Source organism: Pezoporus flaviventris, unplaced genomic scaffold, assembly GCF_033815535.1.
Source record: "Pezoporus flaviventris isolate CSIRO_AGI_PZ_B2104156 unplaced genomic scaffold, CSIRO_AGI_Pfla_v1 ptg000213l, whole genome shotgun sequence".
NCBI classification, from domain to species: domain Eukaryota; kingdom Metazoa; phylum Chordata; class Aves; order Psittaciformes; family Psittacidae; genus Pezoporus; species Pezoporus flaviventris.
In genome coordinates this window covers 7598474-7742652 of record NW_026892761.1, presented here as the reverse complement: position 1 = coordinate 7742652, position 144179 = coordinate 7598474, and the positions used below count along the sequence as shown (strand labels likewise).

The following is a 144179-nucleotide window of genomic DNA, read 5'->3' as shown; positions in this document are numbered from 1 at the left end:
ATAAAAAGCCAAAGAAATGAGGCAAAAGTTTTCCCTTTCCTCCACCCCGATGATTTTTTTTTTTTTTTAAGAAATCTGAAGACATCTGGGGCTTTTTGCCTCTTTCTTTTTTTTTCTTTTCTTTTTTGTTATTTGCAGTTGTTCTTTTATCATTATCTTCAGGAAGCAGCATTACCATGTTGCAGATAAGAGGCACATCCAGATGTGCATATCAAAGGATGAACAACTACTTATTAAGAAAAACTTCTTTTACACAAGCCAGGTTCAAAGGAATAGTAAAGTCTGTGGCATAAGCGACAAAACTGTCTGGCAATTCTGGGCATTGTCAACCTAATGCACAAAACTAGGGGAGAAAACAATTTCATCAAAAAGAAGTGGTTGCGAAATGCATGTAGAGAGAAGAAAAGGCACTCGGCTTAAAGGGCAAACACCTTTCAAAGTAGTGACAATATCACCCATTCCTTTAATTCTTGTGCAATAAAATATAGCCATTTTCTCAAAATTGTTGCATTTTTCATTACTTTTGGCCTTTTTCTTTTTTTTTTTTTTTTTACCAGAAAATTCCCAAAGTGTGTGAAGTGTTTCATGGCTGTATAAAAAAGCTTTCTGTTGCACCCACTTTGCTATTCAGAATATGTATTTGTTTGGGTGGAAGGCAGATTAAGCCAGACTCATGTATTCCATTTGTATAATCTGTGGAAATGTATGAGCTAGGAAAGAATGTACAGCAATGTATTCATGTATTACTTGTCATCTTCATAACGAATGCTGCCCTCTCTTTAAAACTAAAGCAAAAGTATGTTGCAATATGTGGCTGTATAACTGTGCAGCTCTGTAATCATGGCATAATCTAGAGTTTGGATCTGGGCTTGGAGTGATATTAATTAAGCAAGGAGATTCCTTCTCTGTCTATGATGAGTACAAGCAATGCCTCAGATGTCCTAAGCCTGTCTTGCTGACCAAGTACATCAGAGAGACAAGCTGATGTTAAATGGTTTTCTGGTAAAATGGCTACAAACACAATTTTTCCCTTTTTTGCCTTCTCATATAAAGCCACTGGCAGTGCAACCTCCTTTCTTTGTTGGATGCCTATCACAGAACATTAGGGGGACAGAAGATTTAATGCAGTGAATGTTATTCTTTCTGATTCAGTTCTAAGATTTGACTGCTAACATGATGCTTTATTTAGTGCACTCCAAGCTAACCTGGAGCTAAAGTACCAAATTCATCTCTGTTGCATGTTCAGTGGTACAGCCATGGTTCAAAATATGCTGAAGTGGGTGCAAATCAAGGTTTTTTCCTCTCTGTTTCACTGTACTCTCCCACCAGAGGCTGGGAAGATGTGTGCAAGTGGATATTGTATTCTCCTAGGTGGAATTACTGCTTTCTGATAGTCCTTCTATGTCGGTGCAATAGCTGGACTTTGAATATCTGAAATTATCCACCACTATTAGGACTTGATGCATGTAAAAATGCTGCCGAGGTTCAGAAGTCCAAGATTTGCTTTTAGGGTGGGAATGTGTGGCCAGGGTGAGCAAGATGTACCCAGGACTCATCTTGCAAAGTGTTGGGTGAAATTCAGTTGCAAGCAGCAACATTTTTCATAGTTATGTGAAAGGCCTTTTGATAGATTGATTGTTCATAATCAATCTTTCACTGTGACTACATTGAAATTAAATCATATTCAGGTTCACATCCTGGCAACAACACAAAATATGATGGTTTAGCAGCTGGCATAATGATTCCAAGTTTCTGATCTTTTTCATTTTTAGCTCTGTTCAAAATATGAGATTGTATAATGCACTATGGTCTCTGTAACAGCCTCACATGGCTTTACGTTATAATTTCACATCAGTTTTACCTCAGAGTTTCTAACAGGTCAAGTAACCTTCTGATTTCATTTAAAGTTTCTATTATTCTCTCCTGAAAGGGAAAATCTAGCTCTTGTTTGGACAGCTTTGGTAACTCCAAAGGAAAAATTGGGCATTATAGTGAATACAAAAGATTCACTTTCCATGCATTAGGCCTTTCAATTGCTTTCTTAATGCAAAGTTGGACAGGAGAGTATAGGCAGGAAAAAAAGATCATTTTGTGTCCATGGTCAGATGTCAATATTGACAAAAATAAATGGAATGTAACAATAGATCCTTGCAAAGATGAAGGTCATATGACTAAAATGTCTAACTAGACCTTGCACTATAGCTGTATCTTATTGCTGTTTGTGATAAATTGATGGGAGATTTTTTTCCCCTTAGTTTAAAACATGCAAAAGGAAGGAAAGTCTGGAATTTTAAAACTACCTCATTTTAAGCAGCAAAATTGAAGGTGAATAAGAATGGAAGCACTTGGGGAATAAAATAAAATTAAATAAATTTAAAAAAAAAAAAAAGAAAGAAAGAAAAGGAAGAAAAAAAAAAGTCAGAGAAAAGCCTGAGGAGGTCAAGAGTATTTGGTCTCACTGAGGTCTGTGCACATCAGTCCCTGCTGCATTTTTCAAACTTTCTTTCTTCAAAACTGAGATGATGCAAACTGCTCCCTCTGCCCAGGGGCTGTTTGGAAATTGAGTTAATTAGTGATAGTCTGTAAACTCATTGTGTCTTAAACTGAGAGGTTTTTTCACTTCTTGCCTAAGCCAATTCTTTTATGAAATCAGCTTTTAAGATTCTTCCAGGTTTTTTTTCCTCGTTAACATCATTGTTTTAAAAGTAAAAAGCAAAGATATAATCTTGACGCTGTTCAACACTGAAGCCTTTTCCCCTAGAGATACTTTCCAATATGCAGCAGCAAACACAGCCCTGCACAGCACCATCAAGTTGGCTCATACATGTATGCCTGAGCAGAGGACTTCTGACCACATCAGCAGTGTCACTCAGGGGCGACCAAAGACTAAACATCAAGCAAAACCTGCTTTGATTCACAGGGGTAATAAAAAACTTAATTTGTGTTTGAGACCTTCCTCTTGGAGCCTCTTGACACTTTTGAAGTGCCATCATCTATATAGTCTCTAAGCACAGTTTCTCTGCTTACTGTAGCATCTCGTGCCATTGGTGTTCCTACCTCTTTTTCTCTTATTGTATGAAGGTCTATCACACAGGTTATCTGAATGCCTGCATATCTCTTGTGAGACTAAAAGATAAGCTCTTAGATGCCTATTGTTCCCTGTTCATAAATATTGTCAGATATCTTCTGTAAGCCAATTTAAAACCAAAACAACTAATTAAAAAAATACTTCAAGTACTTTAATTTGTAGCTGATTTATAGGCACAAAAGCTATTCTCTGGACTCGAATTTTTTTTTTAAAACAAATTACTCTCTTTTATTACCACTACAGTCTAAAAAGTTCCTTGTGTCTTTTCTTGTATGTGGAAAAATTGACCATTAGCTTAACTCCAGAAGACAAAGCGGTAGACAAAGGTTTCCTAACCATGGCATTGTCCTTCCAGAGTGCTGAACAGCCCCGCCAAGTTTGTTTCAATTACACTGCCGTTTCCTAACTGAATCCAAGATATTTCTTCAAAAGGCTCCTCTGGTTTAGGGTCATGATCATAGGTGGAAGGTCAGTTAGTCATTTGCTGAGACATTCACTTCTCACTCAAATAATCTTTCATAAATCTTAAAGGAATGCAACAGTTTATGCCAGAAGAAGCAGGGAGGGTGGATGGCAAGAGAAGCTAAAAGATAGTTACACAAAATATATTTCTTCAAATTCAGTGTATTAGATTTTTTCTCTTTGTACCTGTGAAAAATTAGGCTATTTTCCTTCCTCTGAAGTGGAAGGAGCTGGACTGCTCCCAAGCACAGAGGTCTTTGTCCAGCACTGGTGCAGGATCTGCCAGGGCACTTAGGTCAACGTGCCTATGTCCGTTGGTTATATATACATACACATGTGTGCATAGAATAACGCTGGAATTAGCCACTCTTGTCTCTATGTGCCAGCAGAGCTCTTGTGGGGACATGAAGAGAAACGACTGAGAAAAATCCACCTGAAATTTCAACACAACCGTCAGGTCCAGGTTGTTTTGTTTTCTGATCATCTTGGTTCATTATGTAGCAGTGAAGGGACCTACGGACACAAACTGAGACCTCCAGATGGCCCTGGCGGACATGGCACTGTGCTCCTTCTTAGCTGGTGTCCTGAGTGGGTCATCTGGCTACAAGGGGATGTGATGCTCTAAATTGCCATTTCCCATCCATCAGCAGCTGGACCCCAAATGCTCTTCAGCAGAGCTGCTGGTAACTGCTGGGGAGAACTGGCTGCCTGGTTTCATCCTCGATCTGAAACTTTAAAGTACTGCCAATTTTAGTGCAATGCCAAGAGGCATTGTAGAGATTAGACAGATTCATTTCTCTGATTCTGAATATGAATAGTAACACTATGGGAAATTCTTATTCTAAATGTGATCAATCTGGCTCCTAGACTGCTGTAAGTGTGCCTGGGGCTTATCTGATCCTGGTGTAAATACAATGTGCCTGTCCCAGAAAGCCAACAGTGCTGCCACTGAATGGCAAAAGAAAAGTATGTTAAATAGATAGTAAAATAAACTATTACTATTTATCACATGCAAAGAGTAGAGGAAGAAATTCCAGCATACTGTTAGCTGTGTTGGAAAATGTACAGAAACTGTGTCAGTGCTTCAGTTTTCCCATGTAACCAAGTTTAATTATACTCTTTCCACAAGGGTGTTTTTCCTCAATTACAATAGTTTGTGAAGTTTGTTAGGTGAATGTTGTTAGAAAACATGTCGAGTATTAGTAGCAATATACCAGCACTGGTTTTGTTGCTTTAAAAGAAATACTGACTTCATAAATCTATGCTGTGGATTTATCCCATGAAAGCAGAATTTTTGGTGCCTCTAATAAAAATATATATGGGCTGATTCTCCCCTCATGATTGTTGGTAGAGCACAACAAAAGAGTTCTCCCCAGCGTTTCTGAACATGGGTTTGATGATGAGGTGTGAAATGTTTCAGTGATTTGTTTTGTGTTTGTTCCTTTCATTTCTAGATCATTCATGACAAACAGCAATGTATCAGCAGGACGAGACAATTTACCGCTGCATGAGCTAAAAGGTGAAAAAAGTTCCATACATTTTATATCCCTTTTGTAGTCACTATACTACACTAAAGATGACCACGGGTCACAGTGCTTGTACTCACCGTAGTTTATGTGACAGTAATTCTTTCAGATGATCTCATCCTATTTATTTTAGCGTCCTTAGATAAGGATGATCATTGCCTGGGCTTTCTTTCATAGCAACCCCTTTCCTCACAATTCAAATGATTTCTTTCTTATTAAAATTTAAAAAAAAAAAAGAAAAAGCAAAACCAACCCTCAGCTGAAGCTTTTCCCCCTTCTCAACTAAATGGATTTTTCCTTTGTTTGTACATGACAATCTGGGGGGGGGAGAATTTTGTGCTTAAACTACCCATGTGACTGAGTCACATGCGTATCAGCTACAAAAGGAGCTTTGGCATGTTATGTATAAATCTCCATTAAGAGAGAAAATAGGAAAGTTTTACGTGACTGGTATCTCATTCACAATAATTAACTCATTAGCCATCTAAAACTACTGTACAATCAAGGTCAAAACAAGCAGGCAAAAGAAACTTTTTTCTCACCCTGTAGCGCCTGCAGGAGTAGTTGGTATTGGTGTTCTCAGTCTCCAGTTCTCACGGTATAAAGTAAGTCTTTATAAATCTTAAAACCTACTGTCCTGATTTATGCAGGAAAGGAGACCTGGGTGATAACGTGGTGTCTCTTATTCTGCAGACATTTCCCCTCCAGCAGCTATAGAATTTGTTGCTTGGTCTGACCTAAATTTGATGGGGAGGCAGAAGTCTCAAAGATCATGATGCATTTCATGGAAAGGGCTGTATATCAGAGAAGGTCATCTGTATTTCCAGACTGCAGAGAAAGGGCTGTAATGTGTTCAGTCTTTACTAGACTTTACTGGAGTATTCTACTGCACAGTCTTCAGGAAACCTTTATTAATTTCATTGCTCATGCAACAGAAAAGGCTAGAAAGATAAAAAGGTGAGTGAAAAGCTATAGATACACGTCTCTTTCCAGTTTGGGACTTACTAATGAGGCTACAGCTCATGGCAGCTTGTCTTGGATGTCTTCTGATGGAGCTCACTGCCAATCCATCCTGCCTCCATGAGATGGCTTGGTGTGAGCTCTGATAGCTCCCTAGTAATCTGCTTCATCCTGCACTCACCTGGCTGTGAGTGCTGACACATCTTTACCATTCTTCTTCCTAAGAGAAGGAAGAATTCTTCATACAGAAGCTCATAGAGTGAATTCCCCTGTGATAAGAGTGTGACTGAGAGCTGTGTGAGCACTCACTGTCTACAGAGCAGGCACAAACGTGCACACACAGCCCCTGGCCTTTTGTACCTCTAGAATATGCGGGGCTCGTTGGATGTTAACCTGCTAGCTGGTGGGATCCAGCCCTGAGGGAACCTCCAGGTAGGTGTTAGCCCATCTCCTGTAGTCCCAGCGCAGACTGGCCCTGGTGCTGTGTCTTCCTTACCCCCATTTTATTTCCCATGCAGGATAGCAGGCAGCAGGAGCTGTGCTGCTGTGAAACCCCAGAGGAGACAGCCCTGCTTGAGCGCGTGGTGACTAGGTGAGGTCAGCAGCAGTGGTGATGAGCTCACCTCCTCCCCATAAACACCAAAGTGCCTTGTCTCCACTTAGTTATCTCACTGTAAAATCCCACTGCAGGTTTGCTGGCTGGTTGTAAAAAGACACCTTTGTGTCGGTGAAGACAAAGCTTTACAGATGCTGGTTCAGAAAAGCTTTGAATTATGCACAGGTCCAGAGACGTGTAAATCCAGCAATGTCAGATTAAGTGCTCTTCCCACAGTCATGTTTCCAATGTAAATTATTAATTTAAAAGTTGATTTCCCTGACCGTTTTCTTCTATGTCAACAGCTGCTCTTTCTGTAAGAAATCCCCCAGCAAGAAAATCTCTTATATGGGGCAAACCACACGGGTGTGGGGACAACAGAGTAAAATTACTATGATTTTTTTCCTTAATTTGAAACAAATACTGAGGTTTGTTCCCAGCCCTCTACCTGCCGAAGATAAACAAGCCCTTTCACCTCCCACCATATAAAACTGAAAGGAAACAAGTTAAAACAGCCTGGGCAATCTTTGTTTTACCCATTAGCATTTTATGTTAATTTTGAGTGAAATCTCTGCTAAAGATGAGTTCCACTCTCTGAGAACACACCCACATCCCTCGCAGTGGAAACCCAGTGTAACTCTCCTGCAGGACATTGACTACTAGGGCAAGATTCCTTCTTTAATACTAGGCGAACTCTCTGAAATGTTCTGTGCTCATACTGGTTGAAGAAGTGCTCTAGTGTTTTAGATATATCAGGTTTGTTGCCTCTGTTTCAGCCAAGCATTTGCATTGGTGTGTGCTCACGTCCCAGCGGGCCAAAAGAGGCCCAAGAGATGGTACTCTTCCAGACAAAGAGGGTAGAAGAAGGATGGTCTCAGCCAGGTACTCCGATTTGCTTTCCTTTCTCTTCGCAGCAGACGCTGGAGCTAAGTGGTTGTTGTTATTAAGCTATAAAACAGGAGTCTGCATGAGGAGAAAATGGGCACATAAAATCCCCTGCAAAAGGCGACATCCCTGTGATTATTCTGGTTTTAAGAGGGTTTTTAATTTGTCCATTGGAGAAAGGAAACACAGCTTTTGTGCAGAGGTTCTGCTAAATATTTTTATGACAAGCGGCGCTGAACATGTGGCAGAGGCAGGTTCTCTGTAGGTGTGAAAAGGTTCTGGGGCCAGCTGAGCTGTGTCAGCTGAGGGCATGATCTCTGCTGGAGAGGGAAGCAAAGCATAGCTTAGCCTCCAAAAAGCTGTGACAAAACAGGGTGGTTTTCAATATCATGGCCTGTCTGAGAGATTGACTTCTCTTTTCATGATACGTTAATAATGTTGGAGCAAGGTGAAATCAGGAGGTGAAGGTGAAAAATAACAAGTAGGTGCTATCCCAAGCAGCCCGTGTCAGCGTCTGCACAATTTCCACTTGCGATGAGCTTGCTCCAACACTTGTGGCTGCAATTTATTGTCAGTGGTACGACACGGGCTGGTTGTGTGCCATCCCCAGTGGGAACTGTAGGAGACAGCGCAACCTTTGAGAACTCTAATGTTCCCTAAAAACTTTGGGGACCATGTCCACTCTATTAGTCTTTTTAAAACTGGAGTTAGAGCATGCTCCTCTGCTGGAGCAGGGAATCTAATAGGCCACTAAAGGCTATGCACAACCACCCTGGCATTCCCATACACTGCCAAGCACAGCGAGCCTTGGATTTACAAGGTCAGTCTGCAAACTGGTCTTGACTTGCTTTTGCATCTTTTCAATCTCCTGGCCTCACAGTTTTGGTTCTTAAGCTTCATTGCATGCAATCCTTTCTTTTTGAGGCAGTATGAAACTCCCGCTTGCATTTAGTGCATCAGCAAGAAGCAGCTTGACTTTGTGCTCTGGGCAGTCTACAAAGGAAGTCTCACTGAAATTGTTTATAGTCATAACTGAAAGGCACTTCCTTTCATACTTTGTTTTAAATGCAGCTCTGATGCTTGCTAATAGCAAAATACAAACTGGTCCCTGCACTTGAAAAAGCTAGCAAAGCACATAAGTGATTCTGGGATTTTCTTGTTTCCACTAAAAATGGCCAATGTCCTGTATTTGCACGGTCGCTAACATGATTTAGGTCTGGCCCGCTAAGCTCTTTTCAGTATACTGTAGGTCTAATTGTATGATTTTTCCAAAGAGGAACACCAGCTTTCTTCCCCCTTTCTATGGCACAGAAACGCCCCTGCTGTGAACCTGCACCCGGGCTCAGCATCCCAGCGGGGCACAGGGGGGCACTTCCAGCCCCACTTCCTTCACCAGGCAGGGAGCGGGGGTCCCCAGGGCTTCCCTGCTCACCTCCGGGCACTGCTCTTTGGCGTTTGCCAGCTTGCAGCCGCACCTGCTCAAGGCCACTAAACTCTTTTATGGGAAAAACGCCTTAATACCTTCCAGTAAAAATCATTGCCAAGGTTCCCACCTCCTGTGCTTCCCTTCCAATTCCCCTCTGTATCTCCATTCCGAGCCCAATTCCCTGCCAGCCTGAACGATCCCACCTCTGTTTTTTATACATTTGGTATAAACATTTCCTGAAGCTCATAAACACCTTTGTCATTTATCAGTGCAGTGGAAGATGTTTATTGCCTAAATACGAAAACTATGATGTGATTAGAGTTAGGGAGGCTCGCTGCCTGTTCCCTCATAGTGATGTTCCCGAAAGTAGGGCCAAATCTGGGGCCAGGTTTTCATACTGAATGCAGAGGCCCCCTGCTTTTTAATTACTCATAGTGACGATTGCAACTTCCAGCATTAAACAGTGAGCACTGTCTGACCAAAGCTCATTTTACAGCAGTTCTGGTATGTACCAAATTGAAGGAGGTAAAAGAAAAGGGTTGGGGTGGTGGGGGAGGAAGAGGAGATCTATAACTGGCATGTTAATAAAACTCCAGTTTGTCACTTCAGCAGCACACCCTGAGTGTAATAACTAAGCTTCCTTTCTATACCCCCTATGAGTTCCTTTGTATTGACAGATGCCATTTGTTCATTTACGACGTGATAATAAAAACCTTCAGTTTTACTGAATGTTGTTCTTTTCCTCCCCTGACACTGGGGCACCAAATGGTTTGTACTGCACTCAGCAGGCACTTTTCATTAAAGATCATGGCATGAAAATGAACTGTATTCGAAAACCATTTAGTAGAAGAAGTTCTGGTATTGAATAGGCTGCATATAAACCTTCCCCAGCTAGGAAGCAGCTTCCTGGGAGCCTCCACACGCATTTGCACACACATGCTGAAATAAGGGGTGTCTTTATGTTCAGGCAGTGCTGCTGCATTTGGGAGAGTCCAAGTGCTCAGATTCCTGTAGCAATTATTGTATGTTGGTATCAGTTTTCTGTAACTTTATTTTATTTATTTTTAATCTCTATCTGGCTTTAAACAGCTCAAAAATCCTTTTGCCTTGTCTATACTTCTTCAAACTTATGATTTCAAATGTTTCCCAAAGTCTTCACACAAACACATAGATTAAGCCAAAACTGTGAATTCGGATGGCAGGAAACTAGCATTTGAATTGATAATTAAGCCTTTAGTCAGGAATGCTTTTAAACATCAGCTCAAACTATATTTTTAAGTACTAGTCAAAATTCAGCCTTAAAGCACCTAAAAATGTGACTTGGTTTGGAAAGACACTGAATGCTTAGAATTCCCATTGACCTGATAAAAAATACAAATGCATAGTTTTGGGTTAGACTCATCTTTGAAAATTATGCCCATAAGTTTGCAATGCTTCATCCAAAATGTAACACTATAAAACAAGTAAAAAAACCCCTTTAACAGGAGATAAAATGTGTTGAACATCACTTGTTCAACACATTTTATGTATCTATTTAATATACTGGGGGATAAATAATATTTCTATCACTCTGCAGAGGAGTCTGTTGTAAGTCTAGTAGACAGCTGTATTTTTTGCTGTGAGTAGTAAGTTTAAGTTTATGATAACTAGTAATGCATAGCAATAATCTGAATTATTATTCATAATTAAAATAAAATATTGTTAAAGCAAAATTAATTGGGTCAAACTGGAGCACAGCCACAAACTGTACTAATGGAGTATAAATGCTCTCAGCATTTTTCCCAAGGCAAAGCTCTAGCAATACATGAGAAGCTTCTGCAACGCTGCGATATGACAATGTTAGTCTCTTTTTATTTTTTTATTAGTATTATTATAATTCCTCATATTTCAATGTATGTGGCAAAATATCTGCAAATGAAGTGTTTCCTAACCACAAAAGAAAAAGGTAACAATAACTGTTATCATCCTTCCCTGATCATCCAGGAGAGACGTTTATCACTAACATTATCACTTGTTGCCAAACAAGTACAGAGATGTTAGCCCGGAGGATGAAATAGTTTAATCATGGGGAAACAATTTGCAGTGCACAGATCTCAGCTGGTTCCCCTTTCATCTGCTCTCAGTTACTAAGCGACTTCTGAAAATCTGGTTTGTAGCTGTAATAAAATTCATTCTATGGTCTCGCACACACACACCAAATGGTTTGCCTAATTCAGAAGCGTTACAATCATCTGGAACAAAGACAGAACTCATAAGGTTTTTTTGGGTGGGTAGTTTGGGTTTTTTAATCACATAAACATAATATTTGTCTTCTGAAAAGAAAAATAAAGAGGGCTTCTTCCTCCTGATTTCTCCTGGGAAAAAAAAACCAAACCAAAGCAAAAACCTAACAAAACAACAAACAAAGAACAAACCAAGCAAACAAATCCCCAACCAAAAACCCATTGTGGTCAAGTTAGGCAAATTGTTGGAAAGATAAATCAACTTCGAATTTAAAGTGGCATTAACATCTCAATATCCAAACCTCATAAACTGTTAGAATAACACAATGGTTTCAAGTCTATATCCACACGTGCTCAGGAGCATATTCTCCATGTTAAATAAACACAATATTTGATCTAAGGAAATTCTGAATAGTTGATAGAACTCAAGGAAGAGGAGAAATTTCTGGTATTAGCACAGGTAAAACCTCTGTGAAATCTCTTTCTGATCTGAAGTCTGTGGGATTCTTCACAATTATTTTGAGTCTGTATTTTTGTCCTTGTGCTCCTGGAGCAAATCCGGTGCCAAGATATCTTCTGACTCAGAGGAACAATATAGTCTGTTATAACATTTGGACTTCAGATGAAAGTTCTGTCTTTGAAGCATGTAAATAACTTCCTCACTTAAATGTCTTGCTGAATTGGTAATACCCCAAGAACATCATGCTGACTTCAGATGACCAGAAACTGCTCTGCTGCATTAAGACTGAAGCTTCCCTTGGACTTCATGTGTTTGCAACCCTGAAGTTAGCATACCTATATCCATTTAACATGCTTTGTTGAACTCTATTTCTCTGTTTCTTCATGTGATATTGAGAGAAAAAGGCCACAAAGCTATTTTTACTCATTTTTTTTCTTTTATGTTACGCATCATTGAGATCTCAACTTGCAACTCAACAGCCTGAGCATGAACTTCAGGCTTGGTACATGGTTTGCAACCCATGGAGTTTTGCTAAGTACATCGGAAGTGTAGATAAAAGCACAGATAGCATGAGGAAGTGGAGGATGTGCTCACAGACTGTGTATCAGCAGGTAGTTTTGGATTTGGTTTCACTGTTTCTTAAAAGTCTTCACTTAAAGCCACCAACCCTGTTTAGCTGGACTGAAACAGCTGCATGGTGGGTTTTGATACCCTTACTCACACTGAATATGACTTCATCATCAGAAGCAACCCTGTTGAATTAGAAGCCATTTTTGTTTATTTACAGAAAGAGTAGATTGGGATTATTTATCCTTTCATCTTTCATGAAAGATTATGAAATCTGTGTTTGAGTGGCAGGTTACAATCAGCTTCAAAGTTGATTGAGCAGATTATAGATGTAGGGTTCAGATTTATCCCTAGATTTATAAGAGCCATATGATGGAATAAGCCGTATTATGTGTGTTCTCACTCTCTGTATAGTTATGGTTTTAAAACACGACAGGTATATTTATTTAATAGCCCCTTTTTCTTAGTATGCTCACAAATATTTATTAACATGTTTTTGCTATAATATCAGTGTATAAAAATGCATTTTTTAATGCATCTAATGCATTCTAATGCATCTAACGCTCCATAACGCTCTTTAAAAATCTGTGCATTGGAATTTAAGAAATGGAAATAAATGTCTAATGTTTTTCATCTTATCTCTTCCTCTTGCACAAAAATTACTTTTGCTGAGCGACAGATAACATCTCTCAGCACAAAGCACTGGGGTTGATTCAATATGTTCCTCACCCTTCTTAGGCTCAACTGCTCGTCAGGGTAAGGCAGGCCGTTATTGTGGTAATGTAATAACCAAAAAGAGAAAGTGCTTGGTTCACCCTGGAAAAGGAACTAGTAGAAACCTGTTTACAGCAAATCACCAATGCAGCGTTGAAGGTAGGGCTTATGTACAAAGGAAAGCAAAGGGAACCTTCTAATTCTTGTGAGCAAAAGCAAGGAAGTTCAGTTAGGTCAGGATGTCTCTCTATCATCAGCATGTCAGATTGTGTCTGTGACTTACATCAGTCCCTGGGAGAGATTTATTGTTTGCTGCTTTACAGAGGGTACATGTAAGATTCAAATGCTCAACTTCCAGCCAGCAAGCAATGGAGCAGAAGCTAGTCCCGAAGTGTGGGGTAAGTTAAGTGACAACAGAAGGTAAGAGGTTAAACTGGTGCTGGCCAGTGGCTGGTTGGTTTGTAAGAGCACTGTTTTCTACCGGCTAAAGCAGTATGTCTGCCTTACCCCCCCCACCTCGTGCCTCTTATGTCTCTACTCACTCCTTACACTTCTGAAATGCTGCACTGTCAACCTCCTAGTGTGGTGATTTGGAGAGTTCACAGCGTGACGCAGGGCAGCTCCAGTCCATGATTCACTCTTGCAGCTGGATTAAACAGAAACAGCCAGGTACCGACAGCTGGGCAAGAACATATAATCTAGCCACCAGACTACTTGGCCTGCTGTTAAAGTCCATGATTTGCTCACCGTGGCACAGGAGTCAGTGCAGGTTCTGTAAAGGGCACAAAAGGGGTGCATATGGCAACATGGGGCCTCTTGCAAACTTCTGGCAACAATTTTCCCATCAGATATAACATCTCCATGTAGTTTGCACAGCTCTTAAGCACCATTATTAATGACAAATCTCACAAATACTAACTTAGACAGGAAGAGCTGCGTAGAGGGCAGTGTGCTGGCTGGGGACACTGACTGCCCATGTTTAGGTCCTCCCTTGACCGCAAACTTTCTGGGCAACCAAATGCAATTTAGCTGCTCTCTCTCTGACTCAGTTTCACCCCTTATACAGGGAAATGCACAGATTAAATATTTCTCAATGTCGGCATGATGTTGTGACATATCATATTCAGATACTCTGTAATAGGGACCATATAAATTCCATAGCTACTTTATCTGATCCGGTAGTCATGAGGCTGCCTGTCTGAAAGTTGCTGCTCTTGATAAGGAAACATTCCTGCTCTTAAAATTCCTTTTGAGAAAAGAGCAAGGAAGGTCTCAGCCATGTTCTGGTGAGCAGGTGCCTGATTAATGATCACACAGATTAATGGTCACACACCATGTCCTGGCCCAGTGCTGGCACTTTGTTAGGTGAGAGTCTCTGTAATGTGCATCCTGAACCCTGGAGAAGGGGCACCTATTTGACAGGCACCTCCTGCCACGTTTCTACAATGCTAAGGTAGACCTGGAGCCCAAACCGAAACGTCACCCCTTTTCAACAAACTATGCAAGAATTTTAAGTTACTGTTCTCATGGGTTTGGCTTGTCATATTTTTTTAAACAGCAAAATAATGGAAATTAATTATTATAATTCCATTTGCAAAAGCAATTTTTAATGTATTTATATATGCTTGGAAGCTCTTGATTTTACCCACTTATGAATGAAGCCAGTTTAAATTTTATCTCTCTGTAGCAGTTTTGCACCTAGTTTCAGCCAGTTGCAATAGCCTCTGAATATCTTTGTTCATTGTGGGGTGGCAGCTGACTCTTAAATTTAATATGGTGCTGTATTATTTATCTTCTGGTGTCAAACTACCCAAAAGAACTCCAGAACACACACATATTTACTCCATGTGCAAACAAAAAGAGGTTTCCAGGTTACAAATACCAATGGCAACACTGGAAACGTCTCAGCTAGGCTGACATCATGACAGCGTCCATGCAAATCCTTGGAGAAATGCCATTAGTGCTACTTCTGTGAGCCCAAAGACTGAGCAGCTCTAATGCTGTCTGTACACGTGAGCTTTCAATCCCACGGCAGCAAAGTCAGAGACTTGTAATCTTTGTGTGTTTGTTACCAAAGTCTCCCCATTTCATTTCATCTTCACACAGTCTTACACAGTTAATTTAAATAACGTGTTTATTACTACAGCAATTCACAACAAACATGACTTGTCCAGTTCTGTTTAGAGAGCATGTAAACGTTAGAATAAAATAACAACAAAGATCACACCAGTGAAATCGCCATCTGTATTTAAAACTGACCTCAAGTCTTTCCTGTAACAGAAATACCACTGTGAACATTCTGAAGCTTTTGGGACCTAAGCTACAGTATTTTCCATTTTTAACGATATACATCATTATCTTTTGTAATGGCGGTTCTTTACTGTGTACATTTATTTATGTTTTGTTGCTATGGTAGTTGCTGCTGGGTTTGAAAGGTAGGTATGTATTATCAGTCAACTGAAATCAGATTAATTGCGCTCCTTCTAATACAAAGATCTCAAATCAATACAGTGTTCACCTTGTAAAATGCACTTCTTTTTTTTTTTTCATGCCTCCTGAGATCAGATGCATTAAAATCCACGTGGAACTAACTTTTCTTTCTCTTCTCACCCCCACACTTCCCCATATGTGGTTCTGATTTTCCCCTCAGGGTACCTATGGGAGGTCTGGAAAACTCTTGGGAGCTTTCAAAGAATGTTAATATGTATAACACTGCAGTTTTTAAATAAAACATGTAAAGATTTTCCTTTTTGAGGATAAATAAGTAAAGCTGCTACTTAAAAACTATTTGTAAGAAAAAGTTCCCTCTTTCCATAAAAAAGCTTAATAACATTTAATGGTATTTCATAGCATTTGGCACCCATAGCATTAAGCATTTACAGTTCCTTGTAAAGTGTCTGGGCAACACTGACTTTTAATTCTCCTGACTTCTTTTTTTGTTGTTGTTGCTGTTGGGATTATTTTTTTTTCCCTCTTGGTAAGAAATTACTACCTAATGGTCTTGTACAGCATTTGCTAATCCTTAAGCATTTTGTTTGCCCAAGAGCAGAATCTGGTCCCCGGTATCTATGCTGATCTTTACAAACCTCTTTTCTCTGCTGTGATACTTACTGTGAGTACTGTGATTGCAATCACAACTGGGAGCAGAGCTTTCTGCTATAAGTAATTCTACAGATAACAAGATAAACATTTATAAGATCAAACTCTCCAGCTCAAGCACACATGCTGACACAAAGACGTGAGCACCTTTGGGCAGATGGCAATTTTGTGGTGGTGATCAACATGCATTAAGTTATTGGTTATAGCTGCACTCCCTCATTTTACCCTCACTTGGAAAGTTAGCTAGTCAGTGCTTCAGATAAAGTCTGTGAAATTTGATCACTGGAACTAAAATGGATGGCTTAGCTGCCTAATCTCCTCCATCCCGTTATCATCAGCTCCCAATCCCCTCCCCACACCACCTTCAAAATTGGGAAATAGCCCCAGACTTATGGGAATATGCTGCTGAGTTAAAGTAAACAATTCTCTGAGACTGTGTGGCCTCAACCACAGGCTGCAGGTGGACCTGATGATGGGACCCAAACAGGGAAAGTTAACTTTTGGAGAGGTTATAGCACGTTTGTCTGACAGATCAGCTTGTTAAAGTTGATAACTGATTGTGTTGATAGTAATAGTATCTGAAAATGTCTGCTAATATATTACTAATTTGTATAATCTGTCTTTATTCCAGCAAATTACCTCTGAAGACTAAATCCTCACAGACAAGGTATGCTATTTACAGTAAGGAGTTTAGCAAGTCTGGAGAATTAGATCTCTCTCATCAATGCAGTGCAGCACACAGGGTACGACAATGCGTTTAAACCAGCCCTCTGAATGAACTCCTGCAATGGACATAAGGATTTCTTCTGTTTCAGTGTGCTTTTCCTTAAAAAAAAAAAAAAAAAAAAAAAGACTATTTCTCCATAAGTGCAGATTAAGTTAAGTTTTCTGCACCATGTTGCAGGATTGGTTACTGCGCCCATTCCTGTGGATACACAGAAAAGCCAGACTTGAGGTGAGGAGGCAATCCCAGCTGTGTTTTTGTGATGGTTTTCTGCACTGGAAAGGATGGTGTGCTGGCTGCCATGCCACTATCTGGTACACTCATGCATCTTCCAAAGCAAACTCTTCTCAGCTTTGCTAAATGCACATAGGCCTGCTATCTTAACTGTGTGTATGTTTTGTTAATGGAAGTTCCTTTACTAGAATTACTTAATGGGAACAAAAAATAATATTACTCCTGACAGTACATGTCCCTTTTACATTGATAGATATTACTGAGCTTCACAAAGGGGGGAAATTTTATTGATAGCAATTGTGAAGTACAACTAAAATCCTAGTTTAATAGGAGGTGTTGATTCCATACAGGAGCACATAGACATTATAATATAATATATTAATCTTATCCCAAATTTGGACTGAATTAGGTGCTGGAAATAATTTTATGAAAAAAGGGTGCTTCCTTTTTCAAATTACTACAATATCTGTGTGAGAAAAGATAACAAAGTGGGACAGAAAGCAAATGGATTGGGTTGATAGTCTGAATCTCTGGCAGTTTCAATAATACATGCTCATTATTAGGTTTTAACTGAACACCTTATTGCGCATGTTGATAAAGTATCCCCCTCTACCTTCTGTACTAATGCATTTCCAAAAGATACGAGCCTCTGGTAATTAACCCAGATGTGATTATCTAAAGTGTTCTACAGGAATGTTGAATTTGCCAGTTTGACACTGGTCTGTAGGATCTGGGCTCCTGCTTCTGGCTGGGAGCAGTGTCTGCACTCTGGGCAAGAGTGAAAATCTCCCAGGTAAAGACAGAATGTTGTACATGGCACTGGGGACTTGGCTTTAGTCTTCACAATGTGCCATAAGGTTTGCTGTGAAAGTAAGTAAATGATGGTCTATTTTACTCTATCATCATTAAACAGTGTATATTTATTCTATTTAATTTCAAATCAAATGTCCTGTATCCAAAAAGAGAAGTATTTCTGACCCTGCACTCCCCATCCCCCTTACACAACCAAGGACATATTTAAAACTTAAGGGCAAATGTTCCATAAAACACTGCCCAACCCTTTGCAAATTCCCTGCATAACTCTCACATGCATCCTCTAACTTTAGTCCATCCCTACTCCAAAGTTGTAATTTGCCCTCCAGTCCTTTTTTTTTCCTTCTCTTTTTTCACAATCTTTGAGATGACAATTAGCTCAAGAGATGCATTTAGAGCTTTGCTTCAATTACAGATCCCTCCTCTCAAGCTATATGCTCCACTGTTTTATGCTAATTTAAACATTCTTTTGCATGAAACATCAGTCTGAATTCTCTAATTGTTCCCCCCTTATCTGAGATTCGTCTCATGCTTTCCACCCATGGGTGTGGTGATCTGCATCCCACATAGTCCCAAAGGCTAACTCTTTTGCCTGGGCCGAGGTTTTGTTAAAGAAAATCCCTTGAGACAGAATCACTAAAGCTAAAGAAAAATAGCAGTATTAGTGCTGACCATTAATACAGTCTTTTTCTCTCTAGAAATCTCACAAGCTTCACAAAGCTGAGTAAACGTTGTCATCTGCATTTAACAGGTACATAAACTGGGGCAAAGAGCAGAAGGTTACATTTGATAGATCAGGACAAAGACAGATCTGATATGGAACCATAGAGGTTTGGAGTATTTGATACTTGAGGACATTATGCCCCATTTTTCCTTAAATGATAATATAAAAGGGTGATATAGCTGAGCTGCAAGGTTATCATGATTTTTCTTTCTCTTTATGTCCTTCAGTTTTTGTGGATTTTACCTGGAATACATGCAGGTGATCACTTGAAGTAAATGTTACTCCTCCTGTGAACCTCAACACTTCTGTCTTCAGCTTAACTCTATCAGTGCTTCCCAACCCATCCTTCCAAGATATTCCTTCTTTCTTCTGTGAAAACACTTGGGTGCAGAACACATTTAAATAATGTGTTGCAGGAGAAACATTAGGTTGAGGTACCAGATATCAGGCTACCAAATGCTTTGAAGCAGTCACTGGAAGAAGCAGCACAAGATGCCCTTGAGGATTTCAAGGAAGCAAAGAGAGCCTCTCTTCATGCCAGCAGTCCTGGCTGAAAAATGATGCTGGACGTAATGGCTGCAAAGACACAAAATCGTATGACACTTTCATTCCTGGTTGTGCTCCTCACCCCCAAATTTGTGCTGCTGTATATTAAGCATCCCCCTTGTGAAGTTAAAGTATCTCATAAAAGTGTTAAGTAAAAAGTCAAAACTTACATGGGAACTGTTACATTTTCTCTGTGTGGCCATAATGAGGTTATTTATGGTACATGTAGGAAAGATTAAAGGTTTTCATAATAAAGGAAAGCAAGAGCTCAAGAATTGGGTGCCTCCTAACAGCACTGACTCTCAAGACAGGATAAATCACCCAAGCAACCATTAAAACTTCAAGAAGATTGCTTGTAAACCTCCAAGCAATGCCAATAAAGCATATTCCTTGCCATATCGCAGTCCATATGGTGAAGCTCAGCAGTTTTTCAAAACTGAGGGCTCTTCACAATTTAACCCTACTGTCTTTCTCCTTAGAGGGCATAGCACAAATGAACCACTATCAGATCAATGCAATCTTTAAATGTGGGAGGGCAGGGAACATGGAGAGCAGACTCAGGAGAACTTAACTTACCAGGCTTCTCAGAAGCATGGAGATGGGCTGGATTCCTGTGCTAAGAACTCAGTGCCATTTTTCATTATGCTGCTTCTTGGGGGTCTGCCATCATAACACAGTGTTAGAGGCATGTTTTCATGGGCTCTCAGGAAGTTAGGAAAATATTCCAAAGCTTCTCAAGGTTCTGGTTCATTTGCATTTTAAAAAGTCAAGTCTGCCCGTCCCTTCTACTCTGAAAGGCCAAGGTAGTGAAAACTGCAATAAATCACAATGTAAGCTTGCATGTGGCATAACATCAGCAACTGCGTAGAACACAGCCAGAAGTCCCTCCTTAAGTTTTACACCAGAGAAAAGCCCCAAACCAAAGATATAGGTTGTTATTTTTATTTGTTAGTTTAGGGGGTTATTTTAGGTTTTCCTTTCTTTTCTTTTCATTTCCCTATTTCTTTTTCAGGAAAACCTAACCTGAAAAACCCTACTGGCTCAGCCTATGCAGAGGTAAGTACTGAAGAAAGCAATGTCAGAGTTAATATGGGCCAGCACTTGCCTAAGAACAATTCCCAGAGACTGATCATGTCTGGGCCAAATCCTGCAAGCCTTCCCAGTGTATTTCTCTTTTGTTTCATTTTATTCAAGCCTTACTCAAGAGAAGTTACCGAGTCTGATCTTCATGTTAATTCTTAAGCTTGGTTTAAGACAGTAGAGCAAATTTATGAAGAGCCCTAATTCTGCAGACTGCAGATTCCCCATGGCAACATGCAGCCAGCTTCTGGGGAATTCTGGTAACAGACTTCCCACAACAACAGCTTGATTCCCACTGAGGGATTTCTAGTGTTATTACATAATAAATAACAAAGATTATAATAAAGATAAGGAAAACCTATCAGTATTCAAATAATTCTGATTGAAGCAAATGTTCAGATTTTGGCAAATACTTCCTCACCCACCCCCCCCCCCCCCGGGCTGTATTGCATGAAGACAGTCCTGGGAGGAAAAGGAAGTAAATCTAAATCACTTATAAATACATTAACATTGGTCACTTGTGTAAATCAATTGAACTAGTACATCAGCTGATATAAATTATCGTTCTATTAGTTTTCAGAGACTTATTCTAAAGCTGTGTTGAAGTAATTGTCTTATTCAGTTGAAATCAGTGGATATCTTTGTTCAGTGATTTTGGTGCATATGTGAACTGGGACTTAACAATAGAGGGAGATGGATCCAAAGTGCCTGTCTCTACAAACTACACTATCACAGTCTTCTAATGCAAAGCCTGCAGAGGGTTCCCTGGAATAAGCCCCTCCAAGGAAAGTGGGAGCATAGATGTAGTAAGGCAAACGCTGGAGGGACCAACAGTCATGAATCTCCAGCAAAGGCTCAGTCATGGTTCTCCTGCCATTGCTTGCACTAATCTAGGAAAATCTAGTCCAACACTTAACATATAAATGGGGAGAGAGTTTTCTGTCTGGGGACACCAAGTTGCATTTCATGCATAGCCAAAATGTATTTTCTTTGTCTGTGGGAAGGTCAAAAGCACAGAAGATTCAGACCTACAGTCAGACCAAAGCAGAGGAAGAAAATTGGGAATTAATATTAAAACATTTTGGCCACTGTGATGCGAGTCCACTAAAATTCCTATTTATTTCTGCTCCCTTACTCCCCAGAAACGTGTATGTTGCCAGTACAGTGTCTTTATTTCTTTTTAAGTGCCCTTCTGAATTAACCATTGTATTTGCAGAGCAGAATCGTTCAGCAATCCACCCAGAAATGCCCATGAGATTTGAAGGTAGCCTGGAAATCTTTCAAAGGACACCAAAGATAACTACACTGAGTCTTCTATTGCATTTCCATTTTATGGCATCTTTTTATATTCTGTAGTAGGCTTTTCTGAATAAAAATGAGACAGCCTCTTAAGAGGCCTTTTTATTATTTGCATTTGGCAAAAACAGCCTTAATGAGCTGTTAAGAGTCATTCCCCAGTCCTATTGTTGGCGATGCATGGGAGCCTGTAAAGTGTTGAAAAGCCAAAAGACAATTTATGATCCCTGATGCTATCCCTTCCTGAGACAATTCTTCAGAAAGGAAGATATCTGGGGAGTAGGAAGTCCCATTATTTAAATGCCTGAGTAACTTTTACTGGAGTCATAACTGTGGAATTTGCTATTTTCATTTCAGAACTGTTTACACTCTCTGTGCTCACTTTAAAAGCAGCAATGTCACGCCTGCCCTGCATGTTCATTCCAATCTGCAGCACTAGAGAATATGAAGATGACTCAAAGAAAATTCCCCATTCATCCCCGGCATTGAATAAATAGCACCAAATTCCAAGCAGACACTAATCAATTTATGAATCTGCTATATTCTTTTCCAAGAGCACTCATGCTTAATATCTGGAGGCAGCGGTCCTTTTGTCAGCACTAGTCACATTAGTCTGGTCCACACAGGTCTGGAAAGTGTAAAGGAACTCAGATTTACTGACATATGGACAGGAGGGTTATTCAGCACAGTGGGGAAAAAATGAAACAAAGAGTTTCACAGGTTTCTGCAGCAGAGCGATGTGTGGTTCTTGGCATTGTTTTCGCTTTGAAAATGGGCAGCAGCCAGTAAATGTCGGAGGTGTTTGTTAGTGACTGAGGGTGCTGACGAGACAATCAAATATTTGTGACAAAGGCAAAGACCTTGGACGTTATCGTTGACACCCAGACGTCTCCAGAAAAGAGCAAATATTGCATTCTTTGTATTGTCTCTTACTGTAAATGACAAAATGACATCTTTTACCATGCTCATGTGTATTGATCTGCTTCAGCCCTTACTAACTTAAATACTGTAAATGGATGAGGGATAGGTTTGTCTGTTTGACAGTAATTAAGTGATACTCTCAGTGTCTTAACAAAGAGATGACCCAATGAGGCCTTACAACCAGTGCAATTGTTCCTACTTTGAGAGCTGTAATCACTTCTACTATTAATGAAAGCAAGGAAGATATTAGAATAGTTGAAGATTCAAAGCGCTCTTCAAGAAGTCAGTTTTTACGCAGGAAATATTATCTTTTAATAAAAACAGGCAGTATTCTCCATTGTGATATTTCCAGCACATTCCTGGTCATATAATCTCAGCAAAACTCAGGTGTACAATAAGCATCCTACAGAGTCACCCAGCACTCAGAATTGATATATAAGAAGAGGGAAAAGTCATTCAAATGGTTAATTGAAGCACCTGGGGAAGCTTGATATAGTGAGTGGCCAAAAGACACCACACCACAATCCAACCAACAAATGGCTCTAAATGCTGTTGCACCTCTGATAAGAAACTCTCTGCTACAATCTGTCATTGCAAGATACCTGTGTGCCACCCCAAAGGTGCCGAGTGGCTGACAGTTTAAAAGAGAGCAGAAGAAACCCAGAACTGCTACAGAAGTGGATTGTAGCCAACTCCAAGACCCCTGATCTGAACAGGAGGTGGGTCATCACCTGATTTTGCTGTGTGGATCTGCACTCCCTGGGACATTTATACAGGGAGCATGGTGCAAGTAGTTCTGATAAGCAGGAGCCCCATGGGGTGCATCACCATAACCCAGCCCAGCATGGAGGGACTGGTGCCTTCCTTCCTTCCTTTAGTCCTTTAAGGGTGGTGGAAATCTCTAATGGGAATGGAGGGAGCAATCTCTAATTCTGGGTACCACTGGCACAGATAGAACCAGGCAATGAGAATTCAGGCCATTGCTACATTTGGGATTTCATCTGCTTACAAAGGGCACACTGTGTGCTTTATTTGGATTTAGATGTATAATTTAAAAAACTATTTTTACCAAATAATTGAACAACTTGATTGCCTTCCTCTTATTGATACATGTAATAGTCACTTATGTTCTACTGTAACAGAATAGTGTCCAAAAATAAAGTAACTTGGTTTAATAAAACTGCCAGCACAGGTACCACTGTTAAGCCTACCTACTAGTAAGCATGATAAAGTATCAGACCCTGCAGTGATTTTTCCAGCTCAAATTTCCATCAATTCTAGCCTGTGCCTAATCTCTAAATTTTTTTCAGGCACAATAATACTCTTGTATCTGAATTTGATTTTTAAATCCTCTGAAACTTCAGGGTCTGACTCTAACCCTGCATCCCGAAATGCTCAGAGTGACTTTAAGACTTACTCCTTCTTCCATTAATAGCAATATAACCACTGTGTAATTTTGTCTTCCATCGGGGAAATATTGCCTTGCTGTTTTGTTCAAGCTCATGTCCTTTGTCTGAAATGTAATCATCAGCAATTACCCATGTGCAGAGCATTTTGTCACAGTTACTTACTGCTCACGAGCCAGCCCGACACAGTAAACAGTCAGATGTGAGGCCAGCCTCTCGCTGGTGGAAGCGGCTGTAAGAAGTGTGACAATAAAGAGATGCAAATCCACAACAGCTGGATTCTTGGCTCCTCACTTGGCTTCTGATTATTTGAAAATGTTCTTTCCTTCTGTAATTTTATTTGCATAAAAACACAACACAATAATTTGACGACTGCTCACCCTCACACCATGCATAGGAGCAAAACAGCTTAACACAGAACTGAGCAATCAATTATATTTTTTTTTCCCCTGAAATCACACATCTTTCACTTTCTTTTCTATGCTGTGACTTACAAAAGTGACTTACAGTGCAGCTGGGTTGTGCAGTAAAATGAGTAATTCGTACTTGTTAAAAGAAAGGATTATTCTTCTGTTAACTCACAGAACAAAGCTTCCCAATAAATGTTGTACTCTGCTATGCAGTGAGTGCTTTTGTCCAGTTCATAGCACAAATCATACTGTTCCCCGGTGCTCATCCACAGCAGTGTTCTTTAATGCTTAACTCAGTGACCTCACAAAAATAATTGGTATGAAGCAAATTTACTTAGCCCTCTGCCTTTATTTGCAGTCTGAAAGGCTCAGAGAATTGTGCATATTGTTTATGTAAATGAAGAGGGAGAAAAGAAAACAGAGCGTTACTCCCCAGATAAAGATGGGCCCATGCACAGAAGAAACACAGGGGCTTACTTAGCATGATGTCCCTGCCTGCATTATAGACACTTAATGAAAGATGCTGATCGACTAATGCAACTGCAAATCAGTTCAGTGACTGTGAAAATCCATTCCAGCTGCTGCGATTTAAAACAGTTAACATTTCTGATGTTGTTCTTAAGTTAAAATTTCAGGTTTAACTGTGAGTGTTGACTAATAATTATCCCCCAGATGCAAATAGCAATGATTTACGAGCAGATTTCTGTTGATTTACAAGTGAAAGAATAAGCCCAATTCTCATTTCTCAGTATAAATCTGTATTTAAAAGCTCTATTTGAAACTTTGGGAATTTTTAAGTTCCAGACCCAGGCCCTTGTTCCCAACTGTGCCTTCATTCTGCGCTGTTAGCACTGATACAGTCAGTAGCCTCACGCCTGGCAGCCCCTTTCATAGCAAGAGCCTTCAGAGAAAGGGGTGGGAAGAGTGCTGAGGAGCAGATCAAAACACTGATTATTTGTCTGCGTATATATTTATATGTATATGTATGTAAATCTTCCCCGTGGAAAAAAAAACAACCCTTTGGTTTAGAACAGGGTGATAGACATAACAGAATAGTTTTGCTTGATGTGCATGTGATATAACCATACCACAAAAGCAGCTTACCAAACAGCTTGCAGAGATTAGCTAACAAGAACTAAGCTATTCTTTTCAGAAGGTGTTATTAGCATATTTTTCATCAATACTATACTTAACAGCTACTACATAGCAGGAAGTGGTATTTAACCTCTTGTTACAATGTAACAAGATTACTTTGTATGGTTATGTTACATTCCATTCATAAAGGCCCTCCTGTGTCCAGTTAATTAGATTCACTGTTTGGCAGCATTAACTGGAAGAAAAATGCAACAGAATGTATTTGGAATAGTGAGATTTTAAACTTGGTTTGGCTTTAACGTTATACTGAGAGCTATATGAAACTTGATGTTGAGAGATAAATGGCATTCAGCAAACTATTCCATCAGGTTCTGAATACAGGCGTTTATTCACTTAAATTCCCAATGTTTAAAGGAAAGCTAATTCTCGAAGTTATAGTCACCTGAAATAGATGAACATCACCTGATCTGGGGGCAAAACCAGGTGAAACTATTTTTCCTTGGTATGGTTATAGAACCCTGGGCTAGAAAGGACTCCTCTTCAAAGATTTGTGCTTTTCAGTGAATTGTGGCTTGGTTTGGAAAAGGGCAGGAGCATTCTGAAGACATTTATCTGAATTTAGAATTTGGAATAAAGCTATAAAGCAGGTGAGTCCTATGGGATGTTGTATTTCTGTTTTGAACAACATCTGTGGCCCTAATAATCTTTTTCCTGAAGATTTCCTGGGTTGCTGCAATGCTATTTGTTATTCGGAAGATCCAAAGTTAGCTAACAAAAATATAATGTGAAAGAAAGAATAAACTTGTAGCAGCTGCTTCTAGTTTGGCAGAGTTACAGCAGCAGTTCTACCCCTTTATAGAAGCTGTTCTGTGCTTCTGCACAAAAAGCTTGGAAAACAGTTAACCAAGCCTGCTCTTCCATCTCCTGTGAAAGCATGGGTTACCTCTGTGGAAAAGAAGAGGGGGAAAAAAAAGGCTAATTAAATTCAGTAATGTAGCTTAACAATGCTACTATTTTGCTGTTTGCCTGTACAATGAGCATGCCTGGCTGCAGTATTACAGCAGCAGTTTCTGTGCAGCAGCACAAAAGACACATCAGATCTCTTTTTTAACTCTCCTTCCACCCACCTTCCTAAGACTCCTCAGCACAGGCCTTACCCTCGGTTTATTTTTCTTTAAGCCGAAGAAAAATCTGCATTGGGTTTGTGCCCAAGGTTTAAATGTAAGGAAAACAAAAAAGGAAAAAATCTTGCTGGGATTTTTTTTTTCCTACATGAAAAATGTAAGTTCTATTGAACTGCCTCTTAAAAATATTCTGAAAGTGCTAAAATGTCATCATGAGTTTTACAGGGTGCCTGCTTAGGTGGGGGAGTTAGATGAGCTACAATCCTGAGGACAGCCAGAGAACAAAGTGTAATTTATGCTTTAGGAGCTTGTTGATGCGGATTAAATCCACAAGTGAAATCATATGTTAAAAAAGGACCGGAGGGGGAATGAGATGGGATCTGTGAACTTTTGAGTCTACCCTGGCTTTTCCAGGAGGTAGGATGGTGTTTGCTGTGGGGCATGGAGGTGTCCTCCATCTCCCTCTGTGTATACAGCCCTTCCTGTACACGCTCCTCATCCTTTCCAGTGCAAAGACAACGTTCCCTGACATGGGTAATAGCAATTTTCTGGTGGATGGATGCATGCCTCATAGCAAGAGGGAGTGCTGAGCTGCAGCGTCCCACCAGGCTGCCCAGCCAGCATGCAAAAGGGGACCCCTGTTTGTGCTTCACATGCTGCTCCTACCGGCAAGCATCTTAAAGTAAATCAGCTTTCACCCCAACTTCCCAGCCAGACCTCTTCTTGCTCTCCTGCCCCTTGGACAGGGGAGCCAGGTGAATGCAAAGAGAGCACCTAGGCAGGCCACCCTGCCATGCCATGGGTACACTGAGCCCTCCAGACCTTGCCCCAGACAAGCAGTGCAGTGAATCTCAGCTTTGCCACTGCTCCTTCTTGGGATAAACTCTTTAAAAGATTTTGTTTGTATGTTTCCAGGCTGCAAAGTTAATTTAAAGGGACACTGTCAAGGTTAGCAAGCTCAGAATTTGATTTGACAGGTCATGCGTGTTTCCTAATAATTGTTTGAAAAAGTCTGCATAGTTCTACTTCTTTTTCCTCTTTCTTTTTTTTCTCTTTCCTCAAGAAAAAGATATTTCTCCAGGGAAATATATCAAAGCTGCAGGTCAGACTTCATAGGCAATCCTGCTAAATCTGCCCAGTGTTCATACATAATAGAGGAAAAGCAAATTGGAATGAAAGCAAGCTTCCATTTTAAGTTTTCCACAGAAATGAGTTTATTTAAAAGAAAAAGCAGCTGACCCAAGAGGAGGATTTTATAAATGCTGTACAATTCCTTAAGCAAAACTCTTTGAAATTTAAAAAACAAACAAACGTAGCAAGTATTTGTCAGTGGATTATGGGGCACTTATTGACTTCCACAGTGGTTCCCACACTTCCCAGGGTCACTCTTAAATAGTATCCCCTCACATCTGCTGCAGCCCCTCCAGATATAACTGCTAAATCCTGTCATCCAGGCACTATAATTACTGTGTGCTGGACTTATCAACTATTCAATCAATAACCTATAAGATGTGTATCCTCTTATATCTGTTTGCAGAATCTTCCTTTTTCTCCCTGTTACTATGACCTTTATGAAACAGAACATGGCGAAGCTTTTGGGTTCTCTGCTTCTAGGTTTTGGTTTTTTTTTCAGGACTGAAATGAGGGCACCTGTTTTGTTTCAAGGGCAGCTAAGCCTTTTAGGTTTTTTATGCTCTTAAGTTGTAGAGAGACACTAAGTAAATATGAACCCTGAAAGTTACTCCTGGTTCCAACAGGACTGCACTTACTTTTTGCAGGTATTCCCAGGAAAGCAAAGGATACTGTGATACAGGTACTCAAAGAAATCCTTGCAACACTAGGGCCACCATCAACAGATGAATTAATAACTGAGGCATTTGGAGTCCTTAGCATCTGAACATTAAACTCATATAGTGTCTCTGCAAGTCCACTACAACTGTGCGCCCTATCTATCATCATCGTTGGCTGAGAGATCAATGAGTTATTTTAGGATGCTGTGTAGTATGGATAACACTAACAAAATCAATGCCTTACAGAATTTTATACAAACAGCGTAATGCTCAAAAAATAACTTTCCAAGTTTCATTTGTCACGTCTCCTCACGGCTCTTAAAAATACCACTTGTTTCACTCCCACTGGTCGGGATGGTGAGCACATTTTATACTGTTTACCAGGATCAGACCCACAGTGTTTTCTTTTACACAGAGATAAAATATTTTACCTCTGCAGATACAGTCCCCCAGAACTGTTAGAAATACTGCAAATGAAAACTGTGAAACACTGTGAATTTAGTTGAAAAGTTCCATTGCAACTAATTTGTTATTTTTCTGCTTTCAAGGCTAATCAAACTGGGTTTGATTTTAGTTTTTCTTTCTCTTTTCTGTAAGTTTTTCGGTTTTTTTTTCCCCTTCTACTGCCACAATAGGGACTGAGAGAAAAGAAAACACAAAAACAAACAACTTTCTTTTTTTCTTGAAGATTATTATCGAAATAACTTCTGAAAAGCAGCTTGAAATTGAATTTTTAATTTTGCTTTTGAGACATCACATATTTCCTCATGACGGCCAAATCCCATGGAATTATTTCTGCGAACGAAAGCAAGGCAAGAGCCCTAGCTGAATCTTCCATGTGTTTCTACAGCCGCTTGTGGATGTTTCTCTGGACTGCCACTGCAGGAAGACCCGAGCTCGCTCCAGCAGAACTCGCTCCTCGTGTACGGGTGCGGATGAGGTCCCACAGCCCCCCGGCCCCGCAGCCCCGGGAGCTGTCCAGCAAGGGCTGGGAGTGGAGCGGCTTCTCCACCAGCAGGAACGGCCAGAGAGATATCCTGAAAGCCGACAAAACGCCGCTTTGCTCCTTTATGCTAGGCGAGAATTGAGGACTGTTTGTTTTCACCTCCTGTAGGTCTCACAGAGCTGCATCACCCTCCCAAAACAAGAAGCTGCAGAGGGAAGTGATGTGTGACAAGTTGCTTTATGAGCACAAACGCCCAGGCAGGCACCCTACATTTACAGCCTTGGTGTTTGCACTGGACAAACGTCCCGCAGCCCACAATACCCTCACTCTAGCTGCAGAGCGGGTGCCTCCTTCACCTTAAATTGTACCTGCAAAGGAAGGATTCACATACTAGCATGGGAAATATGGTTCTGTTCAGTTTCCTCTAAAGCTCTGTAGTGATATTATAGGGTTTTAAAGCCTTCATTGTATCACCTATGTGAAAAATGAGTATCTGAAGAAATTGTCTTAACCTCCCTCTGCAGGCAGCATCTTTTTTTTCCCCAAAAAAAGCTGTGCCGTGCTTTAGGACTCCTTCCATCTCACTTCCCACTGGTAAGGCATTAAGCTTGAGACCAAAAGACAACACATCTGCTCCACTTGTTTTGTAAAAAGATAAGGGATAACTATCTATAAGGGATCAGTTATTTGGCTATAACTCAGCAAAGTACAGAGCCATGCACCAAAATTTAAATGCACGTGTTCTCTTGGGATTACTTATATGCTTAAAGTCAGGCGCATGTGTAAGCGATTGGTTGAATCAGGGCCTAAAATGGCATGCTATTGCTCAGTATCAATTTTACATTAAAGCTCATTCTAGAGCACCATGGTAAAATAAATCTTTATCTTAGCTACTTAGTACTAATGAAAAACAATATTGTCAGTACTTTTCCTATAGCAATTCACTTAAAGAGAAATGTACGATTACAGAGAATGTCTAACCATACTTCTTGATCAACCTGATAATTAATAGGCATAGGGGAAAAGCCCAGTATTTCTGAGTGCTGATCAGGCAGCAAAGGCACTCCAAACATCTGAAGAAAAAACAGTTTGTTAATTGCTGTCTAGACAGTTTATTGCTGCAATAAGATCAAAACACAGAATACTGAGGTTTGTGGTATGAATCATGCAGACTAAACAATTGTTTTATTGCATTTACAGAGCACTTGATTTATAATGCAGTCAGCTTGGTAATAAAATTCCTCCATTGTATACCCTGAATAATTTCACATCTTTTCACATCTCTCTGTTTTAATTCTATATCAGGATGCTTTAAAAATGTCTGGATGGAGAGGGGATTACTGTCATGTATATATAAAGTTCCTTATCTTGGGTCTCTGTTATATCATCACTGAGCATACAGAGTTCAGCTGAGCCTTGATCAGCTGATGGTATTCTGGATACATTGAAGAACAGATTTATTGGGCTGCAGCCTGGAGTGAGTGCACTAGAGGGGAAATCAGGCTGTCCCATTGCAAGAGGTTTCATTCTGCTTCACATCCAGCCAAAAGAGGTCAATCAGGCAAGTGACTTCTTTTAAAAAAAACTTTATTACTCTACAAAATTTTAATCACTGAGAAGAAAGATTTATTTGTCCATTTCTGTGGGTACTCCAAGGTTGAAGGGGAGTTTTTCTGGGAACTAAGAAACTCTTGGGATGATGGAAATTCCTCTTGTTTTAATTTAGCGCTGAGCTGGGATAAGGGAATAGTTGCATGAAATCTCAGTCTGTGCAAAGTGCCAACTTTCCCTGAGAGCATAAAGTGATGTTGTCTGAGTCTTTGTATGAGACAATTTTGTTAGGGGTTGGATTTCTTTTTTTTTTTTTCATTTCCTTGTTTTAATAAATTATGATCATTCCAATGTCCACGAAGAGCAGAGAAGTAATAGACCAGATTGTAGCTCTAGACCAAAATCAAACCAGAGACCTAAATCTGGAAGATCCTAATTTCATAAATTACAGCCTGCAATCCTGGTCTCATAGGTTACAGGAGAAATGTTGTCATTGACTTCAGTGAGTCACTGTTACACCTACAAATGTGGAGAACTGTTTCCTGATAAATCTGAGAGTGCAGGGGTAAAGCAGATACTATTTCTCACTTTATAAATGCCTGTTTAAATAAGATTTTGAAGTACAAGCTGTTTGGGTAAGTTTAGATAAGTATCTTTGGTATAAGTATTGGGGGAAGGGGGAGAAATTCTTCTGCAGAGTAATCCCCTGCTTAAGAAGATCTGTGCTGTCTCATTGTAATATCTTAACTTGAATACCGTCTCTGTAGTTGTATTTCAAGTTAAGCTATTTAAAAGGGCAGGCCTGACTGGTAAAATATGTCTGAAGTGGAGGTATCTTTGCATATATACACACTAGGCTTCACCAGAAAGAGCTGATATTCCTTTTGGTCAAATGGAAATTCTTTAAGCTATTTAAGCACTAGGTCTGTATCAAGACTGTTCCATTCACAAAACAGCTGAAGGGACTCTTCATTATTTCCTGCTTCAAACTGCACTCCAGGGAAATGACAGAAAATACTCCTGCTGCTTACCTTCCTGGTGTGTGGAAATCAGTCCTGGCTCCCTAAAAATCTCCCAGTATTACACTGCCTGTTTGTCTTGTAATTCCTCTTGCAGCTCTGCAGGAAGATCAGAGTGGCTCCATTTCACGCTGCATCTGGACCTCTAGCTTCTACCTAAGGCAGAACTAACCTTCCTGAATGTCCTTGGCGCATGAAGAGCCAAATCTGCAGGGGAGAGATGGTCCCTGAGAAATGTAGAGGCAGGAGTGTCTTGCAGAGGAAGAGCACTGAAGGAAGGAGCCAGCGTGAGTAAAGGTAGGTCTCTGCATACCAACCTGGAGACTGTCTTGTGACTGATCCTACAGGCCTTGCGTTTCTGGAAAGCAAGAGTCTCTGAGCACACTCAGGTGGTGATCCTGCTGAAGGGTGATGCACTTTCAAAAGAGACCCACAGGTTCTTGGAGGACAGACAAACTCAGGCACACAACCCAGTGAAGAAGGGAAAGGCATTCGGCAGATACGATGTTCCCAAGAATACCACCTCCACAGACTTCTTTCTTTAAACGACAGAGAAACGAATACAAGCAGAGAACAAGAAAGTGCCTTTTTAAACAGCTTGTTTATTTATTTTTTAACGTAATGGTAGTCTTAGACAAAAGCAAATACTAAAAGCCACCATGATAGGGCAGGGCAAGACAGGCAAACAGGCTTTTAGCAGCATAAATCAATGTCTTGTGAACAGAAGGATGCTGAAAAGAATACCTGAGATGTAAACAGAACTCGGTAATCTTGCAGGCGATTTAAGAACTGACCACTTAGACCTAGAGATTTTCATGAGTAAAATTGTAAAGTAAATCTATAACGCTGATGTCAATAATGCAGAACTATAGTTCCCCAGTTTTGAAAGTCCAGATAAATTATTTGGTTACTTTCTAACAAAATGGAGCATCTGTTGCTGCCTGGGAGGATTTGGCACCAAATTAGCTGCTGGAAATAGCAGTAAAATCTCTTTTTCAGAGCCCAGCTTCTATGCAGGTATTTCTTTAAGCCGAGTAAATATTTTGAGAAATGGTGCCTTAGTTTTATGTGTTAGGACACTGGCCCACATCACTAAAGCTACAAGAGGGTTTTTTTTTATACCAGTTCAGGAAGTTTTCTCTTCTGGATCTCCAATGCTTTGTGTGCAATACAATGATGTCAGCCACCAGCGCATTAAGCAAAATTTGTGGTATGACTCCTGCATGTGTCGCCCAAGATGCTCTGGAGTCCTTCCTCTACTGCAGAGGACCTACCTGACAGCTCTTACCCACCCCACTACAAGTGGCCAGAATACATGGACAAGTCAAGGTATTCTTATGAAGAACTTCAAGAAAAAATTATGGAAATTTGTTTTGCCTACTTTTCAGCCTAATTTTGATTTACTCATCCCCAATGGCCTTGAGTGTGTTATTGTAGAGAATGACTTCCACCACCTGCTTGGAGTGTGAACCCAGGCAGGAGGGCAGCACAGATGATGTGTCCTCTGGTCCAAAACTGTCCTTGAGACAAAAGAGCAGAGGAATTTATGGTGGAGAAAGGCAGACTGAGAGAAGGTTGATGTCTAGGGAAAGACACCAAAATGTTGTAGATATGGTGAGCAACAAATGTAGGTGCTGAAAGGCATTATAGACCAAAGACCCAGAGAGTTACAGCATGGCAGGCAGTGTGTGACAGCCAGCGCTCCTCTGGCAAAGCACCTCCTCTCCCATCAGTGCAACAGAAGCTGTTACAAGCACACGTACTCAGGGGCAATCAGTATGCTTTCTTTTACATGGCTTTAAATGCTGTTAGAAGTATTTCTGTCATTTATTGCTACTCAATAAAGTTTTATCTTGTGAAAGTCATGATTTATTTACTCCATCTTGCAGAACAGACCTGTGCACTCTCCCACATCAGCAGCCCTTTACCAGATTCATAAAATGTGTTAACAATTCATTTAAAATTCATATACTAGCCGAGTACAGTTCCTTCACAACACTGCACCAAGTAATATAAAGCAGCACGTGCCCTGACATATGGCACACTGTCAGCGTATGCTCTTACAGTCTCTCTCAGCTGTAAGTACTTCAGTGTGCTTCTGTAATTGCTCTTGTGCCCAGCTAGTCAAACAGCATCTTTCCATTTTCCAGCTGTCACAGAGATTTTGTTACTTTTCCTTCCCAGGTACCAAGAAAACAGATTGTGAGAAGAGCTGGTTTAGAGACGGACTGGTCAAGAGTTTATCTCCATGCTTTCAGTTTATCAACTACTTGTTCAACTGGGGGCTTTCACCTGCCCAGACAAGATGCAGCTTTTTGCTGGTCTGTGTGAGTTATACAAGCAAAAAGGTAAGGTGGGAATCAAAATGAGGGTTTCTATCCCAGTGTGTCCCTCTAGGAAAATCATCTTTGCCTGCAGATCTTCCAACAGTCCTTCTGAAAGGTGCAATCATCAAGTGGCTTCAGTGACCTTTTACTAATGGCTGTGAAATATCTCTGGTTATTCATTTTCCCCAGTATATTTGGTTTTACTGCAGCATACCTGCTCACAGCACAGATATTTTCCTTTGCCAGCACCAAAGTACCCTGGCTTTGAACCTGACCCAGAAGCATCTCACCTCCAGGGTCTTTGCATCAGGATGCCACACTTCCAACCTCATCCAGGTGATGCAGACTTATGGAACACAGTCTCAGTCTTTGTTATCCTCTGGTATGTCACAATATCTGCATAATTCCCAACCCAGTGAGGTGTGAGGGATCTGTGATATCTCTGCAGCCTGCTTGTTTCCTTGTATTCCTATACAGGGGTGTGCACGTGCAAAGACAGCCTGATATTTGTGAATTCCAGAGGGAAAACTACTGGCCATTTTGTGCTGGCCTAAACAGCAATGATAAAACTTTGGGGTGTGGACAGGACCCAAGTGTGTGCTTCAGGCCTTAACTGTCCTTCAAAAGAGAGCCCAGCTGGGTGACTCTGCTCTCTGTGAAGTTAGCAAGAGTCCTTGCTGCATTCCTCACAATGTTGCTACACACATTTGTGCAATATTTGGCTTCTTTGTGCAACATAATTAATGAAACATGTCTCATTGGCACCAGCATCCCTAGGGACCCCAAAGCAAATGGGAGCCTTTGAAGCCTTACAGGGTCTTAAAAGCAGACAATATTTACCACAAGTTTATTAAACCAAGCTTTACCGGTAATAAATTAGCAGCCTGTAGATATGTCTTTTTCTTGAGGAGCTGACGTTAATCTTTTAGAGAAATATAGTAACAATTTAGAGTCTTCATAGCACCTTCCAATCTTTCCATTCGCATGCTGTAGGTACACTTTGCTACTAAAACCTCTAAGTTTGGTGTGGTGTCCCTTCCCAAGGCAGGTCCTCTGCAGGAACCGGCACTGAAGCGGGGGACTCATGTCCATATTCAGTTCTCAGAAATTCCATGGAAGACATCGAGCCTTATCTAGCATATACAGGTGCATGTGAGCAAAACCCCACATATAATACCATCATTTTATTCCTTTCCCATAGCCACTCATCCGTGACTCTGGAAGCATTTTAATGACTTTATCCCGAGTCTCAGTGATTGAGCTGGGGGTGGTTGATAGTCTGTCCTGTCCCTACATCTGCAGTTCAGGTTATGTGATCTTACCGTGCTGTTTTAAAACCACAAAACACTGGGGGTGTATTTACGGATTTGCACGTCCCTTACACTGCACCATTGTATGGTAAATTATATTGGAGCCTTTCCTGAGCTCATTAACAAAAGCCCATTGTTTGAGGGTGTTATAGATCCCACGTGCTCTGCCCAGGAGTTATGCTTGTATCATGAAAGTGTTGGCGAGTTCACATGAGAACTGTTTTCTAGTATTTCTGTGTGGATTTTTAATGACATTTGTGCAGGTGCACAGCTTAAAAAAGGGCTCTTTTCTTAGCCTACAGGGGTCTTCCAACATTCAGCTGGAGCAGCAGTCATAGCAATGCTTGTTTTCTAAGAGTGATCTCAAAATGTTGTGCTGTTTTGTTTATTAACAGTATATTTGAGTATCTTTCCTCTAAATTGGATATATGAATGGGGACCAGCTTATGCAGTTCAGTGAAAGCTAAATCAAGCCCAAGGCAATTGCAGTTGAGGATGTGTGCAGATTAAGAAGTTACACTTAGAACATAAACTTTTAAATAATAAATGCTGTCTTAAGTTAATATGCAATAAAGATAGGATCAGGCCTTCTGTGTCAGTTAAAATTTTCCTCACTGTGTTTGACATAACGTGGTAACTATTAAAAGATCCAAAACCTGTGGACTGAACTGTGACATCTGTGACAGAAGAGCTTGGAGACAAAAAGGGCTTTGAGTGTTCTTGCCCCATTGCACTGTTCCCAGTTCTCATCCCGAGCTGGCTCTCCATCCCTTGTTTTTTATGTGTGTGTGTGTGTGTGTGTTTTCAAGCTGGATCAGTTTGCTGCACTGGATGTCAGACTGATTTCACAACTAGATGGGTCAGCACAGGAAGGACTGTGGTGCATGGAAAGAAGCAATGTGGAGGGAATCCTGGATTGTTGGAAACCACAATTGCCTCAAAACTCGCCGTAACATGAATCCACAGATCAGGTTAGTCATAGCCTGCGATGTGCAGCTGATGACTGACCCCATGGGAGAATTGCTTCCCAGCAGCGTTGTGCAAGGGGCTGATACTCTGTCTTCCCAAATCCTGGAGGGCTGAAGCTTATTTGCAGTCCAAACAAGGCCCAGTTGGAGTTTACCGTGCAGAATTGTCCCTCTCTAATATAATTCAGCTGTGTATGTATTTCATTGCAAAGAAAATATGCCTATGACTTCCACTAGGTTCCTTCTTCAATGGCCGTTATGTTAGTGCTTAATGTCCATTTGACTTACACATGCTAAAAGTACGTTGGGCAGGATTCTGAATAAATGCAAATCAAAGGTGAATCATCTAAAATATTTGGAGTTACAGGCACAAGCGGGATCCAAGTCAAGCAACTTGTCCTAGTTTCTGTCACACAAATACTAACCCTTTATAAATCATTAATTTCCAGACTGTTTATTATCCAGGGGAAGTAACAAAACAGTAGTATCACATAACACATCCTAAGAATGCCTTGCTCATTTTAAGAGCAAATAAAACTAAATAGCACCAAGTTGTTAGTGATGCAGACTACGAGACCAAGCAGAAACACAAAAAGGGGACCTTAATCAGGCTGAGGCCACAAAATAAACAGGGGAATCGGTTAAAAAAAAAAGAAGAAAAAGGAAAAGGTTGGACAAGAGTGACTTCACATGGACTATCTTCACATAGATACTCTTTGTTTACTGTCACGTGGAAATTGCCTCTGCTCATTACATGGTGGGGCTTTCACCGGGGACGCTGCAGCAGTGCTGTTACAGCATGAATGGTTTCCACAGCTGCTGCTGCTGCTACCCTTAGCTGCCTTTCTCACAGGAATAATTTAACACCTATCCACAGGCAGAGAACTGAGCACAGCACCGTTTCCAATAATAATCACCAAAATTAATTACTCCATCAAGAAAGCAAACTTCTTGTTGTTTTGTTAGCACAGCCCCTCCTCTAATGTGTTTATCATGTGCTGCCCAGGAGCTGCTTGTGATGAAGCAATGACATTCATTCCCATCTGAAGATGAAGCAGAGAAAGAGCAATAGTGATGTTTCTCTTTCCTATAACTTCACTGAAGTTCACCTTTCTGTGCAGCACCAGCTCCAGGGGCATAGAACGGATCCTGCCATGGGGAGAGGATGCTGCAGCCCACAGCCACCAAGGCACAGAGATTCAGTCATTCACCTTGTTCCAAAATATCGTGACATGCTTGCAAGCAGGAAGATGAGAGTTAGATAAAATAGGTGAACATTCTAATTTATTTTGCAGCCTTTCAATGGATAGTGCTGACAACTGAGAAAAGTGCAGCTGTTTATTCCTCGTGGGTTTGCTAATACAGCAATGCCAGGAATGGGACTGCTTTGGTACTGTCGAACCACAACAGCACAAAAAGTTTTGGCTTTTTGTCAATTTAGCTTAAATGACTCCCCGCTTTAACTGGTAAAAAGTCCTTTTCTGGCCAGTATTCCAGAGTTTATATTGAACTGGCTCTTTTGCTGGGCTGATTAAGTACTGAGTAAAGCATTGTACTTCTAAAAGTGCTGTTAGCAAAACTAATCCAGGCCTCACATGTTATTTTGGTCCATATGTTAGTTATTTTAGTCTCTGAAGGTTCCCAAACACTATATATTTACCACTGCCCTTTAAAGTTCTCGTTAGTTACAAAATATTAGAAACATAGTTTTATCTATAAAATGCATAATTAAATTAATCTTTACCATACTTATTTTTACATCACACAGGAAATATTTCAGTCTGATGAATACCATGGATATATAATTAGTACTTTCTACCATAAACTAGATTATAACTTACACTGTCCACCCTGGCTCCAAAAATCCTTGCAGATTTTAATTCAATTGCTGCACTTTATCTGGATGAAAGCATTTGAATTCTATTATTATTATTATTCAGTATGGATTTGTGCCTTTATATAGGTTAGATGTGGTAGCAGTTTTAAACAGAAGTTTAGTGGAAGTCTCAAATTAGGCATTTTGCATCTATATTTAGGCATCCACCAGATTTTAAATGCTGAACATCTACTTTTTCTAGCTGAGGTTTGCCTAAGTTAGGGTTTAATGGGACTCAAGGCTGGATGATAAAAATAGAGGGAAACTAATTTTGAGGTATTTCTGAATTTCAATGGGAATAGGGCTCAGACTCTTTTGAAAGCCCTCTTACATGCCTGTCTGCGCCTTTCAACGCTTAAACACCTTTCAGAATCTGGCAGGACGCTTTGGATAAATGTTTAACAGTAAACCCAATAAAATCTGCTTGTCCTCTTTGATTTGTTCATTCCACTGCCTGAGAAACATTTAGATATTCTTGGCACCCAGACATCCCTTGAGGTAGATCTGCCCTTTTTAATTTCAGCTGAAGATAAGTTAGATGTGGTTGCAATTTAAAGACCTTTTAAAAATGGGATCCTGGAATTAGCCGCGCACTTCTATATTTAGGCATCTCCCACATTTAAACACAGAGCTCCTGGTCACGGCATTGATCTGCGGTTCCTCGCTGGTGCCGAGGGCTCCGCGGGGCGCGCAGCCTCCGCAGGGCTGCTGCAGGAAGCAGAGGCAGGCCATTTATTCTCCTATTACAGAGCCATTCCTGTGTTTATACCATCTTGTTTAGCTTACTCCTAATGCACATCCTAAGACGTACCTCTAATACACATCCTAAGACATGTTTATGAAAATTCTTTATAAGCAAAATATTTTACTTCCATTGAGTAAGTTCAGATACAGAACAGCCTCAGCACTACGGGCTGGTTCAACTGCACTCTGGCTCTCTCCCTGTGCGTCTTTCATTTAAAAATTCAGCCTTCAGCCCACCCACATTCCCACAGCAAGACCCAATAACTGTAACATATGGATTCTCGGCCAACCTTGTGCTGGTTTTGCTAACATGTTTGGCAAGCAGTAATTATTCTTCTAAAGATTAAATACCACTTAGAGCTGCAGAAGGTAAGTTGCTAGCTGGAGAATGAGCAACTGGGCTTTGGACTTGTTTGGGGGGTTAATTCTTTAAATGCTTCTTCAGAGCAGATAGCATATCCCTTTATGAAGCACATATTCCCAAGGTGTGATCCTCCACTCTGCTAATCAGGAAATCTGTTACATCAAATGGGCTTGAATCAATGGCACCAGTGAACTGGCTAAGCACCAAAAACCATGCCTTGATCTGAAAAAGATCTTGAGCATTTACAGAGCCCACTGACTTCATTTGTGGGTGCTCAGCACTTCTGAAAATCAGGCAAGAAGCTTTTAAAGATTAAACAATACCCTGACTCCATCAGGAAGTAAAATCATTTAAAATTTGAAGAGAGACACATAAAAAGGGGACATGACATCCAAGAGATATTTTATTATATTAGACAGCAAATTCAGAGGAAATGCTTTTTCAGAGAAGTGATTTATTGCACTGTGGGACTCATGGCCACCAAGACAAGGATTTTAAAGGTTTCATGCACAGACTAGATGACAGAACTATCTTTGTTTAACTGTTATAGCTAATGGCATTTATGCAAGGGTTGTTTAACCTCATGCTTCAGGGCCTAATCCATACTCTGATTTTCAGGTCAAGATGAAACTTAATGTGGTGGCTGATTATCTTGCATGGTCTTTTACATCATCTTCCCTGAGCATCAAAAGATGTTTAGTACCAGAAGTGGTTAGTGAATGATACAGACACCTTCCCCTTGCCCTGGTTTACTTCTACACGGTAATTTTTGTTGTCATAAAATCAAGTTTTGGTGTTCACACATTGCAGGAAAGGTACTGTGCAAGAATGATTCTGCCTCTAGGAAATAAAGATGATGAGCTCTACAAGCACAGCAATAACCAGCTACCTGGACAAAAGTTTTCTTCCCTGGGTGCTATGATTAGTCCCCAGAGTCTTACTCCACATGGACCCAATCCCACATGCCCTAATCTCAGATTCATCAGGATTCAGGTGGGTGCCACTTGCCATACCCTGTACTCAGCCTTCTCCTGCATTATTTATGTTTATTCTTTCCTGGAAAGAAGAAAAAAAAAGAAGTAAAAATATTTTACATGCTTTTTAAACTCATAAATATAACACATCGAAGGCAATTTGGCAAACCTGCTTTATGGCTAGAGGCCCACCAGGGCTCTGCCCACTTAGTTAAACTCAATCTTGCTGAGGCATCTTTCTACCTCTGAAGAATCTGTCACTTGGAGCCAATCGATCATGGTGACGTCCAGTCCTTCCCCAGCACTCGAATGCATGTTTCTTTTTATTTGCCCATTCCTTCGCTTCCTGCCATCTATCTCCCTCAAGATTTCTTTTCCTTGTTTTTAATACCTTTTCCAAGTTGTATCTCCACAATCTATTTACCCACTGTGATCATCAGACTAAAACCAGAAAGAGACTGAAGCTCATATTCCCAGCAGGCTGCAATCTGATTTCCTCTGCCTGTTTTATTCACGTATCATTGATAGTATCTGGAAAACTTAATATGCACTGGCTTTGGATGAATAAATTTCACAGAGCAGTGAGGTAAACACAGCATTATGCCTTGCAGGTATTAGGAGGGGAAAAAGAAATACACACAAAAAAAAAACCCAGACATTAACTGAAATTACTCCAGAAGCTCAAAAATTACCTTAAAGTTATCTGAGATTTTAATATATATATATATATACACACACAGAGGATATATATAAATACTGTATATATATATATGCTGGAAATAAATATATACACATACACACACACACTGGAAACATATCTATATATATACTGGAAATGTTCTGTTTACTTTCTGGGGGTTTGTGACCTTAGGATGAACCCCACGGAGACCCCACATTTTCAAGCTTTTCATTATTATCACATATTTTTTAAGATTACTTTACAGACCTGCAGAAGAAAGGCTTCTCTTACAACCATTTGTTTCTCCAGGAACCTCAGTTCTAAATGAAACAGCAAATATCGTGGGAGTTAGTAACCCAAAACCGAACAGTTTGTATCAAGAAACTGCTTGACATGAGCACTGAGTGCTCTGAATAGTAGTCATTCATTTTCAGAAGTGCCATCAGCTGGCCATGTAATAGCAAGTTTCCAGAATTATGGAAGTTTGCATAAATATCTCCTCAGGCACTATTGAATCAAAACGTTTTCCCTATTTATTTGTGTATGCGTGGATGGAATTTCCTTCATATTTCACAGATAACACATTGTCGTGCTCTAAGGATTACATATAAGGTTTGATCAAAAAAAAAAGAAAATCAGTTTTTCTTGAATAAATGCTGAAAGTAGGGGGTGAGGTAGAAGAGAAGCTGGTGGACCACCTGCATTATGGGGTCAGAGCCTCAGCTGTTGCCCATCATACTGCTGATGTCAGAGCCCATTTAAACCCACCCCATCTTCCTAGAGCTCCTGCCAGTGCCTGAGGAACAAGCCAAAGGTTGGGAGGATGCATGTGGGATGCTGTTCTCTGACTGTGGAATAATGGCACAAAGGAAGAGCTGGACATCCCACTCCTTAGGGTTTGTGGAGACTAAGCAGGTGAATTTTTGGGTTGCTTTGTGCTTCCCCTCTTGTATTACAGGAGTGTTCTTCAGCTAGACTGGGTGCTAGTGAGCTAGTAAATTGGCACCTTCAGGGCTGCTGCAAATCCATTGCAGGGCCAGGGCAGAAATTGGAGGGGAGGCTCCAACACCTCCTTGGGACCAGCAAACCTGGTGTTTGTGCTGTGACTTGATCAAGCCGTTCCTTGTTTCATGAAACTCCAAGTTCTCCTTCAGTTTTTATTTACAGGAAGCTTATTTTGGAGATGTTGCTCCTGATTCACTTTCTGTAGATACCTAAATCTTTGAAAAGCTGCTTGACCCTGAGGAACACCCCCAGTGCTTCACTGTGAGGAGGAGGAGTAGAGTATTTTTAAACTTATGCCCATACTACACAACTCCATGATGAGGTAAATCCAGCCTAGCCCAGAAAACTGCATCCTGGGTTACTCACTCAGAGTACCTCTTCCAAGAGGCTGCTTGTTTGTGTATGGCTGCCCGAGGCTATTGCAGCAAAATTCCTTGTGCTGAAGCAACTCCATTCATACAGGCAGGCAGGTCCTGAAATAATGCACAGCAAAGCAACGTGCAGCTCATCAGTATTAGCCAGCAGCTCCAGATGTAAACCCTAACTGATCTGAATTCAGTTCTCTTTGCATACAGCCTTATTAATGCAATTAAAAATATAGAGAAACAAAGCTGGAGGGAGAAATTCTCACTGTTTATGTTTCTATCATGCATCCAACAGACTTTGCCATTTTGTGGAGGAGTTACAGAATGCATCAATTGAGCTTCAGGGTGGCTGATAATTGCATAATTGCAGACTAATTTCCCCCTTCCTAGAGGTGAAGTTACATCGGTAGCAAAAAAAAACCCTGCATAACTTCTGAAAACCAGAAATGCTCCTGCAGATGTGAGACCTGATCCTGCCCTGTCCAGGGCTGTACTGGCAAGAACCTCATAAAAGGGAGAGATGCTTATGGTGCAGGTACTGTGGATAGCAGGGGGCTGCAGGTGATGGCTGGTGTGGTCCAGTTCCACATGCTTTCACCTCTTTGCTGGATGGACCCACAAGCTTTTTCCATGGCTGTGGTCTGAGGAAACAATCCAGATGAGAGAGCAACCTTTTTCTTTTCCTTTTTTCTTGTTTTTTTTTGTTTTTTTTTTTTTGGGGGGGGGGTTAACGGGGTTATTTTCCAGCCACTGTAGCATAAAAAGAAGAAAAGAGAGGTGGGAGCACAAGCTGGTTTAGCCATGATGCTGTTCAGGGCTGGTACTCAAATATCAAACTATTTAGTTTGGGGAGGCTTTGGCTCTGTGACCATGACAGAGACTTGCTGCCACGGTCCTTCCTCCTCCCATCTCTGGCTGGAAACAGGGATGGCTGCAAGCAGGTATTTTGGCTCTTCCCTTCACCCTAGGAGGAAACACCAGGTCTCCCTATTGTAAGCTGCTTGGCCTTTGTCATTTTCTGTGTTTAAACAGTCCTGAGAATGCTGCCTGCCCAAAATAAATAGTGGGGGAATGGAATGAGAATGATGGTTCCTCCCTGATTGTAAGGTAGGTGGTGATACCATTTCTACTTTCATTGTGTCACAGAGGTAAAACTCCACACCTTGATGATGCATGATCAGGTCTTTCAACCCTCAGGCGATAACTTCATACTTCCTTTGACACAGCTGCAGGGATGGCAAACATATGCGTGTTTCTGAAGACTGCTTCAGGTGGTCTCTGAAGGCCCAGGTTCTTCATAAAAGTTTTGCTTTTCCCAAAAAAAAATAAAAAAAAAAAGATTTCCCAACCATCTTACAACCTATTGGGAGTCCTGTAGCTTCAGACTCAAATTGCAACTCAAAAAGGTTTGTAGGAAACAAGTCTGCAAATGTATTTAGTGTATGAAAAATGATTTTCTAAAAAACATACAAGATGTTCTATTTCACCTAATTCTCTGTATTGATTTCTGTGGCATCATCTTCCTTCTCTTTTTCTTCTTTTAATGCATTTCTATTTCTTCCAAACACACAAAAAACCTGTTTCTTTTACAAAACAGAACAAAGAAGTTTTCCTACCCAATCAGTAATTTTGTTTTCTTTTGTAATTGTAAAAAGAAACTCCTGGAAAATCAATATATTATTGCCAAGTCATACACAACCGGGAATGGAGCAAGCTTAGTAAATAAAGGAAATTGCAATTCTTTTTCCTCTCTTTGGTCACCCTTTAGTGCATGCAAGGTGATTGCCAATCTCTTTGGTGCTTCCCATCTATTCTCCCCTTCTCCCCGAAAATTTAAAAGTTAATCCCAGAGATGAAAAGAAAAGTTTGAAAATAATTGGTTTTGGAGACAAAATTCCTGATGTCCTAAATTACAGCAACCCCCACCCCGAAGTGACTGGCTCCTTAAAGTAATCTGACCCCTCTCAATTAACTAGCACAGAGATAAAGATTGCTCATGCTAAAGTTGTCACATAACACCAGGCTTAGAAATTGGAAAATCTCAAATAAAAGAAAGATACCTGTTTGGCTCTACCAATAGTTTCAACATATATCAATATTTGGATACGATTTACTCTCTTGATGTGCAAAACTGAGTGAATTTATGTACCTAAACCTAACAAGAAGGGCTTTTTGTCAAATAACCACTTTAATTAAAACGTATAAGAGACCATTTACTAGCTGAAGCTTTGAGAGAGCTAGGAGCTCTGTTGCTTTCCTCAAAGCACAACTGTCATCTGCAAAATATACACACAGAGTTTTGAAGCTCAGATGTGAGCTGCTTACAAATCTACGGGGGGCAGAAAAAGACGTTTTACTGACTTGATTTGCACCTGCAATTAAACAGATGCACAGGCTAGGCTAATTTACACTGAAACTTAATTGCAAGCATAAATCTTTTACACACAAATGACATATAAATAAAACCTCTTCTAGATGTCTATGATCTGTTACACAAAGGAGCCATGAGTCCAATATCTCCTTTTCTTCATGGTTATAGGTCTCACTTTGGGACACAGAATTACTCTAATGCATTTGTCCTCTTCCCTGGAAATACCTAACTGGGATGTCAAAAAATTAAATCAGGATCCAGTTTGTCCTGGAGTACCTTTAAACAGAGATGCTATTAATTAACAATCAGCAAAAACAGTGTGGAGAAACACAAGCATGTGGGATTCAATTTACTGACTGTAATTCCAGCTTGTCTGAGTGTCCTGCGAAGGTGCTTTGTTGCTCTTCAGTTTTTGTGGAGGGAACCAGTACGGAGTGTTACCAGGAATAGGTCAAGTGATATAGGTTATAGATTTGCTGAGGCCATTTTTATCTTCTAAACAGTATTTCATGTGTGAAAGATCCAGGGATAAGCAATGTACAGCTGGACCAGCATTCTCTACGCGAGTGCCAAGTTCCTGATGAAGCCCAAAGGAGGAGGTAAAAAAGGGAACATCTGAAAAGGAACAAAAATCAACCCAAGTTGGGTGTTTCCCCTGAAAACACACCTCACAGAACAATTAATTTCCATATAAACTTGGATGTCTGGGGGCTTTTGAGGAGACTGAATGAGGCTAAGGTGTAGAGGGCTCAGAAAACTAAAGTTCTATTATGTCTGGACCAGAATGAAGCACCCTTTCAATAATGTTGCTATCTCTATGAAGGCTTATATTGAAATAGGACTAGATATTTTGGAGGTTGGATTTGAATTTCGTTTTGTCACATGGCTGCCCAGTTATGAGGCTGCTACATTTTTCTTTCTGTTCCACAAAATGTATTCTCTAGGTTTTTCCTACTGAGTTATGAGCCTGCTGTTATTCTGATAAGCCTGTTTATGGTGTGACCTACTTAACCAGAGCTCTGGTGGCTGGAGGCCGGCAGTAGTGCAAAGACTAAAGGCCACAAACAGGAAAAGATATCATATGAAAAAAAGTTTTCAGGCTTTTGTCCTTTACATGCTGCAAGGTGTCAAGCACTGAACCAGCGCAGAGACCATTGTTCAACCGACTGCTCTTTTCAAATGGAAATGTCTGCAAAAGCCATGTCAGCAAAAGGAATTTCTTGCTTAAACTGTGGCTCCTAGTTTATATCCTACAATAAAACTTGTGGCTTGCTAGTCAGTACTTAGGACTTCTTACTAGGTTTCGAAGCTCCTTTTAGGCACAGTTTCAGCCTAATCTGACTGTATCACTAGCACGTGAAGCTGCAAGGTTATGCTGATTTTTGACTTGCAAATGTCAAAAGTCTGGTTTATAGTTTCCACCAGTGGAATTGCCTTTTAAAAACTATCTTTCTGCAGAAGGTGCTGGAGCAACGCAGGACTAGCTACATCCACACAGGAAACAGGATCAAGGATTTCCAAAGGTCTGTTGATTTTTCAGCTTTCATGGTCTGAAGATATATTTCCTTTGAAGTGTCTCAAATAGGGTGGTATCCAATTATATTTGTAATCCCAATCTAATTCAATCAGGGCCTCCAATTATAGCTGATCTGTCTCTTAATCTAGTTAAAACCTGTAGAGTAGACTGCACCCTAGCTAATATAACTAAATTAAAATCAAGCTGTTGAACACTTGTAACCAGGGATAACCAAGTTACAGCCAGAACTAGCTGAAAAGTAGGAGGTTTGCAAGGGGAATGAGCTGATATACTTTTAATGTCCAAACCTTGCATCAGTTCCACTTGCAGCTAACACTGACAAGCTTCTAATTACAAAAGTCCTTAAAAGGTACTTTTGGGCTGAGCTAAATGCAACTACCTTAGCTTTATCTAGTTGTTTTCTTCTTCTTGAATGAACCCTTCACCCCAGCTCCCTAGGCAGTGGGCTCCCTAGGCAGGAGCAATAAAGCAGTGCCACTTCACAAATGCATTACCTTTCAACTCTTCAGAGCAAGTGGCCTAGCAGCTGCTTGTCATCTTACCTGCTCACTGTATGGCCATGGCGCATCTGGAGCAACCAGGCAGACGCCCTGGTCCTGCTTAAATCCACCCCAGCTCCACAAAACAGCCTTACCCAAAGAGTTTCCATGCAGTGCACACTGAGGAACAGGAGACAGATGACCCAACGCTCACCAGTGATGGGCCATGGTTAAGGTGCATCATTTACACTACTAGAGGGAGTAATAAGATAGCATTAAAAGTCTTGTAGGTATAAAAGCAGACAGATTGTGAAAGTGCTGTCAGGGGAACTTTACAGACAGCGGTATCTCTGCTAACCAGTCAGGCTGCATCAATGTGAATTTAGAAAACTCTAAACACTCTAGTTAACTAACCAGTGTTAAAACCAGCAGGTCCTAAACCAGTTTGATCAGCCAGTGTGGACAGGGTTACCGTGAAACAACTGAGCTGCAGAGGTGGGAATACTTTAGGGTTGTGTGTTTTGGTTTTGTTATTTGGGGATTTCTTTTTTAATTTATACCAGAACTGGCTGGCTGAAGTGACCTTGGCCAACAAAACAGCAAAGATGTCCTATTGTGTTTAGTCATGCCAGGGGGCAGCTATTAAATTTAATTAGTTGTGTCCCAACTGCTAGTTGCTCAGTTTCAATTTATTTACCCACCAATTTCAGATGCACCATTTCAATTTTAAGGGCTGTACTTAAGCTGCCTTGATGAAGACAAAAGTGTTTCAACCATTTTGAGAGACAATGTATGAACTCTCAACAATCACTTCCTTTGTTTGAAGAGAAAATTGAATAGCAGCACTGTCTCTTGCTCAAAACAGTGTCTGACAGCAGGAACACCTTGCAGAAAATGCCCATTTACCCCAGTTTGGCCTGAACTTTATGATCTGACTTAAGTCTTGTTTAGAAAGGCACATGCATTCTTTTGAGTACAGTATTATAGCTACATGGCTATACAGCATCCAGACTGAATAAACACTCTGGGATTCATAGCATCATACCTGTGACTTGAACTTTTGGTAGTGAATCTTCTTGTGTGAAGAAATTGGAATGTGATTTTTTTAGTTGTCTAATCTAAGTCAGGATACAGAATAACATCAACAGTGTAGTCTTAACTCCAGTGGGGTCATTCTGGTGAGGCACTTCAGCATCTCTATGAAAACCCAGACAAAATCACTTTAATCATTCATTTAAAATAATGGCATTTGAAATTTTATCAGAACTGGAGATATGCATTTAAATCTGTGTTTCCTCAAATAACATTACTTATGGCAGACAGAACATACTATTATCTTCGAGTCGGTCACAAAATGGTCTGTAGGAAAGTTGGAACAAGAAGGAAGGGATGACTTTCTTCCAAACTTTACTCTTGGTACAAGTCCTATAAACTGTGAAAATAGAATACTATTCACAGTAAATTATGCAGATGTTCAAGAGCAATCACACTATTATATCCTCTCCATTTGTCCCTCATTCCTGGCATGAAGAATGGAGTACTAAACTTGATCATTTTAGATATTTAAGTCATCTTTCTGCAATTAAGCTATCACTTCACACAAAAAAAGTTCAGTTCATAGGGGTTTTGTCCTCTTTCAGGCTGTCATTTGGCTAATTTTTGTTGACTTTATTCTAGTGATGGTTTTAAGTATTAATGTTTTGTTTTGTTTTTTTCCTATTGCCTTCCAGTAACAACAGTTGAAGACAGGGAATTGGAGATTTTTCATTGTTGCTAATTTTAGTTGGTTTTTGTTTTTTCTTTTTTTAGCCAAAAGCTGAGCTATCAAAGACCAGATGACACCTTGAAAGCCTGCTAATGCACTGAATCTCCACTAACAATTGGTTGTTGGTCCTTTGTTTAGTACAGCATGAACCAAATTCACCCACATGGAAACTAGCCAAATTTAGGACTAGGATATAACTGATAAAACTAATTGGAAAAACTGCTGTAGTCAAACAATTAGAATTAGGTCTACTATATATATACATATAAAATGTTATTAATCATAGTCATAAAAGCAGAAAATGAGAGATAATTTTCCTAAGTAAAAGCCCCCTGCTAAGTGGTGTTTTGACATCTGAAAATAATTCAGTTTCGATCTTGGTGCTTCACTGACATGAACAAGGAAATTCATAATTCTCTCTCGGAGCTGTTGTTTCAAGCTGTCTCCACACAGATGATTGCAGATTGCTTGAGCCCAGTAAGCAGATTTTCTTTGCAACCACCAGGAACACCGACCTGGGAAGAGACCTTTTGGAACCAAGCTCAGTTCTTTACTAGGACAAGCAATGTGTTCCATGTGCTTTTCATGAGCTGCTTTTTAGGATAACATGACGGCACAATGTATCAACAAGCAGATTATGAAGCAGTATTACATGCAATTCAGTCATGGTTATCTGACACGGTAAGGATACAGGGGGACATTGCACTAATTTATTATGTACTAAGTTGTATTTAGCATTGCCATCGGATTAAGCATTTCACTATCACATTCAGATACGGTATGGTGTTCACTCAAGAAATTATACCTCCTAGTCAAAACTCAATAGCCTGATTCCTAATTATGAAGGGGTTTTAACAATGGCAAATGACAGCCCTTATGTACAGGAGGCAGGGGCTGCCAGTTCACAGGGCTTATTCCAAGACCCTTACACCGCTGCTGGACCTACACCCCCTGTAAAAAGGGATAATAATTAGACCACTCCAAAGGCTCTGTTACAGCTTAGTGCTAAAACAAAAGGTTTGTGTACCTTGTCTGGAAGGAAATGATCTCACAGGATCCCTGTTACTATCTGTGATGTGTCATTAGATCATGAAAGTCACTGAAGAGAGCACCACAAAGACAAGTTACGTTTAGCTCTTAGCGTTTAATTCAGAAGCAAGTAAGCGTTTGAAAATGAACAAATATTGCAGAGCAGGGGGAATGCTAATTACTTACCATGCAGTTAATCCATTCCTTATAATACTTGGTTTGTATTCTGGGGCAAAGCTGGACCTTTCATTCTCCAGATTGCATCTGCCATCTAATACAAGATATCATGGGAGGATGCTTTTCATGCTGTGAGAAATAGAGCTGATAATGTTTACTCTCGTGTAGATGAAACGCTTGGGCATTTTAACAAACTTCCAGAGATTTGTTTGTTTACCTGCCTAGCCCACATGCCTCTCATTCCTCCTGGCCGGGGAGCCAGTTGGTGGTTCATTCAGAAAGTTACAATTCCTGTGTTATTCCTTCCCTTGCTGGGGAGAGCTGAGGTTTGAAATCAAGTCACTTCCTGCATCTTCAGTCAGATGCATCTTTGGTAAAATGTATTTTACCTGTAACAACCCAGAACCCATGGGATCAGCAGCTGCAGCAGGAGTACCATTATGAAAGTGGCATTTCTATAGTATTTATAAGATCTTAGAACTGGCAGTGTTGTCAGCCTGAGTACAAGAGACTCTTTACAAGAGGAAGGGTGGCTATGATTTTTTTCACTTGTTACACCCTCGTGTTGTCTCCTTCTTCTTCACCTTTCTCTACTGTAATGGATGTGTCTTTCCACCCTGAACTCCTCCTCCCCTTCTCAGTCTCCTAAGCAATGTGTGGTGCAATCAGATGACTATGCAGGGTCACAGCTACTAAAGCAAGAGGGCTTCCTGCTGACAAAAAGCCTCAAAACAATATAAATGGCTGCTTACACCTAACAACTGGTTATTAATAACAGCTCTGTGATGCTGTTACATGGACAGCATCACAGTGGTTTAGTGATGTTTGAGGAGTTTGTTTAGTGATGCGAGGAAAATATGAAACTGTTAATACTTTTGTTGCTGCTCTTTAGTACTGTTTTACTTGATATTTTGGCTCTTAAATATTTAGGGCTGGGTGTCCAAGGGAATTCACTGCCTAGATTGCTTCAGAATGTTCAAAAGAAGCAACATAAAAGATTTTAGCACAGTGATAAGAAGACTGAAGCAAATTCAGAGTTTTAAATGCAACCTGAAGCTTATTTATGAGCAGGTGTACCCCCTAATTATATTGGCCTGCAAATACATATAAGGTATGCTTAGACCCATGGCTCTATTGAGGGTAGTTGTATTAACAATTCACATATGGAAGGTACTTAAGATACATTGTGGCTATACTAACTGCAGCTGTACTAAAAGCATCTCTAGGTCAAAAAGCAAGTTGTTCCCTGAGTAGTGGTCTAAGGAAGTCTGTTTATAAAGGGCTATGTTCCATCATATTCCCACTCCTCGGTGTTTTCCCTGCTCAGTCCAGTATCTATGACCTGTTTGGGTGGTTGGTACCTGTATGTGTGGATCCCGGAGCAACGATTTGGCTGACAGGCCAGCAGTGCCTATGTGCTGTTTGTCTGGCTTGCTGGCAGCCATGTGGGTAAGGTTTGAATCATAATTCCTTATTTCAATGAGGATGTTAATTTGGATCGTTCTTCCCTATCCAGATGTTAATTGTCACACAGTTTACACAAACTCACATCTTTGAAACTGCTTCTCTACTATCAGGTTTGACTGAAATAGTCACAGGTTCAAAAAAAAAAAGACGGAAAAGACGGATGGATGGACCAAGGAAAAATGTAATCCTTATTTGGTTATAAAGTAGGTAAAAAAAAAATATCCCTAAATTAGCATAAAAACTGTTTAAATAGAGCATCTCCTGATTTTGGATCTAGTTAGAATCTAGTCTGGAGGAGTCGTAAGTATTTATCAACGTGCAATTTAACATACTCATGAACCACTTCTGAATTTGAATGTCTGGGTCTCTGCATTCAGTCTTGATTAACTGGCCCAACAATGAACGTTAATTACCTTTATTTACATTGCCTATAGAGCTATGGTCAACTTTGTATCAGCAAACTTGAAGCTTCCTAAACATGTTCCAACAGGGTAACATTCAAGTTGTCTTCCATGTAGTGGAGATAAGCCCTGAGAGCTTACACTGGGAGATACATTTTGCAATGAGCTGTCAGTGTAAGGAACAGGGGAAGAATATAAGAGGAAAGTGGAACTCATGTGCCTCAAAGTACATAAGAGTCTTTCCCCTCACTCCTCAAGAAATAAAGACATAGGTAAGACACAATGCGACTAGGAAAAGGCATTTTTATTTACATTTAGAGTCCGAATATATAGGGAAAAAAAAAAAATTAAGTGTTAAGCTTGTGTGTTCTTCCCAGCAATAAACTGAGCTGACTACAGTAGGACAGCACAGGACTAAAGACAATATTCTTTACCTTGGTGGAAGTTAGTGAGTGTGCCTACAGAGATATATACTTAAATATATACATGCGTGTATATAATATATACATCTCCCCACAAACACGCTTATCTGATTTTCCATAGTCGTAATCACTTCGCAGTGACATTCCTAAAGACAGGAATTTCCCGGGTTGGGCACAGCTGTGGTTCCTGCCGCTGGCAACAGTTTCTTGTGGCAATGAGTTCCACGTGCTCGTAACACAGGGTGTTAAAAAAGCTTCCTTTTATCAGGTTCGAGGGCGAGGCCGGGCCGCTGCTGGAAGCGTGCCTATCAAGAGTGATGCCTCGGCTCTGTTGGTGGTAGAAGATTGTTCCTCTGGACTTTTCTTACAACAATAAATAAACGTCAAGCCAGAAAAGGAAGCCTGCTATTTTTCAAATCCAGAAGCTGTAATCACACTAATCCATATGATCGTGCTAAAGCCAAGCAACATGCCTTTTGCATATGATGTAATCATTTAGCGTAGCCTATTTATAACCATCGACGGCTGGGAACACCTTCCCAGGAAAATATAATCAGGAGAGTTTTTCCTTGATCGCATTCCTCCTCTTCCTCCCTGTATTTTTCAGTTAGTTGTGCTCTTTTTCCTACTTTTGCTGTCTTCCCACCCTTAAATACAGCAATGTCCCTTGCTTTTTTATTTTTCGTTTTAAACTAACGCTTTCCACTCCTTTCAGTGTGTTAGAGCCATACTGAGTGAAATCCCAGTCCTCTGAAATCAATACCAAAACTTCTATTGATTTCATATAGTAGATTCTTTTAAATTCAGTACAAATGCTCCACATGACTCATCTATTTAAAATATGGATCTACTGTACAGAGCTGTCTGTCTCAGCTGGATACATAAAACAGCATGTTTAATAAATTTGCCGGTGTGGTTTGGTAGCATTATATGTAATAGATGAAAATCTGTTGGTTGTACTAAGGAGGATACCAAGTGTAAAGGGGGAAAATTCATCAATGTAAATATCTATCTGTGGATCAATTGGTATCAATCTTGTTTAACAGTCTATTTCCTCAGGACACACTTTGGAAACAAAGAGCATTTCAAACTGCTAGTTAAACAAACAAATATATAGAAGCTCCTTGGGCAACATGCGGGTGGAGTAATCACCAGATAAAAATGGTCAGCGACCTTAAATACTTGTTAATCTCTTCTATTCTGTATTCCTAAATACAGTTTCTCTTGATGTAAAGTGTCCATTAAAGTGAATCAGGAGTGGGGGTTTGTAAAACCATTATTTTGCAAAGGAAAGTGGCCTGGAAAACAAAATTTGTCCCCTGACCTCTGTGTTCAATAATTGTCCAAGGAGGAGGGTAATGCCTTCTGCTCTGCAAGATTTTTTTTTTCCTAAGGTTTGTATTATCCTTAGCTAAATAAAAGCTCTTATGAGACACTGTAAAAACAGAAACAAACCCCAAGAGGATATATAACTAATTAGATCATGATGCGCTGTTTATCTTGGTCTACAATGTTGAGATCTTTCATGCCTGTCCCATGCAAACTACAACTCACACCTCCTCAAACATCCCCCCCCCCCCCCCCCCCCCCCCAAGAGATAATCCTGGCCAGTGCCATGACTGCTTAGCATGACTGTATGCGCAGGCTAAAGGTTTAGAATAAAGCATACGTTGTACAAAACACAGTGGGTTTATACAGTGAAAATGCTGGTAAAGTAACTGGTAAAATGAGACTGTGGTGTTGCACAATGTCCTGTGGCAGTTGCATGGCCTCAATAGGTATCATTGCTTCCTCCCACTGCCTTCCTGCTCGCTATCAAGACTTGGGTTTTCCACTCCACATCACTCTTTTGACCCGACCCCCCCATAATCTCTCAGGTGGATGTTTATCTTCACAGCAGCTCTGCACTGAAGAAACATCACCCTCCATTTGCAAGTGGGAAACTGAGGCACAGCCCCATGTAAATTGCTTACTGATGAATACAATAACAAGTGCATAGGGAGTCTGACTTCTGCTGAACCTAGATCTTCTGAACCCTTTCTAGGTGCCCTACTCTGAATCAACAAAAGCATCTCTTCACCAAACCAATCAATCTCTCCAGTGCCTTCCAGGAACCCATTTCGTTTTTCATAGATAGACCTGGGGGGAGGGTGGGAGTGTTCTACATGAAAACAAAGAGCAACCATGTTTCCCACAAAGACTGCGCAATCCACATATCCATATATTCCAAGGATCCTCACATTTTTGCTTAAGCAAGATCTGGCTGACTTCAGTGGGGGTCAGGGGGTGGAGGTGACTCTGTGCTACAGCACTCAGGGGCTTTAAGGCAAAGTAAATCTGAGACTTAACTGAGCTGGGTCCAGCAGTCAGTTCCAGCCGCATGGACTGTACACTAAAGTGCCACCCAGGGCCAGGGCCACCCAGCTAGGGCACGATTTAAATGTGGTGCTTCTTCCCACGGAACCCGACAGCAGGAGAGGGCAGTGAAAATGATTCCACTATGCACTTACACAGTCAGCTCAGTGCAGGAAAACACTTTCAGAGCGGTGGGGTTTTTCACATGAACTTTTTGCATGTCTTATGGGTTTTTTTTTAATTATTTTTTCTTAAAAATACTACTGGCTCGATTTTGTCACTTTCCCAGAAAATGAGACTTAAAAAGAAGTCTTTAAACAAGTGAACCAACGCAAAACATAATCACACGCCGTCTGGATCTGCTTTGAAAGCCCCTTAACTTGCCCACGACACCAGGAGACCCTGGGCTCATCCCCTCGGACAATCAGTGCTTTTCCCTTTTCCACCTTATCTAAGAAAAGAGGGAAAATCAGCATTGTCCGGGCTCCTGCTTGCTTAGGGAAGGAAAAAAAAAAAAAAAAAAAAGAAAAAGAAAAAAAAAGTAAAAAGGGGAAAACAGAAGTGTTTAAAGCACAATATAAACCGCGCAGGTGAGACAACAAAGGTATTGTCCCTCTTCAGCATGGAAAGTCGTGCTGCCGGGTTGTTTGTTTACTCGCGGGTTGGATCCTGCCCCCGCCGCCGGGGAAGGGGTGTCGGGGGTCCCGGCGCTGCCTTTGTGGCCGCTCGGGCGGGGCGGGCCGGGACTACATAGCCCAGCGTGCCCCGCTGCGCCCGGATCAATGGCCCTTATTTGAATAATCTGTGAGCCCTTGGACTCAGGCCAATCAGCTGTCAGGGGCCCATGATAAATCGCAATGCATTATTGATAATCATAATTACTCTGACATGCGCATTCCGCCCAATGGGGGTAATTTCCCAACTCTAGGAATTTGTTGTGAAGAGGAAAATAATTGCTACTATTTTGCTCCCGATGCTGGTGCACCATGTCGCGACGGAAGCAGGCGAAGCCCCAGCACATCAACTCCGAGGAGCAACCCCCAGATGCTGCAAGTGGTAAGGCGCAAAGGGGGGGTGCGCAGCCGCTGCGGTCCGGCTGACCTGATGCGCGGAGACGGCGGCGCGGGCGCTTCCCGGGGGCTTTTCCACCCTCGTGCTTCACCCCTCGCTCCTTTTCCCCCCTCTGGGCTCTGCCAGGAACCCGACCCCCAGCTACGCGCAGCCTTTGGGGGCCCCGAAATCCCCGCGGAGCCTCAGCGCGGGGTTGTTCCGCGGGGCTCCAGCCCCTCGTTATCTCCCGCGGCTTTGCGCGGCTCCGGGTGCAGTTTTGCGCGGACCACGGAGCTGCCCGAAAACTCCCTCGCCGTGCCCGATCCCCCACCCCGCCATGTCCAGCACCCCTAGTCCCGCGGAACTTGTGCCGGCCCTGCTACTGCTCTTGGGGTGCAGCCTCATGGGAGGTGACCCCCAAAGGGAGTTGGAGGGGGGAACGAGAGATTGTTCGGAATCTTCACAGTGGTAGTGAATGGCTTGAGTTTGGTTTCCCCGGTCTGCTTAGCACTTTCTCGGTAGTTATATGAGCATTTTTGTGGGGCTTAAAAAAAAAAAAAAGACTCGCTCGGACTATTTTTGTTGGAGATCATAATCGCCCTGGACCTTTTGTAGCTTGACCTCCAGCCATCTTTGATTTCCGACTTCCTAAAATAACTCCGGTGAGCTAATGTGGGATGTGCGTGAGCGCTTTGGATTTGGGCGATGTGGGGGGATTTTGGTACCGCAAATCACTGTCTGTCCTTTTAGGGGAGCTCCTAGCCCTGCGCCTTCCGAAGGGAAAAGTTACGAATTTGCGCTCAAATGAGCCTTGAGCTCCCGGGGTGGCGGCTGTGCCGGGGAAACTCTGCAGGCACTCGCCTGCGTGCCCCCTCCTGCTCCAGGAGCGGGGAAGGGCCGGGGGCTGCCGGAGCGTGCCCGGTTCTCCTCATCGATCAGCATCTTCCCGCAGCTGAGCTGCGGAGGGGCCTGGCGACTCATGGGGCTGCGATGCGGGTTCTTCCGCCCGGTACTGCCGCCCTTGGTCCCGCAGAGCCGGAGAGAAGCTCCTTGTGTGCGGGTCCAGCTCCAGATCGGGAGGAGAGCAAGTCCCGTCCCGGGTGGGGAAGGGGAAGCGGGTGTTGGGCTGACCAGGGGTGCGTTTGGGAAGAGTTGTTGTGTTCAGACACTTTTGTATGTGACCCAAGAACTTTCTCTGGATTCTCTGTCTTCCTCAGGGGCTGGTTTTTCGTGTTTTTTTTTTCCATTCCCAGAACTGATCAATACCAATGTACGTTACAGGAGCTGATTATTCCCAGACCGCAGGAGGTTCGGGCTCTTAATTTTTCCCTCCTCTTCCCCCCCCCCCCCCCCTTGAGTCGAAATGTGCGATTGTTGGGTCCGGTTAATGGTGACTTAAGAAACAGCAAGCTGGCCAGAAGGCAATAAATCCCATGTTTAATGCATGACTGTTTTCCTTTGTGCATATGGTTAGGTTGGGGGATGGAGGTGATGTTTCCACATGTAAATCTCTGCCCGCTGCTGGAAAGCCACCTCCGGCTCTGCGCTGAAACAAAAGGGTTAATAACTCCTGATGGGCTCGCTCGGGGCGGGGGAGGTGTGCGGGGCGGGGAGGATCGCTCCGCATCGCGCTCTCCGGGGCAATGGCCAGCTGCTTTTTTGTTGTTGGTTGTGGGGCTTTTTGTGTCCCCCTTTTCCTTTAACACCAGAACCCCGGCTGGAAATCCCTCCGGGAGCCGGGGCAGGGGTTGCACGGCCCGAGGGGGGACCTGCCGAAGCGTTCACCCCGCCTGGGGGGGTTGCATGGATGGGGCTGTGTTTTGTGGGTGGCGGAGCCGGAGACCCGAGGGGAGCGGGGGTCGCGGGGTTGCTGTGCGCCGCCCCGCGGCCGCGCCCCGCCGGACCTTCCGTGCGGGTGTCCGGGTCCGTCCTGCGCGATCCTTTCCTATGCTGCCTTCCGAAATGAACGCCGTGGCGATGGCTCTCACCGCCCTCATGGGCTCGATTTTCCCCGCTCCAGGTGTGCCCGTAAATAACAAGTGATGAAGCTGCAAAAGAAAGTCGAAATAACCGCAGGGATTTGTCTGGGATATTATCAACTACACACATAATCGTTATAACAAAATCAAGCCCTTCTCTTTTGCAAGTGTTCCCCTTTTTTGGGGACCCACCTCTGTGAACAATGCAGCGTGTTAAGAGGCTGCTCCGCTAACCTGGTGATCAATTAACAGGTCAAAAAATCAGCAGGTGGTCACGGGGGAATAATGCTACATACTGAAAATTAGCATTTTCACAAAGGGGTTGAAAATGCGCATTGTGCTGGATTGCTGCCATTAAAAATCTGATTCGGTCTTAAAAATACAGTATCAAACTGCAACTTTTGGGTTGTTTTTCTCAGGGTAGAATCGGAGGTTGCATTTATTTAAAACCTCGCTTGGCGCCTTGAGTTCTGCAGAAGTGGAGAGAGGGGTAAAAACTTTTGGGGTGGTTCTTAATTTTCCTATAATTTTAGGGTGCTCGGAGCTCCTGTCGGCGGGACAGGAGGGATGGAGGGAGCACCCCGTGCTGTGCAGCCGGGGTGATGCAGCAGTGCGAGGGTGCTTGGAAGGCGGGGGGCGGTGGGTTGGTTCGGGGGGGGCATGCCAGGCTTGTTTTTCCTTTTACGTAAGTGAAACATTATATTGGTTGTAGTGATGAAGCCTTTTTGCTGGGCTCGGCGGCATGTGACGTTTTGACAGAGCTGCTGCTCTAACCTTTGCCTCCTCCCGCTTGCTGTGGGTGGTAAGTTGATGTCAGGCTCACAATTAGGACTCTCATGCAATTGACCTTGGCAGCGGGGTTTGTGCCGTTTAGCTCGGTCTTAAACACTGTACTAGTGTTAAGTGTGGTCCGGGGCCGCCGCCGTTACAGCTGCGGGAAGCGCCGGTGGGAGGACCGGGCGGCGGGCAGGTACGGCGGGTGGCGCGGCGGCTGCTTCTGTGGGGGGGGAACCTCCGCGTCTTGGGTTGTTATTGCCCGTTATCCCGGAGCACGCCGGGAAGCGCCCTTTGCTCTGGAGCAGCCCCTGTCGCGGGCGATGCCCGGGTGGCCGCAAGGCGCGGGGGGCGCGGGGGCTCCCCGCCGTGGCCCCGCCCGGGGGGCCGGTCCCGGGCAGCGCGCGGGGCCGAGCGGGCAGCGCGAGGCGCGAGTGCCCTCCACCGACCGGGAGCGGCTCGGCGCCGCGACAGGTAACTGCGGACGGGCACCGGCAGCACGGGGCGGGGGTTCGAACCCTTTACGGGGTGTGCGGGAGCGGGGCTGCCGGGCTCCTCCGCTTGAAGCCAGCGCCTCTGATCTTCGCCTGATGCTGCTGTTGCTCCTCGGGCGTTTATTCATGAGTTTCTTCAGCCCTTGGCCGAATGCTTCTCTTGATTACGTGGATAGTCAAAAGGGTGAAGCAGTAGGTAGATAATGAGGAAAATTTAAAGCCTTGAGAATCCGAAAGCACGTGGAATCCTAGTTGTAAAGTGTAATGTGTCTTCCGGCTCATTTTGGGTAGAAAAATGCTGATAAATTCAGTGTAGAAAACATCAAGGCCTTTGTAAATTTCAGTAAGTTATCAGTCATGTGTGTTGCTTACTCAAGGCAGTGTTTTTTGTCATTGAATATTATTTAAATAGTGCTTTATAGGGGGAGAAGAAAAGAACTTTGGGACCGTTTAAGTTCTTGGAAGTCCTAGCTTTTCAGGTAGGAACAGGAAGAAATGGGGGCAGCAGGCAATTGATGTGGAGGTTTTCACATCTAGGACGGGAGTGGATAGTTGCTAATCCATCAGGAGTTAATTTTAACTGGGGAAGCGTAGGGTTATGTTAAAGTAAAAATAGTTTGTCAGATGGAGTCTGGAAAAAATAAGCTCAGCAAAGGTATCAAACTCTTTGGGGGGGGGGGGGGAGGGAAGGGGAAGGGGAAGCTTAAGCTTAAGCTCTGACTGTTTCCTCCCAGTTCAAGTGAAATATAATTTTATCATAGTTGGGGGAATTAAAATAGTCACCAATTGCTCAGATGAGTGGTAGCCCGTAGACCCGCGGCACCCTTTCTGAAAGCACATCAAACCAGACAGGCCTTAGTTCACTCCTCTTTTACTGGTTCCCTTTAAATTAGAAAAAAAATAATTTGAGCTGTGTGGATTTTATCAGCCTTCCTTGTCGATGACCGTCTTGTCCTACACAATAGTGGATTTTTTCCATCCATTTGCCAGTGATTCAATCTAACCCCCCTGCTGGGTTTACTGCATTCTTCTAACTTATTGGATAACTAGATGCTGAGAGATAACATTCCTGAAATTCGGGGGTGGGAAGATAAAAAAAAAACCACAGTAGAAGTCCTATCCCTGGGAAGCCTTTGGAGAGGGTTAAGTGAAGTGCACAAGCAATTGTGGCAGGGCTCTCGGTAAATCCCTGTGTACTGTATGTGGACAAGGAGGTTTCTTTGCAGAGAAAACCCCGGATTTCAGACCGTTAAGTTCATGTTGGTGCTGAGTGCTGGGGGGAGGGCAGGTTTGGGTAAATGAGGTGCTCTGATTGCAGGCAGTGGCTGCTCCCTCCAGGCTGGGGGGAGAGGGTGTAGAAATCAAGATGAAGAGCTTCAGAGAAACTGTTGGGTTTTTTTTAAAGAAACACTAAATTGCTCCTTTGTTATATTGGCTACTGCACAGTAACCAGGCGTCCTGCATCTCAAGCCCCTTTTTGAGATAGGGGAAGCTATTGCACTCATTTTTTTTCTAAGGTGGAAGGGAAAATGAGGTGTAACTCTTCCCTACTTGTCATGCAAGTCGCTACAAGCTGGGAATTGAATTTATTTGGCGTCCTGAGCCTTTACTGTCAGACAGGGCAGCTGGAAATTAAAATGTGTGGCAGTGGCAGCAAGAGCAGGCAGGGGCAGGGCTGATAATCTGCCTGCTGCTGCTGGACGCAGGTACTTTCAGGTTACTTGAGTTTCTCTGTCTTGAGGTGGCAACCAGTGCTTAGGACCAGAAAAGTTACCCTTGAAATTCCTCAGAACCGCAACAATCAGGAGCAGGGACTGTGCTGGAGAGTGGAAAAAGGGGCTTTGAATTTCATATGGTCCTATCGGTGGAAAAGAGGAAAAATAAAGTACTATCAAGGGAAGGGAGATAAATGATCAGATGCTTTGAAGCTGTTAAAGTTGAGGACTTGTCTAGACGTAGTTATCCTGGAATATCTCCTTAGGGGTGGGCAACAGTCTTTCATGCAGACATTTGTATTCCACTTGAAACATTTTACATGGCTACTGCAGAGGTGGAAGCTGCAGAGTGAAATGCATGTGCTCACGGAGGAGAGACTGCAAGGAAGAGCTTTGTGCTTTCTAAAGTAAAACCTACCCTTATTTTGCAACATGGGGAAACTGTGTAGTTCGGCCTGTGCGATTGACTGTTTAAGCCCCAGATGCTAAAGGATCTGGAAAAGAGGTCTTGATGTTTTAGCCTGTTCTGTGAAATATCTATTGAATTAGATGGAAATGGTTAGGAAAGTAGTAAAGACATCTTGAGCCAGTGTACAGACTAGTTACGGAAGCATCTTGTATCTTTTTCAGCAACAGTGCTTGCTTTCCCATTGTATCTGCTTACACTCTTGCAAAGATAAGTTTAAAACCATCCATTTTTTACCTCGATTTACCCTATTTTTATTGACCAAGTTCTGAATCATGTATTATTTGTACTTGTCTGCAGACTAGATTTGTCTGCATATTTTCCCACAGAGTTAAATCAACTGTAGAGGCATCAATTTAATGCTATTTGGGGTGGGAAATGTGTGCTAACACTATGCTTTTACTTGTTGGGCTGAAAGAGAGGAGGGGAATAGAAGTATTTAATTCACCCTGTTTAGATTTGAGGGATCCAAACAGTTTTCATCGTAGCTGTGCTGAGAACACATTTCCTCTCTGCTGAAAGACTTGTAACCCTGAAGTCTGTATGATTAACAGAATTGCATGCATATAGATTTGGGTCTGTTGCTCTGTAGACCATTGCATAACGGGTCTCTGATATTTGCAGTTGATCAAGTTGTTTGGGTTTTGTTAATAAATTTTCATATGTACTTCCTGTCACTCAGCATTAAGCAGTTGAGATTGATTTGTCATCAAATCATATAATACATATATATAATACATGTATTGACATATAATACCATTGTTAACCTAATAAATGTCAAGGTTTGCAATATCCTGCCTTGCAGAGCTTTTACATTACCCCAGAACAGTAAGTCAACATGGGTTGCTGCTTGGACATGCTTCCCCTCCACCCTGCCATGCACAGGATATACACATGTATCAGATGTGTGGTTCAGTTACACCTTTAAAATGAAAGCCGCAAAAAGCTTCTGTGCTTGCAGAGTCTTCTGTTCCCTTGTAAAGTGGCGTGGGCTAGTAACGTGGAACCAGAGCTAAGCCCGGAGGTGAATTACTCGGGGTGCAAGACCTGAACAGAAGAGATCTTGTAGTACAAATTCTCAGTTGTGGTTGATAATCTGCAGTGTTCCCCACTGGGTGCATGGGAGGTGAAATACTTGGGTTACTGCACCCTTGGCACCCATCAAGATGGGACCAGTTAATGCGTGTTACAGGACATTTCACCTGATGGAGGCTGTAGCACATCTGCAGTCCTTCCCACTTCTCCCTCAGCTGTATGAGCCCAAAGCTTTCCCTCCTGAGCTCTCCGGCCTGCCGTGTCCCGAATGCTAGCATGCCTCGAGCCGGGTGTGAGTTTGTTGTTCGTAGGATGGCTAGGCTGAGCAAAAACATCCTGTTTGGGTTTAGCATTGCTCTTCACCTCTCTTCCAGTTACGAGAGTTCCCTGAATGCTGGTTTTTTTTGTGTCCACGTGCAAATTCTGCTCAGTCTGATGTGTGTGGTGCTGGTGGAGGAAGGGCAGGAGTGGACTTGCAGACCAGCTCTACTTTCCTTGCCCCTCCCTGAAGTGGCAGAGTTGCAGATGCAGCTTGAACGGTGTCCTCAGTGGGTCTGAAACAGCTTCGTGTGTTTTGCACAGGACTTGGTGCTTCGCCGCCTAATAATCATCAATATCGTTGTGGGGTTCTGTAAGTTAATCAGCTTTCCTTTACCGCTGTGGCTTTTACACATCTTTTTTTGCGAGTGTGCTTTTGAAGCGGTGAAAAGTTGATACTGGACTTACTTTTGCTTTTGTCAGACTTCTTCAGTAGTAATCACTTCCATAATGTCGGAGTAGAAGTTGCTTAATAGATCAGTGTACAATTAAGAACTGCTCTCATGTTCCTGTGTTAACAATCTGATGTGAATTTCTGAGAGGTGGTTAACAAAGAATTATAAACTGAAGTGCAAACACCAAAGAAACTTATGTGGTGTTTTGCTCAGTTTTAAGATGCTTTCTCTGCCTTCCTTGTGTTCCTTTTAAACCGATTTGCAGGTGCTAGATGCCTTGCTGCGCTGTTCCCTTCTTACCTCTATGAAGGGATTTATGATAAACCTCTTCCGATTAAGTCTTGGGAGATTTCTTTCATATTATCATTTTTATTGAAAATGGAATTCAGATGCAGATTTGGGGCTGAGATTCTTTGGGGCTACAAAGTGAATTGGCAAAACAAAGAGCAAAACTGATTCTGGTGTTTTGTATCTTTAACTTGCAATTAAGGTGAAGATGGTGATCTTAAGAATAGGAAATACTCAGTTTAAATCTAGGTATTAATAATGTGACTTTCTTTTATTTTAAGGGAGTCCACAAGACGTCCCAGGTGACAGAGATGGTGAAATGAGTTCCAAAAGGTGCCGCACGGAGGAAACTAAAATCTGTGAGAAATGCTGTGCAGAATTCTTTGATCTCTCTGAATTCCTTGAGCATAAGAAAAATTGCACTAAAAATCCACCTGTTCTAATCATGAATGACAGTGAGGGAACAGTACCTCCCGAAAGCTTCTCTGAAGGTTCCCTAGGGAGCTTTCCAAGTGATCGAATGGATAGCAGGGCACGCAAGGACGTTCAGGCAAAGGGTTGCACTGCTTCTATGGAGAAGAGAGAAGGAAAAATGGATGCTGAATCAGTAGGAGGAATGTATCTTAAAATAGAGCCCCCCGTCACGCCTGCGGCTCCTGGCCTAAGCTATCTACCAAAATCCAAAGTACCAAACACTAACGTGACTTTGCAGACAATACGTGGCACTAAAGTGGCTGTGAACCAGCGGACCTCCGATGCCATCTCTTCTTCAGCAGCCAGTTTTAATGCTATCCCCATGATCCTGGAGCAGCTCGTGTGTTTGCAGCAGCAGCAACTCCAGCAAATTCAGTTGACAGAGCAAATTCGCATTCAGATTGCCATGATGGCTCCCCATGCCCTGCATCCTTCTATAGCAGCTGCTACTGACCCACTGAAAGCTCTGGGCGCTCACATGTCTCAGCAGCTTTCGGCTGCTGTTGCTTTAATCGGACAGAAATCTGGAAGCCAGAGCCTATCACTGGAATCCTTGAAGCAAGGAAAACTACCTCATTCTAACACTGGTGTTGCGGCCGCCAGCTCGCTGGCTGCTGGGCTTTCCTCTTCCTTCCCCTTGAAGCCAGAGGCAAGCAGAAGCCTCCCTGGCTCCATCTCTCAGTTCCCAAATCCTTTGCTACCTCAGTCCTCCAGCTCGGTCATCTTCCAAAATCCACTGTCGGCTGTTTCTTCTGTTATAGATTCCTCAAAGAAGGGGAAGGGAAAACCTCCCAACATCAGCGTGTCTGAAAGCAAACCGAATGCAGAAGAGCCGTTCTTCAAACACAAGTGTAAATTCTGTGGCAAGGTCTTTGGCAATGACAGTGCCCTGCAGATTCACCTCCGATCCCACACCGGTGAAAGACCCTACAAGTGTAACATTTGTGGTAACCGCTTTACAACCAAAGGAAACCTTAAAGTGCATTTTCAGCGTCACAAAGACAAATACCCCCACATAAAGATGAATCCTTACCCGGTTCCTGAGCACCTGGACAATGTTCCCACCAGCACCGGAATCCCGTATGGGATGTCTGTGCCACTGGATGAGTCTAACCTAATAGTGGATAGCAAACCTCTCCTAACAACACTGCCTACCTCTGCAGCCACCAGTGCACCTCAGACCATCTCCAGCCTAGCAGGCATTAAGGAGTCTCTGCCTGGTACATTCTCAAGTGACCTGCAGTCAAGGCCTTCTCCAGAAAGTGAGGGTGGCTCTTCCTCATCAGGGGTGGTTGGTCATGAATCGGGAACAGAGCAGAGCTTGAGTTCACCGCGAGCTACCTGCAGCGTGAGCATCTTCCATGTAAGTGGGTCAAACGAGCAAGGCTCAGAAACATCAAAGCTTCAGCAACTGGTTGAAAATATCGACAAATCCACTGCTGACCCCAACGAGTGCCTGATCTGTCACAGAGTGCTGAGCTGCCAGAGTTCACTCAAAATGCATTATCGTACTCACACGGGAGAGAGGCCATTCAAGTGTAAAATCTGTGGCCGTGCCTTCTCCACTAAAGGGAACCTTAAAACTCATTATGGTGTCCACAGGGCCAATACTCCTTTGAAGATGCAACATTCGTGTCCTATTTGCCAGAAGAAGTTTACAAATGCAGTTGTGTTGCAGCAGCATATCCGCATGCATATGGGGGGGCAAATACCCAATACACCAATGCCAGAAAACACCAGTGACAATACTGATGTGGATGCTACTGTGGCTGAGAAGAACGGAGACATCAGTCGCCCAGATGAGATCGTGGAAAGCATAGAGATAGAAGAGGACCTGGACTCTCAGGATGGCCCAAGGAGTTCTTCAAAACCTCCTACTCCGTACGATGCACAATCAGAATCACCAGCCACCACGGCCACCTTCTCTGGTATTGCAGCACTGGAGAATCAAATGAAGATCGTCAACTCTGCTTTGAACTTGCAGCGACAAAGCAGCTTGAAGTCTAGTGACAATGGCTCAGCAGAAAGTGATGGCATGACAAATGATTCTTCTTCTGTGGCAGGAGATCCAGACTACCAGAATGGCAGGAGTCCTGCTGCCTCCGAGTCTGCATCGCTCCAGGCTCTGTCCCCAGCCAACAGCCAAGCTGAGAGTGTAAGGTCGAAGTCACCTAGCTTCAACAATCAAGAAGATACAGGCATGGGAAGTAAATCAGAGGGTCCTGAGAGCACTTCAGCAGAAATGGAAGGGATTGTTGGTGCTTTGGATTTAACTTATGGCAATATTGGTCGAAAGGTCATTAAAGAAGAGCCTGGGTTACATTTTGCAAATGGAGAATATGGTGAGTATTATGACAAGTTTTCAATAACTTGGGGTGGGGTAGTAGGATTGGAGGAAATCCATCTGTAAAAGGACCAACAGGAGTCAAAATCTCCTCAGCTTTCCCCTCTTCCTTGCCTTGTATCAAAATAGGGGCATGTGCCTTGTAAAGTTTTCCTGATTCAGTCAGACTCAGAATTCATTAAAATTCAGACTTAAGTTCTGTCATCTCCTGCAAGGGGTAGCACAAATAGAGGCCCTTAAAATAGATAGAATCTGTGTACTTGCTGTCTTTCATGGGATCACCTATCGTGCTCTAAAGATCTGTCAGTATTTTCATGGAAAACTGCTTAACCTAAGATTGTGATACTAAAACTTTGGAATATTTTGTGGGATTTTCAAACAATTTAGTATTGAGGCTAATGTTGACCTGAAAGTGAGCCTTTTGAATTCCTAAGATCACCAAAAAGGTAGGGTGAACTGATTTCTGTCAAAGCATCCTAGCAAGTGTAACAGCAACCCTAACATATGACTTCAGAGGGCTTTGCAGGTGTGCTGTTTAGGCACGTGCAGCTCCAAAGTCAGGGCCTCTGGTATCTTAGCCAGACTCAAGCTTGGAAGCAGGAGGAGGTTGGGATAAACGTTATCTGTGCTCTCTTTCCAGGTCGAAGTAGTATTCCAGCTGCTTTTGTTAGAGCTCCCCCAGCCCTCGTAAAAATGGAGATGCCCAGTGAGCGTCCCATTAGCACTAGCCATTTCATTGGCCCACCAGCTCTGTCCCCTGGTGTTGCCCCTCTTCTTGTGCCACGACCGAAATTCTGCCGTCCCGCCAAACAGCACATCTGCACTACGTGTGGGAAGAACTTCTCCTCTGCCAGCGCCCTTCAGATTCATGAGCGGACCCATACCGGTGAAAAGCCATTTGCCTGCACCATCTGTGGGAGAGCCTTCACAACAAAAGGAAACCTGAAGGTAAATCATCTCTTATGTTGTGATCTCCTTTGTAAGGCAAAGTCATACCAGAGATGAGATAACTGCTGCTAATACTTATCCTGCCTTTGGGGACAACGTTGATTTTGGTTTAGTTCCTCAGATGGTTATCTTTGACTTTTGTATCTCCTTCCTGAGTTTCTTCACGCAACTTACTAAACAGTGTGTTGAGATCACCCACAAAAGTGTTTGCTACTGCCCTTGACTTTCTTTTGGGTGGTAGCCCTTACTAAGCAGATTTTCGTTTGTATTCGGATGCACGGAGACATAAACTGTTCCATAGACTGAATGCTACAGAATTGTGCTTACAGTGTACATACATTACACCACACTGCTTGAAGCACAATGCAGGACAAGGAGGGATGAAACTGAGAGAATAATCCTGAGATGGCACAAAGTACTTGTGAATTGTGTTTAAGCACTTCTGAAGTGTAGCAGGTCTGTCCTTATTGTCAGATTAATCTATTTGCCTGTAAGGAGCCTGCAGGTCCCTCGCTCACTTCCTATGAGAACCTCTTCATGCTTTTCAGCCTCTTGCATAAATGCTGATGGGGAGGGAAAAATACTGCTGTTTGTGAACAGTCACTTGCTGGAAGCACTAGCAGTATGTTTGTGGTGTGGAAGACATTAGCTTAGATATAACCTCTCTTCCAAATTTCTTGGTGAGGTTTTTTTTGCATTAACTAGTGCTTTTTTTTCAATATAGTCTACTCACAGCAAATAATGTGGCTGTTATTTATCTGGGGGGAGAGGGGCATCTTTGCCAATGCCACTTACTATAAGTGTAAAAATACTGTCCTACAAGCACTTCAGCAGTAAACTCTAGAGAACCATGATGATGCTGGGCAGGAGAATGACTATCTTACACATGCCAGGAAGAGAATAAAGACAAGAACTAGCCAGCTTAAATACTTACCTGAATGCAAATGGAGCATACATGACTTCCTTTGAGCAGCTTGACTGTAAGCAAATTAGAACTAGAGTCATAGAATCATAGAATAGTTAGGGTTGGAAAGGACCTTCTGATCATCAAGTTCCAACCCCCCTGCCATGGGCAGGGACACCTCACACTAAACCATATCACCCAAGGCCTCGTCCTGCCTGCTCTTGAACACTGCCAGCGGTGGAGCATTCACAACCTCCCTGGGCAACCCATTCCAGTGCCTCACCACCCTAACAGGAAAGAATTTCCTCCTTATGTCCAATCTAAACTTGCCCTGTTTAAGTTTTAACCCGTTACCCCTTGTTCTGTCACTACAGTCCCTAATGAAGAGTCCCTCCCCAGCATCCTTATAGTATACAATAAAAGAACTTCAGTATTAATTATTCTTTTTTGTCCCCCTTTCTTGAAGGTCCATGTAGGCACTCACATGTGGAATAACTCTGCCAGGCGGGGAAGAAGGCTCTCGATTGATAACCCCATGGCTCTGCTGGGGAATGATCCCAAGAAGGTATCTGAAATGTTTCCAAAGGATATGATGCCTCCTTCAGTGAGCATTGACCCCACAGTATGGAATCAGTATGCAGCGGTACTCAGCAATGGCATAGCAATGAAGACTAACGAGATCTCGGTGATCCAGAGTGGTGGCTTACCTACCCTTCCAGTCAGCATTGGAGGTGGTTCAGCAATAAATACTGCTACAGTCTCCAAAATAGATGGGACCCAGTCTGGGACTGGTTCTGATACTGAGAAGGCCAGTGGTGCTGCTGCAGACAATGTGCCAAAACACCAATTCCCTCACTTCATGGAGGAGAACAAAATTGCTGTTAGTTAAAAACTCTAGTGAAGCTGACGTACAGAAAGAACGAATATATATACACAAACATATATTTTTAAGAGATTCCACTTCAGCCTCCTATTTTCCTATTGACGTGCAAATGATTTTATGGTTGTCTTTGTAAGAGTTGCCCAGAGTACAATCATGATATTGCTTTGCAAATAGTAAATAATAAAGTATAGGATTTCCTTCTATTTGGAAAGATGCGGGTCTTGCAAAGTAGTTCTTACGTGTGAGTAATGTGTACAGCCTTACAGAAGTTTCTACAACTTGAGATTCCAAAGGTTAGAATATTTACCTCTTAGTTTAGAGTGAAATACCTGGGGGATTTGAAATGAGTGGAAACAACCTACTGTTGACGGAAAAGCTTCTATTTACTGATGAGAAATGAAAACTATTAATGCGGGTAAATATCCTAGAATGTCTGGACCCTCTTAGGACTAGTTTTTCTGTTTGGATTTTTGGCTCTGTGTGGTTGCTGAATGTACTTTTTACTATAATGGCTATAAAAACTACAATTTTGTTTTATTCCTTTTCTGCCTCAGAAGTTCTAAGAAGAGAAAGTTGCTGTTTTTCTTTAATCATTGCTCCTAAAGACTTAATTCTCTGTATTGTTGACTGCTGCTTATTTAATACTACTACTAGGACAGTCCTTCAAATGTAGTGCCAAAACTCCCACTTCCAAAGATGTGCGGTTTTTCCTAGATGTTTTATTTCAATGCCGAGAGCCCCAAACAAGCATGGGTGGGTATGTATATACTTTTTTTTTTCCTCTCTTGAAAGGGAAGGCTTGCCTTGGGAAGTCAGGTCTAAAAGCTCTGCAAGGAATCTCAGGTGACTGTTGCAATTGGGCATGGGAACTGGTTTCCTTAGCAAGAGGCTTTTTGATTTTGTTTTTATTTTCATTTGGGTAATTTAGAAGATCAGTCTGTGTAAACCTGTATTTAAATATGAAGTATTCATGTTTAGGTTAAATGTTTTGTGGGTTTTTGGATGGCATTCCTTCTCTGGTCATTAAGTTTCTTGGTGGTCTGTGAATCTGCATTCTGCCAAAAATGGTAATTAATGGTCCACGTGTATTGTATGAAGGTTGCTGGGATAGTCATCTGGATTCTAAGTTATCTACCTCATTTTTTCCTTATGTAGTTGTAGTGTCTATTTTTCTATTAATGACCACTGTAATGAACTGAGATTCAAGCAGATGCTTCCATGCACTATCTGAAACTAAAACCTGATGTATTAGTGGAAGCACCTGAAGATTTACTGGACTGACCTTTCACTATTCCTCTAATGTCTGCTGGAATTGTATGTGTAATGGGATCTAAACCGGACTGGAAAGTGAGTATTTGGTATGGAAGGACTGAACGATGGAAAGAAGTCTAGTTTGTTGACTGCAGGAAATCTTCAAGTCCAGTCTCCGTTGTGGAAGGCCCAAAAATGCAGATTACCAAAAGTTTGTGTAATGTTGTTGCACCTGATTCTTGCTTATGATCTCTGTATGCCGAGTTGTGCCTTTCCTGCTGGACTTGTAAGTAAGAACATACCAGTACCTGTTTACACTGTAAGATGGATATTGTTACATAGGCCATGCGAAAGGCATCCCAATTGTCAAGTTTCTGCATTGTGAATGTATGACTTTTAAGAACTCTGTAGTTTTGAGTATCTACTGATGCGTTTCTGTTGGACATTTTGAGAATAAATTTTGGGATGGCTTTTTCATACTTAGTGCTTAAATTTTTCTGGCAAAGCATTTGTCTCCTGAAGAGCAAGAAGAGGCAGCATGCTGTCTCACTCCAGTGACTCTTAAAATCCAGGGTGCAGGGTTATGCTTTAATTTAGGACTTAGGTAGCAGTGGAAGGGTCTCCAAATGAGTTTCTTGGGAACAGTTGGGGTTTGATACAGGAACTGGTACCTGCCAGGGATGTTGATTCCCACACTAAAATGGAATGTGGGCAAAATAAACATAGGAGCAAAAGAAAAGGTGGGGTGTGGGAAGGTAGAAAGCATACAACACTTAGCTAGTCTGCACAGAACATGCAGTTGTTTAAGAGCAGCACTATAGTTTCAGGAGACAAAATAGCTGGTGCAAGAGAAGACATGACCCTGCTTTGTTAAGGGAAACCAAGGGATTATAATCTGAACCATGATAGGTGAGGAGTATAGCATGAGCTCTCTCGGTGGTGATAAGCAAAATAAATATACAGTTACGCTAGCGTGGATACTGTTCTCAGCCACTGAGCTAATAACCTGCTTTGTTGCAGTGTTGCTTTGGGTGCCCAGATGGGCTCACTGCCAGAGCTGCTCTGTTCCTTCAAACTTTGGGCTGGATTTCTGGCATGTTCCTTGTGCTGGTACTTCTGGGCACCATGTGCAGGATGTGCTGGCTGTGCAGGATTAACTGGAGCAGCACTGAGACCAGTGTGGTTTCAGAGGGGAGGTGTTGGGTTTACAGAAGAGCTGGATCGTATCTAAAGACCTAGCTGGGAAATCTCAAGCATGGGCCAGCTATGGGTGTTGTAAAGAAGTGGCCTGGCTTCAAAAGAACATGCCTGCTCTCTACTGTGGTATAGGCGATGCCATGAAAATATGCTAGCAGCAGGAGGAAACGAGCAGTTTTGCTAGCAGGAAACCTACAAGACCTGCTGCCCTGGACCTCTGCACCTTAGTAATGCCTGTTGATGTCTCCTCAGCCAAACACTGAGGTTTGGGATCCCTTCCTCTCTTAAATGTAGACTCTGAGCCTGTCTCATGAGTGCTGAGATCACATTACAACCTCATCTTAAAAAGTGCCTAAATGTAGTGCTGCCTTTTAGTGATCATCTATAAGAATGTAACTGTATATTTAGACCTTTACCTTCTTTAACTATTGGTCAACAGGTTAGAAATTAAGCGGAGATGAGGAGGGAGGAGGAATTTATTGAAACATGAGCTCTGGTCTAGAAATAGAAGGTCAGGAAATGGCTAGGCAACCAGGACAAGAAGTTTTGGCAAATAGGTGTATCATGTCCAGCATAGGGTGGCACAGGGGAATCCAGACTGAGCTAGGGCCTGCCTTGGCCAGACAGACAGCAGTGAAAATGAAACGATGTGACTTGGCACAGAGTCAGTACATGGCTTTGCTCTCCAGGACATTGTGTCAAGCTCTTGCTGTGCCTAAAGCTGTATCTCACAGCTCAGTGACAAGGCAGCTCCAGGCTGGAGCATAGCAGGATCCCCAGCTAAGCTGATGTGAGGAAGTCATGGATCTTATCACAAAACCTGAAGAACGGGTAGGACCTATCTGACCAGTGTCCCCCCAGCAGAAAGTGGGCTATGTCATAGGACTGTTTCTGCTGGAGGTAGCTGGCTGGAGCCTGTGTTTCTGAAGCAAGCAGGACTGGGAATTGGCTGCTTTCCCATGTACTAAAAGACAGAGCTGAACCAACACCTTCTGAAACAGTGTGGTGAAAACTGCCCTGGCAAGTGTGTACAGTTTACAGTAATGTTGCATCTCAACCATTTAAAAAGAGAGCTGATTTTTCCTGTGCTGATGTAAATTAGGAACAAGTTTACCAAAGCTAATACAGCTACACTGGTGTGAGTGCAGAAGTTAGCACGGTATGTGAGCTGTCTCTGCTCATTAGCTTTTCTTCTTGCCTAAAGGACTCTCCTGTTCTTATTTGTTAACTGCTTACTTTGTTCAGCACGTAGAGGATTTGCCCAGGCTGTTGCTTTTGTGTAAGTAGCATATTTACTTGTGTGAGCTAAGGTAAAGGCTGGCCTACTTAAAATGTTAAATTTAAACTTTAAAGTTGCATTGTTTAAAAAAGAAAAATAAAGTGCATTAGCTTGATGTGTTAGCTCTATTCCTCTAAAGAAACATTTCTATTGACCTACCCCATGTGTTCAAAACTTACCAAAAAGTCAATGAGAACTCTGAGGAGCAAGTTTGTCTGGAAATCGTGGATAATCAGCTCTGGGCTGAGCTGGGTAAGGTTGATTGCCTTTCCCACAGCTGGCAGTGAGGAGGTGGGAGCCTTCCTGGGGCTGCTGATAAATACAGCATGGAGCAAAGCGTAAATGACCACTAAGGGGATCTGCAGAGGGGAGAGGACCTAGCTGAGGTGCTTGATCCAATAGGATGGCAAGGAGAGGCTGAAACAAAGGAAACGGTATGCATATTGCATTAATTTTTCATTTTTCCTGTTGAAAGCCATTGTGCTTACTGCAGGGCTTGCAGTACATTTGGAATGAGGAAAGATGATGGCTTCTGTTTGCAAAATAACAGCTTAGGCAGAAAGCCTTTTGAGCATCTATGTGATCCCATGAGGTTGCTGCTACTGTGCTGAGGCTTTCTCAGTCCCTTGTGTTGTGTGTTCAGATGAGAGGGCTCTTCCCTGCATGCACTTCCTATGGCCTCCCTGCTCGCACTCACTGGTGAGTGCTCTTCATTAGTGATGTGTGGGTGAGCACTGGACTTGTGTGTAACTTCAGCTCACATTCGTCACTGACCTAGAAACACGCCTGTCATTGCACAGCCACAGCAGGACAGGAAACATACCTCAGAAGCGGAGAAGAGAACCGGCTATTGCACGATCCTGCCTATTATCCTGTTACCTATTTCATTATTGTATCTTCTATTTTCTGCACTTTGGGTTAATTACTTGTAAAGAGCAGTGGTTTTGGCAACATTTTGATTGCTGTTAATATTGCTCATACTCGAAGTTTCGATTGATTTATTGGAAAGCATGCTTTTTAATGCCTATTATAACTGAATTGTGCTGGATTTAGCCAACCTAAAAGCAGCATCCCTCTCTTTTCAAACTTGTTATTAGCCTTTCTGGTTGCTACATCTCTCAGTCCAAAGACTAACTCCTCTGACTCAATTGCTTCATGCAACTGAAGTTGCAAGTTCAAGAAAATGTCTTGATTCAGAATGAGAACAGGTGGATTTCATTGTTTGCCTTATTTTCCACTACTTAGTTTAAGCAAAATTCAGACATTACTGAAGATTTGTGTAAAAGTGTCTTTAAAGAAAGCTAAAAAAAAAGCCCAAATCAAGTGAAATTCACAATACCCAGTGCTGTTTGAGATATATTTTTATATATATATTTAGTCAAACATAGACTCTATATACATGGAGGAAAAGCGTGTCCATAATGTCAACACAATACCTAGAACTACAAGAGCAGAAGGGAAGAACAGGGTGAATATAAAGACCACAGCCTCAAGCAGCAATGGGAATTGGTGCAGGGACAGGAATACAGATCCACTCTTGCAGTGTTTGAATCTCTTTACACTGGAGTGTGGTCACAGCTTCTCTAGGCTTGGAAGCATGAAGAAACCTTGCTGAAATATGCTGTCAAACTGATGGTCACTAAGAGAATGCTGGAGCAGAAGGGAAAAAGCTGAAGAAGCTGAAGCCTGTATGCTGCAGGGAGGTATTCCCCAGCTCCTCTCTGATGCCGGACTGGCTTTGGTGGGCAGATACCACACCTGAGCACTCACAGTAGGTCAGGAATCCTCTTGGGTTCCTTCTCAGTCTGGTTAAACAGGATACATTGCACGAACAAAGCCTTTTTAAAAACAATTTGTTGTGCAGGGATGTTCCGATGCTTTTGCTTACGTGTTTAGGAGCAAATGTGATTCAAAGCATAAATAAGATACCATTTTATTAATAATGAGTTAATAATCTTTATTAGATCATTATTAAATCAATCAGCTCATTTAAACAGTCAAATAAAAAACTCCACAACAACAGAAACCCAAACAAAACCAATTAAAAGAAACCCAAAAGCATCACCTCAAACCAAAGTGTGAGCTGACCGAAAGTCAGAGCACCCAGTCTGTGAAACCGTGAGAATGTGAGGGCCAGGTGGGATGTTGCGGACAGAAAGGGGATGCAGGAGGAATATATGGAATAAATAATCACTCAACAAATAACCTGTATTCTTAATGTAGTAATGCAGAATCTGTCCTGCAACCTTTTATGCATATTATCTACCTGGATACTCCATAGTATGCGATGATAGGATACTTCTAAATCAAGTTAACTGAATTGGTTTAACAGCCCTTTACAGTCCTATAGAAAAATTTGTCTCCATGCAGTCTCGATATTCAAAATGCCAAACATTTTTAATTTATTAGTTTTTTATATGCTGTTGCTTTGTTTGTTAATACACTAGTTGTTCCCATGAAGCCAGTTTGATTACTTAAGTCCTTGAAGTGCAGTACACATTCAAGTGGTTTACTGCTTTGTAGTACCTAAATCACTGTATGTATTAAAAGTACTCCACCTCTCTCAACTCATGATGTCCAGATCTGGAAAAAAATCAGATTTCCTCATTGCCTATTCCTATGTTCCCCTATAAATTCTTTCAGAATGAACTGACAAAATAATCACTTTCTGTGTGCAGGGGGTGTTGATAAAATTTGCAAATATAAAATATGTAACAAATACCAACTCATTCTCATTTTATAGCTTTACATTTTTTTATCACACCTACAGGATGTAACAGAAAAACACCATAGTGAGAATTCACAAAACAGCTACAGCTAATAGCAGAATCACTAACAAAACCAGAGCTAACAAAATAAAAATGTGAATTTATTTCTCTTGAAAACAGCACCTTTTTCTTTCTGAATTTCTTATATTTGACAGCTGTCCTAGATGAATGAGTTTGGCTATTATTGCTTGGAAAATTAGGTACTGAAGGGTTGTTTTCTTCTTGATCCGCAACACATAATTGTGCGAGGAAGAAAAAGATCCTGTACAAATACTGCACTTCCTCAGATCAGCGTGAGAAGTATCTGCTCTGAAACTTCATTATGAGAACGCCAAATGTTCTCTCAATAACAGAGCCTATGGCAGTATGAGCTTTATTGTAGTTTCCCTTAGCAAGTGTTGATGGATTTATGGAGGGCTTCATTAAATATAGGCTTAAAGGATATCCGCTATCGCCCACTTGTCAAAAGAGAAAATAATATCAAAGCCATCCGTGCAGATCAGAGATGCAGGTGTTAACAGTGCATTCTAATCTGGTAGTGTTTAACTTGCCAGTTAATTGCAGTAGTCTTGTCTGAGTTCAGACATTTAAAAGATAAATTTAAAAGACGAATGTGCATTGTGTAGGCTCAGGGCACATGTACAATGATACCATATTGTTAATGATTCCTGCTTCAGCATCCCAGCTCATGTTTGTGCTTCTCTTACTAAAATGCAATGACTCTGTGCGTGCAGCTGCTAAGCCTTTGGAATGGGCAGCTTTGGCACATTTGCTCCCATTTCAAGGGACTGAATGTCACAGTCTGAGCCTGTTTTCAGTACTGCCTTGAGAAAGAGGGTAACAGTGACTTTTCACCACACCAAACTCGCCTCTTTCCTTGTCATTTGTGGGAATGAGTCAGTAGCATGGGGAAATAACACCGCGTACAAGGCTGCCTGCTGCACAGCTACTGCAGGACTGCAAGTTTTCAAGCCCTTAGCAACCAAATCCATACTCCTGCCTGCTGTCTTCCTTATGCATGGTGCAGCTGCACATACAGCTCTGAAACAAAACACAAAACACCATGTGTAATGGGCTATGTTTTCAAAGAAGGTGCACCCTGGTATTTGTAAAACATGCACTTACGAAATCAGATGACAGGGACAAAAATTGATGTCACAACTTCAATTGCCTGTGGAATCATAAACATTTTGTGCAATCAGTTACACACCTGTAGTCTGAGCCGTCTCCTTAGATGTCAGAATTATCTATAATTTGATACTCATATTTCCTTGTTTACAAAGTGAGCAAAATCAAATGTAGTTCCAAAATGTAATTAATCTTCCAGCATATTAAAAAGTCAAGCAGGATGTTATTATTATGACCTTCTACAGTGTTCCTCAGGCAGAAACACTGGAGTCCTATGTGTAAACAAACATCATTTATTTAGTAGCACAACTGAAATGGAAGAAAATTTATAGCATATTGTGCTGAATAGGCGATAAGTACAATTTGCAAGTGCATTGTCAAAACCACCTTCCATTGTTTCAGTGGGAATCTGGCACTAGCACTTGTGCCTTGGAGGAATATAGGCACACCCCCAAAATCCAGTTTATTTACATGTTCTTTAACCAGTGGAGCTTAGAGACCTGGATGTATTTGAAGATCAGTGAAACATATTGGAAGGCATTGCCTGTAGGTGAGAAGCTGGTGTCACGGCCAGAGGAGAGGATGCAAAGCCAAGGGGACAAGGGAGTGGCGTGGCTCTGTAACACAGAGGTGAAATGAGAAGTGGGGGAGAAGGGCAAAAAAGATAAGGCAGAAAGGCTCACTTCCAAAACACTGGGAACCACTATAGTACAGGCTCATGGATATAGAAATGTCTGGTTTGATTTAGGCACACTGCCAGCCAGTTGTGTCCATAGGCTGTGCTTTGCCAGATTGAACTTCGACTTTTCTTTGCAAACTTGAATGGCAGACCACAAGAGACTCATGACTATTCAATGCATAAAACATAATCCTACTTGCAGAACAAGTGTGCTTGTGCTGCCTGCTCTGGGAAAAGATACTAAATCATTCCAGTCAACAACATGATAGTTCTGTATAATCCCTCGCATAGAAAATGGGGGCTCAACTTTGGACTTGCCAATAAATGATTTCTGGGTTTGAAATTAGATCTATAATGTTCAGTGATGAAAACACTGACAGCTTTGATAAACTCTCCCTACAGGACAGACTCAGAGGAAGCCAAGTGATCCAGAATTGGTTCTATGACAAATCACTGGGGAAGGAGGAAGGGAGCGCAGCGAGGAGAATAAAACTCTGCTTGCTATGGTGTTAATTTAATCCTCTGTGCAAAAGAAGTCCTGGGAGAAAAAAAGCACCACCATAGATAATGATTGAAAATTATGGAAAATAAATCAGCTTTTTTTAATTAGCAGTTGTACAGTGTAAATTCCGGAGCTTGCAGGGCTCCTTTGTGAGCCTGAAGTTCTGTTCTTGCAAAACTTGAGCATCAGAAAACAAGCCAGTAGCATCAGAAAAAAAAACAAAATAGGTTTTATTTCACTTGATTTAACAAATCTAACTTCTCAGACTGAGGCTGGAAGTTTTCTTTTGGGCACTCCTTCTCAACAGGCAAATGAAAATCAAAGGCTTGGAACTCAGGAGAGTGCATACCTACTGTGAAGGGTGAGATCATGTGTAAAATGTTTACAGCAAAGCTAATGCTATGCAAGAAGTATGTCAAGGAGGGGTTTATCCCACTGGGCTACAGCCTAGTCTAGATCTTTCACAGTGACCTTTTAACTGAAAATCAAAAGCATTACAATACAAGGCAGAGAATCAGGGTGCCCCTAAGGGAGGCTTTGAAAGTTTGTTTGAGTCCTCAGAAGCTGCAGGCTGCAGTATCACTGTCGCTTGATTTCTGTCACTGCTTGCCAAGTTCATTATCCCTGATTATGCAGATAAATGTAAACCTGCCTGTGCATCCCTTTGCTCTTCTTCTAGGATTACTGGAATTGAGAGTCACCATATGACAGTCAGCTGCTTTTCCTCCCGTGTTCTGGGAAGGCAGAGTTGAGCAATGTGTTGAAATGATGTGAAGGAAGTTTAGCTGCTCCATATAAAGGAGGGATGTCATCTATTTCTGTCTGAAACATAAAGATATCAAGGTCCAAAATGTGGTGCTTCGAAGAATGTTGTTTGAAATCCAGTGCTACTTCCTCCTCAAAGCAAGTAACAATGACATTTGACAAGTTTTAATTACAGATTGAGCCTCAAGGCTGGAGTCTGAGTTTATCATTTCAGCCAGTTACAGCATTAGGCCAGTGGTTTTGTGGCAATGGTGTTATAGTTTAGGTCAAGTGCAACATCCTGTTTAGGATCTTCAGTTGCTCCGTTTATTTATATCATTTGAAGTGAATGCTGTCATATTTTTTTCTCTCATTAATAGAATATACCTGCAGTTGAGTATGAGAAAAAATGGGAGGAAATACATTTCATGAGCTGAAATGTTTGTGGAAGGAGAAGGGATTTTTATTTCTACTTCAGTTGTCCCCATGAGTGGATAAGAACAGTCGAGTGAGAAGTAAGATATTAAAACATCATATTACTAAATCGGAATACAGCTTAAATGTCAGTTCTACAAACAGTTTTTGTACTAAGACTGCCTTAGAACGGCATTGAAAATACCAACCTAAACATTGTCACTGCTGGTGCCTGAAACTGGTGTAACTATTAATGACATAGCTGAAATGTCCTCATTATAAAATGCCAGGATGACTCTGCTTCAACTGTGAAGAAAAGAAATGACAACTGCAGGTTTGGTGCTGGTTGTAACCTATAGTGTAACCTGAGCTAGAACACAGCGAGGGCAGGAGAGAAGAGAGCTACCCAGGAGCTCTGCTGTGACCCACTCTGCTTTGCTTACATGTTTTCATTTTTTAATAGCCTTCATTTTTCAAGGGAAAAGTACTATTATTTAGGATTACCTTGAGCTCATTTTAAGATATACACAAACATCCCTTATCCTATAAAACCCCAGAACAGCTGAACACCAAAACAAACAACAAACCCCCCTACCCAAGCCAGTCAACTTCGTAAATGCTACTTTCTAGTACGTTAAAACAAATGGTGATTTTGAACTTTCATTTGGGCTTACCCACTCATTTCCTGCTCCTGGCCATTGTGATTGTGGTATTTAGTTCTGCAGAACCGTGAGCCATTTAGATTGACTGTGCAGGTGGACAATATCTGGCAGTCCAGGACTGCAGGCAGCCTTAGGGAGTAACCGTAACAACTAAGACACTCGTTGTAGGTGGTCTAAATATGGCTGCATGTGTATGTAGGCATGGTGAGTCTTTGCTTAGTGAACGTTTCCAAGCAAGTTATTTGTTAAATGAAGGATTTTGCAGACTGTCTGCAAATGGGTAAGAGATAAACTGGCCGTGCACAAGACATATTCAGGCTTTGTGATGACCAGGACTACAGCGTGAGATGCTGAGAGGGATGTGTAGATCTGACTATTTCATATGATCTTTATCTGCAGTGGGCATTTCCTCCATCTGTATAGGTGCACCAGTGTAAATTTTGGTGTTTTCAAGCGGAAGAAGCTATGCTGGCACGAATGACAGCCTACAACAGGTTTGCCCTCACTGGTGTGGCTACACAGGTAGTGGGAGCAAACTGAGATGGGCGATGCCCATGGCTAACGCTCTACAGGGGCAGGTAGAGGCACTTTTACTAAAACAGTAGCCTTGTCAGCACCCATGGGCACCTGCTCACAGCAGCCTGGGGGACAGTGCAAGCACTGGCTTTGTTTATAGAACATGTCCAACATGATGTTACGATTCTCCTTGAGGCAAATCCCAGCCCATGTCCTTCTGAGGCTGCAGCACTCTGGCTGGCGCTGCCTGCTGTTTGCAGGCTACGCTCGGTATCCAGCGCCTAATGGGGTTTGACTGAAATAAATAAATAAAGGACCCCTCCCAGGCAGATGGTTTTTGTAAAAGCAGACCTTCTGCAGGGCTGATTTAGAGCACAGGCACACAAAGCGGAAAGCGTTAGAGAGGAGCAGTGAATGGGAGGAAGTGATTTGAAAGGGGTGGGGGCTGGATCCCCATCAGCCAGCTGTGACTCTGACACAGGGCCATTGCCTCACTTATTTACACAATCTGAAGCATTTTTTTCCTTATTACTGACATTTTTGCTATCACTTGGTGGTTTTCCCCATTGACTTTAACCACGCTTTCACCAGCCTATCAGCAAAATTTCTGGTGGCTGTCTAGATACCATCAATCCTGTTAGACTTTCCTACTTGTTGTTTTCTGGATGCAATTTAACATTCCACATTTTAAGAAGGCTGTGTTATATCAATATTTGTCTTCTTTTCATGGTAGCATCCCTAGGAAAGCGTAATTCATTTGAATAGGATGATTGCAGTACCTGGTTCTATTTCTCCCTATGAAATACATCTTTACTGCTGGGAATTTTGTTTTTCCTGTTTGAATGAAGAATAAAGTCAACAGCCTGAATGGGCTGCAGGTGAGCTGGGGTCCTTTTCTTAAAGGATTCCTTTGCTTTCTCATTTATGGAAAAGAAGAAGATGAAGATATGGAGATGGCAGGAGGAAAATGGAGTGGAAGTGGAGGAGCTGGAGTGCAGCAAGATGAATGGATGGAGGAGGCAGAACAGGTGTCAAAACCACATTGAGCAGAGTTTAGCTGGGACAGAAATACAAAGCAACTGGTGGGATGGACTGTGGTAGCTTTCAGGAACCCTGCCTGATAAAATACAAAGATCATCAGCCAAGCATGTGTTTCAGGTTCTGTAGCCCAGTGCCTTTTTGAATCTAATCTGCATACTTAGTTTTAATGAAGACTTAGCTACTGTGATTGTAAAGAAGAGCTTGAAGTCATAAAAAGAGCAGAAATGCTGTAGCAATTTGCACCTAAACTTGCAGATGAAATCTGAATGAGGATCCAGAAACACATGTTGCCAGGAGCAGATGAAGGTCACCATGCAAGAAGGGTGCAGGCAGCAGCACCATAAAGCACCGCCCTGTAACGTAGGTTGAAGAATTCTCTAAAGAAGAGGGAAGAATTTGCACCTCTGTGCGGGCTGCAAAAGGATGAGGACGCTCGGGATGTTGCGTGGCCGTCCGCCTGAGGTGAAACCCAGGCGCGACCAGGATGGGAAATTGAGACGGGGCACGGAGGGATAGGGGCAGAATGGAGCCAGAGGCGGGCGGCGGGTGCGGGCTTAAAGACAGAGCAGGTGCCGGACCTTGCGGGGCTGTGTTGGGCTCTCTAGGTGTTGCAGACGGAGCTGGGAGATGCGGGCTGGTGCCGGGGATCAGAAGCGAACCGGACCGGGGGCGGAGCGCGGTGGGGCGGCACCTGCGTGCTGGGACCCGGCGGCGCCGAGCCCGGCCCCCTCGGCGGAGCCGCCAGACGGCGGCGGGCCGGGCCGAGGCGCTGCTGGAAAGCGCATCCCTCCCCGCTCCGCCCCGGCAGCCGCGGCCATGACCGACAACATCCCGCTGCAGCCGGTCCGGCAGAAGAAGCGGATGGACAGCAAGCACCGGAGCGGGTGAGCCGCTCCGCTCGGCGCTGACCGCGGGCCTGGGGCCTCGCTCCTCTTATGGCCGCCGCCTGCGTTGCGGGGGACGGGCGGTGCGAACCCCGCTCCCTCCCGCCTCGGGGCGGCGGCGGGGCCCGCACTCCCGGGGGTCTTTGCGGGATGCGCGGGGCTCAGCGGAAGGCGGGCGGGAGCCGCATCTGCCTGCGCTGCGCGGCCGCGGTCCGAGGCTGGAGAGACGAGGAGGAGTGCGGGAGGGGGGGCAGGCAGGCAGGCGCTGACAGGTTGTTCCTGACGCCATTGCCGTGGCACGCCCGGGCGGAGGGCAGGGTTCTGCCGGGCGTTGCTGCCGCCGGGGCTGGGCAGAGCGGAGCCGGCCATCGGGGCCGGTTGGTAGCCCCTTGCGTGGGGAAGAATCGGCCGCTGTCCTCATCGCCCTGCTCCATCGGAGCCCTCCAGACAAAGCAGTGCCGGGGCGGCGGGGCCGGACAGCAGGCGCCGGGCGGGGAGTCACCGGCGGCCCGGCTCGCCCCTGCACGCGGTCCGGCCCTGAATTCCCGCTGGTGCTGGAGCGAGCGCTCGGGCTTCGCTGCGTTGGACCAGAAATGGTAGAGCTGTAACAAAGGTCTCTGTCTAACTGTAGCAGTTAAAGCAATACAGTATCCTTGGTGTGTGGTGGTGCAATATCCCGAGCATGGGATGTGGTCCTGAAGGAGGTGGTTATGTGTGTTTACACTGGTATTCTCGTGCAGGGAGTTAAATAAGAAAAAATAAATGATTTCTTACTTTCTTTTAGGAAATTGCACCTCTATCCAGGCAGGTTGGTTTGTACACAGTGGGGTGTGCAGGGTTACCTGGCTGTCAGTTATTGCAGTGCTTCATTTGTCCCTGGGTAATTTGGTTTGGTTTTTAAAATGTGGTGAGTGATATTAGTCAAATGAATCAAAATACCAAAGGGTAGCCTGACTGTTAGAGCAAGATGAGATTGATACTTGTTTATTATGTGTTTGGCTGATATTTTCTGATTCCTCTAACTGCAGTTGTTCTACGTAGTTTATTCATTATTAGAAATATTTCTTATTAACAGCATTGTTTCTTGTACTTGATGTAGCAATATCCATGCCAGCTGATACAGAGTTGGGAGGTGTGTGTGGTGCAGCAAGTATCTGTCACATGCATCATTGGGCAAGTTCCACAAAGGTGCAGCCACCATGGCATTAAATTTAGTGATGTGATTGAAAGGGATCAGGGAGAGATGGAGGCCTGAGAAATTTCTCAAAGCTTCTTGAATGATTGCTTTTCCTAAAGTTCTCTAATCTCCACCAAGTACTTGGGTACTCTTGGGTACTACAAGTGGTTAGTAATGTCTAACAGAAATTGCCCTCCTCTAACCTCGGCTATGCTTCATTGACTGGGGACTCTAGCTGATTAGCAGGCACAGAGATGATGTTACCAGTGTTAGCAAGAAATTCTGGTAGTTGTGAAGGAAGATTGCCTAGGAATTTTCTCAATGGCAGTCTGAATAATGTGGATTTGGGGTTTCCCTTTGGTTCAGGAACTCTGGGGATCGGACTTATATATTTGGAACTTCTGTTTTACTGATAAGTAGCCAGCCTGTGGTATGTTAGTAGTTTGATTGAAGCATAGTGTGGATAGTAAAGCATTGAAGTCAAGTAAACCCAAACCAGTATGATAAGCCAAAGAAGAAATTGACCAGCAAGTCAGGCAGCATCCCTAGTGTCCTACTGAGGATGGACTCCCGGGAATCCTAAGCCATAATCAAGACCTTATTTCTTCTGTTTATGCTGAGAAAAACCCAAAGAGAAGCCTTCTAAGTTATGTCCCTTGATACATATGAAAACCCAGGGATAAGAACGTCTTAAAGGGCTTCAACTTAGCATAGCCCTGACTGCAGTTTCTGCAGTGGGGGCAAGTTCTCAGGACAGATATTTTTGTCAGTGTTGTCTTCTGGAGTGGCAAATAGATTTCTGTTCATGTACAGAATGACTTCATAGAAATCTTCTTGTTTGTTAACAAAAAAGTAAGAAATGCCTAATTCTTACATAGGGCAGGTGTCACCCAAGCAGAGCTTTCATTACAGCCTAAGACTGTACTGTGCTTTGAAGAGAAGCAAGAGAGGAACTCACAGTATCCTTGCAGAGATGCATGATGGTACAGATAGCTGGGATGTGTTGAAGAAAAACCATGTGCTTAATAAACCAGCAGGGGACATGGTTATCTGTTCCTGAGCATAACTTTAATGTGGATCTTCCTTGTTGCAATCAAAGGCTAAGCTCAGAATTCTGCAGCTGGATGCCTTGAATTCAGCCATATCCTTCCAAATACATTGCAGCCCTCTGAAAACCACTCTGAGGTATGTGCCAGTGAGGAGGGATGGATAGCATTAACTGCAGCAGGACTGCTTGTGGGATGGCATGCGAGTCTGAGCTTCTCAGGGGCTGAGCTCTGCCAGGGAGGGAGCTGCAAGTTCCTGAAGCACCCCAAGTGCTGTGTTTAGTGCATGACACAAGTTTTTCCCTAAATAGCTTATGTCTCAGTCCACAGTCCTGCAAGGCACTCTTTTTGAAACCAGCAAACTGCTGTGCTTATGCTGCATCTGCAATGGAAAAAGGCCTTGATCCAAAAATGTGGGGGGAAGAACGGGGAATGAGACAGGGAAGCAGGAGCTTTACAGTAACAGTTTGGCCAGCCCCTTGTATGTGAGTGTATTCTGGGTCTATTTAAGTGGCAAATGCCTTTTCAAAGTCAGCGGAGAGAGATGGTTGCTCCTGCACATTGGTGTGCCTCCACACGTGTGAAGCTGGGCTGGTTTCCCACAGACAAGCTGGTTTGTACCACTGTTCTTGGTGGATGGGCAGGGGTGGGCTGCAGGAATAGCAGTGCTTACCCCCAGGTCTGAAATGGGGATGTTGGGATCAAGTAGAGGTGCAGAATAAAGCTATGTAGTTGTGTATGGCTCTGGTTTTTAATCGCTGGAAAATTCTCTATATACTTTTAAAATAATAAAATGTGGAAGGTTGGTTGTGTATTAAAGGTGCCAAGAACTTAACACACAGCCTTTGAGAAACGTGGAAACAGCATTGGAGAAGAGTACTTGTTGTAGGAGTGATAGAATCATAGAATGTTTGGGATTGGAAAAGACCTTAAGATCATCTAGTTCCAACACCCCTGAAATATGTAGATGAACTTCAGCACTAATTTGACAAATACTACTTCCCATTAGACATATATGACAAGTTTTTGTTTCCATTAGTTTTGCTTATGAAAGCATTTTTAATTTGCTCTCTCAAATACTTCTCCATCAAACGTGCTACATTTATAAATAAAACCTGCTTCTTTGCATTTCCTGTTAATCTAGCATCTGACAGTCAGTCTGTCCCGTTACTTTTCTTACCTCATCACTAAGAATGTGTTTTTGTAAACAAATACAATCCCAAGTTAAATAGACAGTAGATGTGCTCTTCAGCACCTCCTGTTCATTCAGATCCCTGTGCAGGTTTAAGGGCCGTGTCACTTAGAGGGCTCAAAGCTTCAGATGCAGTTCACATTGAAAGAGATGCTTTTGAGTGGTTGCGACTTTATTTTGGGATTTGTGAGTTAGGCTTTTTTATTATTTTTGCCATGGTATGATTTAAAATGTGAATAACAGTGTTGGAAGAGCTTCCCCATATAAGCTGCTTTCATATAGTTTTCATGTTCTTTCTATAAGACAGTAATTTTAAGAAGCTCATGGTGTACAGTGACTTACTAGTTTACTGTACTTGAGGGGCTGTTGCAATATTGTTCTTCAGTGCTTCAGCTGCAAAACAGCAGAAATGTTTAGGAATGTGTATGCCTCCTAAACTTTTATAGAAGACTTCTCACATTTCGGTAACTTTGTGATTCCCATTCCTGAAAAGTGCATGCTAATTTTGTGAGCCTCTCTAAGCAGCAATGTAAACTCTCGGCTGTTTTTTTTTAGATGAGTTTTCTTTCCCTTTCAAGGATGTAGTCTTCTGATTCTGATGGGAAGTATTTTATTATTCCTAATAACAGCAATAGTTCTCTTCTGCCAGAAACAGCCAACTTCCACCAGTGACACTGACTTTGCTCTGAGCAGAAAACTTTGGAGTAATGTGATGGCATGAGCAGCCCCTTCCCTCCTCATCCAGGTCTTTAAGCTTGATACCCAAAATAGGGATGATATCCAGAGAAACAGTAGAATCACAGAACTATGCAATGGCTGTAAAATTCTTTGGGAATTTCTTCTTGGGAAGGAGCAAGTAAGTTAGCTGGCAAAAGCTGATAGCCCCGGTCACAAAAGGACTTTCTGTTTAATGAGCACCAGACTAATCTGAAAACACATTTGTGTTCTTTCTGTATGTGCTCAGAGTTCTTTGTTTCTGGTACCCCACTGAATGGATTTGTCAGAATAGGTTTTTTTTCTCGAGGTTAGGATTCCAGAGGAGAAAGGGAAAAGGAGGCTGTCTGAAATGTTCCTTGTTAGGTTCACCACCCATCTTTCTGCCTCTTCTTTACTCTTGGTACAAGTTGTGTTTTGTCCTCCCAGCAGTGGGCACCCCAAGTCAGATATTTAGTGACACAGCCCAGGACTTCAGCCCTCAGCATGGCTGACTCTCCCCGCAGTACGAGTCCTTGGCACCTTTGAGAGCTTTTCTTTGGCTCCTGTGAGCACACAGTAGTCGTGCAGTGCAGGTGAGCACTGGGCTTTCACTGTGTCATACCGTGTGTTGTGCTAACACAACCTGGTGCAGTAATAAAAGCGGCTGTAGAGACCAGTGTTTACTCACATTGCAACATCAGCACACATAAGGCAGAAAGGGTTCAGGTAGTGAAGCTGTGCTGTCTGAATGTGCCCTGGGTAGATCAATGAAACATGCCATTAGTCTGAAAACAGGATCTGCCATTGCAGCCACTCCCATTTTGTGTAAAGTTTTGTAAGGGTCACAGATGTCATAGATAGGATTTTAAAGCAGGACTAAGGACTTAGTAATGTATTCTTCCTTAATGAAGTTTAAAACATCATTAAAAAGTTTGGAAAAAAAAATAAAAATCATAAAAATTATGGCAATTGAGTATCTTTGGGGTTGGTGATAAACGTGTGAATGAGCACATAGTTCTGTGCTTGGAAATGTCTTGTGTTCTTACCAAAACCTCATTTTCTAGCTTACTTCAATAAGCATGGGCTGGCACTTGAGCAATTAGTATGCAGAGATAACACTGTTTGGATTGTGGGCTTCTGTTCTCTGCTCAACCAGCAAAGCACAGGCAGTGTGCTGTGTGGTTTGTGGGACAAGAGGGAAAAACCAGGTCACAGGATAGGTAGGAGTTAAATGCCATCACTGGGGTTGACTAGGTGCCCTCATAAGATAAAACTCTCTGGGGTTCTTTGAATGTACATAGGATAAACATCATCATTTGCTGAGTTCCAGCCACTGGCACACAAGTTCCTTGCTAAGCATCGCAGGCTCTGGAGAAGGCTCCAGCAATGATGTAATGGGATTCCTGAGCGCTGATAAACCTCCCCAGTTAAAGTGTTGCAACTTTAACTGGGGAGTTGCAACTGCAACTGTGACTCTGTTGTTGCTGGTTGTAGTATTGCGTTCATTGGTTGACTTTGGTATTTTCAATGGATTCCTTTACATTGCAGAGAAGCCTCATGCTATGTAGGAGAATTCTTAGTAGAACTGCTGCGTATTCTTTACTAGAGCGTTGATACTACAGGCAATCACCTTCAAAAGCTTGCTGGGCAGGAAGTTTTTCTTTTGTTTGCCTAATTCAGTTTGCCGTTTGCTTTCCCTGTATTTCAGGAGGTTGCGAAAACGGTGACTCCAGCCAGGCAGGAATATCACAGAACTGTTATTTTCTCACAGCAGATTCTCCCATGTCTCTTCTTGCTTATACTTGGATCTGCATTATTTTTAGATTGATTCTAAAACTTATAGTAACACAGCATTTGTAAATTAAAATTCTCAAAGCAACAAGTATCTTTGGGAACACTACAAGAGGTCAGGGCTTGGAATATGTGCTAAATTTGGGGTAATTTTACTTCTGTGCAATTGCCTTCTGCTTCCCTGCCTTTGTCTGTGCTGTCAGTATTGGGATCTGCCCTCTCATTTAGAACCACACAAGTGTAAGCAATTTTGCAGAGCTAGGCGTTAGCATTCACAGACTAGTGAATTCATAGTAATTAGGAAAAGAAAATACTAAAAGCAGTATAATTGCATATAAGCAGATGGGCAGAGCACATTCTTCCTAAGGTAAAACATTCTGATTTTGTGGGGTTCATTTGCCATTTTCTTACACATTCATGAAGAAAAAAACACTGATAAGTCACTGAACTTACTAAAATGGCTAGAAATCTGCTTTAGAGATTTAGGCACTGGTTTGAAGATCTGCCCAGATATTTGGAAAGTTCTTTGGAGTGTGATAGTGTATTTTAAAAAAACACCTCTCAGCACAAGTAAAAATATATTAAATTGTAGTAGTGCCCTCTTTGAGTCTTATCCTATTGGAAATATTATGGTATAGGTGGGTAGGTATTTCTGCTGTTGAGTACAATCCCTAGAAGAGGCCCAACCTAAAAAATAAACAAAGGTAACTGGTTTCAGATGTCTCATTACAAGGACTGCCTGACTCTTTCTGTAACTGGGAAGCATGTTCTGATGATGAAATAGGGTGTGGGGATACCAAGTTTGCTCCCTTGGGCAAAGCCTCTTGTTTAGAGCCTTATCATAGAGGTCATTCTGAATTCACAGTCATTCAAACATGGACTCAAGGCTAATCTTGTGTGTTTTCTCTGTCATGGAAAAAATATATTTTTTTATAGAGCATATCTAATTTCTGTTGTGATCCAAATACCACTATTTTCCATTAAAAATATTTGGGATGCAAGTGGCTGTCTTAGGTCTTCATCTGCAAACACAAAAGAAAACTGGATTAAAATGTGTCAAGCTACTGAAATATGCTTCTGTAGTAGAGTTTATAAATATGAGTGGTTTACACTATACTGTTTGTCTCATATTGGTAACTGCCTTTCAGATCTGGGTATTACGCACAGCTGTGTGGGGAAGACAGATCCATGAGTTAGGTTTTCTTAACAACAAAAAAAAAGGTTTTATTTTTGACAAAAATCAATAGTTTCAAGGGCAAGTGTAAGTTTTTGGAGTGGGTTACATTTAGGGTACTTATGCTAATTATGGGAGTAGTCAGAGATGGAAATCCCGTGCCTTAGAAATGTTACAAATGCAGAGTAACAGGCAATGTCTGTATAGAGGTACGCAGAGATGGCAGTAGTGGTGCTGCAAGTCTGTAGAATGTCAGATGCCTGAACAGTAAAGCATCCCCAGTTATTTTATTCCGGTAGTTTGCTCTAGGTGATCACAGGTATCAGTGTTTTGAACTGTTCACATTACCCACTGTGTTTATTTCTGTCAGGCTTTCCTGCATTCTCATCATTTTCTCCTCTTCGGCAAATGAACAGTTTGCAAGTCAAAGTTGACAACTGCAGGGGCTTTGGTAAAGCTGACCTCTGGAAGGCCAGTGATAAATGCATGTAGGTGAAAGCAGTAGGATAGTTACTGAAATTGGGGGATTTTACGTACTCTGGATTTAGAATGGAGGGTTTGATTTAACTAGAGCTGGTAAGAGACTGTTCAGCACCATCCAAAACTTGTGATTTCATATTCCTTCAGTACCAATGTGTGGGTGCGATGCAGCACTCTGCTGTCTTGTCAGCAGTTCAGTCTCAAAGCTCCCTTGAACAAGGAAACCTCTCCTGTGTTTGGGTGTCATCTCTATGCTTGTGGTTTAGGTTGGTTTTGAGTACAGGCTAGAGAAAATCCACTTTTTCTGGGTTTATCTGTTACTCTTCATGAAATATAATAATGTTGCTGTAATGTGATTTTTCAAAAATCCCTTTATGTCTAGTTTTAAAAGCTTATGAGAAATTGTCTTACAAGTCAGCCTTGTGAAGTTAACGTCTGTGTCAGCTCATGGAGCACTGAAACACATGGTGAAACCTTTACTTCTGGAAGCAAAGTTGATTTCTATTCCTCTCCTGTACAGAAGGAACCGACTGAACTGAAAACTCTTCTTTCGGTTTATTTGCATCCAGTGGGGCATGAAACATAAAACTCGGAATCTTTGTAGGAAACCACCTTCTGTGTAGTGAGTTGTAAACTGTTTTAACACGCTGCATGTATATTCCATCAAGATGGTTACTTCAAGGGCCAAATGCTTTGTGTACTTCCTTAAATAGTTACTCCTTTGGTTAGCTGTGTATTTGATAGGACTTTTGTGGCCGAATGCTGTGATTGAAGAACAGATCTTAACAGTGGTTTCTGGAAAGATGCTTGTAAGAGCTCTGAAGCTTTTGGTTATCCATCTAGCTGACACTGGCTTTCCCAAATGTCAATGAAATTCAATAGGTGTGTTTTTAAAGGAACAAGAGGGATTGGGAAGAGATTGGCTTTCGGTGAGAAGCAGTGACAACAGAAAAATAACCCTTCTGGGCTTTGGAAGGGCACAATGCTGCAATCTTGAGTAGAGAGGCTTTTTTAAGGTACAGGAGGGATTGCTGGTAAGTCCTTGCATCCCCTGCAAAGTAACCGTGCTCTGTTTGATTCATTGCCTCATGTCAGTATTTGTTGCATTGAGCAGTACACAGTCTTCTTCACTAAATCTTGTGTGAGAGCTGGGTTTTTGCTGGCTGTATCAGCCAGGTTGAAGGCCCCATGAGGTGCCCTGAGCTGGTGGCAGGCAACCTGTGGAAAGCCTGGTTCTCAGGTGTTACCATTATTTAACAAATTGCACACTAATCCTTCATGTTCTTCTACAGAATGTTTCCTGTCACCTCATCCTAGCATCTTTTTGGTTGAGAAAAGCAACCTCTAGCCTGAAGCTTGTAGGCCATGCAATTGTTCCCAAAACAGGGGATGCAGTTTATTTAAGTATGACACCCAGCTGTGTTCCAGAGAAGATTTTTAACTTGGATATTTTCAAATACATGCTATTGCTGGGATTTATTTATTGACTCTGGTTGTCTCCTTCACCAGGGAGAGGTGGAGGCACTGACTGTGTCGGGGCTGCAGAAAGGACCTTTGGTGAGGTGTTGTGTGCTGGTGGTTTGAACAGGCGCTCACAGCTAGCTTAGCTCACATCTCATATCCTAGATACTAAATATCTCCCCAGAGAGAAGAGAAAATCCTTTAGTGACCACATCAGTTTTAGTGAACTTGGTTTGGCTTTCCTGAATGCGCATGTAACTTTTAGGAAAGGCCAGAAATGATGTTAAATAAATGGCTTTAATGTAAGACTGAGCTGAAAAAGTAAATAGTCAGGATACCAGTGTGTTCCTATTCTAATTTGAAGGGGGTTTTGGGAAACTGGCATTACAAGATATAAAAGGTGATTGTTGAACTGGATAATTGTGTCATGACAATATTTAAGAGCAGGAACAAAGATACTGCTGACAAAGTAGAAAAAAACACAGGGAAAGGAAGAGAGCAGAGGTTATACTGGACTAGTCCGGTTGAAAATAGGATGGATTTATATTCCTGTATCCATTTCTCTGGCAATTTGGGTTTATGGCACTGGGTCCAGGCATTGGTTGGGGCTGCCCTGAACTCTGCGGTGGTGCTGCAGTGGGACGGTCATCTCAAGAGCTGAAAATGTAAGTGACTACAGCTAAACTAACAAACCAGGACCTTGTGGCTGGATCTGCATGTCCTTCGTCAATGAGAATGTGTTATTCATTAGTAGATAACACAAAATCTGCTATTAACATAAATGCCGCTAATGACTGTAATACTGTATAAAAATAAAATCTGTAATCATTTTCCATCCATTTTCAGATTCCTTGTAAGGTTTAATTTTTAAAGGATTACACATTATTATTCCTTGGCAAGACTGTTTTAAAGTGCAAATATTCAAATATGCAAATATTAAACTCTTCTGTTAAAAAGGTGCAAATTCCTATGAAGCAGGGGTTGCAGGAAAGGAGAGAAGCATCTCTGTCTCCACCTCATCTCTTTAAGACATATGAGATCGTTCTACATATATGCATTCCTGTTTAAGTTCAGTTTGTAAATGGGAAAGCCCCCTTTTGTTTGAGGGAGTTTCAAGGAGTTTCAACAAGGAAACAGAAGAAAGACTAGAAAGCACTGCAGCTACTTTTTTAATGAGAGCTTTGTGGCATAAAACCTGCAATCCAGGATCAGTGCAAGGGGGACCTTTCTGCCTGTACCCCATACTCCTTGCTTCCTGGAGCTCTTTTATTCGCAGGAGGTAGAAGCCCTCCCAGTAGTCAGCAGTGATTGGTTCATGCTTCTCCATACGTTGGTTTCTTGAAAGCAAAGATGTAGTAATGGCTCCAACACCATATGAGATGTTTGCTCGCAGCTCAGTAGACTGCAAGGCAGGTCTGGAGTGGCTGTATTTGGTAGAAAGTCAAACTCTAGTCTCACCAGAAGGGGTGACTGAGAAAGAAGTGATGCTCAGCTGTTGTGCTGGCTGGTGGCAAGGGTCTGGGGGGTGTGTGTGTATCAGAGAATTATGTTAAAAATTAACTTATTAATTAATGTTCCTTCTATAGGTGTTGTCAGTGCTTAAGATGCTGTGGAAGGAGAGACCCGAGGCCTCGTACAGTTTGGCTTGGCCATCCAGAGAAGAGAGACCAGAGATACCCTCGCAATGTTATCAACAATCAAAAGTACAACTTTTTTACGTTTCTCCCTGGGGTAAGTGTGAGGAAAGTTGCTTTTCCTTATCCCACCTGAAAGCTTTCCCTAATTTCAGTGGTTTTACAGTAGACAGATGCAGAACTTGGAGCTGTTTTAGGTTGTGTTTGGTCGGCCTCCTGCAAAGGCTGCCTTAGGGCAGCAGCAAACCAGACACTGATCTGTCCTGGACTACTTTAACACTGCCCTAAGTTATTTAGACACTAAAGTAGCATAGAAAAATGTTTTTGATTGTTAGTTTAATATTCGTAACTTTTGAGCTTCATTACTCTCTTCCCTTTTTTCTTTTTAGGTGCTGTTCAACCAGTTCAAATACTTCTTCAACCTTTATTTCTTGCTTTTGGCCTGCTCTCAATTTGTCGTTGAAATGAGGCTTGGCGCACTTTACACATACTGGGTTCCTCTGGTAGGTCATTTATGGCTTATTCACTCAAGAAAGTTTGTATTTGACACAATTTCTTGTGCTGCCCTTTCTGTAGGGTGTAAGCTTGCACCATAACTAATTTTGTTAGCTTATTTCTTCAGGCTTACACCGTATGTGTTGTATTGTAGATGCCTGTTTTGGACTTAAGCTTTATTTTGTAGAGGTTTCACAGGGATGTGAGAGGACTCTGCCCCCAACTTGTTCATTTGTGAGATGTTAATGGGCACAGAGTTTTCATCACTGGATGCAGTGACTGCAAGGCCAGCAGGCCTTTGTGAATAACATGAGAAAACAAATGGAGGCTGGAGCAAATATCTTTCCCTGGCAATGTTTGTGCTGTTCACAGCTGCATCTAAACAAAGGGTGTGCTCATGGTGGTCTGCATGGGGCATTGCACCCTCCTTGGGTGATCCACGCTTATGGGAGCCTGGACCAGCCTGGCAACAGCAGCAAAGGACGAGGGGCACCTTTCAAAAGTGACCTTAATGAGTGGCCATATGTGCAACGATGGCAAATTATGCTCCCCTGTCAAACAGTTTGACCTGCTGCCTTGGGATAGGTCAACAGGCTGCTTCATAGTTTAACTACATTGTAAAAAACAAATGAGAAAACTGAGAAGCCCACCACCACAAACCTCCCATGTATAAAAATCAATATATGGAGATGTCTATACTGGCTCAAGGTGCAGATACTCTTTCCTTCCTGAAAACTACTTGCCCTTTGATAGCTGTGTGTTTCACCTGTAATGAAAGGAAATCAATAATAACCAGTTCTGAGGCAGAAACTCCGGTGCAGAAAAAGGAATAGTTGCATGGAATCGGCTTCTTAAATCTACAAAATGCACTGTGTGAGCCAGTTAAACAGCTTAAATGCTTAAATATATGTACTTACATTTTTTATCACAGTAAAACTTACTTCTTTTTCTATGTGAAAAGCTGCTCTGCTGCACTTCAGCTCATAGTATTGTAGAATAATTTTGGTTCAGGGGGACCTCTGTTCCAACTGTCTGCTCAAAGCATGGCTGTCTTTAAACTTAGGTTGGTTTAACTCATCTGAGTTTTGAAAATCTCCCAGGACAGACATCCTTTTTACTTTAAAGAAATGACATAAACCCAACTGAAATTTGATTTAAATAAAAAGCACAGGGCTCTTTCAAGACACTACTTATGCAGTGATTTGAGAAATGGTGGTGGTAAAAATTTGTGGCTTTATTGAGGGAGCTCAGGAGTGACAAAGGAAACTTATTTTCTTCCCCTTATACTTTCAGAACAGTGAAATTCCTGCTAAAATTCAGAAAGAAGCAAAGGAGAAAGCTTTGGGATATTGCTGCTAAAAATCTGTTTGTGTTAAAGGCTGGATCGCACTGAATTCTCCCTCAAGTGTATGCCATGCTGCATTTGTTGTATGACTCTATTGATAGTTTCATAAGATCCTGTCCTGTAAATAAAGTATACATGCACACAGAGGATCTCTCTGGCTTTTCTATAAGCAGTTAAGACTTGTCTTTGCCAGGTGAGCAATTAGAATTTGGCATATGAGCTGCCAGAAAGCAGGATAAGAAAGGTCTTTGTTCATTACTGGCTGCTAATGTGAGTGTTGGGGATGGAATGATATATGAGATGACACAGTGAGTCAGCACATGTGGGAATATTTTGGGGTGATTATTTGAAGACTCTTCAAGCAGCTGAAACATGAGTTGAAAATAACTGATGCTTTTGTGTTTTATTTTGGAAAGCGGATAGGAATTTCTAGCTAAAGGCACAAATGCCACTTGTAAATAGAAATGTCCATTCTTTTCTTGATCTGTTGATTATGGGTAAGATATGTTCCACAGTTGTGCAGAACACATGGTTGTGGTACTGAATGCTGGGGGGTGAAATGTTTCTCTGAAAATACTGCATTAATGGCTTATTACTTTCAATGTTTGTAAATAGAGGATTGAATACAGACATTTTTTAAGAAAATGATTGCCCATCCTTGGGTTTTTCTTCATGTGTCTTAATTTTTACATACTGCAGAAACCCACAACATTGCATTTAAATACTGACATTAATTAATCTAGATCTTACTACTAGAATTAGGGACTCTCTGGGTTTATTATAGGGTTGTGAGAACTGGCAGGTGAAGTACTTCAGTGTTTTAATAATTAAGGAAACTGCTCTCCTTCCGTCTTAGTAGTTCTTAGGTCATTCATCAGCATTTTTCTTTGTTTTAAAATATGTGAGCATTTGAATTGTTATTTAGTGTTAGTGATGCTCCATAGCAAGACCCAGCTTGAGCTCATACACACAGTTTTTGGAGGAGTATGCATAGCTGCTCTTTCTAAAAATGAAGTTACTTAAAGTTGGAAATTACAACCCACTGGCAAAGCCTCCTGTTTGCATAGGTGGTTATTTACAGATATTTTCATGTGGTTTTCATGTAACCCCCAGTTTCTAACATCACCCTGCCCCCTTGTTAAAATAAAGAAGTTTCTTATTAGCAGTCAGTACATGGTTGCAATTTTCAAGCATACAGGTTGTAAAAAGTTCATTTTTCTTCTGTAATGAATGAAGAGTGTTTTAACTGTTCAGTGAGCCTGAGCTGAATAGTGCCTAATGAAAAATCTGCTTTGTAGTACTAGCCCCATGAAGAATTTTGTGTTCATTTGGTTTTTTTTTTATATAGTGATGTGATGTGGGCATTTTCCTCATGACAAGAGGAATGAAATGTCTTCTCACATCCACAGAAAAGTAGGACTGAAACCCTAATTAGGCAAATGTGTAATTATACTATGAGTAGTTCACGTTAATGTATTTAGGGTGCTTATTTGTGTAGGCTGAGTGTATGTATACACATGCATTATATCTGTATATAGGAAAAAGTGTTCCTATAGATTCCTATATGAAGAAGTCTCCCAGGTTAGATGAGCTAATTTTGATGGCTCTGTGACGGATTGAGATTTGAGGGATCCTGTGTTACACTGCACTTTTGTGTAACCCCTCTCAGTCTTGGTTACTCACCTGTGATGTGCAGTGGGTGTTATTTAAACTCTTAAGATAAACTTTACAAAGATTTTTTGGGGGAAGTACTGGCAGAGCATCGTGGTAATGCTGAGAAAAAAACACAGGGTTTTTTAAACAACAGGTCTGTTGTCAGTTTGCTATTGGGAGTTCCACTCAGCAGCACATAACATCACTATAATGATTTAGTGAGAGAAGATAGAATAAGGAAATGCAGATTGTTGGCATTGGTACTGATAAATGCTGCTCTTATTAGAGGCAGATGTGATTTCTTTTCCTGACCTTTGCATCCATTCTGTTCCCCCCTCCATGCTCCTTTTAGGGATTTGTGCTTGCTGTTACCGTCATCCGAGAGGCCGCGGAGGAGATCAGATGTTACATGCGCGACAAGGAAGTGAACTCGCAGATCTACAGCAAGCTCACAGCGAGAGGTCGGCTCGGCGGCTCCAGCGTGCCCGCTGCATCCCGGCGCGGCCGCGGCAGCACCGGGGGTTGCAACTCAATCAAATGCTGCTGACAGTTGGAGAAGCAGAGTTCAAGGAGTGGGGAGGGGGTTATGGGCTCGCAGGCACGTGGCTTTGTGGCCACGCTGCTGCTCCTGCACCGTCGGGGGGCCGGGTGGCTTCTCACGGATGGCTCCTTGCCAGGGTGTGGTGGATGCTGGGCTTTGCTGAGGGTTTCCTAGGGAGATGAGCAGCTAATGTGAGGCGAGTGTGTGTTAATTGCTTCAAATAACTGCAGAGCATCATCTTGGCAGCTTCAGGGCATGGGGAGAGGGCAGCCCCATGCGTTTACATGTGCGGGAGACTGCTCGGTTGGCTGGGAGGTCACTGCAGCCAGCGCCAGGCAGGGGTGAACTTCCAAGTTGCTGATGGGATAGTTCTAAACCCTGCTTGCTCGGAACTCTAGTGTAGTCCAAAACATCATCGCAGTATTGTCCCTTCTTGGTGATTGGAGTCACCAAAGAAAATGAAACTGGATCTGAATTGCTCTAGGTTGTGGAGGTGGGTGTTTCCAGAAGGGAAATGCGTTTTCCTTCCTGCAAAGCTGTGACGTGAGAGAAGCACTCTGTAAAGTTGTATAGATGAAGGCAAATAAAGCAATCAGCATAGTAGGAAGAAAACAAGAATGGAGCTATAGTAGATGTGATATGATGTCTGGGTTCTACTTGTTTGTTTGTGTTACACTGTTACCAAAACCAGATCATCTTCCCCCGTGTGTGTTTTTTCTTGCCCTGTCGGTGAAAGGTACCAATATATATTCTTTAATGGAAACAATAAATGTGTGCTTAAAAAAGGGAGGAGGATCCACACAGGCTGATCATCTCCAAAAGCAGTTTACTGGAAGAATTAAACTAGGTCTGTGAAACTGTCAGGTGATGGTTATGCAGAGGGAGAGTCAGTTAATGGGGGTGAAGGTAGCCTGTGTTCTGGTGTCTTAGGACTCGGGACCCTTTGAGCACGTGTACCACAAGTCGTAGTTAACTACTCTGTGTACTGAAGGAGCTTGTGAGTGCATGTGTTAAAGTGAATTGCTTGATGTAATGACGTGTTCCATCACTTACCGAACGTGCAGTACCTGTTGAGTTTCATATTTTTTTTTCTGTGTTGTACCAGACAGGGACTTACTTCATGCAAGTCCTTTGCTAGAAGAGACTGTGTGATATGTTACCACAGCTTTTGTGCTTCTGTTAGCAGCAGTTGGTGTAGTTCCTCAATATTGGTGAGTTCCTCAATATTGCCCCTTCTTCAAACTGTGAGGAGTTTGAGACCTCACTTATGAGTGAGCCCAGGCTGCGCCTCAGCTGTGTCTGATCCCTGGCTCTGGCCATTGTTTATAGCTGTGCCATACCAAACAAAGACATTTAAATTCTCATTTGAAAAATAGAATGCTGCCTTGCTGTGGAGTTTCTCCTAATACCTTGACAATGATGGTGAGGCCAGGGCTTTGTTTTTAACAAGGGAATGAACTGAAGTTAAGCAACTTCTTTTTCTCATTTCCAGTTTCTTTGTTATGAAGGTTTATGCCCCTGAATTAAGATGCTGTGAACTGGGTGTAGTAAAAATATGCTTCTATCAACACTTACGCTTTTAGGAATAAGGCTGCTTTTAAAACATAATTGCTTAAGGCTGTATGTATTTCACATGCCGGGAATTATGAGGCAACTCCGAACTAGGGAGTTTGAGTTTCTGAATATTAAATCCCCTTTTAATAACGTGTTCTTATGACAACACTTAAAATGCTTGGCAACCAACAAAAGCTTCATCCAAGAGGGGTGTACTAGATCTATTTAAAGATATAAAAGAGTTGCCTTCTGGATTCTATTCAATGATCTATAAGGGGCCTGACCTCTCCTTTAGTTCTTTTCATATTGCTGTTACGTTTCCCATGAATGATTTCCCTCCCCCCAGTCCTTTAACTTTTCTAATTTTCTGAAAGAAACCAAGGAGGATTGGCAGCTGGGAAATAGCTGAAAATCTTAAGGCACTTTATTTAATATGAATTTGGTGCAGAAAGAGGAGCGAGACTCTCCAGCAGTATAGTTTTGATGAGGAAAACCACAGGAAATTATTTGTGATTGTCTTGTGGTTTGGGGAGAAAAGTAATTTTCTGTCTTTCTCTGAATCTCAGTATTCAAACTTTTCAGGAGACCTGAGCACCTGCTTTTCCACTGATTAAAAACCTAGAAGCAGGAAAGTACCTTGTGCAGCCACCATGGCTGAGGGGTGGAAGAGTGTTGGCTTTGGTTTATTGTACCTATTAATACAGTTGGGGAAAGTAGGCAAGCTTTGAAGGAATCGGAATAAGTTGAGAACAGCTCATCTTTACCTTTAGTTTTCAATGTGAGTGATAAAACTCCAGGTTTTGCCTTGGACTTTTACGGGCATTTTGCTTTTTTTTGCGTTAAATAGCACAATTCGTGCTTCAGGATATTGGCATAGCCCTGTACTGAATAGGGGCAGAAGGCTACAGATGCACAAAAGCCAGCTGAAGTGTTGCTATATGTATTATTATTTTTTTTTCAAACTTCACAATATTTTCACCTCTAAAGCCAGTGGTTTGGGAGAGGGAGATTTGGTGAGGCTTGACACTGAGCGCTGGTGTCTTGAAGATTGGCTATAATGGATCTAATGGAGCACTTTCTCCAAGCTATTTTTTATTTCTCCTGAGTATTTGCACTAAGCTGTCTCCCATCTCTAACCCTGGCCTCCCAGTGCAACCTCACAGATGTAAATACATACTTAGGTCTGAATGAAGTCAGGCAGACTTAAGCACTTGCTTATACGCAGTTTTGAATAGGGATAGAAGTAAGCAGAGATTTAAGTGCTTTCCCAAACCGAGATCCTCTTGTCCCCTTTGTGTGCAGTTCCTTGTGCCCTGAGCAGAGGCAGGGCTGGAATGGCTGCGCACAGCTCCTGCCTCCAGTCAGGAGCACAACAGCTCCAGCACTCCTGCCAGCCTGGTCCCTACCTCTGGCGAGTAGTTTGGATTTACAGGTTTGCTGCTGTACATAAACTTGTTTCACACACTCTTCTTGTTAAGCTTTTTAAGATTCACTAAGCTGCTTGCTTTGTAGAGAAAAAGGAAGAATCCGCTTGGGTCACATCTTCTCATACAGTTGTTAAATTCTGGGGACTAATCTTTTTGGAGGGTAGCGTGAGGCTGAGTAGACAGGATTATATTTTTTGCGTTCCTTTATTTCATGTAACATCAAAAAACCTCCACCCTGAGCCTCTTTTTCTGGCGATACAATCCTTTTATTTTCCAAAGTGATGAAACCAGCAGACTTCTGGAAAGCATTTTTAAAAATGGAAAGTTCTCCATTTACAGGACAGTTGTTTGGATTGTAATAAAAAATAATCAGATTTCAATCCCCTATTCATAAACCCACAAGCCTCCTTGTGTGCAGAAGTCTGTGTGCTGACTTTCTGCTTGATAGAAAGCTAGAACTGGGCTTGCAAATTCCTGGTTTGTTTTTCTTCTCTTTCAGCCCCCCCTCCCTGGGTAACACTGCATAATAGAGAGAAACTCCACAGAAAGAAATGGGAAGAGACCTCCTACTGAGGGGTGCTACTTAAGATACAGATCATTGGCATTTACCAGCCATATAAAAACAATATTTTCCCAAACCCTCTGAGTCCTGCTCTACAGTTTATACATAAGCCTTATACATAAGGCTGCAAAAGCCAGAAGTTTGGTGCAGCACATCCAAACAACCTTTTTTGTTCTTAGAGATGCATTTAATTAGTTCTAACAAACCTCTGGCTTTGTCTTTAATTCCAAATTAAGTGTTTTGAGCTGTACCTTAGTGAAGCTCTGCGGAGCTGTTGTGAAATCTTAAGTGTTCACATGGTAGAAAAAGGCATTTCTTCTGGCTGTATTTAAATAATCTGCTTTATGGTACATCCATCACACTGCAGGTTTTGTAATCATTTCAAAGGCCAGAGCTTAAGTTGGAGCAAACTGTTTGCATTCTGTTATGTTTACTTTTTTGTTTTCACTGTCAGGATACAGCAAAGAATGAAGCAAATACCAATCCCATTTGAAGAGCAGAGGGTTTTGTTCACATAAGAGATCAAGACTAGTTGCTTTTTAAAACTGTTTTAATTACCTACTTGTATTCTGATTAACTTCAGAAAATATGAACTGTATTTAGCACTGTAAGTGCTAAATACACACTGTAAGTGCTAAATAAACCTGTGTGTATTTAGAAGAAGCTCTTTAGGTGCATTTATAAAAGCAGTAATTTATTACTCCAGAAATACTTAATTAGCAGAGCAATACTGGGAAATGAAGCAGTTGTGTTATTAGCTAATTTCTTAAACATGCATGAGAGCATCTAATGTTTAGGAGGGAGTTTCCCCCTAGAAAGAAAAAGGGATTACAGAATTCCCCAGATCAAAATAAAACTAATTTGAGTAAGTTGCTTTATGGGAGTCCTGAGTCAAAGGAAACATCTGGTCCCATGCCTTCTTAGCAGGACGTGTGGTATATACTGCAGAGATCTCATCCATGAGAGGCCAGGAGTATGGCTGGAAAAGCAAAATTAGCTTTGCTACCCAAATAGGGCATCTCATTTATACAGGAGTTATAAAAATGTGCATTGGTTAGAAAGGTCCTCTCTTTCTTTTACCTTAAAACAGCTGAGGTTGGGAGGGTTATTGAGCAAGACAAATCTGCTCCAGCTGCTTTGATTTTTCTCAAATTGGAAATATTTAAAAGCAGATGATAATTGCTTTAGGAATAATGATCCAAAAAGCCTTTTATGTGTGTAATGATAGGAAATCATCATGTTGTAGCTTTGCCCAGGTGTTAATTTTTCTTTTCCAGCATTAATTTACATCATTAAGGAAAGCACTACAAAAATAAGTTTCTATTCCTGAACCCTGCAGATAGTACTTCCTACACTGACAGTTACCGAATAAATCCTTTCTCTTTAAGAGAAATACATAAAACATGGTTAAACAAATCCACCTCTCCTTCCAAGAGCACAGTGGTTTAGGAATTGCTGTTCCTGTGTGGGGAGAGCACATGGGGGCTTTTTCCCTTCTTTGCACAGGAGAATATTCAAAAGCACTTTTTGTTGTTTTGTGAATAACCGTATTAAAAGGGGAGGAAGAGATGTTATCTGTCAGACCCTTTTAGTGTCATAGTACCTAACTTTGTGTAGCCCATACAGAAGACTGCCAGGGATGCTTTTTTTGATCCTCTTGGAGTGCGGCTTTTCTTTTCAAGCCTCTGCGTAATGGACTCTTAATCCCTGGTATGCTTCCTGCCCCGGCAGAGATGTCTTTAGCCCAGCATTCATTTTGTTTACCTTTTTTTCTAACTAAAAATCTCACAAGGCAAAACCTAGAATCCATGGAAGACCTATGAGATATTTGTGAAATGGGCCATGACTGCTTATAATTTGTAGGAATAATTACAGCATGTAAGGAAGTCTGCATTTATTAGCAGCAGTGATGAAGCATGTTGTTAAGCACACAGTGTGTCACCAAAGCAGCAGGCTGCTGGGAGCCCAGAATGGCTTTCATTGTTAATTTGGAGCAGAAACACTGAAGCATATCCTGAGAAGGATGCTAATGAAGGGACTGCCAGTAGTAAAATCCTGGTGACCTTTGTGCTTTGTGCTAATTTCTATTCCCCCTCCCTTCCCCCTTCTCCTTTCCCCCTGAGCTGCTATCTGGCCAGTTAGCCCATGAATTTTGAGGTACAGTAGGGGTGCTGTCCATGCTGGGGTGAGCTCCACGTGCCTCCCCCACTTCCACTCAAATCACAGCAGATTAAAGAGTCTTTTGTTGAAATATAACCGGCAGACACATAGAGGCAGGGTTCAAATTAACTGATTATAAATCACTAGTTACTCTGAGAAGCCAAATCTCGAGCTGGCTAATGATTTAAAATTACTAGCCAATTGTTAAATTAATCCCCTGTTTTAAAGCAACTGGGAAATGTTTGACAGCTGCAAAGAAATAAATATTTACGTGTTTTCTGTAGGACCTGTACTATACAGGGCTTGTTCAGGCTGTGTCCATTGAGAGGCGACGGAGAGGTGGTAGAGCTGAGCCAGATACAAGAGCTGTGGTGCGGAAGGAAATGAGCCTATTCTTTAAGATGGGCCCATTGTACCTTACAGCTTCTAGATCTTGGCTTGAGTGTTGAGCTTTAAACTTTCAGCTACTTAAGGGAAAGAAGTTGGGAGCCGATGGTTCCCTACTGTAATTTTCCTATGGTTGCTTCTGTTTTCTGCCTGACACAAAGTGTTTTTGAATTCTTGGGTTAAGTGGTACAACATAAGGGCTTGTTTCAGAGTGGTTGCCAGAGAGTGATTGGGGATTCCTGCAGCCAAGGGTGAGATCTGGAGCTGATAGATGAGAGCTTTCAGCCCTTTTCACAGATTGAGACCCAGTGCTTTACCCAGTGGGAGCTACGGGCTTGATGAGTCTTTACAGGGCAGTGTTGCTTAATTCTTGTAACAGAAACATTACCCATTTTCTCCAGAATAGTGAGGTGGAAGAAAGGGATGTAAGGAGCACTGCACAGCACCCACAAACCCTGCGCTACTGCTGCTCTGATGCACTGATAACTTTCCTTTGCAGGTACTGTGAAGGTGAAGAGCTCTAATATACAAGTAGGTGACCTCATCATTGTTGAAAAGGTTAGTCTTTATGTGTATTGTTTTTGTGTACTTTTTTGCAAGACCATAGAAAATGAGATGTTTTGAAGTCATATTTGTTTTATATAGGCTTAGAACATCAAGTAACGAGCACTAGTTAAAATATTTAATAACTTTCCAGGGTTTCTGCTCCCCCCCCAGTACAGCCTTGTCATCTTTACAAATGAGTGCAAATCTGTAGATATGCGGCAATAACCTAATTTTTCCACTTACACTATATCAAGACAAAAAGCCTCCCTGGTTCTATCTGTGATTGTGGGACACAGGTTAAACACTTGATACCAATGCAAGGTCCAGATTTTGCTTTGTGTGTAAGCAGCACAAGTATTGGGAGATACAGTGGCTTGTTACAGGTATATTTCCACCTTTCTACAAGTTTGTGTGGGTTTTTTTAGCCACTGATTTTTGTTTTCACACTCTGTGGAAGCAGCTATGACCTCGAAAACCATCAATATGAAAATATTCAGTAAGAAGAAGAGGAGAATAGTAGCCGTAGATTTGAAATACGTGCTTTCTTCTAGCATGGGCCTTCTTGAAACAAAACCAGCAATAGTTTAAAATGTCTTCATACTTCTAGAATTACTCACTAGCCCTTTTGTAAACCTAGTAGCTGATTGGTCTGGTCAGTGGGAGCTGGCACCAGTTATTATTCTGTACTTGGAATTCTTCAGGGAAGTGATTTTAGGATTCAAACCAAAATGAATACCAAGCTTCAGTTTGACAAAGAAATCCTCTTTCTCTTCCATATCCCTTTTGCTTGTCACAGTGGGGCTGTGGAAGGCGGCTGCACACGCGTGGAGGGCTGTATACACAATAATGGCTTTTCTTCTCCTAACAGAACCAGCGAGTCCCTGCTGACATGATCTTCCTGAGGACATCAGAGAAGAATGGTAAACATCTGGAACCAATTGTCAAAATAGCCATTAACCTTTCACTGGTTGTTTAGAGAAAATTATCTTCTGGAAACGTGAAAGAAATAGATAATAGTAAAATTTTAGAGAGACAGAGGATTCAAATGGGTTTATGGGCTACCGCTTCTTGACAAAAACTCTGGTTTTGTTTGCTTGTCAAAGAATGTAGGTGGTTGAATCCAGGGTAAATGAATCTGGTTGCATAACAGTTTGCATTTTAGATGTAAATAATTTTACTTGCCCTTCAGGTTTGTTTTGTTAATTGTGGGGTAAGGAAATGTTTGATCAGAAGAATTGGAAAACACAAAGGCTAATGAGAACATTTGAAATGTCTTAAAGATACAGTGCAGAGTCTCACTGTATTCTGGACCAGTGGAAGGAAATCAATGTGTGATGCAAGAGTATCTTAATGTTATTCACAGATATTACTTGAAATCAGGTACTGTTGGTAAAGAAAGAAGGATGTCGTAGATATAAAGCCATTTCATATAGATGTACCTGAGACAGATCTGGAAAGAGCACTGACTGGTGTTGAAAATCCGCAGGGTCTTGCTTCCTTCGCACTGACCAGCTGGATGGTGAGACAGACTGGAAACTACGGCTGCCTGTTACCTGTACTCAGAGGCTGCCAACCGCTTCTGTAAGCTGCCTTTGTACAAAACACTGTACTTGGTAAACAAGTGTATCTGTTTGACCTGAAAAATGTTTGGATGCTGCTTCACTTAATGGGCTGTTTTGAGAAATGGGTTAATGTGGCATTGTTCTGCACAGGCCTCAGTGCATGCTACACTAATATTAGCTTTGGCAACAAACATAAGGCTGAACAAGCCCTTCCCAAGCTCCAGGCAAGGTTTCAGGTAAGGTGAAGCTAGGTGTCTCTGTGCTGCATGGCTGTGGCCACAGAGCTGTGCAGATAGGCACCAGGGTTGGCAGCAGAAGGTGGCTAATAGTAGGATGCTCCTGTTTTCTTTTTTCTCTCCAGAGACCATTGCAGTAACTTACTGCAGGTCCTGTAGAATAGGCACCGTTGGTGATGGTACTTCTCAGATGCTCCATTTCATTCCTTGCACAGCAGGATGTTCAGAGGCACAGTCCATGGAATGGCTTCAGAGGCTGTTAAGTTTTCATGGCTTGCCTTTATGAAAGGAGTAGCGTCACCGTGGAAGCCCTACTGTATGATCTGAAATAAGCATCCTCATAAATCGTGCTGTTCCGCAAAATCACGTGCTGAAGTAGATGTGTGTTACTGGTTTTTTTGGGTTTTTTAAAAAGAAAACAAGAAAAAGCAGGAATCAGAGTACCTGCATTACTGGTGTTCTATCTGTGCAAGGTTATTTCATACAAAGGCTTTGAAGCAAGGCATCCTTTCCATGGAATTCGTGCATGTGTAGGAGTCAGCAGTGAAAAACACTGAAGAATTGGTGTATCTTCTTGTCACCACAGAACTGTTCCTAGAGACAACTGTTCCTTGGTTACTTTAGAAGACTAGTCCAAACCTTCTTTGCTACAAAGTAATAAGTGTCCTAGGCTGTCTTGAGTATTTGGGCTGAAATTTCTGTTATGAGGGCACTGACATTTAAATAACTCTTGGGAGTCTCGGGCATCAGTTCAAGAAATATTCTTCAGTGAAGCTGGTGTATCAGTTGTATGTTCTCTTAAACAGCTGGGTTCCAGTAAGTAACATGATTTAGTGATTATCTTAACTTGATAAATAACTCTTGCTCAAAGTATTTTGGTAGAAGCATTTGAACATTATTAAAATGTGGTTGCCTAACTGTCTGCCGAAACATGGCTTTTACAGGAACTGCTGCAAATCCGATCCTACGTATATGCGGAAGAACCCAATATTGATATACATAACTTCGTGGGGACCTTCACAAGGGTGAGTCTTGTTGACATACTTGAAATCATATCTATAGTGTTCACTATGCAAGCTTGTTGAATGCTACCAGGCTGCCAATTTTTTTAGGAGAAAGTGAAGTCTGTATTCTCATTCCTTCTTGGATTTTTTTTTTTTTTTTTTTTTTCTGTCTTTATTTATTTTTTTTTTTAACTTTTCCTTCATAAAATCCATCAAATCTGAAAGAAAAATACAATTATTGAAGCTTTGACTTGGAAACAATGTCATAGGCTGTTTGGAATTGAGGATCTTACTCTGAAGGTATTAGACCTGAACACTCTGACAGATTGGTAGTTGTGTATTAGTGGTGCCTGTTCAGAAGGAAACCTGGACCACTGTGGACTCTGTAGGATTCAAATCCTTTAACTGTGAAAAGACAGAGGATCTTAACTAGGTCAGGCAATAGCAGTCTTAATTTTGAATCAGTTGGGTCTTTGCCCTCCATTGCATGCAAGCTGTGTGAACTCAGTTCTGTGTCTGTCCCCTGTTTCAGAGGGCAGCAGCTCAGAGCCACTGTGAAGTATCACTGTTAAAATACATATCTCTTGTCTTGCTGGGAAGCTGCATTGGCTTCCTGGGGCAAAAGGCTGGGTTTTCTTCCTCTTGGTGAGATTATGAAAATTTTAAAATGCATCTCAATTCAAGGATTTCCCCTGGGGAGCTTTCAGAGGACTAAATCATTCTGTAACAAATTGGAGCTTTAGAGAAGTTGTTTGCTGGTATTTTAGTTCAAAATTGTAGGTTTTGGCCTCTTCTCTTTATGTGGCACAGTTTTATCTGGTTTAATAGTGCTGGCATGGAAGAGGAGTTTGAGTGGCTTGGGGAGGCAGTTCTTGTAAAAGAAGGCTGCACAAACATTAATTTACTTTCTCATGCAAAGGTAAAATTGTGTAGGATTAATCTTTTGGTGCCTAAGAGCAGTTGTGCTTTCTTGTGGGAATGGTTTCCTGTAGCCCCTGGAGAGCTGCTGATAAATCCTTTTCTCGTTTATGATTCCTGGGGACATTCAGCAGGCAGAGGTATCTTAATAGATGGAGGGGTTTTTGGTTGGTTGGTTTTGGTTTCCCAGTCCTTCTGTTCCACTGCAAGAAAGTGGTCATGTGTTTAACCCAACCAGAGATTTACCTGGGTTTATCAAAGTCCTCTGTCCAATCAAGAAGCCCTCTACCAACTCTGTCATACACTGATCTTTTGCACTGCTGACAAATCTGTTATTTTTCCTTTTATCCTGGTGTAGGAAGACAGTGACCCTCCAGTAAATGAGAGTTTAAGTATAGAAAACACCCTGTGGGCTAGCACAGTGATTGCATCAGGTAAGATGGAGGCATGTGTAAATCTATTTTAAGGGAATATGTTAACAATTTTTAAAGGTCTTCTTGTAATGGAATAATAATCTCTGTCAGTTGGAGAAATTAGCAGTTGGAATGAGGTTTCCCACTTGTCCTAACACCTCTGGGGAGCTGAGCTGACATCTAATTGCCTCTTGGACATTCCTAGATGTGAAAGAATTGGCGTGGCCTTTGGGCACTTTAGCATCTAGGACCAGAATAGCACTTAATTGCTCTCCACATTGACATCCTAATCTGTAACAGAAATGGTGTCAAATAGATTCTGGTAACAGAAGCTAACATGAAAGATTTCCAGGTAAGTGCTTCCATTGAGTTTGTCTTATATACTTTTAAAAAGGAAAAAAAAAAATTCTTTGACAGATTTTGGCTTCTATATACGATAAGCTCCCAAGGCTTGAGATTAATCAATGCCCTTTTGTAGAGGCTTGTCAAAGTAAAAGCCTTGTGCCTCTCCTGTCCAGCGTGTTGCAAAGTTTGCAGGGCAATAGCTGGAGGAGAGTGAAATTCTGTAATATGGTTCTGGAATTAAAGTTGTTGGATGGAGAGCCTTGACAGTGTGGTACCAGGGTGTACATAGAATTGATAATAATAGGTAGGAATTTGAATTTCAGAAGATGTTTTTGATGCACCAAAAAGGTTTTGATTTGCTGTCTTAAAAGCAGAAAACAGTAAATAAATTTTATTCCTATATGTTTCTATCTAATCCTGCTCTGACTCTTCTTTGAAGTGTATTACAGTGTTGTCACAGTGCTGTGAGCAAGAGATTGTAAAAAAAGCTAGTTGTCCAAATACAATTTAATCAAGGTCCAAATAAAATTTAACCAAGTAAATTCTGTTTATAGATTAGTGATTGCCATGCACTAGGTACCTTACCTTCCTCCCCTCTGAGTGCAGACACATGTAGTCAGCCTGGCAGTTTTTGGTACCCATCAGACTGCTTAATACATGAGTCTCAGCTCATCCTGCTTTTGAGCAAAATAGATGGAGAAGTGGAAAGCCATTTGTTTTGTGACTGTGTGCTGTATGGCTCCTCTCCCCACAGCACCCTTTCCCAGGGGTGCTTTCTTGCCTCTTGTATCAAAGCTTTAATTTTTACCAGCACTTGAACTGTTGCAGATATTAAAGTGCAGTGGCCAAGTTTAACATAGGAATGTATTACAGTGAAGAGCTCTACTGAATTCAGAGGCAAATGCTGTCAAAGCTCTTCCTCTACTTTACACTCAGCTGAGTGTATTATACAAGTGGGTGCAGGTGCTTTTCCCCAAAGGAGGACACGGTGCATGCTCTGCCTCACCTGGTCATTACTTCAGTGCTGTGTAGAAGTCCTGGGTGGTCTTTGTCTCTGTATCAGGGCAAGCAACAACCTCCTCTTTGCGCAAATGAACTTCCTGTTGGAATCCAGTCCTCCCTGCCGAATATGAACAATGTTCTTTGTAGATAGACGTCTTTGAGTTCAGTTAATAGGAATAATGCTTGCAAATATTTTCATAATTGCAAATGCTTTCTGCAATTGAGTCTGTTCTGAGTGGCCATAAAACAACTGGAAACATTCTTTATATACATACCAGTCTGCCTTCAAGCTGTTTTCTAGCCCTGGCAGGTTTTTCCTCTCGTTTTGACTGACTTGATCAATACAATACTCAGTTTTGTTTCTCCTATGGCGATAATAAATAGCATGTTTTAGGTTATTCCAGTTAGGAAAAAAACATGAATATTCTTTTAAGTGAAAGCTGTCAACTTGTGGTGATGCCATCTTGCTGGGTCAGCCTTTGCTAGTAAGACGTAGCAGAGGTATGTGGCTTTCTCCATCTGCTGTAGTAGGAATGGGTCTGACTGACTGTTTGCAGTTGGTTTGGAGTAGCTGTGCCATCTGCTGATTTGAATTGTGATGATCTTACCATCACCTGCCATCTGGCTCCGGTGATTTGTTTTGTTTTTCCAAAGGAATGTTTCCCAGTGTATTATTAGAAACCACCTCTTCTGAATCAGTCTTATTTAAAAATAATTCACTTGAAGCTTGTTGAAACTTTGGGAGCAGGGAAATAGCAGAGCATAAAATAGCACTGTATTTGCTGGAATGCTTTTTTCAGTGGTGTTTTTCTCCATTTTTAATGACTCCTAAGATTTTCTAGTAAAACACTAGAATCAGACTTTGGCAGTAGCAGCTTTTAAACTCTTGATGGTAGATAGCTTTTTCTTTATGGCTTTTTGCAAAGTCTGTAAGAGAAGTCGGTAGAAACCCAGTAATTTATGGTACTAAACTGTATTATGTTTCTTTGAGAAAAGGAAGAACTTTGTTGCTCTCAGCTGTTTAGCAACTGTGGGACATAGCATTAAAATACCCTGGTAAGCTCCCAGCAGCTCCATCTGTTACAGTAAGGTAGGAGTTGGTATGATTCGCCTTTCAGTATGAGCAGCAATTAAACAAATACTGAGTAAATTGTAGATTTTTAAATAAGGTAATTCTGTCTTTGAAAGCTGTTGGAATTAATTGATTTTACTGTGATTGTGGCAGTTTTCACCAGTAAAGAACTGTAGCCCAAAGCACTGATTTTAATTTTGACAGACCACTATCTAGTGTAAGGCAAACTTACCCACACCTAAGTGGGATTCTTGCTGGTGGGAGGAAAACCAATAAATCCTCCACCCTTGGCAACTTCTATTTATAGCAAGACAAGTGACATCAAAAGGGGGTCAAGGAAAGTGGAAAGAGCAAAGCAGTTCACTTCTCTTTCCATGCACATTAGTTGATGCAGTCTGTGATGCTGCATCAAGTCCAGCCACATGGGCAGCGTGGTTGAAGTCTTAACTGACTGTTTGTAGGTTATCTTCTGTTCAAAGTCTGTGTTTTCATAGGTTTTATATTTTAGGTACCATTTTTAATTTCTGGTTGCTATTGCTTCTGAAATTAACCTGCTAAAAATCCTTCCTAACTGTCAAGCCTTTGGATCCAACAAGTATTTTTATAGTGAAAACTAATGGAGCTTGGTTATCTTCTGCTGATGCATGCTCTGTTTTCTTTAGGTACTGTTGTAGGAGTTGTCCTCTACACTGGAAGGGAACTACGCAGTGTGATGAACACTTCAAACCCAAGAAGTAAGGTATGGTGAGGAAAGAGTCATAATACATAAAAAGAGGCAGAAACTTGTAATATTTTAAAGGAAATCCTTCCGAATGCTGTATGTACATGCTATAGGGACAGCTTCACAGGAATAATGATTCATATCTTCCAGCTTGTGATTTAAGATAGTCACCATAGCAGAACCTGTTTCTGCTTATTTTTTTGGTCTGTTATACATGTGTCTTACCACTTCAAGATTGGTAAAACCATTGTTTTATACTGTTATAATGAAATAGTCCCAGTTAGAATAGGAAAGCTTATTTTGCTGCATTCTTCTATTATAGCAAAGCTAAGACAAGGTGCAGGGATGTTTATATAGACAGCAGGTTTTGGCAGCAGGAGTCCTCTCACACCTCTTTATGCCTTGCTTTGCTTTCAAAGGCTGGAAGTCTTGTTTAAGAAGCTGGCAACAGTATTGTTTGTAAATTTAAATGTTTGTAGTGTTTTAAAAGAGATGTTGGCCAGTGGGGAATGGCTCTTTGGCAGTTGATTTCCTTTGTGAATACTGCATTGAGCTGACATCCTCATTTGTGTGCTTGAAATGTCTCTCTCATTTCTTTAGATTGGTCTTTTTGATCTGGAAGTGAACTGTCTTACCAAGATCCTATTTGGGGCCCTTGTGGTTGTCTCACTTGTCATGGTGGCCCTTCAGCACTTTGCTGGCCGCTGGTATCTTCAGATCATAAGATTTCTCCTTCTGTTCTCAAACATCATTCCCATTAGGTAAGGTGTTCTCTAATTCTACCCAGCAAAATAGTTCCTGCTTTGTGTCTTCCTCCATGCTTCTGGTGTGAACAAGCACATAAACATCGGGGGGCGGGTACCCATCGATGATCAGGAACTCGTCGGAGGAGGGCGTTTGGCAACTAAGCAAACCCAAAAATAGAAATCGAGTTGCTGTTCAAACATAAAGAATTGCTTTGTTGTTTCTGCTGAATGTGTTCAGCATATTCCCCTGTTCACTGACTAACTCAGTCTGTGGATTAGTCATTTAAGGCCCCTTCTTTCAGTGTTTGGGCTACCTGGTACTTTGATAAGAGCAGAGCAAAAAGGGGAAAAGTGTTATTTACACAGCACGTAGCATGATAAGACCCAGTTGCCTTTTAGAGGAGATTAAAACTTCAGTGTTTAATTGTGCTGTATTAACAAGTAGACCGTTACTTTCACTGTAGGTCTGGGAATTAATTTCCAGTTCCATTTTTAACGTGCTGTCTGTGTATCAGTCATGGTGTCCTTACTTGTGTGTGTCCATCTTCCACTCAAATGATATCTGTTCTTCTCAATTCTATCGTCTATTTTTGAATTACAGTACCACTGCAGCAATGCACAGTCCTCCTCCCCATTTGCCACACAGTCACTGACTTTAAATATAATTCTCCAGAGACACCCTCTTTGGCAGCTCAAATTCATCATGGAGGAAGTGTCCTTTCATCTTCCTTTGGCAGTTCATGATGACTTTTTCCAAAGTTTAACTGGCAATACATTTCCTTGTTCTTTTTCCCCTCTTCTTCCTGCATAGTTTACGTGTGAATCTGGACATGGGGAAGATTGTCTACAGCTGGGTCATCCGCAGAGATTCCAAAATCCCTGGGACTGTGGTTCGGTCCAGCACTATTCCTGAGCAGCTGGGGAGAATATCCTATTTGCTTACAGACAAAACAGGTATTTCATCTGAGGTTTAGAGTCATGGTATGTTGTTGTTTGGATTTTGTGATGGGTTTGGCCAGCCAGAGAGTATAATGTAAGATTTCTTTGGACTAGAAGAAATACGCATTTCCCGTCACTTCGACAGTATAATTTAATCTGCCTTTTTTTGTGTGTTCTGAATGCATTATAAGTAGGATAGGGCAGAAATATTATGCTACTTCAAAGATCACTTGAAGTATGCTATTAAACCAACGATCGGGGTATGAATAAAAGCAACTTCTTAGAGTTAGTTTTCAAAGCCAGATGAAGATAGTTTACACGTGCAGGCATAAGCATACTATCCATCTTTGCTGCAAGACCTAAGCTGTAATGAAAAGCTTGGTCTGACATAAAATCCTGGTCCATTGAAGCTGTTTCTAGTTGTCTTTGGTTCCAACAGAACCATAATTATGCCTGCAGCCTTTGCTGGCATCGACTTTGGGGTTAATCTCATTCTTATTTACTGGCACAGTGATGCGCACCACTGCTTGTAGGGAGAATCAGCCCTCAGGCTTGTTAATATTGTCTTTCTTGGTGGCCTCAGCCTTTTCTGTAAGCCTGGTGCAGTGACTGATTCAGGTGCTGGCTTAGTTTCTCTTGAATTTGGGGTGCAGCAAAGATGGGAAGGTCTGCTGTGGAACAGGTGTGTTGGCTCTCACTCCATGCCTGGTGCTGCTTCTGTTACAGGAACTCTTACACAGAACGAGATGGTCTTCAAGCGACTTCACCTGGGAACAGTAGCTTATGGCCTGGACTCCATGGATGAAGTACAGAGCCACATATTCAGTATATATACACAGGTAGAATTAAGTTGCATTACTTAAATCATTGTTCACAAGTTTTCCAGGTCACTGGTCTAAAGATGAGTTAATATGGCATGGATCTGCTTATACTTCTTGGAAAAGTCTGAAGGACTCGGTAAGCGATAACAGAGAACAGTAGAACAGTGTATCAGTATCACTGCTTTAGGCCCAATGGTTAAAAAAGAAAATGGTAGAAGTGGAATTCTTTCACTAATACGCTAACGAATTCTGTGGTGCATAACTGACATCTGCTTTGAGAACTATCTGTGCCTAAAGAAGGCAGCAAAGTCAACATGTAAAGCACAGAACAGGAAAATCCTGTTTTGGGAAGTTTCTCCCTAGCATTCCTCTTCCAGTATCACAGATGAGCCAGCATCTACAAAGCCTTCATCTCTATTCTTAATTTCAGGTTTTTATGATAACCAGGTAATGCCATGTGACTTGTCTGGGTCTGCAAATAATATTCCTTAGCATGTTACAATGGACAATCAAAGCTTCTTATAGATGCATATACTTCCTTTGTAAAACAAGGGATGAGGTTTTACTTAAGAATACTACTACCTTGAGGAAAAAAATATTCAGCTGTCAGTGACTGATGTTCCAGCTACCTCTCTGTGTGGTATTTACAAAACATGTAAGAATTGTCACTAATAATGTAATCATGGAAGCATTATTTTCCATATTCTGTTAATAACCAATCTCTCAACTTCAGATAGAAACATTTATCTTGTGACTTACTATTAGATTTTTTTTCCTGTTGTAAAATGTGATTCCAGAGATGCAATCTGCAGACATTAGTGATGAGTTACTATTCCCATGTCATATGTGAAACATTTTCATTTCTTAAGAGTTGTGGAATAGCTTCATTCCTATGGAAACTGCAGAAGTAGTTCCTCAAGTGCCTGTGCCTTGATGATGCACACCCGATGCAGTGAACTGGGTTTTTCACATCACATTGATTTTGCTTTGCTTTAGAGGTTTTAGACTCAAGTACACTTTCTATACCCCCCACGAAGTGAAACATGAAGCCAGCATTCTTGCCTGGAAAAAAGGCACCATGTACTGTAAATGGGATTCTTATTTTTGGCTTTTGTTCATGGTGGTAAAGACACACAGCAGGTTTCCTTGACCTCAGTGATCTGTTTGGTGGCATAGCCCTTTACTGGGCAGGCTGTCGGGATGCAATGTGCTTTTAACTAAGCGTATGATGGTTGATAAAATACCTGGTATTTTGAGTAATTCTCTTCTTCACTGTCATGTGTCGCCGGTAACTTGTAACTCCTCTTGCTATTCCTCTCTCCACCCCCCTCTGTTTTCACAGCCACCTTAGCATCTGGTTCTTCTCTTGGTATTGAGATCCTTAAATGACTGAACTGTACTTAAACAACAACAAAAAACAGATTTCAGATCTATTTACTCTCATTTTTTACTCAGTCTCCAGAGAAAACTTGACTACTTGTTAATTATTTGCCAAAGTATTCAATATTTGTTACGGATGTTTGGGTGACTGACAAGTCCAGTTTGTGACCAGTGCTTTATATCAGTTTAAATGCACCTCAGCTGAAGGTTTGTCGTTGTTTGATTTGGTCAAAGCCTGTTGCAAAAGTACTGATAAGCAGGAATATTAAATTTTCGGCTCTTGTGTGTTGTAATCCCTAGAGCATGGAAAATAGCATGTGGAATTAAACTGGTAAAGGTTATGTCTCATAAAATGTTTATAATTACCAAATGAGATTCCCTATAATGAGAAGCATTTGCTGGCAGTGATTCATTTTGAACTGTAGTTCTTATTCTTTGCTCTTATTTTTACCATGTTGTGGCCTTTGACCTGGAAGTGAAACTTTTGTCCTTTTGACACTAAAGGTTAACAGAGCAGGAAACTAGATCACTGTGTGTCCCTTCTTCAACCAGGATAATTTAGTAATTGTGTAATTATCTGAAGTCTCCCATTCTGATACTAAAAATAGTATTAAAAATTAAATGAATGTAATTAATTCTAGGCCCATACAAGTCATCTGTTTTCTGGTTTTGGCAATTATATTCTCTTGTACATGGAATGCAATTGACTGAATTTTCAGAGTCACCAGTCTTTTATGGAGCTAAATGTGGTTTCACCAAGTCCTCTGACTGGTCTCTTGCCAGTTGCTGTTTGGATCTGCAACAAAGGGTCATCTTCAGAGGGTACAGTTCCAAAACCTTAGGTACATCTTTTGGGGCACTTCACCAGTAGCAATGGTTGCATTACAACGGGATGTGTTCCCAGCAATGGTCTGAGTTAAGGTATATGAAGAGCGCATCTCATTGCTGGGGACATGAACGTGTGCAGCTGATACATGTATGATCTTCACTGAAGTGAAAACTTACTTTAAATTATCTTCTTTTCTTTTCTTCCTGCAATAAGACTTTATTCCGCTTTCCTTTTTTATAAGCAATCTCAGGACCCACCTGCTGTGAAGGGCCTTGCCTTGGCCACCAAGGTGCGTAAAACCATGAGCAGCCGAGTACACGAGGCAGTGAAGGCAATTGCTCTGTGCCACAACGTGACACCAGTGTACGAGTCCAATGGAGTGACAGACCAGGCTGAAGCTGAGAGACACTATGAGGACTCCTGCAGGGTGTACCAGGCCTCCAGTCCTGATGAGGTCAGTATCCATTTGGCTGTATAAAAATATAAATACGACCTTGCTTGCCCCTGGGAAAAAAACTGTTTGGTGAAAGTATTCCTGTCTAGTGAAGGGGATAATATTTTAATGTATTTATTGCACTGATAACTGACAGACCATGAGTGCTCTCTCAGCTGATACACTTAAGCCAAATCTGCCTCTCTGCCTGAAGCTACAGAGCTACATAATGACTATGATCTGGCTCTTCTGCATCGCAGTTTTGCTGGTGTTTCTGCACGTTTTGTCCAGGGTATATTTTGCAGTTCAGAGATGTGAATCCCTTTGACAATGTTTGTTAAATTATAGGTAATCTTGTCTTATTTGGGGGATAATGACTTGTGGAAGGGGTTAGAGCACTCCCGCAAGTCAGCTTGTCCCTGACCTTCAAGGTTCAGATTTCTGGACCAAGTGAAGAGTTGTAAATCACACTGGATATCATTGCTAATCCAGGACGCATCCCTTCCCATGGAGACAGGACAGACCCAGAGCCCTGGTTAACTCTGCACAGTGAGTTAAGTGCATGAGTTTGTCTCAGGGCAAAGCTGGGCCCTGCCAGTTCTCTGCTGGCACTCAGTCCAGCCAGGGATATGCAGGGATGTACAGTAGGGATGAACTTTACAGCTCACTGGAGACTCACTGGAGACTCTTACTGAACACCTGAGAGATCAAATTCACTACAGGATTTAGGGCTGAAGCATTCTTTACCACCCTCTGCAAAGCTTGGAAAATCTAATTAGTGTGTTGTTTCCTTCTGCGATGAAGACAGGAGGAATAAAATAGGGTTTCCTGTATTGGTTGTACTTCTTGGATACTTCTTTAGTGCGACCAAAGTAAAACAACTTGTTTTCTGTTAATTTGTACAATTACACTTGCTCTGTGCCATTTGAAAGACTGAAGTTTGAAACTTCCCATAAGAATCCTAGTGGCAGCATGAGATCTTATCATCCATTTGACTACATTTGGAGGGTTCTTCCGTCTATTGCCCCAGATAAAACAGGTTTGCCCCCTGTAATAACCTTTTCACCTTTGACATCAGAAAGGAAGCTGGCTTTCCTCATTCTTAGAGGTGAGAAATTGTATGCGTAGGAATAAATTTATTCATTAGAAGCCCAGCTGTGTGAGGATTTAGAGATTGTCCCATGTATTACGGAAGGACTGGCACACAGAGTTAGCTTCTGCATTTCATGTGCATTCAAAATACTCCCTGTAGTGTTTCTTCCAAAGTAGACCATTCATTTCACACAGTGTCTTCTTGTCTGTACTATACAAAGCTGCACCCTTACTTACTTATCTCCCACCTCTGTTGGTGTGCCTATAGTGACAAGCGCTTACTCCTCCCTGGCTTTGGAGCTGGTGAGCAGTGTGCATCTATGTCCTTTCCCACCACGTAATCTGGGACAGTATTTTGCTTACCTGCTTTTCTCCTCTAGTGTGTTGCTGTCCCCTGTACAGCTGACAGAAAGCAACTGCCTTTGGATTGAAATGAGGTCCGAATGATTTCCAGATGGTATTTTTTTTGTGATCTCCATTTGAGTGGGGTTTTTTGGTTTTGTTGTTTTTTTTTTTTCCCCAAAGCATTTACTGGCTATTTTTTGCCCAGATCCTCTGTTTATTTACATGTATGCAGTGGTATATAGTGAAGTCAGCTATTTTTCTTTTCCTTTTTTGCTTTATACTGTTCTGTCTTTAAAATATTTATGCAGCAATTTGTCTCAGATACCCAAGGGATTATTGTTTGTTTGTTTTACTATAGCATGATAACTAACCCGTGTTTATTGTTTAAATTCTTTTTTCCTTTCTTGTGGTGTCTTAAGTGGTGAATTACAGTGGGTTCAGAAATCAGATATGTTTTGCTGCACTGAGGAAATCTTGTCTGTAGGTCTTAGATATACAAATACTGTTTAGACATGCTCTGTGTATGTCATACTAGATGGTACAAAATGCAGGATCAGCACAAGTTGAGTCCTTTAGAAAAGAGCAATGCTGTTAAATAGCATTCCCTGCAGAGGAATGGCTCTGGACTCCTGTTAAAGCCAGCCTTTGAAATCCTATATCAATAAAATATTGCCATGGCAGGGAAGGTCAGTTTATGAAATGAGTACAAAAACTTGTATTCTCTTTACTTTAACAGCAAGGGTAATTTCTACCAGTTGGCATAGGATTCATTTCCTGTAACAGAAAGCAGGATTTCCTAAATTTGTTTCCTGTGCACGCTGCCATTTAGAAGTCTTGAAGTATCTTTATTCAGATATCAGTTACAGCCTTGGGGCTCTGCAAGCCAGTTGTCAGTTGTAGCCATACAGTAACTAACAGGGGAAATGAAATAGATATAATCTGATCAGAGATAAGAGTGCCTGGGATTCCTGGGCAAACAGTCTTTAACCCAGACAACCCGCTGCAGCTGCCAGGACATGAAAGGGTGCACCGATCAATTGGTTTCTGCTTGCTGTCTGCCTGCCTAGGCAACCCTAAATGGGACGTTTGTAGAGCAACTCATGGCACCGAAGGATCAATTTGTCTCTTTAGAATGAAATTTATTAGTCGATATCCACTTCAGTGGCGGCTTGGGTAATTCAATTGTCAGAAAGAGCAAAGTTTGGGGAATAGTGTGTAGCTGCTCTGCTTTGTAATGCTCAGATCTGTATCTGACTTGGCCTGGATGGAGCTGCAGAATCCTGGACTGTGGTTAGGGGCTTTGTTCGTTTCCCCTCATCAGTGAGTGTGGACTCTCTTGAAGGCGTTTGAGGGGTTTCAAGCCTGTTTTTAAATCTAACTGGTTTAAGCTGTAAACGTATTTTTGCATTTTGAATGTTTCTTTTTGCTGTGACTGAGAGCACTTCTATCTGTTTGGATGGCACAGAGCAAAACTCTTCTGTCTCACAACTGAGCTGGAATGTGCTCCCTGTCTTGGGGTGCCCAGACCCTGCAGAAGAGCCATCAGCACTTCCCAAAGCCTGGGCCTGTTGTGCTGCTTGTTGAATGGGGATGGTAATGTCAGTGCTTTTAGTACATCTGACGGGAGCACTTCAAAATTATATCACTTTCTTTCCCAGTAATTTATTCATTAAGCACTATAGAGGCTGGGAAATGGCATGTTCAAAGGGGTCAGCCCCACTTCCCCTCTGGTGCTGAATGCAGTTCACCTGGAGGGCCATTAAGGGTTGGCAGGACCCATGCCTTCTCAGGAGCAGAATGGCAAAGGGGGATATCTTTCATTATTCATCCCTTCCATTGATGTATCTTTTTGCAGTCTCAGGGCTGTTGGGAGTGGCTGGTGTTTTTCAGTGCAGCACAGTTTGAAGCATGTCACGGGCATGACGCAGCACCTCTGACGTGCTGCTCATCCATTTGTTCCTCTGCACAAGGCTTCAATACTTCCTGACATAGGATTTAAATGAGACTGTCGGGGGAGGAGGTGCCTGTGAAAGAAAGTGGCAAAGGAGATGCTTTAAGGGCTGAGCTGGGAGCAGAGATTTCTCTCTCCAGAGATTTGCAGCTTACCACCATGGGCAGATCAACAGTGCTGCGCACATGGAGCATCGCATAACTTCATGCTGTGAAAAATTCCTGATAATTATTTCTTAACCAGAGTATTAGAGACCCAAACCCCATCTGCTCTGGGAGACAGTTAAGAGGATTATCTGACTGCACACCTTAATGCACCAAGGATGGCTTGAAGAAACTTTTGGACACGATAAGCTTGAATGGGCCTTTGATTTGTTGTAATCTTTGTGAATAAGCTTGCAAAAACTTGCTAATGTTAAACCAAATATTGATTCAAATTGATTTAAAGGTCTTTATTATAAATGCTTCCATTTTTATCTGTATCTTATGTATAATTTCCCCAAATAAATTCTATTTTTGTCTAAGGCATTTGTGGTCACTTAAGGCATTAAAGGCAGAACCTGAAAGGCACAAGGGATAATAAACCTTCAAATCAGCAGCAACCATGTGCCCAGCACTCTCATGCCTTTGAAAATGTCACTGTAAAATACTTCCAGTATTTCATGTCTGTTTGGAGAAAGTATCCCTTGATCCTTTCTGGAGGCCAGTGATATATGGGCTCGTGTCAGCTGCTGCTCCCATCTGTTACTGCCAAGACAGCTTCTAGAGTTAAACCCCTGTATCTCAGGAGCCTGGATCTTAGATGGATGTGTCAGCTGAGGTGAGGATTCTGGTGGAATTGTCAGGGAAGCAAAATAAAGGCTTGGGTTGTCTGTCATGACTGGTTGTAATCTAAGTGAAAGCTTATGATGGATTTATTGGTGTAGGTCCTTAAATTGTAGGAGCTGCAATCAAGATGATACCCACATAAGTTCATTTAAATTAGTTCTGGTGCGTGCCTTGAACGCTTTGGGGTCTGTTTTGGGGTTTTTATTTTGGTGGGGTGTTTTTAATGTTTGGGGAGAAGTGATTCTCTGCTAATAGGTGCCTGAGCCAGCCTTCAGCTGTCTCGCAGTGTAGAGGTTGAAAGCTGTTGATGAACTGTTACTACCAGAGTGTAACACAGAGCTCATTTTGTTTGCCTTTTCTTTAATATGAATTGTTAATGTGCTCTGCATTAGTGTTTCTGGCTTTGATACTGTAAATCCAGGGTGAATGCACTGTTTTGAATTCTTGATTTCATAAACAGCAAACTGGGAAAAAACACATTCAAGAAGTGTTTGCAAAGAGATGTGCCTGATGTGTCCGAGCACCTCCGGTCTGGGCAAAGGGTGCCGGTGCCTGCCATGGCTGCAGGGTTGTCCTTTGGGATGTGGTAGTCAAAGGCAGGGATCTGTCCACCTCCTGCTGATAGTCCATCCGCTGAATCAGGCAGGAGCTGGGCTGCCCAAACCCCCAAAACACTGGTAGTAAGCTTCTAACCTCAGGAAGAGCCAGCTAGAAGGAGCCATATAGGAGCATGTGTGAACTGATCCGTAGTGCCAGTAATGACTAATGAGCTTCTCTGCAGCCCCCACCCACTACCCCTTCCCCTCTGGTGCTCCTCAGGGGGGCTATGGCTTGGCCTGGCTTCCCTCACTGTGGCCTTCTCCTTTCAGGTGGCCCTGGTACAGTGGACTGAGAGCGTGGGCTTAACACTGGTGGGTAGAGATCAGTCCTCCGTGCAGCTGAGGACACCGGGTGGCCACATCCTGAACTTCACCATCCTCCAGATCTTCCCCTTCACTTACGAGAGCAAGCGCATGGGGATAATCGTTCGGGTAAGTGGCTTCGGGTAAGCTCTCGTGTCTCTGACTCTCCTGCTAACACAGTGTGAAACCTGTAAACCACTTGTTCTCACCCGTGCTGCTCTTCCTGGCTGAGTTTTGCAGTCTTTTCTAGCTCAGGCTCTAGGTTAGTTCTCTGTTTTGAGCTAATGGCATCTCACTGCTGGGTGATACATCTTTTTCTTGTCTGTATTTTGTAGTAAGTGCTGTAATGCCCTGGAATATCTTTAGCGTATTGATCTTGCATCAGCCTTCCAGTCCTTATAGCAGCCTTCCCATACCTAAAGGGGCCTACAAGAAAGCTGGAGAGGGACTTTTTACAAGGGCAGGTAGGGAGAGGACAAGGGGGAATGGCTTTGAAGCCTCAATCTGTGACCCTGGGGCTGTCTTTTCATCTGTCCAAAAGCTCCTGCCTGTCCTATCCATGCTACAGTTGTGCTGGCAGAGCTGGGGGGACTGTATGATGGACTGGGGCTGTGAGGTGACCCAGGTCACAAATGCTTTCCCTTCCTCAGGGTCAGCCAGGAGCAGGAACTCAAACAGGTTCACGGGTCCAGCTTAAACTGCGTCTCCGAAGCAGTTGTGGTGGCACATCAGGGAGTGATGGAGATGACAGCAAGTGGGAAGGAGGGAGGGGATCCTGACTGATGCCACAACAAATAACTTTTGGTTATTGTTAGTGGGTTTTTTTGGAAGTGCTCCCCAGATCTCTGCCAGGCATTGAAAGTTCCTTCAGATCCCATGGAAGTACAGCATGGCAGCAGGGATGCACTGGATTCCACTCCCATGGAAGCACTTAACAGCTGCAGGGATCTTTTTTTGAGCTATATACTAGAGCCTGCAGCCATGCTGAGAATGTGGTGTCATGAGCAGGGCTTGAAAATAGCTGAGTAAAGGTAAAAGGGTGCATTTGTGCAAGTACCTTGATCAGCAGCTGCAGGGACTGCGCACGCTAAATACGTGCCCAGTTGAAATTGCATACGTAACTTTATGGTTCTGTATACAAATACAATAAAAGACTGGACTTTCAGAGAAAAAAAAGTAGTTTAAAAGAAAGAAGAAAGTCTGGGTGTTAAAACCATTTGAGATCAGTTCTCTGTTATCGTCTTTAGTTTTCAAGATAGTGCTGGAGAGCCTGTGTTAGCAAGGTAAACAAGCCCAGCTATGGTAAGACACTTCCATTTGCCTGCGAATCAAACAAGGTGAAGCAGTCTGAATATTTCTTTTGGAGATAATTACAACATCCATGTTAATTTCTACTGAGAGTACAGATAGATAAGTGGTACCAGGAATCTAAACCATGAATATGAAACCTGTAATCCAGGGCACGATATAATTTGTTGTATCATTTCTTGGGAAGTGCAAGTTTGTTATATGTTTGTTAGGGTGGAAGGGGTAGGTAAGATTGGTGGGTTTGTAACTATCCCCCACCCCCCGCCCTTCATTTACTCTGTGGTAAAACTGGCTGTTTGTTTTGGGGTGTCAGGAAATAGGGTGTACAAATATCTTCTGCCTCATGTATTTTAAGTTACAATAGGAGGAGTTGCCTTTGTTTTTAGTTAGAAGCAGTCAGGATCAGCGTTGCATGCATGGCTCTCATCGACAGCAGATTAATGTAGTCTGCTTTATCGGCTGATATTTGGTAGCTTCACGAATCTCAGCTTCCCTGGAGGCCTGGGAGGGCACAGCCACTGTCAGAAATGAAGGGCATCTCGAAGGGATGACGTAAAATGGAGCAATACAGTGGTTGTGTTCAACAACAACAAATATTAGAGAACTTCAGTATTGCTGCTACCAAGATATCTGGTGATAAAGATGGAACTGTAATAGGTGCATACAGTTATTTCCACAAACCATGAAGGTCAAGATGTGTTTAATGTGGATTGAACATTGTTAAAGCTCACGCAAGTGGCTGTATTTGTGTTATCCCGTCTGAGTATTATGGATGTGAATCTACTGTTGTTCAAGGAACTGTTTTCGAGTTCTGGATCACACAACACACTACAGTGTATGGGGCACAAATTTGTATTTTGAGTTGTTCCAGGCTTTGGAATATTAAAACATGCCCAAGGGCAGGAATGTTAGTTGAAGTGGGCTGATAGGCTGAGCTTGTGCAAAGTAATCAGTGTGTTAAATCTGTGAATCTAGAGTTCAACAAAATGCCATTGAAAGTACATAGCCAGCAATGCTAGTGTTCTTGCAAATGTCTCATGCTGTGTGGGGCAGCTGCAGCAAGCATAGTGCATATCCATTTAAATACAGCAAATGTCGATCCTTCGGGTTATTTATTTTTATAGTGGAAATTATGAGGACACTTCAGGTGACCTTTTCAAGACCTAGAATAAAAACGTTAGCAATAAAAGATGGAGGATTAAACCATCTCCCTCCACACTGCTTATTGAAAGTGCAAACTTCAGATGAGATGCTGTTTTATCACAGTTGTAAGAAAAGGGCTGAGCATCGAAGCCGGGGTGCGCTTCGTTACAGCGTGTTCATATGCTCAGCAGAGAAGTGCATGCTCTGAAATTTCCCATCTAAGTGGATGAGAGTCTTTCCCTTCCTCCCTCACTTTGATTTGAAGCTTATTCATTTTAAGTTATCTATTACCTACATTCTCCCCCATTAGGAAGAAAAAGATTTCTATTTTGCATTTCTGTATTTAGAATATTAATGCTACCAAAACCAGCAAAACTCCCACTTGTGGTCAGTGGGAGCAACATCAGGCACAGATCTTGACCGTAAATACTGTTAATAGAAGCACTGGCCCCTCTCTGTTGTGCTTGTTAATTGAGTATCTATTTTGCTGATAAGTTGCTGTTAAGCCGCTAAGATCAGCTCCCTATGTACCCTGTGCGGAAGTAGGGTGTGAGTAGCACATGTTGGGCGCCTAGGTATTACTTTACTATGTTCCTATGTATTCCCAAAATACTACTTTAAGCAGGGTTTTCATTTCTGTTGAAAAGAAAAAGGGGAAAAAAAGGGTTTACAAACAGGTAGTTGTCAAGTTAAATTTTTCTTTGATTAAATATACATGTATGCATGTGTAGGCACGCCGTTTGGTTTTGATCCACAACACAAACACAAGGTGTTTACCTTTTCAGTGTATCTTCTAAACCTGTTAAAAAACAGTTTAAAACTTGGTTAAAAATTTGTATCTTTTAAAACTTATTTAAAAAACAGAAATAAAAGGAAGGAAAGTAGCTTGAAGTATCCAGAAGACAACAGAGTGAGCAACCAGGAAGGAGAGGGAGGGAGAACTGCCGACTGAGACTGCACTCAGAACCGTAGTGAGTAGCATTCAAATGGCAGTATTTTCTGTTCCACCATACGGATATTGCTTGTTCTTGTAAACTGCATCCACTGCAGGAGCCAGTGGGATCATCCTGCCAGGCTTCCTGTACAGTCTGGGTATGGAGTTTCAGTGAGTGATTCATGTGCCCACCCCTACAGTGCTGTTACTGATGGCAGAGTCAGCCATCTCCCTGCTGGTCCTGTCCACTCTGGCTCCTATAAAAAGATCTCCTTCAACATATAACTTTTAGTGAATAAAGTTGTAGTTAATGCTGGAAACAAGTAGCAGATGTTGCCTTGTTTGGGATATTTTTGTCCTATCTCCGTGTTTGCTAGTTAGCAACTGTCAATTCTGCAGCTGATTATTTTAGTTCTGAGAAGTCTTGTTTCTACCAAAGCAGCCGCTCTTCCCTGTCCTGTTTACTGACTTATCTTCTTGAAAGAAGGCCTGTTTTTTTGACCACAATATTTTCCATTCTTCTTTTTCTTTGCATTTTTTTTCCCCTTACCCATGTGGAATGATCTTTGTTGTAAAGCAAAGATAGTGCTATTGTCATATCTGGAATTGAAAGAAGCCTTTGAACCATGACCAGAGTCAGACCATGGTGGAAAAAGATGCCTCTCCAAAACAATATAACTGGCAAATCTCCGTGTAGATTTATAGTGTGATCTTACCATAATATGAGAATGCACTAACCTCCTATTGAACTCGGTGAGAGGAAATGACTAATGCAAGGAGATAGCTGATACAGTATTTATATTGGACAAAAAAATCTAAACTATCTTAAGCCAGTTCTGCAGCACGGGAAGTGGAGTCTTTATTCAGTTTCCTACAGAGATGTTGTTAGACACTTTTTAATCAAATAATTTACTAGATAAACCTTTACCTTTAGCTACTGCCAAAAGTGTTGTTTTATTTAAGCGGATTCTGGTTGTTTTGGTAGGCTGACACGCATTTTGCTTTGGGGATGTGGGGGTATCAGTATACGAAGTTTTCGTGTTGGATGTTTCACTGAAAACTGTGCTTAAGATGAATTATAAGAATCTTCCTCGTGAATATCTCTATGAGTTTGGCAAAAATATTCAGTAAAGGAGCTTTGTTATCTTTGGCTGCTCCTAATTTCCCTAGCAAAGACACTTGCTTCTCATCTTTGCTTTTTTATCCACATTAGCTGCTGCTTTTCTTTTAAGCTGTGGTTATAAACTGTTTTGCCGTTGCCACAGGGTGTTAGACTTCTACCTACCAACTCAAACTGTTAGTGTATGAGAACCTTCACTGCTATTTTCTGTAATAGTGGAAGAGATTGCCATGTATATTAATAGTGTAAGAAAGAAAGTGTCCACTGTGCTTTTCTTTAATACCTTTTTTTTACTCGAGTATTTTCCACCCTTCATTTGCAGCTGTGTATTTCCAGACCTTCCTGGGCTTTTTGTTTTACTGTGTTAAGTTTATTTTCTTCTTATCCCTGGTGGCTATCTTGGTTTACAGAGCAGTTTGTCCCTTACTCATTGTTTTGTCTCCTTTGAGGAAATTGCCAGGGCTTCCATTAGCTTGTAATACTAATAGCTGTGACCTCCTTAGATATCTGCCTGGTTAGAAGGGATTTTTTAATTTGTGGTAATGTAAATATGCTTTGCTTGCAGCCTACAAATTACTTGTATCGGGTAAGGCAGGCAGCAGTCTAACCTTTCTGTGGCAAATGTAAACTTTAATTATGCTTATGCTGTATAATGTAACAGAGGGGGTAAATTAGATTGGATTTTACTCTGTTAAGCTTCGTGCATCTGTTTTATTGCTTCAGGTAAGTATGAAATAAATTTTCTAGGTGAGGACCAGAGGTTATTCCAAAGGCATGCACAATCAGGATTGAGAGGTGTCTGCGTGGAAATGCCATGTTGCAGATTAAAAAGCTCATCATCCTTGTCTAAACCATTAATTTCTACTCTAAATTAACCACGTTGCAGTTGAATAGGCATCTGCTTTTGGCCCCCAGACAGATGGACCTTCAGCCTGAATCAGTGCAGGCATTTTTTGTGACTGGTGTGCAGAAAACTCATCACTTAGCTTGCTGAGGCCACTCCAGATATGCTAATAGTAGCCCAACTTAGACTCTCTGTTTCTTATCTGCAGGATGAATCAACAGGAGAGATCACATTCTATATGAAGGGCGCTGATGTAGTGATGGCTGGGATCGTGCAGTACAATGACTGGCTGGAGGAGGAGGTATGGGTCTGTCTCCCCTATGTATGCAGGGTTTCTCATGCGAGTGCTTTTCTCCTTCCAGGGCAATGCATGACAAAGTTTGTCAGCGTGGCAGGGTGTTCATAAGTGCTAAAACATCTGTGAGTCAGAAAGTCACTGATGTCTTGGCAGTTCATTGAATTAGACTTCAGCCAAATATATATGTTGGAACAAAAAAAGTCAGGCGGCGAGTTCAACACACTTACTGCAGAAAGTCCTGTAAGTAAAATGGATTTTGCTCAGAATGGATTGTCACTCAAGGTCACCACATTTGTCCTGGGCTTGATCCTGTGTTTGTATTTATTGTAGACTGAAAGGTCTAGTTTCAAAACTACATTGGGCAGCTTTATACTGGGATATCCCTATCAGGTCAGTAGTAATGCTGATGCAGAGTTCACAGCAGTACCTTCCGTTACTGATTCTCTCCACCTCCAAACCCTGGTGTTCAAAGAAATAGTATTACTTTGGTCTTATTTTTAAGAGTTGATGGCCAAATAGGTGAAGTCTGCAAATGAAAGGCTTGTGTCCATTTACTTACACATGGAGGAAATGAAATCAGTGGGGTTGGTTTTGTCACACTGGTACAGCAGAGAGAACATTTTTTGTTTCTGATCACTGGTATAGATCACAAACTATTGCAGGTCTCCTTTTTTCCTCTCAGGTTTATCATGCACTTTATCAGATGCTATAGACTCACTAGGGTTGCTCAGATAGGATGGTTATTTTCTTAACTTGCTATCTTACATTGCCATCTCTGCAATGCTGTGCATAAATCATCTTACTTGTGATGGAGTTCACAGTACAGTGTGATATTTCTTTTCCAGTGTGGTAACATGGCTCGGGAAGGCCTGAGGGTTCTTGTCGTAGCCAAAAAGTCTCTGACGGAAGAGCAGTATCAAGACTTTGAAGTAAGTTTTTGTTTGTTTACTTTTCTTTGGTTTTAAACAAACAGTCACTGAAGTGATTCTGACAGACCTCTGGTGATAATGCTGCCTCTCATCTCCCTCCTCCTGCTAGCATTGTCATCCTTCAATGTCAAAGTTGCTTTTTAAGTGATACGTATGAAATTGGATCCCAGCCAGGACCCTCCAAAACAGTTCCTGAATCCTGCCTTATAATCTTTCACACTGATAAATTCTGCAAATCTTCATCATTTGTTAGACAAGTTGTGTTTGTGTGGGGAAATGTGTTGGCTTTCAGTTTTCATTGTTGCATTCTGACATCCATGGAAACTACAAACAACCACAATATAACCCAGCCGAGCTTCATGGAAACGCAGGCTTCACACGTGAGGTTTGTTAGATGGGTCTTTACACACAGCACTATGTTGCTTACCCCAGCCAGGCAAAATGTGAACCGGAACTGTTAAGTTAAATGCAGAGAGGAGATAGTGGAAATGCTTAGGATTCTCCATTGCCATTGTTTGTAGATGTGTTAGTTGTGAAAACCATGGTTAGACCTGTGGTACAAGGGAGTTGCTTCCAGGGTTTCTGTAGATGCCACTTCAGCAGCTGCTGTGCATTGGTGTGCGCATGGATGTGATGTGCACTGTGCTGCCCAGCTGTAACAGGACAGGGACAAAATGACAGTAACTTCCTGAAGTAATTTCCACCTTATTCTGTAACACACACCTCATGTTCGCCAGCCATTACAGGTGGCATCCCTTGAATGAGAGTTAACAGCAGGAGGTTAACTGGTTAACCTGCAGGCTGGCTGTGTGAGTGAGTGGTTGTGTCTGCTCTGTCCTCAGGCACGCTACGTCCAGGCGAAGCTAAGTGTGCATGACCGCTCCTTGAAGGTAGCCACAGTCATCGAGAGCCTGGAAATGGAGATGGAGCTTCTGTGTCTCACCGGCGTGGAGGATCAGCTCCAGACGGACGTCAGACCCACTCTGGAGACACTGAGGAATGCTGGCATTAAGGTCTGTCCAACATGGTGTTATTCCCAGCTGGAACACTTAGACCCTCTGGAGTATGTGGCACTGCCCTACAGCCAGTGAGTCCTGGCAGTGTGGAGGCCCTGTCAAGCTGCATGCTTCACCAGGTGTCATTTCTAAGTGGGAACAGTAGGGCTGGTCAATGCATTTTAAACATCACGTTGGGAACAGAACATGCTGGAAACAGTAAACACATGAAAGCGTGTCACCTTTTGTGCTTTTCTTCTGATCTTGTTTAAACCCCGCTGGTAACTAAGGACCACACAGCCACTTGCTCACTCTCCCCATTTCCCCTCCCTGGACAGGATGGGGAGGAGAATCAAAGGAATGTAAAACCCACAGGTTGAGATAAGAACAGTTTAATATGAAATAAAGTAAAATATAGTGATAATAGAAATAATAACAATAACAATACTGATTCTAATAATAGGGAACAACAAAAAAAGAAAAATGAAAATTGAGAAAACACAAGCAATGTGCTCACCACCCATTGACAGATGCCCAGCCAGTCCCTGAGCAGTGATCAGCCCCTCCTGGCTAACTCCCCCCACTTTATATACTGTGCATAATGTTCTATGGTATGGAATACCCCTTTGGCTAGTTCAGGTCCTGGCTGTGCTCTCTCTGGCTTCTTGTTCTCCTCACTGGCAGAGCATGGGAAACTGAAAAGTCCTTGATCAGGGCAAGTGCTACTTAGCAACAACTAAAACATTGGTGTGTTATCAGCATTATTCTCAGACTAACGCCAAAACACAGCACTGCACCAGCTACTAGGAAGAAAACTAACTCTGTTCCAGCTGAAAACAGGATATCTTCCCGTAACATGCTCTGGCTCCATCTGCAGAGAAGCCGAGTGTGTAGGCAGGGACTTTTGGGCAATAGTTTGTTTCAGATGTTGTATGAAACAAGTGGGGTTTGGGTGTGTTGGGTCCCTGGTGCACCAACTCCTGTGCGGGGGTTGAAGCTGTGCGTATACCGCTTTTCAGTAGCCACTAGAGGGGGTGTGAGCCAAGAGAATCGGGCGCTGGGCTGACTTTAGTTCTGTGTGCTCAGCGGCGGGGGAACCGGTGGTGCTGCTTAGTTCCCATCTAGGGAAACCTGTCGGTCAGAGCCCAAACTTGCAAAAAGGAGTTAAAAAAATATATATAAATGGAGTAAATATTCAGATTTGGGTGAAAAAAGTGGGTAAAAGGTTCTGGTCGTGATTTCTCTGCTGTAAGCAGCAATGGGAGCAAAAATCTTGAGCCATGCTGTGAATCCAGAGCAGGGCTGTGTGTTTGGGATTTAGGTAGGAAGTGGAATTCAAGGCTTGGGGCAAGCTTCCAAAAGCGTTTTCTGTTTGGAACCATCCCTGTCAACAGCAAGGACTTGAGCAGAGAAGTGAGATGAGTGGAATCAGACAATTCTTTAGCAGGACTGTGGGTTTTTCCCCCTGCAGCGTAGCCCTGGCCAGTTATTCCAAAGCTGGTTTTGCTTTTTTTCTCTCCACCTTGGCTGGAGTCAGTGTCAGGGTGTGGGCTGTGTCATCACACAGCCAGGCCGGCACTTCAGAGCACTCCTTGCAATGGTATGTTCATCAGGGTATTGCATGCAAGAAGTAAATCAAGAGGAAGGCGGTCTTGTAATTCATTACAGGGACCATCTTGTTAAGATCAAATCTCTTTCCAACCTCAGATTATTGAACAAATAAGTGAGTCTTTGTGTGGTTTGGTTTGTTTTGGTTTGGTTTTTCTCTTTGTGTTAGGTATAAATATATATATTTTTTTAAGTTTCATGAAATACTCTTGGGTGGTGTCTTGAAAGAATAAAACATCAGTGGAAAAACAAAAATCCAACCCCAAAACTCTGGTATATTTACACTATTGAGAGAATTTCCTGTCAGATTATAACTGGGTATTGCTGCTGGGTATAGCTGCTGACATTGCTTTCTAACACCCCCCCTCACCAGCACAAAATAAAAGGAGCAGTGTATATTTAACAAGAAAAAAATAGAAAAGCAACAACCAACGGAGTCTGTTCCAGACGCACACATCAGCAGTGAGCTAACCCCAGTTGCATCATCCATATTTCAGGCAGGGCCACGAGGGATCTTTATGCAGCAGGGCCCGTTTGTTTCAGCGTATGAGAAATAGGTGGGGTGGGACCCATTAGCACACGCATACACATTCTTTAGCTTGAGTTTTGTGGGTTTATCAGCAGAATCTTGAAATATTGCAGGTGGGAAAAAATGTTATAGTTTGTAACTTCTTCTGCATTTCAGCCTCTTTAAAAGCTTTGCTTTCATCTGTGAGACTTTTCTTGTATGTTTTAAAATAAGGCTTTCTTTTTAGAAGAATAGTTTGTAGATGTATTCTAACAATCCTTTTGTATGCCTGAACTGGCAGGTGGTACTTCTAGGTGTTCTGCAGACGTGGTTGTTAAGTTTTGTATTTAAGGCATTAAATATTTGCATTTTAGGTGTGGATGCTGACAGGGGATAAGTTGGAGACAGCCACATGTACGGCCAAGAATGCACATTTGGTGACACGGACACAGGACATCCATATATTCAGGCTAGTGAGTAACACCCACATACCCCTCGGGACTTATTTGTGACCCCAAATTCTGGAGCAGGAAGGGAGCTGAGATCACAACTGTTTTCTAGCAGTAGACTCAGAATCTCATTATCCTTTTGACACAGCTTTCTATTCCCTGAGTTTTTGTTTATCTGACTATGTGCTCTGAATAATTCCTTGTGCTGCCCATCCGTATTGCTTTGGCTCCCTCCGAGACTTGTTTGTTTGGTTTCTCACCCCACTGAAGCAAACCCTTCCTCAGTTGCCATGTTTTTCCCCAGGTGACTAACCGTGGAGAAGCCCATCTCGAGCTGAACGCCTTCCGCCGGAAGCACGACTGTGCTCTTGTTATTTCTGGTGACTCGTTGGAGGTAGGCTCCAAACACCTCGGGCTGCTCAGGAACAGCCCCAAATCACTGTGGCTGAATTTGGGTTATGTTGTTTTAAGGAAACTTTCCCAGTACAAACACCGGTGACGCTTCTGATCTCTGTAAATTAGGTGTGTCTGAAATACTATGAGTATGAGTTCATGGAGCTGGCTTGCCAGTGCCCTGCCGTCGTGTGCTGCAGATGTGCTCCAACACAGAAGGCCCAGATTGTGCGATTGCTCCAGGAAAGGACTGGAAAGCTCACCTGTGCAGTAGGTAAGGGGCTAGTTGGGGAGGAGAAACCATGTAGGGTGATGGCTTTACTACTACTGCTACATTTGAGTGAACAGTCCTGTGTTATCTCATAATAACCCTGAAGTGCTGAGTTAGGAAGCAGTTTTTTGTGAGATGGTGGAGAAGATGAAGTTTTGTATATGGGAACTTCAATGAGAAAATACTCATAAATATTTAGGGTGATATCTTTGCAAAACGGAGCTTAAATTTGATCAGGTAAAGTGTCATTGTTAATTTGTGAGCTTTATTTCAGCCCTGTAGGTACTTAAAGTAAGTGATTACTTGTAGGTGCACTTACATGACAGATAAAGTGATCAGACCTCTGGCTCTATTAAAAACTAAACTTCCTAAAAAATGAATGCAAGTGCTCGGTGATAGGCAACCAGAAGTCTGATTTTCAGCCACTAAGGGGTGGGGCTGTCATCCAACTGCCCTTGCACTGCTAAGGCATCCAGCAAAGATAAGAAATGTCAAATTCAGAATTCATTATTCCTATTTACAGTCTTGCTTTTGTTGTTTAGAATCCTGCTTATTTGATAGGCTTAAATGTTTCTTTTAATGTCTGGTGCAGATGTCTTCAGTGGATTTGCAAGTTGCCCTTGTTGCTTAACTACTGATGTCATTTGTCTGACCTGCAGGTGATGGAGGGAATGATGTTAGCATGATTCAGGAGGCTGACTGTGGTGTTGGAGTTGAAGGAAAGGTGAGATTACCTCGTGTTTAATAAGGCTTCTGATGGCAATTCAGGAGCTAGTTCACAAGTAACTCTTAAATGAATCTTCAGAAATTTGTGCAAGAACATGAAGAGTTTCCACAAGAATAATCATCAGACCCATAGCCTTATCATGAAAAATAACTTGGCTGCAAAGGAGACTACTGCTTGACAGAGTTCAAGTTTGTTATTTGATTCTTGTCCAAATTCAGGGAATCTGCCCATCATAGTTAGTTTTTGGAGCTTTTAATCACACATAGGTGCTCCAGATGATAGTTATATTTACCCTGATAACATCTACTCCACATTTACAATTAAAAGCTGTTTATGTTTGTTTAGAAAGCAAACTCTAGATTAGAGCTCTGGTTCCTGCATGTAGAGCTGCTTGGAGTGACAAGGCTGGATTGGAGGCAGTGGAAAGACTCTGCATGGAGTGAGCCAAAACATTAAAATTGATTGAACTTTTGAGACTGAAAATTTGCATTCAGTACTGACTTGATATGAGTGTCACGTTAGCATGCACGTTGTGAATCATAATCCAGAGGATTGCTTAGAATTGGAGCCCAGGGTTCAAATGGGAATTATTCTCATTTTTGCTCTCTGCTTATAAGCCGTGGTGGAAAGCAGAAGTGTTGAGGTAATACTCTCCTCCACCTAATGTATTGCAAATTTTCTTGGAAATTGTGTCAGAAATAACTAAATAATGTGATATTTCTTTGTTTCCAATAATGAAATGATCTCCCTGTGCTTTTACTTGCTGTTGTACACAGGAAGGAAAACAGGCATCACTTGCAGCTGATTTCTCTATCACTCAGTTTAAACATCTGGGTCGTTTGCTAATGGTGCATGGAAGGAACAGTTACAAACGGTCTGCAGCTCTCAGTCAGTTTGTTATCCACAGGAGCCTGTGCATCAGTACAATGCAGGTAAATGGACTGTCATGAGGGTTTTTCCAGTGGAGAGGTGAAAAAGCCGAATCAAAAAGTAGAGGTTTTTCATTTTACCCTTTCCTAAAGGGTAAAAGTGTTTCATTCTGGATGCAACTATTTATTTTCCTGCAAATTTTCATGGATTGGACCTTAAGGTTGTTACTTTTATTGAAAACACACAAGAAAGTTACTGGTATTGGGAAAACAATATTCTACCTTAGAAAACACGGCTTTCACACAGCATGTCAGCGCTGTTGTTTAGTAATGGTGGGAAATACTGAAAATCTGAAGCAGGGCAATACTCTCAAGGCCTCTGTTGAGTAAGTGCACTTATTTTCAGGTGTATTTTAACTTCAGTTGCACTATTTGAAGCCCTTATTTAAGCAACTGAGGAGGACCTGGCTCAGACCTTGATGAGGTTACCCACAGCTCAGTCTCGTGCGCTGTGAAGTGTTCATCGGAGCTGTGCTCAAAGGCTGCTGAAGCTCCTGTTAACCTTCCCAGGTACTCAGCAGCTCACTGCAGCATCATGGAGGCATTCTCTTCCTCTCTGTTTCAAAGGGAACCTTAGAAATAGATTTGTTATTAACAAAATTTACGTTGCTCATGTGCAGAGCCTCAGTGTAACAAATACACAATTGCCAGTTGGCAGGGAGAGCTGAAAGAGATTTTAAGAGTTTTAAGAGTCTTAGCTGTGTGACTTGAGCGAAAGTCAGAGTGAAGAACAGAGATTACTCTTTGGGAGCTGCATTTTCATGCCAGAAAGTACTGATATATTCCTGAAAAATCCTACATGCTTTTTGAGCAAAATACTTTGTATTTTTGAGAAGGCTGGTTCTGCCTATTCCCCTCTTTGGAATAAACGTGTTGGAGAGGGATGCACAGAGACAAAAGGTTCAGGCTTAAGGGGCAGTCTAGCTTACTCTGCAGCTGAGGGCAAGAACAGAAAACAAACCCATAACTTCTGACAAAAAAGAAGTCATAGTGAACTCTTTGGAGTTTGTATTGGTGAGTGTTCACTCTTTTTATGATGTGAAGGCATCATCCAAGCATAAATAAGTACACACCTGCTCTTCACAACATCTGGATCAAACCAGTGGCCTGTGGAGGAAACTCTTTCTGTTACATTACAAAAAGTTTTCCAAGTCCAGCTCTCCAGTGTTTGCTGTTAAACATCACTTTCATGCAAGATTTGCATAGGAATAAAAAGGGTTGATATTACATTCTTCTGTATTCATTTCAGGAACTTGGAGAGCCTGCTGCAAGTATGTTCCAGTTTGAGCAGAGTATATTTTTAAGCTGTTACTGCAATATCTTAACACCTGAGAACCTTATTTCTTTTATTTTCTAGGCTGTTTTCTCATCAGTATTTTACTTTGCTTCAGTTCCTCTCTATCAAGGCTTTCTCATCATTGGGTAAGAGCTCACTTTTTACTACTAGTGTGGAAAACCTGTGCACAATGAATAGATTTGGGTTAATTAATACACAGAGCATGCACATCTCCACTCTGCATGTTTCACAGCATTCCTTAAGACGATGTACGTGATCCTTGTCCCCCTTCTGCTCCTCTGCACTGAGCAAAGCCACTGAGCCAGTTACAGAAAGCTTTCCGCAAGGACAGTTTGTCACATTCAGAACATGAGAAGCAAGCCATCCTCCCTGAGCTGTTGCCTTGATCCTACTAAAAAGTAGAGGGACAGTCTTTGTGCTTTGGTGCCTGCACAGCAGTAAGAACCAGTGCCCAATTCCTCATAGCGTCAGAAGCAGGGAACAACCCAAACTTTTCAACAGGAGGAATGAGTTCCTGTCCCAGATATACTGGGATTACACTTGTAATCCTATGACTTTACATTTTTGTGTACATAATTAAGAAAAAAACAAACAGCAAATTCATCTCCATTTCCCCTGATGCAAACAGGATGAAGCCTGAAGTGTAGAGCAGACTTTGGGGTTTGGACAGGCCTGTCCTTGGCTCCATTAACACCAATTGCAATACTTGAGCCAATCATCTGTGTATGAGGGTTTCTAATCAAAAGCCATTCAAAAAGTAAATCCTGCAGGTTTTTTCTACATGCACAACTCCATTTGCAAGTTTTTATAACATGTATGTCACTTGGCACTTGAAGAATATTGTATTTCCTTTCTGAAGACTTGCATTTCTGTTTGCTCATCTACGCCTTAGATAATTTACTGGTCTTCTACCTTCTTGCCAGGTACTCCACAATTTACACGATGTTTCCAGTGTTTTCTCTAGTCCTGGACAAGGATGTTAAATCTGAAGTTGCAATGTTGTACCCAGAGCTCTACAAAGATCTTCTTAAGGTGCGAGAGACTTCTGTTTGTCTGTTTTAGTTTAAGGCAAGATGTTCATCTTGATTTGAAACTCTTTAAATGTGTAAAGTCAAATATATTACCAATAGATACAGAGCCTTATCATGTGTTTTCAAGCAAAATTGTTTTAAAGGCAAATTTGAATCAAGAGATACAACCAGATTTCCTGGCAGTTTGTTATTGAATGCTACATGAAATGCAATTTATTAAAAACGGCTGGGAAAATAGAATTTCCATTCTGTGGGAAATTCTAAGGATTTAATATTACTGATTTGTTCCAAAATAAAGGGGAAAGAGAAATTGTTGGGGATTTGGCACTATCCTGAAGCCAGAGAAGGGGGTGGGGAGGAGGGATATGCTCACTTGATGGAGGGAGGAGGTTATCACATAGTTTTTTGAATAGAAATTTGTCTTGTGGATGATCTAAAGGGACCTAAAGGTTTGGTTGCTGTGCCATTTTTGTAGCTTTAACATGAAAGTTGGGTCCTTCTCATTAAAGAAAGAAAACTTAATTTGATATTTACCATGGAAATATCAGGAAGGTAAATCCTGGCTTAGGTTCCTTTTGTTTTCTTTAAGGTATTTTTTTATCTCTCCTGGAAAACTGAATAACTAGGGTATGCAGACTGGCAACATCCCTCTTAACAGAAGGAAAGGGTGGACTGAGTCTTCAACAGATCCTTTCCCTCAAGGATTTTTGTTAAACAGATACTCTCAAAAGCAAAGCCTGTTTTTCCAACAGCCTGAATAAGTCTCCATCTGGTTTCACTTGTATGTTGTCTCTTATGTCATAAACCACTAATTCTCCAACCATCCTTAGGCCTGGTCTAAACATAGGGGGGTTTTGTGCTGGTATAGCTGTGTTGGCTGGAGATGCTTTTTCTTAAAGAAAAAAACCTATCTGCCTTCAAGATGATGGTGATTTGTGTGTGTGTGTCTAGAAATATAATATTAATATGTTCATATATATGTGTATACACACATCCTATATTTCATAGTACAATGACTAAACTCACGAGACTCTTGGCATTGAATTAATCGTGTGTGCCGTAAGGACGAGGTTGTACTGTACTGTACAAGCAGTGAGCTTCCACAGTCCCAGGCCTCCTTCATCCATTGTGGAAAAATGAGAGTAAAGACATGGTACCTCAGGGCTGGTTGGTTCTCTTTTGTCAGTTGCTGAGTTAATCTGCCAGTGAATGTTCATAGAAGAAAACCCCAATGGCACTATGTCTTTTTTTTCTTCTTTCCCCTGCAGGGACGACCATTATCATACAAAACTTTTTTAATATGGGTCTTAATAAGCATCTATCAAGGTAAGAAATCAACTTCTGCTTGTGCCTTCAGATGTTTTAATGAGTACAGAATATCTGATTTCTTTGTATTGCAGGAAGTGAAGTAAGGCATGAAGGGAATTTAGCAATTCTTCCTTGGGTTAATGAATATATATTTTTTTGTCTCAGAAAATCTTGGTAGCATTACCAAAGGAAGGAATTATCTAAATCTAAATATTGGCAGCAACTGGCCTACCCTATTGTAGGCAGCAATGTAGAAGTTCAAAGCATTGTGCCTCTTGCCGTTAGGACCATCATTTGTAATTCTGTGCACGTTCCTTTTGGTGCTTTCATTGCTCCATCGGTAGAGTAGAACCTGTGACTCTTGCTTTCTTTTGGAAAAGGTTTGCAAACCTGTACGTTAGACAGGTTAAGTCAGCATGCAAAGTACAGAATCTGTAGCTTTGTGTATTTTTATTTAAACCCTGTGTAATAGAAGTGGCAATAGCTCTAGCAGGTCTTTTCTTTTGTCTATCTTTTATCAAGTAATGTCAAAGTCAAATACTTCCTATAAGTATTAATCGGGGAATTATGGAAAGCATGTAAATAACATGGAGCTATAAAGCTGAAATGGTGATATGATTCTGTGACAATATTTCATGTTTTCCAAAACTTCTTTATGAAAAAGAGTCAGAATAAATGTGCCAAAGTAAGCAGATAATTCTTACTGATTTAATGGATACAGTCATGCTCAGTAGGGAGTGAATCCAAGAATATGAAACCTCTGTTAGCATTATTTTCTGAAACCTAATGTGGTAGAACCCTACAACAGGGATGACGGTCTTCTGGTGCTATATAAATATGATGGCAAAGCCAAGGCATTTATAGAAAACTCACAAGTGGTGGAAAGCTAAAGCCAGAGGGTGATGCATTGAGGGAAAGATTTCTTCTAGAGCTAAGACCACTATCTGGTTACAATATTTGGTTAAAGTGACCTCATTTCTGATGTGCTAAATAACTAGAAAACAGCCGGCCAAACAATTGGGCTAGTTACTAGCAGAGATGAGCCTGACCAAAAACTTGAGTAGACCTAAACTTTGGAAAGTTCACAGCTGCATTTGAACTTTGTGGCTCAAACTCTGGTCACTTGCAGGTTTTCCCTTCCGAAAAGAGCCTAGTGTGATGGATGTTGGTGCAGATTACTCATGCTGCTAACATGAGTTATTTGTGCAGGTGGCTGTGTGGAGAGTTGTGAGCATTCCCTGGCCAGCCAGAATAGGAGCACGAAACAATGCATCATTAACAGTGCTTTAATATGTACTCCTTTTGGGGGGAAGTGTAAAAGGGGAGAGATCTTGGCCAAAGTAGTGCAAAGAGAAGCTAACTTGTATCCACTGAGCTTTTCAACACCTTGCTTCCAGCTGGGCACTGAGGCAATGCAGTAGGTTTTAGAAGTATTTAATATATTTTAGCTTCTGAGTAGTGACCAACTGCTTTTCTGGGAGAAAGATAGAGTTTGGGGATGTTAGAAATCTGCAGCTGCCAAAATAAGTGTGTATTAATTTCCTATCTCTGTGTGTCTGTGAACATGATAGACTGTTACAAAAGTCTGGGCACCTCTGCTGTAACTTTTCCCTGTCTTCTCATCAGTTCTGTCGCCTAAATAGTAACTGATTTGTTGTCATTACATTAATCAGATTTCGTGAAAAACACTCTCAAGACATGTCTATGTTTCAGCCTTTCCAAGACCTAAGGGTTTTACAGAGGGCTTTAGAGCTTAAACTGGTGTTTGAATAAAAGACCCAAATGTTCCATTCCCTTGCAGGCAGCATCATCATGTATGGAGCACTCCTCCTCTTTGAATCTGAATTTGTCCATATTGTTGCCATTTCCTTCACTTCCTTGATTCTCACTGAGTTATTGATGGTGGCGTTGACGATCCAGACGTGGCACTGGCTCATGATAGTGGCTGAGCTGCTTAGTCTCTCCTGCTACATAGCTTCTCTGGTCTTTCTACATGAGTTTATTGGTAAGGTTAAATGCCTTTTCTCTAATGAGTTAGTTTATAACCTGAATAGTAACAGGACTGTAAGGAGCTGAATTGAGCTTAAAGGCTGATAATGAAGCCAAAAATAATTACAATGACAGTATTTCAGACCTGAGTAAGCTGTGTTATTTGAACGCTCTTGAAAGGCATTTTGTGGTTTCTTCTCACAGCAAAATGCTGCAGGAGGTAAAGGTGGTCAGTAGAGTATGTGCTGCCCAGTGAATGTTATCTGTACTTTCAGAGCTCCACCACATATCAGCTGTCATATACAAGTGTTCTTTAGTTCCGTAAGGGACTGAACTTGGGACTACAGATTGAAACCTCTGTTGCTGGTTTGAAAGATCTCATCTTTTAACTGGGTGAAGGAGCTGCCCCCTAAAACTTATTTTGTCTCCTTCACTGGGGCCCCTCTCTTGTGGGTTCACTTGTTGATTGGTGGGGCTTTTTTAGTTGCCTGAAACAGAGCTAATCCTTTTCCCTGTCTAAAGGAAAAGGGTGACAAATTCCAGCTTCCCCCAGTAGCTGTCTAGTTGCAAATATCAGATACATAGGGTTTCTTCCAGTGTTCATGCAGAAACCACAAGATGTCACTGCTTCTTCCGTAAAGCTCTTTGCTAACACTGAGGACAATGAGGATAACTTTGCATTGGGCTAGATCTGCATCCCTTGCGTGTGGGTATACCAGCTTTATTTTGAGCAATGCTTCAACTATCTTTGCAGAGATTCTGAGGTATTATAACCTGTTCCCAGGATGTACTTCCCATCTTCCTTGACTTTGTGCTCTTTTCTTTATACAGATGTTTACTTCATTGCGACTTTGTCGTTCTTGTGGAAAGTCACAGTCATCACTCTGGTGAGCTGTCTTCCCCTCTACGTCCTCAAGTACCTGAGACGAAGGTTTTCTCCCCCCAGCTATTCGAAGCTCACGTCTTAGGGCTGCTCTCCTTGCACACCAGAGGCAAATATTGCACATGGCTGAGAGACAAAATCATGTAGTTGTTACTATAATGAATGTCTGATATTTGCATAAGGATCATGTGGTAATCTCTATTACATGCTGCTTTATTGAAAAAGACTTCACAACTGCTGTGAACGGAAACCTAATGATAAAAGGGAGTTTTCTGAGGGTGGAGGCACTTGTTAGTTCATCCAGTCCTTACTGCTTTTGTTCAACTTAACTGGGGTCAAATGCATGTAACTGTGATGATGGGCTTCTCATGCATGGTTAAAAGTGTCTGAAAGCTGCTAACTGACCTCAGAATTCGCATTTGAGAAATTTGTTCCTTTTTTAAGTATCTGTGCTGTTCCTTGCATTGTGTTATGTTATTTTATATTATTTATCTTTTCGGTTCAAGTAGTTACATTCTTCTTGCATCTTGGAAATCCCTTAATGTAGGTGACGCACTATACTGCTGACAGCTGATTCCTGATTTATGGCATGCTGTTTCCATAATGGGGCTCCAGCATGTCGGATCTACACACACTTGAGAATCTGAGCGTGTTTGAGATCTTCCTTCAGTTGAAATGTGGTCACCCTAGTGATTTTGGAGGTATACAGGCATTAATAAATACAGAGAAATGCTAGTCCAAAATGAAGAAATTCAGTTTTGTTTAGCTTTTGTGCTTCCTGTTAAAAGGAGCTGGTGATATAATAGCTTTACTTGGTGTTTATTTGTATAGGAGAAAATTATCTAAACTAAGGCAAATCCTCTTTGGGAAAGAAACTTGCAGTTGATCAGACTTGAAATGTGTTGACAACGTGAGAAGAGACTCGTACTGTTCTGCAGACAATGTGGCAGTCGTGTCTTGAATCCTTGGAGACTGAAAGGAGAGGTCACAGAGCTGCTACTCCTCACAGCTACATGAAATCTGTTTCCTGTTAGGATGAAACTGTGAAGATGAGCTGCAAATAAGCTGAGGCACTCCTAGGTGGATGTTGTTCATGACATACTCCCTGCAGAGAGGCAGTTTTTTTACTTGCTTTGCAGTTTTGCACTTGCTTTGCTCTAAAAACTGAACTTGAATCACAGAAGTGGGATTCATATGAAGGTATTAAGCTCATGTACCGAGCAATTTTATGAATTTATTTTTCATTTTCAAAAATTAAACTCAGTGAGTTCTGTTTTTATAATAAGCTTCGGTCCACGCTATAATACCATGAGGAGAGCAACACGTACGTAGGCTGCTCAGGAGAAGGACGGAGTTATGGGAGCCTTTTGCAATTGGGCCCATGCATCAAACACGTATGAGCTTTTAGTGGCAGACATCTTCATCTAATGGCTGTTTAGTCTGTGCTAAATTAGTTGCTTGCTGTCTCATTCCCGCATCATAAAAAGCACTGTTGGAGCTGGCACTGTTTGGCACCGTTGTTGGTCGACTGCATGGAGGGACCAGGAATGGCAGAGCCCGGGGCCTGAGCTCCCCTCTCGTTTCTCAAGGCAGCTCTTCCAGGCCAGGACAGTCATGCTGGTGAGAGGAGCCAAAGCTCCATGGTCATCTGTGTGCCATGCTGAACCTCTTTAATGGGCTGCCAGCTTCCATTGCTATTGCTACAGGCGCTCCGCTGTCGCAAGCAGCACAATGCTGCATTAAAAAGTCTGATGTGAAAATCTGTGGAAAATGGGAGTGTTGTTTTAAAAGAGCTGGAGTCTGTGTTGACCCAGAGTGGGTATGGCTTGAATTTTCAGATCTAAGATAGCCGCGGCTTATGTGGTCAATGTGTGGTAATTGCTCCGGGGGATGTTTTGCACAACCTGACCTGCCTTGCTTGATCTTGGATCCTGCAAGTAAATATCAAAGAGGAGGGAAGCAAGTTCCAGAAGATTTAGAGACAAATTAGATGTGCTTCTTAATGTGTGTGGCGCGGGGGAGAGGAAGGTACAAGTCCTTATGACCTTTTTGTTGTTTCATGTAGTGGAAGCCCTCCTAATTCAGAAAATTACGTTTCAGGATCCTTCAGGAGTAAGAACAGCAAATGCTCTGCAATCTTAACTCGCTGGTTTTTCTTTTGTGCCGCTCTTCTGATAGGTGCTTGTCTGAAGTCCTGATACATAGCAACCACCTTCAGAAACAACCTGCAGCCTAAGGAAAGCTAATTCTTAGTATTGACTTTTGTATAAAATATGCCTCTTTTCTTGTCTTCTTCCCGCTCCTAAAAATGACAATATGCATTTCTGCTTGACACACGTGTTCATGTGGGCCCCAGAAGTCCAATATTCCCAGTGATTTGTCTCACAGAGGAAAAGCGGTGCCTGGACAGCCCATTTGCTTGGGGAGTTGGGCTAGCAGCCTTTTGTGAATTATGCCACTTTGCCAAAAGGATACTTAATGTTGTCTTTAGTATGACTTGCTCCAGCTCCTGCATAGTGTCAGCCATGCAGGTGCTCTGGAGTTCCTCAGTCAGCATTTGGTTTAAGCAGATTTAAATACAAGAATCAAGAATTTCTTTTGGCTACTCCCTGTGGCTAAGAAGTCAAGTCCCTCTTGACTGTTGGCAGACACATTGCAGTACACATCTTTGTAAAACCCTGTCCCTATCCAGTGTGTATTAGGAGTTAAATGTCCTGCAAGAATAACAGTGCCATGCTACTGTATGTAAATATTTGAGATGTATAGATGGTAGAATTCACTGTCTCCTGAAGTCAATACAGTTTACACTGAGTGGACCATATTTGCAAAATATTAGCTTACACCAAGAAAGGGAGAGAATTGTGATTTCATTTATATTTATTGAATCATAACTATAAAAAGGAACTCATATTTAGTGAATAGGTAGTAATGTATAGCTGTGTTTTGGGGTGCGAATGTTCCTTTGCAGGTAGTTTTTTGCACAAGATTGTAAATCCAGGAGGTAATTTCTGTCTGGGTGTACACTGCATCTTTTTAAAGCAATTGGAAAATTGAAACTGCCATTTAACAAACAGCAGGAAAGAGGAATGATTGTTGTATTTTTCAAGTTTAGCACTTTATGTCTGCAATCTATTTCTCTTAAGTTATTTAAAAAATGTTTTTAAAAGCAAAGTTTAATACATATGTTCATACTTACTGTACATTGAATAAATGGATTCTCTGCTGGAAATAGAATCTTTTTCTTCTAGTAAGCTCCTAATTTGTGCTTTTTGGGAGTGAAGCATTGCTTTCTTCTATGTAGTATCTTGTTTGTAGCCTTACTTAGTATTCTTCCTATTCCTTTTTTTGTTCTGGTTTACGTACTGTAGCAGTTCATGTAACCTGTGTGCTTTGGGACTGTGCTCCAAGTGATGCTGTAGGATAGCAGTGTATGTCTCTCTTGCTTCCCATGGATGCTTAGGGAAGCCCATGCTCCGTGCTGTGCTGCTGCAGTGGTTAGTTATCGTGGAGGTTTTGTGACATGCACTGTTTTCTTCTTGCATCTCAGCAGTAATTCAGATGCGTTGTAACCCTCTTGTTTTATTTTTTTTCCTTTAACTATATTTGTTTCCTCCATAGAGCTTGTCCTGTTTATCTTGCAAACATTCATTTTGCTCAGCTTATAATGCAACATTCTTTGTTCAACAGCAGCAGCTTAAATCTCTGCAGGGTCTTACCAGAACTGGGCTGAGGAGTGATAAGTGACATCTCTGGTGTCCCCTTGGTGTTGAGAACTATGTGATGAGAGCTACAGCTGTGGCTGGACCAAACAGCAGCACCAAAGGTGTTGTTTTAATGTGGTCTACTGTCCTGTCACAACTAAACACTATGACATCCTCATCCTCTGCAATTGCTGAGGAAGAATTTGCTATAGTTGAGCTGTTTGTCAGGGAGGCGCAGAACATTAGATTTGTGAAGCCCTAAAGCTTGTCTTCTGGGTTTGTCTTTTAAAGAAAGCTGCTGCACCATCTGATGCATCATAAATCCTTGGTTTGCAGAAGCAGTGCTCTAAACCAGGTATGTGAGCTGCCACTGCCTGCGGCTCACCATCACAAGTTCTTTGGACACCACTGTTTGGATGGGGTTTGACTCATCTCCACAGTTGCTGATGCCAGTGCAGTGCCCATTAAAATCTTCAGTGTGAGCTGAATGGGCTTTCATTTATTATTATTTCATAATTAATAAACTCTGATTTGCATGAAATCCTGGGTTCTACAGCTTTGCCAATATGGTCCATTACTACTGCCTACTACAACCTGTGTACTTATATGCCTTTGAGAACATTTTTAATTGTTACAACTGTTAAAAAAATGTTAATTTCATTTTTAATTGGGGAAATGGATTATGGTGTCAAAATTATATTTACTGTAATGCCAGTGTTTTGTACCTGTCATCTAGTTAAACAATGTGTACATACTCTTGATTCAAGAGAAATATGAATGCCAATTATTTATTGTTCTGTGGAGTTATATGTTGCAGATGTGTAAGATCTTAAAAGGGAATGTTGTAAAACAAGGTGGAAAAATAAATTTTATGCAACTTCTTTACTTCATCCGTACGCACCATGTATGATGCACCTGAGTTAGTCCTGGCATGATCAGTCCAAGCTCTGTGTAAACAGAATTGTAAGTGCGTAGGTCAGGTTGCACTGTGGCCTATTAACTTCTCTGCGTGGGGAATGAGTATCTGAGAAATGATCAGTGCTTTCTGCTGATCAGTGTAGACCTGCTTCATCAAATTCTTTGCTATAAATAGTTTCCTAAGAGTCACTGCAGGAAGGGTTTGAGGGTTTCTTTTGGGAGGGGTTGATTGGGTTTTATTTTAGGAAGTATCGGTGTAATCTTTTGCTGCCCTTGACTTTATTAGTGGCTTCTTGCAAGGTATTAT

At 41.9% G+C, this 144179-nt stretch overlaps 2 protein-coding genes across 3 annotated transcripts; both read left to right on the top strand.

The window, feature by feature from the left end:
- The first annotated feature begins 55114 nt into the window (after positions 1-55114).
- SALL4 (spalt like transcription factor 4) lies at positions 55115-70093 on the top strand. 2 transcript variants are annotated; one of them, XM_061441394.1, is made up of 4 exons: positions 55115-55354; positions 63094-65628; positions 66271-66578; positions 67949-70093. In XM_061441394.1, exons 1-4 carry the CDS (start codon positions 55285-55287, stop codon positions 68369-68371), a joined length of 3336 nt encoding a protein of 1111 aa, XP_061297378.1. In that variant the 5' UTR covers positions 55115-55284; the 3' UTR covers positions 68372-70093. The 2 variants fall into 2 exon arrangements, with proteins under 2 accessions (XP_061297378.1, XP_061297379.1); XM_061441395.1 differs by lacking the exon at positions 55115-55354 and adding an exon at positions 55798-56010.
- An 11104-nt stretch (positions 70094-81197) lies between these two features.
- On the top strand, positions 81198-143844 carry ATP9A (ATPase phospholipid transporting 9A (putative)). Its single transcript, XM_061441828.1, has 28 exons — positions 81198-81430; positions 92034-92178; positions 92471-92584; positions 95927-96035; positions 102705-102763; positions 103620-103671; positions 104238-104332; positions 105494-105574; positions 106830-106905; positions 109966-110042; positions 110625-110785; positions 111582-111724; positions 112436-112548; positions 114981-115193; positions 120257-120418; positions 125847-125939; positions 126782-126865; positions 127708-127878; positions 130351-130449; positions 130730-130819; positions 130948-131092; positions 131749-131813; positions 132593-132748; positions 134103-134167; positions 134966-135074; positions 136342-136399; positions 138183-138386; positions 139202-143844. The coding sequence occupies exons 1-28, from the start codon at positions 81363-81365 to the stop codon at positions 139336-139338; spliced, it is 3144 nt and encodes a 1047-aa protein (XP_061297812.1). The 5' UTR covers positions 81198-81362; the 3' UTR covers positions 139339-143844.
- Positions 143845-144179: the final 335 nt, after the last annotated feature.

What these genes read in the sequence shown, in the direction of transcription:
- ATP9A (XM_061441828.1), top strand. Translation starts at nt 81,363, where the DNA reads ATGACCGACAACATCCCGCTGCAGCCGGTCCGGCAGAAGAAGCGGATG. An exon ending in GACAGCAAGCACCGGAGCGG is followed by an intron (nt 81,431 to 92,033) that starts GTGAGCCGCTCC and finishes TTCCTTCTATAG; the next exon opens with GTGTTGTCAGTGCTTAAGAT. An exon ending in ACATCCATATATTCAGGCTA is followed by an intron (nt 130,450 to 130,729) that starts GTGAGTAACACC and finishes GTTTTTCCCCAG; the next exon opens with GTGACTAACCGTGGAGAAGC.
- SALL4 (XM_061441394.1), top strand. Translation starts at nt 55,285, where the DNA reads ATGTCGCGACGGAAGCAGGCGAAGCCCCAGCACATCAACTCCGAGGAG. An exon ending in TTTTGCAAATGGAGAATATG is followed by an intron (nt 65,629 to 66,270) that starts GTGAGTATTATG and finishes CTCTCTTTCCAG; the next exon opens with GTCGAAGTAGTATTCCAGCT. An exon ending in CAACAAAAGGAAACCTGAAG is followed by an intron (nt 66,579 to 67,948) that starts GTAAATCATCTC and finishes CCTTTCTTGAAG; the next exon opens with GTCCATGTAGGCACTCACAT.